The sequence below is a fragment of the Triturus cristatus genome, chromosome 8 (genome assembly GCF_964204655.1).
Source record: "Triturus cristatus chromosome 8, aTriCri1.1, whole genome shotgun sequence".
Taxonomy (NCBI): domain Eukaryota; kingdom Metazoa; phylum Chordata; class Amphibia; order Caudata; family Salamandridae; genus Triturus; species Triturus cristatus.
Window position 1 is genome coordinate 1,442,991,606 of NC_140591.1, and position 144,179 is coordinate 1,443,135,784.

Genomic DNA, 144,179 nt, shown 5'->3' on the forward strand with positions numbered 1-144,179 from the left:
GACCCTCTTCCTCATTCCTAGGCTTCCTTCGTCTTACATTCTGGAAACAATACACAACCCACAACAACAGAGCTCTTCACAGTCATGCAAGACACTGGCAGAAAGGCACAGTTGGTTTGGGCAAGACAATGGCAACTTACTAAAAGTGGAATTTTCAACATTGTAACTTAGAATCTGACTACTTTTCTAAACAGGATTTAAATTTACAATATATTTGAGTGTATACAACATATTCCTATTTGCTCCCAGTCTGAAGTTAGCACATATTAACTGTAATTAGGTAACAAGGGGCCTGATTCACAAAGGTATACTTCAATTTTTGTGTAAGTGTACGATTGTTTTGTAATTTACAAATGAATTTTACGAGTAGTTCCTTTACGAAGAAGGATTGTATGCTCACATGGTGCAGACTCTGCACATAAATAGATAGGCTATCGCAAAGATACTACTTGAAAAATTGCTTTTTGTATTGCACACCATCCTAAACAGACACAAAAGTGTGAGGGTATCTTTGTGAGTTAGGACCTCAGTGTTAGTGTCTGAAAGAGATAGCCTTAAATAGTGAAAAACAACTTCCGGAGTTGTTAACTGTTGGCATATGTAGAACTTAAACACATATGATCTACTTTTTAAATACCTTGCAGCCTACTTTAGGGTTGACATAAGTATTAAAAAAAAGGTTTAGACCTGGGATTGGGTTTATTTTGCCATCTGGAAATGACAGGTACAACTGCCCTATAGAATGCAGAGGCAGGGCTGAGACATGTTTAAAAGGCTACTTCAGTGGGTGGCACAATGAGTGCTGCAACCCAATGTTGGCGATTCATTTAGAGGCCCTGTGTACTGTGGTACCATTTACTTGGGTCTTACAAGACATCAACTGATCCAATTGGGTGTAATCCATTGTTAACATGTTTGAAGGAGCAAGCACAAGCACTTTAGTAGTGGTTTCAGCCCTCGCTTTGCTGGGATGTACACATAAAAGCTGAGCTCCGAGTATTGTTTTTCAAAGGCCTTAAGATGGAGCTTGTGTACAACGGGAGGTATACGATTCTCAATAAATTACGACCTGGAAATATCATACTATCATAGAAACTCATATCCAAGCCAAACGAACTTCAGAGTTTTGAAGATCATAACACAAAACCACACACCCACCTATTTAATGTTAAAAAGCACCCCTGCTAAAACTATGGCACCAAACAGATGTGGATGTCCAGCTGTAAAAGGTAGCTTCCAAATATATGCCAAAACTGGGTATTGGAAAGTGGGTTATTAGTAGGGGCAAAGATATATCTGCCCTAGGCAATAAGGCCACTGCCACAATATAGGACTCAGTACAGGTCTTAGAAAATTATTCCCATGCTCAACCCTTGGTAGCTTGGCTGCAAGCAGGCAGGCTTAACTTCAAAGACAGGTATGTAAAGCATTTAAAAACACCAATTCAGTAAATAATTAAGACACAACACACAAAAAAAATCCATCACCAGTTTATAAAAATAGGAAATATTTTTCTCTGTAAAATGACACCAAAACGAAACAAAATCCAATAGGGAACCAGAGATATGACTTTTTAAAGATTTAGCACTATATAGCACATAGAAACCTATAGTGCCTATTGGGATGGAGCCCTGTGTGGCTACCCCTCACCGTAAGTCTCGGTCAAAGTTCTTACCTTCTGACTTAGAAACTTTTCTGAAGCTTTTCTTCCCGAAGTCCTTCAAAGCTCTCTGCCAGTCCAGATTCAGTGAGGGTTCGCCGGCTTGCCGTGCGATAAGCTCCCGGTCAAACTTATGGAAGGTCAACCTCCAGAGCTTTATTGCGGGATGTACCAGGGATCCAGGCCGGCTCACATTTGAAGGTAGGCGGCTTGGCTCTCGCGATTGGTCCTGGTCACCTTTTCTACATTCTGACTTAGAAATTTTTATGGAGCTTTTTCTTGTGGGGTCCCTTGATGCTTTTCACCAGGCAGGATTCAGTGAGGGTTTGCTGACTTGGGTTTCCGTCTACTCCTGGTCAAACTCTGGAAGTCGGACCTTCTGAGCTTTTCAGTGGGACGAACCTGGCCAGAAGGCCGGCGTGTGGTTGAGGGTCACTGGCTTGGCTGGCCAGGTCAAGTCGGTCCACATATGGAGCTTTTTTCCAAAGTTGCTCCAAACTTCTGGAACTTCTTCCTGAAGTTCCCTAAATGTTCCCAAAGTGTCCAAAATGTACACCAAGGGTCTGGAAGCTCCAGATGCTCCTTAAAAGTTTTGGACTTCAGTTCCCACATTGCACTTGGAAAAACCCTTAAAAATCCACTGGTAGTACTCCAGGTTGAGGATTCTTGGTAGTGATGTTCCAGGTGAGCTCTGTTAACATGTAGCTTGCAGGGAGTCCACTCTTTAGTACCTTTGAAGCAAGTTAGGTCCACAGGGCTATAGTTCAAGTTGTGCAGCAGGCACAATCTTCAGACTTTTGGGCCTGGTTGATGCCAATCAAAGTCCTCAGCATGGACCTTCTTCTCTCTTAAGTTTCAAACAGCAGATTTGAGAGGTTCTGCCCATCTCAGATACTTATTCCAAGTTCTCTTGGTCAAGCAGGAGGGCACTCCTGTCCAATGAGGTGCAGGGCAACACCCCAAGGTATGACCACATCCTCCAAAGTGTGGCACTATTTCCTCCTAGAGAGCACCATGTTTCCAACATTCATCATGGCTGATTTTCCAGCAGGGAGAGAAGAGCTGGCTAAACATACCTCTAGGATGGCTAATCTCCATACTATTTTCCCCTTGCATCTGCTCATTCATTCCTTAAGCCTAGCATCTGACTGGATTCAAAGAGGAGAGGTGTAAATGAAACGGGTTTCTTCTACCCGTCTCATCCTTCCATTGAAGTATATTGTTTATGACCCCTCCCCCTGCTCTGGCATTCCTGTGTAGCAGACCCCTGCCCTCCCAGAAGAGCTGGCTAACCCCAGGGGCTCTTTATCGCCTCATCAAAGGGGCCTTGCTGATCCACTTAACTCTGACCAATCAAGACAGACCACTGGAAGGCTGAATTTTGGCTTACAGACTAGAAAGTCTTCTAACTTCTTGTCTGTACATTTCAGGAGATTCAACTATACCATATTGTTGGATTTATCAATACTATTCTGGAAAGTCTTTGCATGGCATTTTTATGATTTTCCGAGCTGGAATTGTTGGTTAATAACTTCTTGCCATGTTAACCTTTGTGGCAGGGGGTTTGTAATGAGAAAAATGACTTGGGCCATTTTTCAGTTCCAAGGACCCTGCCTATATCTACAGAACCCCGCTCCCCTGGAACACCTAGGGGAGACCTTAGGGGTTCTAAAAATGTAAAAATATTGCAGACCCTCGCTCCACAGTGCTCCTAGCAGAGAAGTTGATTTTGTGAAGCACGTATTCACAATGTGGGGAATGAAATGTACAATTTCATTTAACCCTGGGTATATAAGGCTCATTTTATAAGAGTCTTCCTTATAAATCCCTGCCCCCACCCCTGGGACACCTAGAGGAGATCCTGGGGGTACCTAATATGCACAAACATTGTAGTTGATCAGTTTTTAAGTGCCTCAAACACCAAAGTGGAGTTTGAGCACAATTTGCATTTTTTAAAACAGTCCTGCAACAAAGAGGTGCTTTTAAACTGACCTCAGGCATCAGCAGTGCACGCAGGCAAGTGCAGAAAGGGCTGCTGGTCTCTAAACTGCCATGCCCTATCATATACTTGTCACGTAAAGGTAATTCCAATACCCTGCCTTATTATGTACTAGGGCCTTATAATCCATAGTGTACCCTAGTGTATGTAGGTGTTTTCACTGTATTCTAAGGGTCTCTTTCAGCATAGCACTGGCCCTGAGCCTGGTTAGGAAGAGTCCAGGGTCAGTCAGAGTCAGTTACCACCAGTACCAGTCAGGGAAAAAAAAGTTGGAGGGTGCCCAGGGCACAGGATGACTTTGCAACACTGGGTCAGTCTTAACTTCAGTAAAAGAGGAGCATAACTGGAGAATTTTACAGGGAGAAGGAGGAGGTGGCACGAGATGCGGCATAGCGACCAGAACTGTCTGTTTTAGAACCATAGAAGAGGACTTGAATCCCGACCTCGGCTCAACGTTCTGTGATTCTGAGCAAACCATCTAACATACGTGTGCTAAATAAAGAGTTATCTGATTCTCATGTAAAGCATTAAGGACCGTCACATATGAGAAAAGGACATAATTTCTAAATATGATCTCTTGACATGAAGGCAACTGTCTTATCTCACTCACAATAAAGTGTCACTCAGAAGACTTGAAAAGTTACACATGAATGCACTACACGTACGGGAATGTCACACATAAACAAACTGAAAACTTGGCAGCTATGTTGTTAGCAGGAGTAACATGCTCAGAATTCTAATAACAACAAAATGAATTCAGCAAAGTAACATAGTGCAGTCAAATGTTTTGGGGGAATACCACACCAAGGAAGTCAGGTCTAACACTTCCTTTTTTCATGTGTGCTGCAGAACACACAGAAAGAGGTCTATGCCTCTATAGATTGGTTTTGTGCAGAAAGTTATACTTTCCTGTGCAAAAATAATCCTGCCCATAATGCACACCACCTTGCACCGTGATACAGGGTGCCTACTTCCTCGACAGCGCCATTGCAGGGAGAGAGCTAAAGAGCACCATATCTTTGTGGATATTGCCCTGATCAGCTTTCTTAACAAATCTTGCAATGCAGTGCAGCAGGTTTGCTTGTTGCCCTGCATTGCGTGAACTTATAATAAATACCTCCCGCAATGTGCACAATTTTCTCCAATTCAGATAACACAAACTATTGGATTCCTTCGGTCCACAAGTGACTGGTTTTAAGAAGAAAATATCTCCCAAGTGACATTTTCACCGCCAAAGTAGCATTTTCTTCTTGAACTATTCTTCTGCAGGTATCGCAAGGACTATTCTGTGTGAGATAAGTCCTTGTGGAGAAATGTATCTGAGGTACAACTGTAATGTAGTTTGTGAAATATGCATAAGTTTGCGAAAATGCATATTGCGTATACCCATAATAGATTTAATTGCCTACGTCATTAAATTGTGTTACATTTTGTTTAAGTACCACCTGCAATTTACAATGCTCACTAAACTAATGGCAGAAGGCCTCACTAAACTGACATGCTAACGTACATTATTATCATTGTTTTTAAATCAACATGGTTTATTAGCCATGATAAAATATTAGTTACACTTTTGTGATTTATAACAAACGGTTGTTGTTTCTCTTGGCATTACTACCTCTGTGCCAATCTAAAACTGAACAAGTTCAAAGAACCATGTCTCCTTTTCCTATCCGATTTGTTGTTTTGGGGCAGTGAAATGTATTATTAATCTCTCAAATGTTTGTGAGGATACCCTAAATCTCACTTCCTTTTTGAAAGTACACACAGTTTGAAGTGTGCCCTGAGACACTCAATGAACTATTACTCTAGGACATGGGGAGGCGCTTTCTTGTATAAATTAAAAGCATGTAAAGTGCAGTGTCTCCTGTGTGGCACCTGAAGCATGTCACCTCGGGGGCCATGATGTCCGTCCAGCGGTGGCTAGTTAAGCGCTGCACGCTTCTGAGCTCCTTAGCCTAGTGGACTCAGTGAACTCTCCTCGTCTGCTTCGGGAGGAGCTGGTTATGAGGATAATAGATAAGTGCTGCCAATTCCTCCTCCTCAAACCCTATCCTATGACGTTAGAGAGACTCCTCAAACAACCACCTCAAATAAAATGGGGCAGCAAAAATTGCAGGAAAGCGTGACAGAAAAGTTAGTGATGGGTACAAAACTTCTCTGCAACTTCGGACACATTTTCTACGAGTACAAGGGGGAGAAATATCAGGTCGGTGATTAAAAAAGCAACAGAAAAAAATGACTTGCGATCAACCCGCATTTATTGAGTCTTCAATAAGATATGAAAACGCGGCTTATAATCAAGTGTGGTGCAACTGCACAAGGAGGCCTTTAGGGGGCAGAATGCAGTAATATGCCACCAAGCTGTCAAATTGACATATCATATCGCAATAATCAGGACAGGTGCAATTGTGAATATGCGAGATTGCAGCTACTCAATTCCTGGTAATTAACGTCAACACCTCTTAGATAACGTTAAACGGAAATTGACAAGTAAGTGCAGTGAATAATTTCACCCTGAAGTAATTTTCCAGGAAAGCTGTTCGAAACCATTTGCCTAGATAGGACTCTAGATAAAATAAGCAAATAGCATGCTCCATCATTGTGTCATATGCCAAAGATACGGAACAGCATATTAATTGGAAAATCAAAATCAGTTAATAGAGAAAGAAGATCTAAAATGGATGAGCAAAGCCGGGCGACGGTGAGGCCGCATCATTTCAGAAATAGAAGATGGCGGCTTAGAAACAAGTGTCAAGCAGAGCGTCTGCATCCCTCTGTAGCCATAGAGAACACGCAGGCTTGTCACGGAGAACTCAAATGCATGGCTGATAGAGCAGAGTCAATAAAACTATAATTTAAAACCAAAGTAAAACATTTTCTCATCTTACAAATAAATGCGAATTGGCTAAAAAAAAAAAAAACTACTGTTTATGTCAGGCGCCTTACGTTAAATATAAGTCCATTCTTTTATGTGAACTGCATTTAAGTGGGTAGAAAAAAATCTCCTCTTTTAAACGGTTTGTGAAGAATAAAAACAACGTGCAATGAATAGTGGAAAGAGTTCCACGTTCAATGTCAGTTAAAAAAAAGGTACTGAACAGCAGTGTATGCAGGCATTCCGCTGAGGAACAGTAAAATGTGGCTTGGGAGAAGTTCAAGGAATTCTTTGAAGGCTGCATACGCTTTAAAATAGCATAAAAGTGGCTGAAAGGAAAGGAAAATTGAGCTGAAATTAATGAAGGGCTATATCGTTTTTTAAAAAAAACACTGGACATTCCTGACATTATTGGCATGTTTAAATTCATACAAAAAAAATGGCTAAGTGTCCTAGGAAAAAATGCGCATTCAATTTTATCACTTTTGAACCAAAGATGAATGTGGAGAAGCACCGACCTAAAAAAGGAGTTCGGTCTAATCTCCGACTACAAAAGATCGTAGTAGGAAAGGAAAATAAAATAGATTATTTAAAGATTGTCAACTAACCACAGAGTGGAAAAAACTTCGCATATGGGTGTTGCTATAGTTCATGTAGGGCTCCATTGGCAAAAGTATACATCAGTAAATTAGAAATGTACTCAATTAGGGTTACTTCTCCTGTTGCTGTTTCCTGCTTGCTGAAAGCAGATATTAAACAGGAGGGGCCCGATTCACAGAATTAACTTAAGACAAAATCCTAAACTTACTACTTTTGGTATTCACAGAATGCACTTACTACTTTTGGTATTCACAGAATGCACTTACTACTTTTGGTATTCACAGAATGGATTTACGACTACTAACTTTACGGCCCGGAGGCGGAGCTTCCGGCCCGGAGGCGGGGCTTCTGGGCCGGAGGCGGAGCTTCCAGCCCAGAGGTGGAGATTTTGGCCATGGCTAAATCTCTTTATTAATGTGACTGTATGAAAGGCACTCAATTAGTAATTTATGTGCTTTTAGAAGGTCGAGAAACATCAAAGAAATTCTTTCGACTACACCCAACATTGATGAAACAGAATATAAAGGAACGCAGCGATGTTTGAATTGTGTGCATTGTAATAATGTCATCATAGGAGATGAGGTACATCATCCCTCCACAGGGGAAACCATTAAATTACGACACAATTCTACTTGTGACTCGATGAACTTAATCTATGCTATAAAATGTCCTTGCGGACTGTTGTATATTGGCAAAACTGAGAGAAAAATTAAAACAAGAATCTCAGAACATAAAAGCACAATCAGAAATGCTAACCCTAAAAGCAGTCTCGCAATCCATTGGAATTCATGTAAACATTCCATATCACAACTCAAATTTCAAGTAATAGAGAGAATGGTCCCAACCCCGGGTAGAAATCTCACTAAAACACTTCTACAAAGGGAAATCTTTTGGATAAAAAAGCTGAATACCCAAGATCCCCACGGGATCAATGAGAAAGTAGATCTAGGATGTTTCCTGTAAAATGCATGTGTTGCACATCACTGGAGTCATGCAGTCTGATTTTTACGTTTATATAAAATTGTTGTTTAAATCAGAACGTCTCTCTCTACTTTTCTTTTCTGTTCTATAATTCACTCTTTCCTTTTTTTCCGTGTGTTATTTAGGCACTTTTGTAATGTATAAAGTTTCTGGTTTTTGAATGATTTTTTTCTATGATAGAAACCAATAGGTCGGCCATTTATTGTTATCGGTAGAATCACGTATGGTACAATCGTTATTTATAGTACAAGAGGCGACATGCCATTCTAAGATGGCGCGCGTTTAAACTCACGTAGTCGATACGTATAGTCCTCTTTCTTTGTTAGTGAGTACTATTCCATATATGGTAGACGCGGTTGTTCTGAATCGATTCGGTAGATGAGCCGGGTTCCTGTGCGGTTATCGGTTGTATCTACATTTAAGAAGTTTAGGAACAGGTGAGCGGGTGCTCGTATGGTTATTTGGTGATTATGCAGTGGTATAGGAGTGAGATTCACGGATGCTAATGGGTTTATTTTGATTTTTATAGAAATCACGTCTGAGCTTGATTGACCCAGCGGGAATATTTGTTCTTAAAGGTGGTCTATAACCAAGGTTAGTGCACAAGGAGCTTCGTTCGTTTTTAGTCTGGCTAGATTAAAATTCTTAGAGTCGTCTTTTTAAGCATTGGTCTCTTTTTTCTTTTTGCTCACAGAAAGTGGTTCATACATGGTCAACAGGTACGCTGAGCCTCAGTTTTTCTTTTATACACACAAACGTTCGAGTATACTATTTCATCACCAAGGGTGACTGGTCTTCATAATGGTATTCTTTCTTTATTAGTTCGTTCTGATTGAAATAATTTATTAGCAATATCATTTTCAAATACATAACGTGATGAAGAGATAACATAGTACAGTTGAATTTAGTATGTTTTCTCTCGATATATCAGAGCTGTTGTCTGCACTTATGAAGAAAAGATTATTGGATTTATTGTTATAATTTCATCTTATTTGTAGATCTTCCCCTGAAGAAGGGCCACCATACGGCCCGAAATGCATTGGGCGAGCATGAAAATGATCAAATTCTTGGCCTATGTATAAATTGTGATGAATCAAGTATTATTGTGAATTGAACAATAATTAAATGTTGCTTTGTAAAACTCATCCAATTGCGAACAATAATGTTTGTGTAACATAAATGTTTATGAAAATTATTGGATACAACAAATAAGGTTGATTATGTGAACTAGATATATATAAAAAGCATTTGCATTTTGGGAAGGTTGCTCCGTAGCAAGAGTCTCTCACTTGCACTATCATACATGGCTAAATCTCTGCCACTGGCCGGAATCCCCACCTCTGGGCCGGAAGCCCCGCCTCTGGGCCAGAAGCTCCGCCTCCGGGCCGGAATTTCCGGCCCGAGTGCGGAGGTAAAGTTAGTAGTCGTAAATCCATTCTGTGAATACCAAAAGTAGTAAGTGCATTCTGTGAATACCAAAAGTAGTAAGTTTAGGATTAATTCTGTGATTCGGGCCTGAGCTCTTCATGGTCCGTTACTGGGATGTGAATCAGGAATAGTGTGCATTAAAGAACCCGGTATTCCTGGGTCCACAACAAATTTACTTGTAATGCCTGTTATTTGGTGCAGAAATGCTGCCTGAATCAGACACTGTGGCCTCCTTGTTTAAAATGATAATGACAATAAATCCTATAGTTTTGTCTTTGCCAATTGTTGATGAAAGTCTCAGTCATGATGAATGAATTATTCTATGTAAGTCCAGTTTGCCTGTTCTTGTTGCTCTAACATGCTCCTATCTGCTGCTTCCTTTTATGTTATGCTATGTGTATTAGACGTGTTAGCCTTAGGGTGGTCTCCCCAAACATTTTGCCTACTTGCCTCCAAGTTTGGCTGAAATTAATTTTTGTTGGACTTAATACTCTGTGCACTTTACAACAGTTGATTAGTGCTAAAGTGGTTGTGCTCACTCCACTAAACATGGTTTGGTTGTCATAAATCTAATTGGCATATTGAATTTACTTATAAGTCCCTTGTAGAGTGGTATAACATATACCTAGGGTCAGTAAATTAAATACTACCAGAGGGCCTGCTGCACTTAATGTGCCACCCAATTAAGTAGCACCTTAAAGCATGTCCCAATCCTGCCATTGCAGCCTGAATGCAGTGTTAAACTGCCATGTTGGTTGCCATGTTGGCTTCACATTTAAACCCCCTTGCCAAGCCTTAATCTCCCCTTTTATTACATATGGCACCCCTAAGGTAGGCCCTAGGTAAACCATAGGAAAGGCTGCTGTGTAAGTAAAAGGTTGGACATGTCCAGGTAGTGAAATACTTCTACATTTGTTTTTCACAGCTGTGAGGGCCTAGCCCTCACATATGTTAATGCTGGGGATTGCTTATTACATTTAACAAGCTGCAATGCCTTTTGGGGAACAGATAGTTAGCTCATGTTTGGGACCTATGAAATTAGAATGATAAACCCTCTTTAACGGTAAAGTTGGATTTCTCATTGCAATTTTGGAAATATCACTTTTAGAAAGTTAAAGACACACAGATGATGGACAGAATGCAGAACAAATCAAACATTCTCCCCCAGTCAAAAGATCTGGTTTAAAACCATCGTTCTTTTGCTCACCATGCTACCCCAGTTTAGACCCAGCCGTGTGCAAATTAGTCTTGACCCTGTGCTTCATGCGTTCTGCATTCTGTCCATCAATTGTTCTTTTTGCATTTGTCACCGTATTGGGGCGGGTATGCCCGGACGTGGGCCCTGTGCTCTCCATGCCACTGGAGTCAAGCTATCGAGGCTGATGAGGGGTGAAACCCGGAAACCGGTCCTAGGATGCTTGTTTCCAGTCCAGGGAGGACCTGGCCTGGCAGTTTGGGCTGGACTGTTCCCATTGGGAGCAGGTTCAAGACTGATTTGCATATGGCTGGGTTCAAACTGGAGTGGCATGGCAAGCAAATAAACAATGGATTTAGGCCCAGATCTCTGAACTGGGGTGTATGTATGACATTGTTCTGCATTCTGTCCATCAATTTTCTTTTGTTGCACTTTTAGAAAGTTGGCATTATCCAGCCCCTACACTTTGTGCCTGCAGCCTGTCTTGGGTCACGCGACTTGTTGTAGCTGACAGTTAGACCTTGTGAATTACTCCTAAACAGCCAAGCAATAGAGGATTAGGAGTGCCTCAATGGACTAATCAGCTGGAAGGATGGGGGGCTGGGTATAGCCCCACTTACACCTGAATAGCGTATGCTCTTCCTTTACACAAAGGGCCTAACAACCCTGTATTGTCACTGCAGCTGGCTTGGAGCCAGAGCAGGGGAGTCAGTAAAGTTCATTAATTTCATAGATCCTTTCCAGAAGCTTTTCCCACATTCCAGAAGAATGGCACCTGTGTGTAAAAATAAGACCTTCAGATCAAATCATCAGTTCACTACTGGACCTGCAGAAGGACTCTCAGAGGACTACCTGCTGCTGTGACCTGTTGTACACTCTGCCAGACTGTTACTGTACCCGGAAGGACTGCTTTGTTACCTGGACTCTGCCTTGAACCTTCAGAGGCCAGCACTGCTGCTGATCCCAGTAGGAGAGTAGCACCTGCTTCACATGTTTACTCCCACTTTTTGCTGGTGTTTCACTGTTTTTCGACTTTAGTTTGGCTGGGACCCTGCTAATCAGGGCCCCAGCCTAGCTGCTTCCTCTCTAAAATGATTCTATGTACTTTAGGTACAGTTCAGATTGGAACTGAGGTACCCTTGTAAGCCCCTAGTATATGGTATACTATGTACCCAGGGCATGGGTACCCCAGAGGCTTACCAGGTGCTGAAGAATGTATTTTGCCACCCCTGGAAAGCCACCCAAAAAGACACCACGGTTCTGCTACTGCAGCCTGGGTAAGGTGGTGCATGCACCCCTTACTGAGATATAGGTTCACTATATCTCACCATATACCCACATATAAACCTGTAAGTCACTCCTATAGCAGGCCTTATCAATCCTGAAGGCAGAGTGCTTGGTTCCTATGTGAGAGGGTTGGCCTGCATGAGCAGAGCCCCTCTGCAGCATTCGGAGACCCTTCTCTGATGCTGTTGGTAGTGCAGCTTGACCATATTCTCTTAAGTGCATTATAACCAAACGGTAAATGCTAACTTTGGACTGGCTGCACGGAAACATGTTGTGTTTGGTGTCAAACACCTTGGAATCATGCCCCCTCACCAGTAACTGGTGTGGGAGTATGATCCCACCCTTCTAGAGGGAGAGACATGACAGCACTGGTATACCCGATAGAAACTTAACAGAGCCCTGGCATCACAAAATGGATGCTGCAGCCACAGACACGGGTTTGGCCTCCTGCTGCTGACCGAAACTCCAGCAGGGGAGGCCTGGACAATAGGTTTGCTGTCACAGGGAGGTGTAGCCACCTCCCAGACAGGCTTATGTGTATTGGGGCTGGATGGGAGCACTCTCTGAGTGCTTTGAAGTCCTGCACTGGGGGCACATTTGGTGTCCCTCTGCATAGTCCAGCTCAAACCAGTTCAGGGGCTTCCAGCCCCTGCTCTGGCGTGAAACTGAACAAAGGAAATGGGTGTAGCCACCCCTCTTTCCAAACCCTCCCATAGGTGGGTCCCCAGAGGATGTCCAACCCCCTACCTTAGTATATGTAGGGGACATCTGTCCTTAGGACTCTAGATTACCCTGGACGAAACTCTTAAGCTGTATCCTAGACCTTCGACGCTCTGCTCAAGACCAGAGGACTGAAGAAATCTCCCTTGGGGTCAACAGAGTGACTCCCCTGCTTGGCAGGCACCAACAAAGCAATTTGCCGGTCTGCATCATCGAAGCTCCCGCCGGACTCCGAAGTATTTGCAGCCCAGAAAGAGGATTTCCAGACATCTCAGAGGCCGACCCGAGTTCCCAGCAAAGCTGAGACCCGCAGCCCTCGTGAGTAGCGTGGAACCGGAACTCCTGGTCACCGTGCATTTCTGCAAGTGCATTGACTTCTCGACGTCTCTTGAAGTCGTGCTTGGGCTTACTTGTAGCCTCCGCCTCGAGCACTGAATCCACCAAAGATTGTCAGCCTGGTCATTCCAAGTGACCCGTGGGCTGCCATTTTGTGTTTCGTCTTGAGGTCCCTTTGCGATCCCTGGTCCGTTGACTGGTGGGTCCCTGAGGTGGTAACTTTGCATTTCCTTGGGCTTTTCTGGTTGCTCCTGACGTGCCCTGACTCCCATCCAAGTGGTAAGTCCCACAGACCTTGCTGGTCTGCACCAAAGCATCTTTCTCGTTTCTGCGTGGGTTGCTGTTGCCAAGGCTTGTTGTGTCCAATCTGGGCACCGACGCTCCAGCACTCGACATCCTTCATGGGTAGCTTGAATCCAGCTCCTGGTTGTCCTCGACGCCTCCTGGTCCTCGTGGCTGAAGAGTCAAGCTTCACCTCCTACACCTGAAATCATCCGACATCGGTGGGCATCTGCTCATCGCCTTCCTGGTCACTGGCAAGTGACCCAGACTCTGTCCCCTCTGCTTTCAGGTTCTTCTCATCTTCGATCCATGCTTGGATCCCTTCGGACACTTCGCATCTTCACGGCAGCAGCACTTCTTCGCCAGCTCCCATTGAAATCGATGACGCGACCCAACACCAAAAGACACCTATGCACCCGGCTTCCCTCGGTGAGGTAACATGAGCACTCTGGTGCACCCGTGGGTGTTAGCCCTAGAACTTCCTAAGTCCAAAAGGGTTTGGTCCTGACTCATTTCTAAGTGTCTCTAAACTTTAAAAATCTAACCGCGACTTTCCCCATAGAAGCTAACGGGAGCTCGCAGCTGTGTTCACACACTGCACACGGCCCCGTGGGTCCCCTGTGTCACTACCTTGGGTGGTTCCTTGGGGTTCCAGCGATTCTACAGGCTCTAGGCCTTGTGTCTAGTTAAGTCATGGTTCTTATACTACTATTTTAGTATATGGTTTGGCTCGCCCCTAGGGCCTGATGTGTATTTGTGCTACTTTACTGTGATTATTGAGTGTAACTTATGTGTTTTGACCACTAGTCTCATAAAGAGACTAGGAGGGTGTGTTTAGTAATAAATACATATATTTTATATATATTCCTGGTGTGGATATCTTTCATTTAGTGACTCAAGAGATTATAGACTGGTAAAACAAGCTGCTTTACATTCCTTCAAGCCTTAGCCTGAAGGCTGCTCTCCATAGCTACCACTAGGAAAGCTTTCAATAAAGGTTGTCTTTAACCTATAACCAATAAGGGGTTGTTTGGCCTGATACAAGGTGCCCACTAGAACTAGTGCACGGCATATATCAGGCCAACTTCTCACAATCCCTGCATTTTCACCTGTACCCAGGATTGCCAGACATGACTCTAAAGCCTAGGTTGGAGGGACATAAAAAGCTCCCACCTTCTTGAACCCGCACCTGGACCAAGCCTGAGTCAGTCCTGAGCCCCCAAGAAGTGTTCCATCATTACTAGGCCCTTGGAAGCGGTGCTAGAGGTGTTCAAATGGCCTATTTCCAAAACTGAGAACTCAGATAAAATTTGACCAAAAAGTGCTCTGAGAACCAGAGAAAAACCAGGGCGAACCTGCTCGTCTATCCGCCCAAGGTGCATCACCAGTTATATTGAGTTTGCGGCTTCTTCCACTTTATTCTCTGCAGTAGCAAATCTGTTTCAGTGTTCCTTTGCCAAAGGGGTAACTGTTTTCAGCTGCAGCCTTCTAATTCGTCCCGCTAGAGTTGCAATATGTTATATGAAAATGATTATTAATGACTTCTGAATATCTCTATAAACAATATTGTGAATAAATTGTTACCCGTAAGGGCTTTCCCAGAATAGGAATCCAAGACAAACCACTTGATTCTGTTTCAGCATTCCTTGGCCAAAGGGGTAACAGTTTTCGGCTGCAGCCTCTGCTTCGTCCTGCTACAGTTTTTCGACTTCCATTTCCGTGACTAATTCTGAACGTAGAAATGTTCACCGCGGCTTTGGACCAAGGCCATCCAACGACAACGCTCTATTCTTAGACACCTCCTGCCTCCTTGATCAAATGAACTTTACCTTCTCAGACAGTTTTCTCAAATCATTTTTCCATGTCCAAAGATAAGCACTGTCCAAGCCCACTCCACTTTATTGTATCCGAACCGCACTCCAACACGGTCAGCCCTTACTTTCGACTCTGACCCGCTCTTGCATGACTAGATGTCCGTGGTTTGCGCTTTGGGCTTTCAGACACTAGTTGTTACAAAAAACTTTGCAAATTCATAACCCTGGTTCTACTGATTAGATTTTTGTTGTTACGGTGTCAAATAATTTAGAAACGCACCATGAATTAGGGGACCATTGAGTTTTGAGGTCAGGCGTGATAGGTGATATACAGAAATGTGCGCTTCTGATGTCATATATCAATAATAATGCCCAGATAATTAGACACATGAAACATAAAGTGCAGACTAATATTCTGAAATGGAAATGTCAGAATAGTATGTATAAACAGTACCATAATGGGGATGGAGCTGTAAGACCACCTTAACATCTACACATTCGCAGGTATGAAAATAAAACTGAAAATGTTAATTTCTTTATTTTTATGTGTGCAGGTCTCTAATGATTTGCAGAAACATTGGTAGTATATGGGATTGCCATCTCAAAACTACTCAATTGTGACTAATTATGAAAAAAATTAAACCATTGTTTTGACCTCATCATAATATGATGATGGGGTTTTAAAACACGACTACACTTTTCATAACAATTGAGTCACTACTTCAGACGTTAATCTTTTGTAGTCACTACACAGCATTTGCATTAAATAAAGAGAATTTATCCTCACATGGAAAGTCACTATTACAGTTTCATTTTAAATCCAATTTTATATTTAGAAGTTAAAACATAAGTTTTTAAACGGACCTTTTTTATGCTTGCCTACTTTCTTTAGAGTTACATTTCTAATATAATTCCGGAATGATTTCATATAATGAAATGTGAGTGTCTAAATAATGGTGAACATCCAGAAGTTTAAAGAATGTGGTACATTTATCAGAACCTAAAACTTAATAGATGTCACTTAATGTATTAATTTTGTTTAAAATCTATGTAAACACATGTTTTTATTTCGAAAATGACATAAGTGCAACAGATCAAATTACACTCGCTGTCAGTCTGAGCAGATTCCTTAGGAGATCGAACACGTGACAGGATACAGCTGCAGTTGGACGCCAACCCAGGAATACATTATTATAGTATAGAAGCCGGCTCATGGCAACAAACAGTATTTCTTACAAAAATCACAACATCTAGAATCATTTTCAATTCAGTTTTCCTAGTTTTCATTATTTTCATATTTTAAATGCAGGCAACGAATACGAATGAATGTCACGATTTAATGAACCAAAGAGAAACAATTATTTTCTGAAAAAGGCACCTGCTTTTGATTTTGAAGAAAGAGGAAAACGAGAAGCAAGCACTGGGTTTCTAGGAAATATAATTTTCTGGGAAAAATTCATTTACTTCAGATGGCTGTAGTGAAGCACTTTATGTTATAAACAATATTTACCTACTGAGTGAATGACGTTGTCAGCTAAAAAGAAATCTAGCAGCATTTATTGTAAAAATGAACGTTGTTGTGTACTTCCTCAAAGAGAATTTTTTGGGAAGGACATTGATGGAGCAGGGTTTTTACTTTAAAACCGAATACCTGTTTCATTTTCGCATGTTATAATTAAAAGTACTGCTGATTAATTATTAACTATTAAAAGTTTGTCAAATGTTCTCTAATCAACCTTATTAACAAGAGAATTACACGTGGGAATGCTATTGCATGGCTACAATAATAAGTGAACTAAGTTGGTGAGTAAACTGACAGAAATCGATGTTGCTTATGTAATGTTATTGTGTTTGCGCTTATAATTAATATGCATTAATGGCTTCTGATGTCGCAAATGGCTAGATAAATACACACACATAAGGGTATTAGCAGGGGAATAACACTGTTTAATCATTTCCGTGCAGTAATTTTGTTTTATGTCTTATTTCATTTAAGTTGGCCAATGTGCCTACCACAAAATGGCTACCACCCGCAGCCTGCATTTGAGTTGATGGAAACTTTTGCAAGGAAGCTTCGCGCTGCCTGTGACCTTGCCCACTCGACAAAACTGAAAAGCCATGATCATGACGACAAATTCAGGATGGTTGCCAAGAGCCCCTGAACATGAAGATTGTTGCAAAAAGTGAAAACTGAACTTATGAACTGTTGATCCCACCATTGGGATACAAATTATCTTATAAAACATCCGTAGATGTATCGAATTAGTCATGGACATTCAATTTTTCTATTCATTATTTGGGACAATCTATGTGTGAGAAAATCTCGCACAATATCGCAAATGTACCAAGATGACATTATTTCCGCCATTCATCCGTTCAGAACAATGAATTGTAACTTTATAGAATGTAAATTTTGGTATAAATATTAGTAGGCTAGAGAGGTCTAGCGCCACTTCTTCCCAAACTGATGATCCGAGGTCCCTATGCTGACGGAGAGGACGGTGACTCTACATGACGGCAGGAAACTCTAATTCTTCTACAGAGGACCGGTTCTGACATAGGATCTGACATTTAGACAGAATAGGTAAATATGAGAGAAATGAATTTGCATTTAATTGGCTTTTCTTACAATTTTAGATAAACAAATAATTCTGTTTGAATCTCTGTGTCGGGTGATTATTTCTGGTCATGTTTATTGAATTTATTTGTGTATTCTTTGAAAATGTTTCGCTAGATTTAAAAGCAACTAAGTAGATGCCATTGACCTCAAAGTACAGGCAGATTGGATAGGTATTAAAAGGTGTGTTTCCCCTTATACATGGCACGGATATGAGTGGTAGGATGAATGTTGGTGTAATGGGCCCCACCAGCGTGTGATGTGTGTATGCGTGTGTGACTGTGAGATCACTCCGTCCGTGGAAGTAGAGGGGATTCGGAAGCTCCGATCTGCACCAGTTTCTTGGTAGCAGACTGATGGTTTACTATTGTCTTGGTCTGGCGAGATTGCGTGTATATAGGCTTGTTGATTATTGATTGAAATTTGTACTAACACTATATGTTGGAGTCGTGTTGAGTTATATGTATTGTGAACGGCTTCTGGGACATAGGGAGTCGGTGACAGTTCCGTAGTAAAGCAGAGGGAGTGTTGCTCTCGGAAAAAGGCGGGATTGTTGGCCCTGTATGCAGACAGGGGAAAAACGCGTGACAATTGAAGTTGCGCGTCGCATTGTCTGGGTTCGATGAGGTAGCATCGCGTGTGTTGCCATTAGAAACATATTTTCGGTGTGGGAGAGGTGTATATGATAGCGAAGGTTATCTGTGAAGCTCTGGACTTAGGTCTCAGGGATCCGTATGGCATTCCGTTAAAGCTTACCACTAGAGAGGTAATAGGTATTCTCGGAGCTTGTTAGAAGTACAGGGCAGAGGTAAGCGCTGCTTTGTTAACGTGTGATATAATTCTGTAGTAGGACAGACTATTCGCTGTTCTCGGGAAAGACAGAATTCTGTGTGAATGAACTACATTTTCTGGTATGAAAGTGCGTGAATGAGAAGGCATTCTGGTTAATTGTGAAACTCTTAGGAGCATTCCGGAGAAAACAGTTAATTGATGCTTGTTAGAAGGGTAAGGTAGAGGGATGTGCTACTTTATCAACGGAAGTAACGATTCTGTAGTAGGGCAGAGGTAAGCGCTGCTCTCGGGAAAGGCAGAATTCTTGTGGGAAAGGTCTTTACTGTTCTGTGGCTAACGAAGCAGACAATGGAGATGTTTGTATGTTGTAACTAACAGACTCGTAGAAGTTGAAACAAAGTCTACCGAGTAGTCTTGTAAAGGAGGGGTAGACGAGAAGGACAGGAGACAGGAGCAGAAGCGACTGCAGCGACTGCTGACGTCAGGGAGACCGCGCTGTGAGTGGACAGTGGGTTAGAACAGTGGAAGCACGGTGATTGGTGTGCTAGTGTACGCCGCGCTAGGATTGGGAGACATACAGGGTGACGTAGACGCTCCAGGATTGGTGCGTTAGTGTGAGTCGCGCTGCAATTGGACAGGAGATCGTACAGTTGTAGAAAGAGCAAACATCTTGTGGAAAATAAGAAAATGTATTACCACGCTGAGGAAAAGAAAAAGAAATCCTTGTTCAGTAAGGTTAAGACCTGGTTTGACAAGGATAAGGATATTGTGACTAGGGAAGGACAGTTACTGCCCCCGAAAAGAACCCCGGCATCCTTCATGGTTGCGAAGTATGGGTATCATACCTGTATTTGGTTAGATAACTGGGTGAAGTATACGAAGGATGATGGAGTTTTAGCTTTTCCGGAACATGGCTCATTTAACCTGGCCATACTGAGGAACTTACGGGAACGGATGATGAATCTAGAGCCTCGGCCTAGGCCGACGCAGTTTGAGGCATTGACTGAATAGGAAGATGAAATGCATGAACGAGAAAAGCAGAGGGGTGAGGGTAGCTACAGGTACATGTTTGGGCGAAAGTATGATTGCGAAACCCATCATGACCGGATGAGAAGGTGGCGTGATGCCAGTATGACCGAGGGATTATATCCTGTAAGAACGGCAGAGGAATCAGGAGGAAGAAAGTGTACAGAAAAAGAACATAATATAGAACCCAGGAGATATGGGGCAAACGAGTCTGATGATGATGTCTTGGAGGACATGCTCTATAAAAGACCACCTCCGTATAGACGAGAACCAGAGGTAGGAACAGCAGTGACCCCGATGAGAGACACCCTGCGGATTATTAAGACAGAGGGTACCACCCCTGGGTTGAAAAGCAGTTGTTCTCTGGCGGAAAGAGAAAGAGAGAGAGATAGAGAAAGAGATAGAGAAAGAGAAAGAGAGAGAGAGAGAGAGAGAGAAAGAAAGAGAGAGAGAGAGAGAAAGAGAGAGAGAGAGAGAGAGAGAGAGAGAGAGAGAAAGAGAGATAGAGAGATAGAAAAGGAGAATGAACTTGAGGATGAAAAGACCAGAGAACTAGCAAGAACTACCTTTGAATTGACAGATAAAATCAGAGAACTTACTAAAAATCTTGAGGCAGTCACAGTGCCTGTGACAATAGGCCCGGTTATGCCAATTTTTGACAAGCAGAGGACGGTTGAGAATGGTTTGACAGTACCATATGTGGGCAATAGATTGATTGTTCCTCCGGAGCAGGCAGAAATGAGAGCAGGAGAAACACAGTGGAGAACAGGAGAAAATCAGTGGAGACATACCATATGTGGAGGAGAATTGAGTGTGCAAACTAACTCAAGTTTGAATTCTGGATGTGTGGAAGGGAACAGAGGATCAATTTTAGAACCACAAAGAGTGACAGAACCAGGGGGTGCAGAAAAATCTGTGATAACTGCTGAAGATTTGAATGATTGGCTGAAAACTTTACAGAGAAAAGAAAAGGAATCACAGGGAATTGATGTAGCTAGGCTACGTATGGGAATGGAAGAGATGATAGTAGGAACAATCCCTACAGAAACAATGAAAAATTATCAGGAAGGGGAGATCCTCTTCCTGTGCAAGAGTATTACATGGAGAGCAAAGAACATACATGATAGATTAAAAGGAATAGCCAGTGAATTGGGAATTGACATGGATAAGGTAAAAGCTTTACAAAGGCCTTACCGGGTGGATTTTACAGATAAGGACATTGAGAATCTGAACAATGCAGGCCGAACAGGACAGATTAAGGAAATGATTGCTTTGCTGAAGAAATGAGGAGATGTAGAAAGATGGAAAGACAGATGGTACCGAAAGTGAGAGGATGGGGCAGATTGAACTTACTCGGCATTCCCCCTGAAAGAAAAAGAGAAGGCAGTGACAGCTTACCCCATGAGAGAGATTCCCGGAGGTGGGTACGTACATGTCCCATGGACCAGACAGGATATTTTATCATTTACAAATGATTTCCCTCGACTAAGGGAAAAGCCCGTTGAGTGGTACAGACAGGTCGACAGATTTGTAAAGCTGTCAAAAGTACTGTGGATTGACCTGAATAGTCTGTTTGATATAATTGTACCAGCAGACCTGTGGGCAGAATGTAAAATAGTCATAGACTGGCCCACTAAGGAATACCCGAGAGATCCAAAAACAGGAGCTCCAGACCCGGAGGTAATGAAGAAGTATGAGCAGGTTATGGCCTTCTTGAAAAATAAGGTACCTCCCAAGGAAACCTATTGGGTTAAAATAGATCGGACACATCAAGAATTGAAGGAATCTGTCCATGCATATTATGAAAGATTAATATTAGCTTTCAAACAGTTCAGTGGAGATGAACATCTGGGTGACAAGGATCTGAGCCATTTCGTATATAGGTTTGTGTACGGTTTGCGGCCGGAAATCAGTGAAATGATAAGGCAGCACACCGTAGACTGGCAGAGTAAGAAGATTGATGAGATTCTGAGACATGCAAAATACTTCAGTGATGAGATTGAGGCAAAGCAGAGGAAGCTAAAAGAAAAGGCAATGTGGGCACAGGTGAAAGTTGCAGAAAGACAGGAAGCTCAGTTGGTTGAACAGGCAAATAACCCAGGAAATAAACCCAGGTTTGGTCCAGGAAAAGGAAAGGGGAACATCGAGGAAGCCAAGAAAAAGTTTCCATGCCACAAGTGTGGAAAATTGGGGCACTGGAAATCCGAGTGTAAGAATCCACCGTCTACTAATGATTATCATCCATCATTGAATTCACAGGTGCAGAGTGAGGGGTGTGGTCAGCATGAGCAACAGCAGAAGGCTGATAAGCAGCAGAATCAGGTGCCAAAACCACCCTTGCCACAGAGAAGAGGATCTCAGAAGTACAGCCAAGAGTCGGGATTCTACGATGAAGAGCAGGTAATCAAACCAAAACGCGCAAGCGCAGTTTCTCAGTACTGGCTGAAAAATGAGGGAAGCGACTCCGAGGGTGACTTCTGACGTTGCCGAAGAGAGAAAGAGGAGTGCGTACTTGGCGCAACTCTAGAAATAGACCAGGCAGGGCCTTTTGTAGATGGGAAAATTAATGGTGAAAGTGTCACTTTTATAGTTGACACAGGGGCCACGAGATCAACTGTCAGGTCAGCTGATATAAAGAATCTTCCTCTCTCGGACGAAGCAATCCAAGTGGTTGGTGTGTCCAACACACAGATTAAAACTCTACTTACTGAACCAGTAATGGTTAGAAAAGGGAAATTTTCAGAGATGCACCGATTTGTGGTGTGTGACACAAGTCCTGTGAACTTGCTAGGCAGGGATCTGCTATGCAAGATGAATTGCACTATTTTCTGTACTCCAGATGGAATAACCTTTGAGACACCTGATGAGGATGTTCTATACAGAATGACCATGGATAACAGGGAATGTGAGGCTTTGGGAACATATGCAATATTTAATCCAGATGCATTACCCCCAGAATTGAAACAGACAGTGAAAGCAGCAGTTTGGGACTTTACTGGAGAAGATGTGGGTCTGATGAGAAATGTAGATCCAGTAAAGATTACTGTAAAAGAGGGAGTGGTTTACCCAAACATACCGCAATACAGACTGACACCTGAAATAATTGAAGGAATAACACCCATAATTGAAAAGATGATTCAGCAGGGGGTGTTAAGAGAAATATTGAGCAGCCCATGTAATTCACCAATAATGGGACTGAAGAAACCTAATGGAAAGTTCAGAATAGTACAGGATTTGAGAAAAATTAACAAGATTGTTGTGTCATGTTGTCCTATTGTGCCAAATCCATCAGTAATTTTGTATCAGATTCCCCATGATGCAGAATGGTATACAGTAATTGATTTATGTCATGCTTTCTTTTCAATCCCATTGCATCATGACAGCCAGCCAATATTTTCTTTTAGATTTGGAGAACGGATTTTGGCATGGTGCCGAATTCCACAGGGGTATACAGAGAGCCCTTCAATATTTAATCAATTGCTAAAGAAATCTCTGGAAAGTCTGACAATGCCTGAAAATTCAGTATTGGTCCAGTATATTGATGACCTACTTGTGGCATCAAAAACACGTGAAGCTTGTGAAGTAGACACCATTGCATTACTGAATCACTTGGCAGATGGAGGATTAAAAGTATCTCCAGCCAAATTGCAGTTCTGTAAGAAAGAAGTCCAGTATCTGGGACATAATATTGAGAAAGGCCTGAGAAAAGTGACCATTGACAGGATCAAAATCATTAGAGGAATGAGAGCCCCAATGACACAAAGAGAGGTGAGAATGTTCCTGGGAATGGTGGGTTACTGTCGTCAGTGGATAAGTAACTTTTCCCTGATTGCCAAACCAATGATTAAATTGACCAAAAGTGAGGTGAAAGATCCATTGGAACTAAACCCAGACGAAATGGCTGCATTCAGAGAGTTAAAAGACAGACTATGTGAAGCCCCTGCCCTAGGAATGCCTGATTATGAAAAGCAATTTGAGCTGTATTGTAGTGAGAGAAATGGATGTGCACTTTCAGTGTTAATCCAGAAACATGGACGTCTGAGGAGGCCAATTGCCTATTTCTCAGCAACTCTTGACCCAGTAGCTGTGGGTTTACCAGGTTGCCTGAAAGCAGTAGCTGCTACCTGCAAAAGTCTGGAACAAAGTGAGGGAATCATAATGGGATACCCTGTAAGGGTATTTGTACCTCATGATGTGGCAATCCTTTTAACAAGGAGCCGGACACAGTTCATGTCTCATAGTTGATTGACTAAATATGAGAAAGTCATTCTTGGTGCAACCAATGTAAGCCTGGAGAGATGTGTGAATGTGAATCCAGCGACACTGTTGCCTGATGCTGAATGTGTGGGAGTGAGAAATGACGTTGATCATGACTGCCTGGATGTACTTGATTACTGTACAAAGCCAAGGCCAGACATAAGAGATCTGCCACTGCCTGAAAGTGATCATGTGTTGTTTGTGGATGGATCTTGTCTGAGAACAGATGAAGGAGTGTTGAGTGCTGCATATGCTGTGTGTAAAGTCTCGGAAGTTGTGGAAGCATCACCTTTGAAAGGAGTTAAATCCGCTCAGGTGGCAGAATTGGTGGCACTGACAAAAGCATGCAAGATTGGGAGGAGTGTGAGAGTGACTGTGATGACTGATAGCCAGTATGGCTTTGGAGTTGTCCATGATTTTGGCCAGCTATGGATACAAAGAGGTTTCCTGACCTCAAGTGGAACTCTCATAAAGAATGCTGAAGCGGTTGGAAAACTGCTAGAGGCGATACAGCTGCCTAAAGAACTAGCAGTTGTAAAATGTGCGGCTCATGGTCATGGTGATGATTTTGTTACTGTGGGAAATGAATTTGCTAATGACATAGCACAATACTGTGCAAGAAACAATCATTCCATTAACCGGAGTAAAGAGAGAGAAATATCTTCTTGTTCCTTAATGTTTACTAATGAGGTGGGGACATGGGAGGAAGTAAAACAGCTACAGGATGAGGCAGGAGATGAAGAAATGAGAGATTGGGAGAAATCAGGTTGTGCACCTAGAGAGAAAGATCATGTGTGGGTCTATAGGGATGGAAGACCAGTCATGCCAAATAGCATGCTATCAACAATGGCAAGGATGTATCATGGCCAAGGACACCTGGGGAGGGATGCTATGATAAGAGCCTTTAAGCAAACCTGGTACAGTCCAAAGTTCAGACTGATAGGAGAAAGTCTCTGCCAGAGATGTCTGATTTGTCAGCAATTCAATCCTGGAAAGAAAACAGTGGTGAGCCTAGGAACAATAGGCAGGGAGGGAGGACCCTTCACAAGAATGCAGATAGACTTCATTGAAATGCCCCCAGTCAACAGATTGAGGTATGTCCTGGTGGTGGTCTGCTTGTTCTCCAGGTGGGTGGAGGCATATCCAACAAGAAGAAATGATGGGATAACAGTGGCCAAATTACTGTTAAGAGAGTTCATCCCAAGGTACGGGTTTCCAGTAACCATTGAATCAGACAGAGGAGGACATTTTTATAATGAAATCATGGGTCTAATTTGTGAAGCATTGAGTGTACAGCAGAAGCTACATTGTGCTTACCGACCAGAGGCTTCTGGTGTGGTTTAACAAATGAATGGTACCATCAAAAACAGAATTGGCAAAATGTGCTTAGCCACAGGAATGAAATGGCCCGATGTCTTGCCTCTAGTCCTGATGACCATTAGGTCTACTCCAGACAGAACGACAGGTTTGAGTCCACATGAAATTATCATGGGACGTGCAATGAGACATGCATTTGTACCAGTCAACAAGTTGATGACAATAACTGATGACATGATTTTGGATTACTGTAAAGGCCTGGCTGACGCAGTTCATTCTGTGTTTCACCAGGTTGGAGAAGACGCCACCACACTTGAAAAGAAACCAGCCCATGATCTGAGCCCAGGGGACTGGGTAAGGATAAAGGTCCACAGAAGAAGGAATTGCCTGGTTCCAAGGTGGGGAAGGCCAAGACAAGTCATCTTGACCACAACGACTGCTGTGAAGTGTGCTGGAGTGAAAAATTGGATACATGCAAGTCACACACTGAGAGTTCCAAATCCAAGAGATGGTACTGGAAAAGAATACTTTGAAGAATCAGATTCCAGTGATGATGCAGACAGTGAGACAGTAAGAAGGAAAAAGAATCCTGAAAGAGGGGAAAGTGAGTCAAGGGAAATTTTCATCCCACCAGAAGAGGTTCTGAAGAGAACAGTGCAAACTGCAGAAGCAAGTTCAGACTCAGAAGAATTACCTGAGGTTCCAATTGACAGTGACCAACACAAAAAGAAAGAAAGAAAAGAAAAGAACATTCCAACAGAAGAGACACCTGAATCACATGGGGAAATTGGACAAGTTCCACCTGAGATAAATATTGAAGAAAAAGGGACAGACAAAGACAGTGAGGGACAGATTGCGGAAAAACCCCGAGGAGGTGTAGGGAACATCAACAACAAGCTAGGTGAAGGGACAAGTAGACAGCAAGAAGATTGCGTGTCAGAGACCCGAGGAGGGACAGAAGTAGGGAAATCTCAATTGGTGGAAAAAGAGACTGTTGGAGAAAAGGAAGTGGTTGGGGAAAAGAAAACTGTTAATGAACAAGAGGCAACTGAGACAGAGTCTAATGAAAGTGACAATGAGATACATGGAGGACGAGTTCTGAGAAAGAGAACTTGGGTTGGAGGAAGAAACAATAAAGAGGGAAAACAAAAGAGAAATGCTAAAGGTGATCTCTGGCCAAATAAGATAAAGAGACTGAGGTACAGACTGACACGAGTTAACTCTTCAAAAGCTGAACAAGTGAACGAAGTGTCAAGTCAAAATCCAACTAAAGAAGAAGAAACAAAGATACCTGAGAGAACTAAAAGAATAAGAAAACCAAACCAGAGGTACAAGTCACCGGAATGGACGTATGTGGCACTGCCTGAACAAGGAGAAGAGGCAGACAGCCAAGGAAGTCCAGAGGAGACTTTACTGAAGGAGGTTGCTGAAGAAGAAGCTGTGGGAATCCTGAGAGTTATCTTATCCGACATTGGAGAAGAGACGGATGTTCAGGACTTGATATAGTTTGATGATGATGAAGATACAGTGAAAAGTGATGAAAATCCAAACTGAGTAAATCCAAGGAAAAACACTTGGAGAAGAGAAGAAAAAGAAATACTAAAATTAGTAGATTGTAATAATCTGGTGGGTACTTGCTGCCCTTTACGTTCAATAGAGGAGTAGAAGAGGCTAAGTCAAAAGACACGGTCAAATTAACAAAATGGCTAACACTTAAAAGTAGATGTACCTTTCTGAAAAGATGGTGCAAGATGTGCTGCTGCTGTACAGGTTTATTAATGCTGCTTTGGAGCGTGCTTGCTCTACTGATTTCATTTAGAGTCACTATAGACACTTTAGAAGCTCATACTGAGAACAAAACTAATATAGGGAAAAGTTCACAGAAAATAGTACCGACTAGAACTAGCAATATACATATACATAAGGATAGGTCAATTAATGATTTTTCTAGCAATGTGTTTTCTAAATTGTTGTATGAGTACGTAAAGACAATGGAAGTAAGGGATTGCTACGTTTGCATGCAATTACCTGCCTCTGTTTCGGAAGGAGTGACTTATCATCATCTTCCGGCTACGTATGGAATTTCCTGTAGTGTGTTGATTAGTATATTTTACCAGTTAGGGAAATTAGATTATAATATGTCTAATGTAGATAATATTCTTGGGCAACTGCCTATGAATAAAGCACTGAATCCTGCAAAAGAAGCTAACACTTTAGGAGAGATTTTTTTAGAAACCAAAGAATTAACTTTAGAATATGTTTTTAGAAATAATTTAACTTGTAGTTTGAAGGGAGAAGAGAAGAATTTTCTAGACATGGTTGAGAAAAGAAGATTGAACATGCACAAGAAAGCAGAAGGGCATAAAATGAGTGACACAATGTGGGATATTGAGAAAGAAAAGGAGTTGAAAAATGGAGCCAGTCCAACTATGGCTATAGATGCCCCACAGAAAGGTAAACTGTGCATTACCAGGAAGAGATCCCAGTATGATTATTATTTCATAGGGACTAGTGAATGTCATGATACATACTTTATTGCAACCGGATGGGGATTTAGAGGAGGAGAAGATCCAGTTTTCCCGGGAGTGTATTATATTTGTGGGAACAAGGCTTATTACCGTTTGCCTGACCATTGGTTTGGTACATGTTATGTTGGCCTGGTCTTTCCAAAGATTTTTCACATGGATAGAGTAGATGATGCTGAACAAACTAATCTATTAACACGCTATAGAAGAGAAACATGGACAGAAATTGTAGGAGATATTTTTGGAGCTTTAATTCCAGCAGTGGGAATTTCTTTGAATGCATTTGGCATTCGGAAGCTGTCAACAGTGGTGGATCGCTTGTCAACAAGCACCGCTGGAGGCTTTCTTTTGGTTAATACAGAAATGGTTGCTTTGCGTGCTATGGCGATGCAAAATCGACTTGCCCTTGACATTCTTTTGGCAAAAGAGGGTGGAGTCTGTGGAATGCTGAAAGTTCAACATTGTTGCACTTGCATTCCTGATGAAAGTAAAGATCTAAAGGTTTATATAAAAAATATTACTGATTTGCATGAAGAATTAGTACCACTGGAAGCTGAAAGTATCTGGACTAGAATGGCTAATAAAATGATTGCTATTAAGAATTTTGTAGCTAAAATAGGTAGTACCATTTTTGGTAAGATATTATTTCCATTAACATGTGTAATTGTTGCATTATTGATCCTTAGATTAGGATGTATGTGTTGTAGATATAGAAGAAATAAAAAGAAAATCACAAAAGAAAATGTTGAAAGGAGACAAAAGAAACCAGAATGAGATCTACAAGAAATAGAATTAGAAGAGCTAAGAGAAAGCATGTATATAGAAACTAAAAAGGAAGATGAGATGGAAACAAGGGTTTAAAAACATGAACAAGAAGGTATTTTGAATTCTTCCAAAAGGGGAAACTAAATTGATTTTTGGGGTTTTGATTTTTGTGGTGATTAGATATCACCAAAGGGGGGATTGATGGAGCAGGGTTTTTACTTTAAAACCGAATACCTGTTTCATTTTCGCATGTTATAATTAAAAGTACTGCTGATTAATTATTAACTATTAAAAGTTTGTCAAATGTTGTCCAATCAACCTTATTAACAAGAGAATTACACGTGGGAATGCTATTGCATGGCTACAATAATAAGTGAACTAAGTTGGTGAGCAAACTGACAGAAATCGATGTTGCTTATGTAATGTTATTGTGTTTGCGCTTATAATTAATATGCATTAATGGCTTCTGATGTCGCAAATGGCTAGATAAATACACACACATAAGGGTATTAGCAGGGGAATAACACTGTTTAATCATTTCCGTGCAGTAATTTTGTTTTATGTCTTATTTCATTTAAGTTGGCAAATGTGGCCTACCACAAAATGGCTACCACCCACAGCCTGCATTTGAGTTGATGGAAACTTTTGCAAGGAAGCTTCGCGCTGCCTGTGACCTTGCCCACTCGACAAAACTGAAAAGCCATGATCATGACGACAAATCCAAGATGGTTGCCAAGAGCCCCTGAACATGAAGATTGTTGCAAAAAGTGAAAACTGAACTTATGAACTGTTGATCCCATCATTGGGATACAAATTATCTTATAAAACATCCGTAGATGTAACAAATTAGTCATGGACATTAAATTTTTCTATTCATTATTTGGGACAATCTATGTGTGAGAAAATCTTGCACAATATCGCAAATGTACCAAGATGACATTATTTCCGCCATTCATCCGTACAGAACAATGAATTGTAACTTTATAGAATGTAAATTTTGGTATAAATATTAGTAGGCTAGAGAGGTCTAGCGCCACTTCTTCCCGAACTGATGATCCGAGGTCCCTATGCTGACGGAGAGGACGGTGACTCTACATGACGGCAGGAAACTCTAATTCTTCTACAGAGGACCGGTTCTGACTTAGGATCTGACATTTAGACAGAATAGGTAAATATGAGAGAAATGAATTTGCATTTAATTGGCTTTTCTTACAATTTTAGATAAACAAATAATTCTGTTTGAATCTCTGTGTCGGGTGATTATTTCTGGTCATGTTTATTGAAAATGTTTCGCTAGATTTAAAAGCAACTAAGTAGATGCCATTGACCTCAAAGTACAGGCAGATTGGATAGGTATTAAAAGGTGTGTTTCCCCTTATACATGGCACGGATATGAGTGGTAGGATGAATGTTGGTGTAATGGGCCCCACCAGCTTGTGCTGTATGTATGCGTGTGTGACTGTGAGATCACTCCGTCCGTGGAAGTGGAGGGGATTCGGAAGCTCCGATCTGCACCAACTGCACTAGTGTTTCAGAATTAAAAAAAGGTAATTAACAGAAATGAGGTATAGGAACATTTGTGAAACACCGGTTGTAATTCAACGTCACTGTAAATAGCACTAAACACATAAAAGAAGTTACATTGCTTGTACCTTTTTTCCTAAATTGTGAGCAATCGCTATAAAATCAAAGGGGAGAATTGGCTACTTTCACCTCGTGTTACACATCTTGCAAAGAAAGATCTACTGAAGATTCACTGGAAGTGTATGATCTATCACTGTAGAGAATATTCTGCCAAGCCCCTCTATCCAGCTATTAATATTCCTAGCAATTTAAGGTTAAGTTGAACAACTGAACTTTTACTTCTCGAGGATAAAAAAACCAATTAGCGCACACCACTGTTCTCCACTTCTAAAAATCGTCGGATCATTGAACAAAGTGATATTTTGATAATGAATGGAACAATGTTTACTTTAGAAGTTGGCCTCCGGTCATCGCCCAAATATACACAAAACACACAATTACTGACAGATAATAGTACTCAGACTTATTGTGAATTTTAAATTGGGTAGTTTAGAGCAAGCAAGAAAACTGGACCTCCGTAGTTCTATGAAATCATTTTCAACTAGCTGTGATTTAAAATATTTGACAAATGTATTGACATTTTCAGTTTAAAGAGAGCTTTTTAAATGTTTTGTAGGTAACTAAGCGCACATTAAAAAAAAGCGTCCTGGGAGTTATGTACATACCTTACTTTAAATATCCCAGGTTGAATTAAAAAAATAACTGCATTGTCTTCTGTTGCACTCGAGCATTAGATGGACAGTATAATGCTGTAACACAAACTGTTTATTTTGCAAAAAAGAAGAAAAAAATTGCAAATAGTTTATTGCGTAAACTATGACTCTGGTGCAGTTATACAAGGTTTGCTTCCCCACCCATGGGTGACATAGGTGAACTTGGTTTAGAGCACTAGCGCTGCATGCGAAAGGCAGGTTATCATAGCCCTTCAGACCCCCACTCAATACATAGTTGAAGTGGAGCCATTGCTTCTGGGTTACTAACAATCCCAAAACCGGGAGCCCAGTGGTAATCAATCAATCAATCAATCAATCAATCAATCAAACATTTGTAGAGCGCGCTACTCACCTGTGAGGGTCTCAAGGCGCTGGGGGGGAGCAGCGACTGATCAAACAGCCAGGTCTTGAGGAGTCTCCCGAAGGTCAGCAGGTCCTGGGTCTGTCGCAGATGGATGGGGAGGGTGTTCCAAGTCTTGGCAGCGAGGTGGGAGAAGGATCTGCCGCCGGTGGTTGTTCGGTGGATGCGTGGGACGGTGGCAAGGGTGAGGTCAGTGGAGCGGAGCTGGCAGTTTGGGGTGTAGAAGGTGAGTCACTTGTTGAGGTATGCTGGTCAGGTGTCGTGGAGTGCTTTGTGAGCATGGGTGTGGAGCTTGAAGGTGATCCTCTTGTTGACGGGAAGCCAGTGTAGGTCTTTCAAGTGGGCAGTGATGCGGCTGTGGCAGGGGATGTCGAGGATGAGGCGTGCAGTGGCATTTTGTATGCGTTGGAGTCTCTTTTGGAGTTTGGTTGTGTTTCCTGCGTAGAGGGCATTGCCGTAGTCCAGCCTGCTGGTGACGAGGGCCTGGGTGACCGTCCTTCTGGTTTCGGTGGGGATCCATTTTTAGATCTTGTGAAGCATGCGGAGGGTGTTTAAGCAGGAGGAGGAGACGGTGTTGACCTGTTGGGTCATTGACAGAGAGGAGTCTAGGAGGAACCCCAGGTTGCGTGTGTGGTTAGTGGGTGTTGGTGCAGCTCCCGCCGAGGCTGGCCACCAGGAGTCGTCCCAGGCGGAAGGGGTGGAGCCCAGGATGAGGACCTCCATCTTGTCTGAGTTCAGTTTCAGGCGACTGCTCTTCATCCATTCGGCGACGGCCTTCATCCCTGCGTGGAAGTTGGTTTTGGCGGTGGCGGGGTCTTTGGTGAGAGAGAGGATCAGCTGGGTGTCGTCGGCGTAGGAGACTATGTTAAGGTCGTGCGATCAGACGATGTTGGCGAGCGGTGTCATGTCATGTAGATGTTGAAGAGGGTCGGGCTGAGGGATGATCCTTGGAGTATGCCGCAGGTGATCTTGGTGGCTTCAGATCGGAATGGGGGAGGCGGACTCTCTGGGTTCTGTCGGTGAGGAAGGAGGTGATCCAGTCCAGGGATTTGTCGCGGATCCCTGCGTTGTAGAGGTGTGTGCAAAGGGTGTGGTGGCAGACGGTGTCGAACGCGGAAGAGAGATCCGGTTTCGCCGTTGTCCAGCAGGGCCCTGATGTCATCGGTGCAGCGATGAGTGCAGTTTCGGTGCTATGGTTGCTGCGGAATCAGGATTGGGATGAGTCCAGGGTGTTGTTTTCTTTTAGGAATTAGGTCAGTTGTCTGTTGACGATCTTTTCGATGACTTTCGCCGGGAACGGGAGCAGGGAGATGGACCGGAAGTTCTTGAGGTCCTTTGGGTCGGCCTTGGGTTTCTTGAGCAGGGCGTTGATCTCTGTGTGTTTCCAGCTTTCCGGGAAGGTGGCAGTCTCAAATGAGTTGCTGATGATCTTGTGGAGTTGGGGTGCGATGATGGAGCTTGCTTTGTAGAAGATGTGGTGGGGGCAGGGGTCAGATGGTGAGCCAAAGTGGATGGTTTTCATGGTCTTGAGGGTGTCTTCGTCATTGACGTGGTTCCAGGAGATCAGGCGGCTGGTGTGGCTGGGGGGCAGTGAGTCTGGGTGTTGAAGCTGTCGTGGATATCAGAGATCTTGCAGTGGAAGAAGGTAGCTAGGGTGTCGCTGAGGTCTTGTGATGGTGGGATGTCATTGGAGCTGGAGCTGGAGCTGGGGTTGGCGAGTACCTTCACGATGTTGAAGATGAAGAGCTCTTTGCTATCGTATGTGTTGTTGTCGATGCATTCCTTGAAGGAGGTCTTTTTGGCCGTACAAATGAGTTGGTGGTGTCTGGGGCTGGCATTCTTTAGGGCTGCAGGTTGTCCGGGGTTTGCTTGTGGCGCCATTTCTTCTCTAGTCTCCGGCGGGTCTGCTTGGATGTCTGAAGGTCGACGGAGAACCAGATGGCTCTTCTGTCGGCGTGTCTGTTTGTGGGTTTCTTGATCGTGGCGAGAGTGTTGGCGCAGTCATCAATCCATAGCTTGAGGTTGCGGGCGGCTGTGTCGGTGTAGGTGAGGTCCCCCGGTGGGTCTCGGGCGAGGGTGGTGATTAGCTTGGAGTGTGTCCGGCGGAGTGAGTGGGTGTCGCGATGAGCTGTTTGAGGCTGAGGTTGTCTAGTAGTGTGGTGGAGTTGCTATCGTTGGTGTTCTCGAGGTGGAAGCTCAGGTCTCCGAGGAGGATGTAGTCTGTGGAGGCCAGGGCGTGTGCACTGATGGCATCTGGGATGGAGTCGATGAACTGTGGCTGGGGTCCGGGGGGGCCTGTACACGAGAGTTCCTCCGAGGGTGGTGTTGGGATCGACGTGGATCTGGAAGTGCAGATGTTCGGTGGTGCTGAGGGTATCTTCGGTGTTGGTCGAGATTCTGAGAGTATTTCTGTGGATGATGGTGATTCCTAATCCCGGTCTGTTGGTGCCTCCCTGTGGGTGACCTTGTAGCCAACGGTGATGGCTATGGCGATGTCGGGTACTGATGAGGAGTTCACCCAGGTCTCCGTCAGGAAGGCAACTTCCGGGTTGGATGAGTCGAATAGGTCCCACAGTTCAACGGCATGCCTGTGGACAGAGCAGGTGTTGAGTAAAATGCATCTGAGGTGGTTGTGGTCACCTTTGGTGGGGTGTGCAGGACGTGCCATTGTGTGCTTGCAGGTGCAGCTGCAGTTTCGGCAGGTGAAGGGTCCATGGGTGAGCTTCGGGGTGGCCTGGAAGCAGGTGGATGATTGGGCGGCATTGAGTGCGTGGAGGGTGTTGGTGTCGTAGCAGCGTCTGGCGCCGTGGTGCTCACGGGGGCCAGGGGGTCTGGCGCTGGGCGCAGTCCAGCCGCGGACGGGCGCAGACGGGCTTGCCTTCAGCGTGCCAGCAGCACAACCGCACAGCAGTCGCCATATGAAGGGGAGGGGGGCGGGAGCAGAGGCTGGGAGGCGGGAGCAGCTGGGTCAGGGGGTGGGGCCGCAGGGGCAGCAGCGGCGGGAAAACAGGCGGACAAGGCAACAGAATGAGGGGAAAAAACCTAACGCAGCAGGCAACAATACAACGAAAAACACAATCAGAAAAGAAAACAATCACCAACAGATGGGGGAGCAATGGGGGTTACCAGGAGGAAGAGGGAGCTGGGCGGACCCTAGCATTCAGTGCCGGGTAGCTGGATCGAACCCTGCACGGGGATGGGCTCAGTCCTGGCGGTGGTGAGACGGAGCTGCTGGGATGAGTGCTGGCCTTGGCCCTGAGGTCAAGGTCTCACGCGCGCTCCCCTGCAGCGGTCGCCATATGAAGGGGAGGGGTCGGGAGTGGAGGCAGGGAGGCGGGAGTGGCTGGGTCGGGGCAGGCCACAGGGGCAGCAGCGGCAGGAAAACGGGTGGACAATGCAAACAATGAGGGAACAAGGCAACAGAATGAGGGGAAAAAACGTAATGCAGCAGGCAACAATATAACGAAAAATACAATCAGAAAAGAATACAATCACCAACAGATGGGGGAGCAATGGGGGTTACCAGGAGGCAGAGGCAAATGGGCGGACCCTGGCGTGCAGTGCCGGGTAGCTGGATCGAACAATGCACGGGGATGGGCTCAGTCCTGGCAGCGGTGAGGCGGAGCTGCTGGGGAGAGTGCTGGCCTTGGCCCTGAGGTCAGTGGTACCAGAAACAAACCAATTTCACTCTCCATAATATCACACATACAAATGTTACTAAGAAAAATAGACACTTTTAACTTAAAGCTTTTATTGCGGCAGGGTGAAACTATTTCTCAGCACATCTAAAATGAAAACACAGAATATCATGAAAACATTAATTAGATATGTTATGAACTGCAAAAATAAAACGAACATTTCTAACATGGTGAAATTGTCATTTAAAACCTAACACCCTAAAGCCTACTTCTATGTACTACCTTAGGAGAGCATGGAAAGTAGAAATTGCCATTGCGAATTTCTTAGGGAGAAGCAATGCACTGTATTTGTTGCTGACAGCAAAAGCTTTGGTTATCAGTGAGGTGTGAAGGCACTGTTCCCGGCGAAAGTAAAAAACTCCCCGCGGCAGTGACCTCTATCCTGGTCTCAGCTCATTTTCAGGATCAAGTGCGATGTAGAATCTTCTTGGTGAGCTGGCAGTAGTTACGACTGTTCAGCTGGAATATCTTGTGCAATAATTTGGACAAAGAGTCTCTCCTGACAAGTGATCGAGGTACAGTCCTCATATATTAAATCTTATTGGAGATTGAAAGTTCAGACAGAAGTTTAGGAAAGTCTGACATAGACTATAGACATCATGGTTTGCGTCCCAGCCATATCCTTATGAACATATAAGGTAAATGGATGTCAACTCAGGTGACACTATTTTGGCTATATATCTGTGTTTGTTATTTGACCTTGACATTGTGCTAACTAGATACTTGTCCCAGAATGACATTGCATCAAGTGTTATAGCTATGTCATTGTCTGAATAACTTGATACTTTCGCAGTTCTTAGAATGATAAGGTCAGAGACAACATCTTCGTCAATGGCAGACATGACAATGATTCTGAATAAAGTGGGCTAAAAATGGCGGCTCTCATTACCTAAGATTGAGAAACTGGCAACTCCAGTGACCTAAGTTGGAGTTGGGACCTACTTAATATGGAGGCAGTCCTTAGGGGCTTTATGTCATCCCTGGCTTGTACATTTGAATGTGACATCATAGGGGTATATTTAACAATTAGGGATTTAGCTAACATTTACACATGAATCGAAAAACATCTAAAACATAATAAATGTCTAAACAACAATATATAAGACATATCATAGCATGAAGTAAAATCAATTAATATATATACATATACATATATATCCACACACCACAAAGTCACTTCAGCTCGAGCCACTTTTCGACGGCGGGCCGTGACGGGTTAGCGAAACCCTTCAAATCCAAACATTACGTTGATATAATCCACAAGAAATACAACGATTCACGGCTCCCAATTGCTTCAAGGCGAAATTTAATAAGGCAAACCACTCACAGTTTAAATACCATAGTCAGATGACATATAGCTTTTAACAAACAGTGAAAACAGAGTTTTCTTTTTCGTGACAAGTGCTTACTAATGTATTTAAAATATTTATGTGAAGTTTGTCAAACGTTCTCATTATCTTATCTAATATATTTAATCGCTAGTATATTTGCTTTTCAACCAAAAGATCATCAACGTCGACTTTTTATATTTTGCATTGTTTTCTTTCGTTTTTTTGGTTTTTTTATAAAACTGAACGGAGGAAAACTTTAATGTTCTCTATCTCTCTGGAGAGCAATCTGATAAGCGCAGCTCTGGATTGTCTGAGAAGCGAAACCCAGGGTACAGTTTTTATCTCCTTTTTCATTTAAGGATACATTTAGATATTAGTATGTTTTCAAATGGCTAGATAATCAACGTTATTCAGATTGACCAGAATTCTGTGTAGCCCCAGTGGGCCTGATTGCTGAACGAACATTATTTATTCTACCAATTTAAGACAATTTTTTAACCAGCGTATCCATATTGCTAGTGTACCATGGATGTGAGTCCAATTTCTTCTTCACTTTCAGTTCCTCCGATATAACTGATCATTGTTCATATAATGGAAAGAGATCTGTAAAAATACATATAAATACAGTTGTTTATAAAATCACTTCAAATGGAAACGTAGTCGAGAGGCTAATCCATTAATTATAATTTTTTAAGAGCAATCAATGGCATAGTTCGTATTTCAGACTATCCCAAATTTACTGCCAGTTCCTCGTCAATATTATGTCCCTGAGGTTGTGTTGTCTGATATTCAATTATCATCTTAGATTCTAATCGTCTCAGTTCGAGAACTCTGTTGCCGCCCCTCTCTCTTAGAGGAAGTGTGTCAAGGACACAGAATGAGAGTAGGCTAGTGTTTTGTTGGTGTACTGCTTTAAAATGTCTAGCTATGGGGTATTGTTTATCATTCTTAGTGATAGCCCTTAAATGTTCAAGTACTCTTTTTTTCGCGGGATGGATAGTAGTGCCTATATAGTACTTATTGCATGGGCATTTTAAAGCATAGACTGCATGGTCAGTATTACAGGAAACATGCTTTTTTATCAAGAAAGGTTTAGTTTTTTCAGACAGAGTAACGCTTTTGCAGTTTTTGCTGTATTTACATGCCTTACATTTCTGGCAAGTGTAAAAGCCCTGGATCTGATTCTGCTTTTTAGATGATGAAGTCATAAGGCTTTGACATAGTGAATCTTTAAGGGATTTGGCCTTACGGTATGTCACCTGGGGATAGTGTTCGATAGATGGTGCTATATCTTTGTCGGTTTTAAGGACTTTCCAGAATTTCAGAAGACATTGTCTTACCTCATGTGCTTGATTAGAAAATGTGGTAATGAATCTAATTATGCTTTCTTGGGTATTTATGGTTGATTCTATCAATTCTGTGTGAAGTAACTCACTTCTGGGTCTTTTATTGACTTCCTCAATTGCTTGCCGAATATCTTTTATTGAATAGCCCCTTTCAATAAATCGTTGGATCATTACTTCTTTCTCATTTTCAAATCCTTGTGCACTACTGCAGTTTCTTTTGGCCCGTAGTAACTCTCCCAAGGGGATACTGCGTATAAGGTTACTTGGGTGACAGCTTTCAGCATGTAGTAGACTATTACCAGCAGTTTCTTTACGAAATAGCTGACTCTCGAGATTTTGTCCTGATACTACTACTTTTAAATCCAAAAATTCAGTCGTTTCCTTTTCAATTCTGCTGCTAAAGTGGAGATTGAAGTTGTTGTCATTGATGATGTTTACAAATAGATTAGCTTGTTCAGTGCTACCATTCCACACTACAAAGATGTCGTCTATGTATCTAGACCATGCAATCACACATTCTTTGTACAGAGGTAACTTGATGGCGACCTGCTCCTCCCACCAGCCGAGGTAAAGTCCTGTAAAGCTGGGAGTGAAGCAGGTCCCCATCGCCGTCCCGAGTATCTGACGGTATATTGTATTGTCAAAGATGGAAAAGTTTTGTGTAAGGCATTTGTGCATCATATCTATTACCATTTGTGTGTGGAGAAAATGTGAAATAGATCTACTTTTCAAAAAACGTCGGCATGCCTCAATTCCTGCTTCGTGAGGAATACATGTGTAGAGGCTTGTCACATCGAGGGTTAACAGGAGAAAACTGTCTTCCCATTTTATCTTGTTTAACAATCTAAGAAAATCACTTGAGTCTTTTAAAAATGATGGGAGATTTTGAACTAATGGTTGTAGAAAGAAATCTACGTAACGTGAAATATTTTCTAGACAACTCCCTTTGGAGGATACAATAGGTCTTCCAGGGGGGTTGACCTCGTTTTTATGTAGTTTAGGGAGTAAATAAAATGCTGGCAGTTTTGGATGCTTGCAGTTGAGGAAATCATATTCCTCTTGTTCAAGCAGACCTCTTTCTTTCTATTCTCCCAATTGTTCTCTGAACTCATTCATAGCTTGTAAATATTTTGCTTTTGTAGTTGTCTCGTAGTTCTGTTTATCATTAAGTTGACGATGCCCTTCTTTAAGGTACATCTCTTTCGAGAGAACTACCACGTTACCACCTTTAGCAGATCTTTTAATTATAATGTTCTCATCATTTTTTAGTGTTTCAATTGCATTAAATTGATCCTTACTTAGATTGTATTTTGTCACATGATTTTTGTACCGCTCTTTTTTGCGAATTTTTTCAAATTCGTGTATCACTCCCTTTTCAAATACATCGATTGCCTCATTCACAATCTGTGGGAGAAATATAGATTTAGGTTTAAATCCACTGCTGCCACCATAATTACATTCGATATTATCAAGAAAGGGATCATCAGTGATAGACTTATCTTCCTGTAACTCATATAAGTCATGTAGTAGTTCCTGATCACCAATATTCAAAATACTAGGTGTACACACTGGTTTTCCAGATTGATTTGTTACTTTTGTTGCAAACCATTTTTTTAACTTCAACTTACGGGTGAAGTGAAATAAATCGATACGGCTTGCGTATAATTAAACATAGAGGTGGGACAGAAAGATAAACCAAGAGATAATACATCTATTTCATCTTTACTTAAAGTCCGACCTGAAAGATTCACCACTGTTCTTTTATTCTTCATTTTGATTTTTGCTGGCCCCTTGTTCTTTTTCCCACTGGGCTGTCCACATCTCTTGCTGATGTTCTTGTTTTGTTTCCTTCTCCTCTCCCTCCGCGCCCACGTGGATGAACAATGATCAGTTATATCGGAGGAACTGAAAGTGAAGAAGAAATTGGACTCACATCCATGGTACACTAGCAATATGGATATGCTGGTTAAAAAATTGTCTTAAATTGGTAGAATAAATAATGTTAGTTCAGCAATCAGGCCCACTGGGGCTACACAGAATTCTGGTCAATCTGAATAACGTTGATTATCTAGCCATTTGAAAACATACTAATATCTAAATGTATCCTTAAATGAAAAAGGAGATAAAAACTGTACCCTGGGTTTCGCTTCTCAGACAATCCCGAGCTGCGCTTATCAGATTGCTCTCCAGAGAGATAGAGAACATTAAAGTTTTCCTCCGTTCAGTTTTATAAAAAAACCAAAAAAACGAAAGAAAACAATGCAAAATATAAAAAGTCGACGTTGATGATCTTTTGGTTGTAAAGCAAATATACTAGCGATTAAATATATTAGATAAGATAATGAGAACGTTTGACAAACTTCACATTAATATTTTACATACATTAATAAGCACTTGTCACGAAAAAGAAAAGTCTGTTTTCACTGTTTGTTAAAAGCTATATGTCATGTGACTATGGTATTTAAACTGTGAGTGGTTTGCCTTATTAAATTTCGCCTTGAAGCAATTGGGAGCCGTGAATCGTTGTATTTCTTGTGGATTCTATCAACGAAATGTTGGATATACATATATATGTATATAAATATATATATGAATATATATATATATTCCACTGGGTACCACTGCGTCTCACTTTCCCCTCATGGGACGAAAGAACACTGGAGCCGAGGCCACAATCAAAATGCGTGTTTATTAACACCAGGTCCGACGCGTTTCGGAGTTGAAAGGCACTCCTTTCTCACGGGCAACAGACTGTGTTATTTTTTCTGATTTAAAGCGCAAGTGCCGGTCACGTGCCATAGACACAAACAACATACTTAAATTAATCATATTTTAAATCCAAAATCATATGGCAATTAATGCATTGACATGCGATGTTCGTGACAAGAAATAATAATGTTTAAAAATGCATGGAACCGAAGCAATATTTTACATTTGCATGAAGTGATTCAAATATTCGAAAACTTTATCAAAAGCGCTAGTGCGCACAGAGACATGCTGGGATACCCTTGCCTTCATTGGGGGTTGTCGTGGTGGAGATACACACAAACAAAGTGAAGCCCAAGTGGGCAAAAATAAAGGTCTGACCAGAGGACGGTCAAATCGACTGGTAACGGAAGTACGTCCTCGTGCATGGGGATACAAAGAAATCAATTTAAGTGAACAGGGCACCAGCACGCTCCTGCAAACACTCACAGTTTGATAAGGCTTCCTATTCGCATTAATAATGTTTTGGTCGCACCGCCAAACAGAACATGGAACTATCACAATTCCTCAAATGCTACCCGTTCATGATATCATGCCCATGTGGGCTAATTCTAAATGTCACTCGCAGTAATTATCACATCACGACCACTCATATAATTCATTAGCGAGAACCCCTATCAGTGAGCAATTTTCTTCGGTATAGTCGACAGTTTATGTAGTTATCCCAGTTACAATCACAGTTCCATAGGCCACCTGAAAGATGAATAAAAAATCTCGTTGACACAACTAAAAAAATGCACTGACAAAATAAACTTAAAACAAAATGTTAAAAACACATCAGAGAACAATACCAGAACCCGCTGTTAATGACATTTACAAGTGTACTGATAGCTCCTCATCAAGATTTAGACCTTCTGGGGCCATGGTATTGTATTTTATAATTGTTTTTGATTCAAGTCTTCTAAGCTCTCTTGTCCTGTTACCCCCTCTGCACCTGGCCGGGATATGGTCCAGAACAACAAACTTGAGCAGATTCGGATTTTGTCCATGGAGTTCATGGAAGTGTCTTGCAATGGGATACGTTTTATCATTTTTTGTAATGGCTCTCCGATGTTCAAGTATTCTGACCTTGCACTTATGAATGGTACTGCCCACATAAAATTTGTTACAGGGGCATCTCAGTGCATATACTGCATACTCTGTATTGCAGCTCAAATGTTTTTGTATTGTCGTGGGTGCTAGATCTTTGGAGAGTTTGATAGACTTGCAGTTATTACTGAATTTGCAAGCCTTGCATTTATTGCAGGTAAAGAATCCCTTTATGTCACTCTTTTTGGTGTCAATCAACATGCTTTTGCATAGTGTATCGCCTAGTGATCTGGGTTTCTTGAATGTAAGTGCTGGATATTCACCTATATGTTCTCTCAGATCTTCATCATTACGCAGAATTTCCCAAAACTTTTTTAGGCTTTTCCTCACTTCCCAAGCGTGATTATTGAATGTTGTAATGAACCTTATGGGTTCATTCAAATCAAGGTCGTTATCTTTGTTTGCCAGGAATAATAGTTCTTGCCTGTCCAACTTCTCAACTTTCTCAGCTGCTTCATTAACTAGAGTAGCATCGTAACCTCTAGCTAAAAATCTTTCAGTCATAATGCTTTTCTCAATAAGGTAATTGTCTTTCTCGCTACAATTCCTACGAGCTCTTAAAAGTTCTCCATAGGGAATGCTGCGTATGAAGTTTTTAGGGTGACAGCTACCTGCGTGCAGTAAGCTATTGCCTGAAGTTGCCTTCCTAAACAGCTTAGTGCAGAGTTTGTTGTTTTTAATGGTGAGCTGTAGATCTAGGAATTCGAGTTCTTTGGCATCGATGGTACTAGTGAAAGAAAGTTTAAGATCATTCACATTCAAAGCCTTCACAAACTCATTGGCCGCATCCTCAGTACCCTTCCAGATACAGAAGATGTCGTCAATGTATCTTAGCCAAAGGACGACGTGGTTATTAAATGATCCGATTTTGTTGACTACCTGCTCCTCCCACCAGCCAAGGTACAAGCCTGCAAAGCTGGGGGCGAAGCAGGTACCCATCGCCGACCCTTGTATTTGTTTGTGCATGAGATTGTCAAAAAGAAAGAAATTCTTACTCAGACAAAGCTGTATCATATCCAGTAACATTTCAGTGTGGAAGAGGAAGGACAATGATCTTTGTTTGAGAAAGAATCTGCACGCCTGAATCCCTAAGGTTTGAGGAATACAGGTGTACAGACTACTTACATCCAAACTCATCAATAGATAATCAGACTCCCAGACGATATCATTGATCAATCTTAGAAAATCGCTGGTATCCTTCACATAAGAAGGAAGTGATTGAACCAGGGGTTGTAGAAAGTAATCTACATACTTTGACGTATTTTCTAGGAGACTGTCACGTGAGGACACAATAGGTCTCCCTGGTGGTCGTGTGGCATTTTTGTGTATTTTTGGGAGGAGATAAAGCACTGGGATTTTAGGATTTTTACAGTGTAAAAATTTGTATTCTTCCTCACTAATCAATATTTTCTCTCTCCAAAATAACAGTTTCTTGCCAACTTCCCTGACTGCTTCATCATATTCCATTTTGCTAGATTGGCTATATCTAGTCACATCCGATAATTGTGATCTGCCTTCCTCAAGGTACATGGTACGTGGTCAAATTACCACGTTACCTCCCTTGTCAGATTTTTTTATGACAATGTCCGCGTTTGCTTCAAGTTCATGTATGGCCAATGTTTGTCTGGTAGTCAAATTGATCTTATTGTCTGATTTGCGTTTTGCTAGTTTTTTCAATTCACAAATCATACCTTTCTCAAAACAAAATATAGCTTCACTCATGACTTGAGGTATAAAAACAGATTTTGCTTTAAAATTAGTTTGGCCACCTGCTTCCACATTAATATCAGTGTTGGCAAGGTTAATGTACGGATCATCTGAATAACCCGCGACCTCAGCTAGCTCATGCACTGTCTGTAGAGTTTCAACATCACCAATGTTGAGATTAAGAGCCGACTTAGGTGGTGTAACTTTATTAGTGCTTTTGTTAGTAGCAAACCATTTTTTAAGTTTCAATTTCCTAACAAAGAAAAACAGATCAATGCGTGCCTCAGTGTAATTAAAAAAGGCCGTGGGACAAAAAGATAACCCCAGGGATAACACATCTAATTGGTCTTGGGTCAAAATAAAATCAGAGAGATTTACCACTGTCATGTTATTCATTGTTTCTTGGCAAGTCGTCCCCTTGTCCTTGTTCCCACTGGGCTGTCTGTTGGATTCGTGAGCTTTGGTCTGTTTCCTCCTCTGCCGCCTCGCCCACGATTTCCTCTTGGGCTTCCGCTGTGTGCCTGAACATTTGTTCTTTCTTTGGCCATCAACGTATACTCCTTTAAAAAGCGTGCTTTTGCTGAATCCGATTCTTGTCCTACTGCAGTTTCTCCTACTTCTGTCTCGATTTCGTCTGTGGTTGCTGTAGTCGGTATTTCGTTATTCTCAGACGTCAGTGTAACAACTGGCTTGGGGTGTCTTGTTACTGGAACAGTGTTCTCATTAGTATCATTCCATAGTTGTTCAAATTTTTTGCCAAATGTCAGTATCTGTCCTTCATTGTAGTCAACTTCATCTCTTTGAAATTTGCTTAATTTTTTCAATTTGATTTCTTCCTCTATTTTTCCCAATTTAGTCTCCATTTTTGCCATCTCAGAATCGAACTCTTCATTTGTATACAACTCTTTAAGTTTTAGAATAATTAATTCACTTTCAGTGGTGAGATCACGACTCTCCTTTTCAGCATATTTAATCAATATTCTTAACATGTTCATTGAGCAATTATGATTGTTTGCAGTCCATTCATCTATCATGTCAGGATCAGGTTGTTGTAGTGTGGGAGTTATAAATATTCTTAACCCTCTCGGGATTCTATCGCAGTCGACATACTGCTGTAACACTGTTGCTTCCCACCACTTCGATTGTTCTTTTTTTAGAACCTTCCATAATTTATCCCACAGTTTTCTCTTTTCGATTACAGTACTCGGGGTGGGCTGTTGTGCACTTGTATTGTCATGGGTTACTGGTACTTTGGTGAACAGCTTGGTAGCTGCATCACGTCTCCTAGTGTCTCTGGTGTTCGACATATCTGCGTCGACGACTCAATTAAAGAAGCGACAAACAGCTGCCCCTCAGCTGTGCTGAAGCGTGTCACGGATCATAAGGCTCCGTCCTCCGACCGCCCCTTCTTCCGCCACTCTCACTAGCCGAAGGCAGTTCCAGGTTACAGGGGTAAGAGTAAACAATCAGCAACTTCTTCGTGGTGCGGAGCGGGCAAGGGATTTTGAAATTAATTCCAATAGTCGGTTGGCTGTTCCCAAGCCACTTGTACGGCGGGCACACGGCAGAGGTAGCCACCCCCGAAAATTCCACTGGGTACCACTGCGTCTCACTTTCCCCTCACGGGACGAAAGGGGCGGTCGGAGGACGGAGCCTTCTGATCCGTGACACGCTTCTGACCAAGGTAAGCCGGTGTTTACGTAGAGGGCGCGTACATTTTGTTTGGTGAAGAGGAGTAAAACGGAGATCTGGACTCATATGTATTTAGTTAGTCCAGTGTTATTGTGAAGATCGTGTTTAGCACAGCTGAGGGGCAGCTGTTTGTCGCTTCTTTAATTGAGTCGTCGACGCAGATATGTCGAACACCAGAGACACTAGGAGACGTGATGCAGCTACCAAGCTGTTCACCAAAGTACCAGTAACCCATGACAATACAAGTGCACAACAGCCCACCCCGAGTACTGTAATCAAAAAGAGAAAACTGTGGGATAAATTATGGAAGGTTCTAAAAAAAGAACAATCGAAGTGGTGGGAAGCAACAGCGTTACAGCAGTATGTCGACTGCGATAGAATCCCGAGAGGGTTAAGAATATTTATAACTCCCACACTACAACAACCTGATCCTGACATGATGGATGAATGGACTGCAAACAATCATAATTGCTCAATGAACATGTTAAGAATATTGATTAAATATGCTGAAAAGGAGAGTCGTGATCTCACCACTGAAAGTGAATTAATTATTCTAAAACTTAAAGAGTTGTATACAAATGAAGAGTTCGATTCTGAGATGGCAAAAATGGAGACTAAATTGGGAAAAATAGAGGAAGAAATCAAATTGAAAAAATTAAGCAAATTTCAAAGAGATGAAGTTGACTACAATAAAGGACAGATACTGACATTTGGCAAAAAATTTGTGAACAACTATGGAATGATACTAATGAGAACACTGTTCCAGTAACAAGACACCCCAAGCCAGTTGTTACACTGACTTCTGAGAATAACGAAATACCGACTACAGCAACCACAGACGAAATCGAGACAGAAGTAAGAGAAACTGCAGTAGGACAAGAATCGGATTCAGCAAAAGCACTCTTTTTAAAGGAGTATACGTTGATGGCCAAAGAAAGAACAAATGTTCAGGCACACAGCGGAAGCCCAAGAGGAAATCGTGGGCGAGGCGGCAGAGGAGGAAACAGACCAAAGCTCACAAATCCAACAGACAGCCCAGTGGGAACAAGGACAAGGGGACGATTTGCCAAGAAACAATGAATAACATGAAAGTGGTAAATCTCTCTGATTTTATTTTGACCCAAGAACAATTAGATGTGTTATCCCTGGGGTTATCTTTTTGTCCCATGGCCTTTTTTAATTACACTGAGGCACGCATTGATCTGTTTTTCTTTGTTAGGAAATTGAAACTTAAAAAATGGTTTGCTACTAACAAAAGCACTAATAAAGTTACACCACCTAAGTCGACTCTTAATCTCAACATTGGTGATGTTGAAACTCTACAGACAGTGCATGAGCTAGCTGAGGTCGCGGGTTATTCAGATGATCCGTACATTAACCTTGCCAACACTGATATTAATGTGGAAGCAGGTGGCCAAACTAATTTTAAAGCAAAATCTGTTTTTATACCTCAAGTCATGAGTAAAGCTATATTTTGTTTTGAGAAAGGTATGATTTGTGAATTGAAAAAACTAGCGAAAGGCAAATCAGACAATAAGATCAATTTGACTACCAGACAAACATTGGCCATACATGAACGTGAAGCAAACGCGGACATTGTCATAAAAAAATCTGACAAGGGAGGTAACGTGGTAATTTGGCCACGTACCATGTACCTTGAGGAAGGCAGATCACAATTATCGGATGTGACTAGATATAGCCAATCTAGCAAAATGGAATATGATGAAGCAGTCAGGGAAGTTGGCAAGAAACTGTTATTTTGGAGAGAGAAAAGATTGATTAGTGAGGAAGAATACAAATTTTTACACTGTAAAAATCCTAAAATCCCAGTGCTTTATCTCCTCCCAAAAATACACAAAAATGCCACACGACCACCAGGGAGACCTATTGTGTCCTCACGTGACAGTCTCCTAGAAAATACGTCAAAGTATGTAGATTACTTTCTACAACCCCTGGTTCAATCACTTCCTTCTTATGTGAAGGATACCAGCGATTTTCTAAGATTGATCAATGATATCGTCTGGGAGTCTGATTATCTATTGATGAGTTTGGATGTAAGTAGTCTGTACACCTGTATTCCTCAAACCTTAGGGATTCAGGCGTGCAGATTCGTTCTCAAACAAAGATCATTGTCCTTCCTCTTCCACACTGAAATGTTACTGGATATGGTACAGCTTTGTCTGAGTAAGAATTTCTTTCTTTTTGACAATCTCATGCACAAACAAATACAAGGAACGGCGATGGGTACCTGCTTCGCCCCCAGCTTTGCAGGCTTGTACCTCAGCTGGTGGGAGGAGCAGGTAGTCAACAAAATCGGATCATTCAATAACCACGTCGTCCTTTGGCTAAGATACATTGACGACATCTTCTGTATCTGGAAGGGTACTGAGGATGCGGCCAATGAGTTTGTGAAGGCTTTGAATGTGAATGATCTTAACCTTTCTTTCACTAGTACCATCGATGCCAAAGAATTTGAATTCCTAGATCTACAGCTCACCATTAAAAACAACAAACTCTGCACTAAGCTGTTTAGGAAGGCAACTTCAGGCAATAGCTTACTGCACGCAGGTAGCTGTCACCCTAAAAAACTCATACGCTGCATTCCCTATGGAGAACTTTTAAGAGCTCGTAGGAATTGTAGCGAGAAAGACAATTACCTTATTGAGAAAAGCATTATGACTGAAAGATTTTTAGCTAGAGGTTACGATGCCACTCTAGTTAATGAAGCAGCTGAGAAAGTTGAGAAGTTGGACAGGCAAGAACTATTATTCCTGGCAAACAAAGATAACGACCTTGATTTGAATGAACCCATAAGGTTCATTACAACATTCAATAATCACGCGTGGGAAGTGAGGAAAAGCCTAAAAAAGTTTTGGGAAATTCTGCGTAATGATGAAGATCTGAGAGAACATATAGGTGAATATCCAGCACTTACATTCAAGAAACCCAGATCACTAGGCGATACACTATGCAAAAGCATGTTGATTGACACCAAAAAGAGTGACATAAAGGGATTCTTTACCTGCAATAAATGCAAGGCTTGCAAATTCAGTAATAACTGCAAGTCTATCAAACTCTCCAAAGATCTAGCACCCATGACAATACAAAAACATTTGAGCTGCAATACAGAGTATGCAGTATATGCACTGAGATGCCCCTGTAACAAATTTTATGTGGGCAGTACCATTCATAAGTGCAAGGTCAGAATACTTGAACATCGGAGAGCCATTACAAAAAATGATAAAACGTATCCCATTGCAAGACACTTCCATGAACTCCATGGACAAAATCCGAATCTGCTCAAGTTTGTTGTTCTGGACCATATCCCGGCCAGGTGCAGAGGGGGTAACAGGACAAGAGAGCTTAGAAGACTTGAATCAAAAACAATTATAAAATACAATACCATGGCCCCAGAAGGTCTAAATCTTGATGAGGAGCTATCAGTACACTTGTAAATGTCATTAACAGCGGGTTCTGGTATTGTTCTCTGATGTGTTTTTAACATTTTGTGTTAAGTTTATTTGGTCAGTGCATTTTTTTAGTTGTGTCAACGAGTTTTTTTATTCATCTTTCAGGTGGCCTATGGAACTGTGATTGTAACTGGGATAACTACATAAACTGTCGACTATACCGAAGAAAATTGCTCACTGATAAGGGTTCTCGCTAATGAATTATATGAGTGGTCGTGATGTGATAATTACTGCGAGTGACATTTAGAATTAGCCCACATGGGCATGATATCATGAACGAGCAGCATTTGAGGAATTGTGATAGTTCCATGTTCTGTTTGGCGGTGCGACCAAAACATTATTAATGCGAATAGGAAGCCTTATCAAACTGTGAGTGTTTGCAGGAGCGTGCTGGTGCCCTGTTCACTTAAATTGATTTCTTTGTATCCCCATGCACGAGGACGTACTTCCGTTACCAGTCGATTTGACCGTCCTCTGGTCAGACCTTTATTTTTGCCCACTTGGGCTTCACTTTGTTTGTGTGTATCTCCGCCACGACAACCCCCAATGAAGGCACGGGTATCCCAGCATGTCTCTGTGCGCACTTGCGCTTTTGATAAAGTTTTCGAATATTTGAATCACTTCATGCAAATGTAAAATGTTGCTTCGGTTCCATGCATTTTTAAACATTATTATTTCTTGTCACGAACATCGCATGTGAATGCATTAATTGCCATATGATTTTGGATTTAAAATATGATTAATTTAAGTATGTTGTTTGTGTCTATGGCACGTGACCGGCACTTGCGCTTTAAATCAGAAAAAATAACACAGTCTGTTGCCCGTGAGAAAGGAGTGCCTTTCAACTCCGAAACGCGTCGGACCTGGTGTTAATAAACACGCATTTTGATTGTGGCCTCGGCTCCAGTGTTCTTTCGTCCCGTGAGGGAAAAGTGAGACGCAGTGGTACCCAGTGGAATTTTCGGGGGTGGCTACCCCTGCCGTGTGCCCGCCGTACAAGTGGCTTGGGAACAGCCAACCGACTATTGGAATATATATATATATATATTCACTGAAAAAACCATAGGTTTCACACATGTTATAGTTAGTGGAAATTTTACGGATAAAAAACCAATGAAATTCCCCCGTTATAGTTAGTGCAGGCAACTATAACTCACGCGACCGCAATCCTCTGCTGATGCTAATACTGTATTTAGACACTTATTTGCCCATGTCTTCTTCCATAAATTTTTAGCTATACATATATTACAAATATTTTTTTTTCATAAAGACACATATGTCATCAGCAGAGGATTGCGGTCGCGTGAGTTATAGTTGCCTGCACTAACTATAACGGGGGAATTTCATTGGTTTTTTATCCGTAAAATTTCCGCTAACTATAACATGTGTGAAACCTATGGTTTTTTCAGTGAATTTGCAAGGTTTTTTAAATGCTAATTCCTAACTATAACGTGTGTGAAACCTATGGTTTTTTCAGTGAATTTGTACGGTTTTTTAAAAGCTAAGTTACTTTACGCCATTCGTGGCGTGCGCGCCCACTTAATGCAGTTCGTTCCATGCGCGCACGGTGCGCTTCGCGCACCGTCCGCGCACAGTGAGCACGCGGTGCGCTTCGCGCACCGCGCGCCCACTTTACGCAGTTAGTGCCGTGCACGCACGGTGGGCACGCGCTGCGCTACGCGCACCGCGTGCCCACGTTACGCTAGATGGGCCATGTACGCACAATGCGCTTCGCGCACCGTGCGCACATGGAGGACATATGATGCGCTTCGTTGTGAAAGGTAATATTTTAATTTTTCTAAAATTTATATAAGCCATGCACAAATGGTGCCCTATGGGCACCGTTGGCACATGGGGTGGGGAGATGGTGGATATTTTTTTTTTTGTTATAAATTTTTACCGTACGCGTACGGTAAGCGTAATTGGCGAAATTATCGAAAAAATGAAAATTCCGTTTTTGGCTTCAGGGGAACTTTGGGGACTCCCTCAACATGGCTAGGTGCTTAGGAGCTGTCTAAACAGCCCCTTTACATGTTTTTGCTCTTTGTTTTTTAACCCCCTCTCAGAGTGCGAGAGAGAAAATGGCGGCCGCCACTTCCTGGTTTCGACCGATTCGAATGTTTACTAGGGGTGGGCGGAATTTGCGTAATCGCGTTACGCAAATCTCCGCGAAACGGTAAAAAATCTCCGCGAACACGCAAAAATTCCGCGAACACGCGGAATTGCTTGTTCGCGATACTTTTTTCCTGTTCGCGATCGCTGTTTGCGTGCTCGGGGTGAAATATCTCGCGAACACGCATATTGAGAACGCGAACAAGCAATAAATTTCGCGAAGTCGCGGATCGCAGATTTTTGGGCAATTTCGCGTTCTCCGCGGAACGCGAAATTACCCAAATTCCGCAAATTCCGCGAACGGAACGGAATTTACCGCCCAGGCCTAATGTTTACTAAGATCTAACAGCCAATAAGAGTCGCGCTCGCGCACGTCACCGTACGCGTACGGTAAGCTTACCGTAAGCGCACTGTAAGCTGGCTCAGATATATATATTGATTTAAAGGCTATTTTCTCAGGAACTACTGAACAGATTTACACCAGACCTACAAAAGGCACTTCCTTGACCTGAGGACTACCTCTCTGCCAAATTTCAAGTAACTCTGTTCAGCCGTTCGGGCTGTAGCTGTGTCTAAAGGTCCTATGGAAAAATGCATGGGAAAAATGCGTTTTGGGACCCCCCTTTTATCTCAGCCCCCGCTTGACGAATCCCCCCGAGACTTTCAGGGTAGGAGCGGAGCGTAGCGCCCCATTAGTTTTGAAAATTTCGCGAGGATTCGTCGACCGGCGCCAAAGTTATTCCAAATAGAATGTTGCGGATTTCCTATGGAAACAGGGTCCTAACTATAACTACCTACTGGCGACCGCCAGTAGGTAATATATATATATATGATCACCCTATCAGAACAATCTCACCAGGGGCAACCAATAAGTTGGCGATCTCCGATGTTAACATGCTAGGAACATTGCAAGAATTAGAACAAAATATATCCCCAAGTGCTGCTTCCCTCCCTTCCCAGTCTATCTTGGAGCTACAGCAATTCAAGACAAACCAGAAACCAGAAACCAGAAACCAACTTTAAACCCAAGACCGTGTCATGAGTGACGTAATATGTGACGTCATCAGCAGTGCATTGCAGCGGCGCGAGTTATAGTTAGCTGAACTAACTATAACAAGGGAATTTCTAGGGTTTTGTACGAGGGAAATGTCCAGCTAACTATAACGCCCCTGAAACCTATGGTTTTTTCAGTGAATTTCCAAAGTTTTTTAAATGCTAATTCCTAACTATAACGTGCCTGAAACCTATGGTTTTTTCAGTGAATTTCAAACGTTTTTTAAATGCCAATTCCTAACTATAACGTGCATGAAACCTATGGTTTTTTCAGTGATTTTCAAGGGTTTTTTAAATGCTAATTCCTATCTATAACTTATCTCTAAAGATATCATGAAAAGCATTCTTTTTTAAAAGTAGGGTGCACATTAGTTTTGTGGAAATGCATCTTTGTGATTGGTTAAGAAAAAGCAGTTTCAACGTGGAGTACATATCATAGGATAACATTTGCTCAGCTCAACCACACCTGCTACTTGCATTTGGAAGGCACTGTTTGAACTTAAAAAATCACCAACTTATAACCTGCACGTGTCGTTAAATGTTCAAGTAAATGTTACAAAAACATATCGTTAAGTTTTAAAAAATTGATGAACTATTAACCTGCACGTGTTGTAGAATGTTCTAGAAAGTGTGTTGATAGAATACGTTGCCCTTCTGACTTCTATGTGTTAAAAAAACGGTTCATATGGAAAATTATAAAGAAACCAATAGAGAAGTTTTAAAACCTAAAAGAATCAAGGAACTATTCTAATTTATTGTTTACATGTATTTATGTGTGCAGCAACAAAATTATAGGCACAACAGCACTAGGAAGAGGAAGAAGCAGGGAGTAGGGGGAGGGGGGAGGGGGGGAGATGGGCAGAATGGCACACATGCACAATTAAGTACAACACACATATAGATTAACAATTGCCAAAATGAAACACACCAACAAGGAGCACAAGTCACACAACCCGCCAACATCACACCACTGAATGAGCATAGAAGTGAAAACCACGCTGCATTAATACAGGATGTGTACAAAGGCCAGTCGTTGGTGTTGTGGGATGTGTGCGACCGTGGTCATCATGGATAAGATGGCTAGCATGTGGCATGTGGCACATGGTCGAGTTCACTGTGTGTTATGTTGCCAAACGGCTGCTCCTCCCTCCCACGAGCCCCCACACTTTTGTACGGTGCTCTGTTGTATCTCGTGCACTCGTACGGCTCACCATTGTAATGCCTATTTGCGCATGTCCTGCTACATTCCAACTACAACATCACAGTGCCGTTTGGAGGTGGTGCATGCCACTTTACAACATCGATTGCTGCGGCTCTTGTAGCAGGCCACACCAGAACACAGAGACACACTTACTGCGCTTCCTGTACACGGACATGTCTGAGACACATTTTTCCCCTTGCCGGATAGGCACACCCCTGCACTGACCTGTGAACCCCAGACCAGCACACGCCAGTTGTGCATGAAGGAGGATGTGTGCGTAGCTACACATCCAGGCTCACTGCCTACGCTGATGTGACAGCACACTGCGATGTTGCAGGGCTTGTGCCTATCATGCTAAGACAATGACCACAGGGACACACTTAGTAAGATGTGGGTTTGGGGGGCATTGGCGGTCCTGGAGTTTTTGAGATGAGTCTTTTGGCCCTCATGGATAGCCCTGTATCATGCTCATTGACTCTATGGCACCTGTGGGTGTTCTGCTGTGGCTCTTGGCTGTGTTCCCTTTCATGGTGCAGGTAGTTGTCCTGCTTAACACCAGCAGAAAGCAGGTGTAAAATCCCTGGTGCTAACGTGTCTTATCGACGGAATTTGTTTCGCATTGCAATTGGTGTGAAAGTTGTGATGTGATTTTTTTCATGTGCAGGACAATATACGAACTGAGCAGTGTATCCTGACGCACTATTCCCAATCAATATAAATACAATGAGATTTCTTAATAGATTTTGGGTGTACACTGTAAGTGCAGCCAATACCTCAGTGCAATTCAATACAGGATTTTAGTATTTAGAATAAATCGGAAAGGTGCACCTCGTGTCTCTTTGCACCGGAACGGCTACTCTCCATTTCATTATCAGCACTTTAACGGAAGTAAAGTTGAGATAAATCTAACACACTATTCAGAAGTTGATGCAAACTGCAGATATCACCAGTATTCCAGTGATAAGTGCCCTAAAATTTAACACCATAGTGGACTCCATCAAATAACAGTAATAAGAACAAGAAAGAGTCACACAGCAGTTAAGAGAACAACCAAAAATGTTATTATTTTTATTTTCAAACTTTATTTTTTATAATAATAAATATATAAACGATAAACTATTTTCAAACTTTATTTTTTTATTAACATATATATGAACAATAAACTAATAAGCAAAATGTAACAACAATAATACAAAACAACAAGGAGGAACATTCCTGTGGGGACCATGGATGTCGACAACAGACCTGGAAAATCAGAAAGATTGTTAAAAAAACAACAACATGGTATTCTCAACAAAATACCACAAGAAACAAATCAAAGATATATAAAATGCATACAGCTAACAAAATTGTATAAGTTTAACTTACAAAAACTGTAAATGTTGCCGCTGTAAAATATTTACCAAATCTGAGGAATTTCTTTTGCAGAAAGCACCACGCCCATACTTGGCACAGCAAGTATGATGAAACACCTAAGGATCCTTTATCCAAACAATCTTGCACGAGAAGAGTGCAAACAGATGAGAAACACTCCTGTTCTGTATCTGTAAAAAAGAATCACAAATAAATGTATATTAAAAACTTTCAAATTTATACTATTCCATTACTGTACAAACACATTTTATATAAAAACTGACTAAGAAACTATAGCCCTGAACCACAAGTGTGACGATCGTTAAAACACTACATGCATAGTGCACCCTACTTTGAAGCAGTTCATGCCCTAAAGCCTACCTCACTAAAAGACTACATGTTAACTGACTAAATGATTACAGTACTATAAGGAGACACACTGGGTGAGTGACAGGGTGTTTGCTAGAAGAGTATGAATACTAACTAGGGAATAGAAGGTGTGAAACACAACTGTGTAGGTGATTAGAGAACTACATCTATACTGCATAGGCATTTAAAGCAGTCCATGTGCTAAGGCCTGGCTCACTGCTTGACTACTTGGGTACTGACTGAATGATTAGAGTACAGCAAGGAGAGTGCCTAGGTGAATTTATAAGTGCTAGGCTTTTCGCACAGGGAATGGATTAGTACTTGGTACTGAATGGGTCACTAGAGGAGTGCAAAGGCAGTGACAAGTGCTGGACTGTATGGATACTTACTAGGAAATTGAAAGTGTGAAAGACAACTGTCTGGGTGGTTAGAAGACTGCATGCATAGTGCATAGGGGTTTGAAGCAGTCCATGTGCTAAGGCCTGGCTCAGTGTATGAATACTTAGGCACTGACTGAATGATTAGAGTACTGCAAAGATAGTATCTTGGTGAATTTATAAGTGTTTGGGTTTTAGCACAGTGAATGGATTAGTACATGGTGCTGAATGGGTCACTAGAGGACTGCAAAGGGAGTGACAGGGTATTTCCTGGAAGTGTATGGATACTGACTAGGGAATTGAAGGTGTGAAAGACAATTGTGTAGGTGGTTAGAGGACTGCATGCATAGTGGATAAGGGTTTGAAGCAGTCCATGCTCTTGTAGTGGTTGCAGCATAGCATTCATATCAAGATAAGACACTGGTAGCTGTTCCAGATGTAGGTCCAAAATGATTTTGGTTGAACAGCTTATGTATCAGAACAATTTATCAATTCAGTCAAACAAAAACTTTTAGAATGATTTATCTGACATGTAAACAGACCCGGGGATTTTACAGGAGATTATCACCTGAATTTAGATAATCACTGCAAGAGGAAAGGACCTTTTCTCAATATGATGCTACTAGTGGAATTCCAATTCAAACCTCCAGATACAGCAAACTGGAGAAGTTAGATCATCCTCTCTTTGTAAACCTCGAGGCTCTTGGTCTAAGAATATTTTGTGGCTGCATTCCCCTCGATGTACCCATGGCTTTCTTATGCACAGAACAAACTAGTCTCATCCAGGACTGGATTAAACCTTTATCTTCACAGGACTGTTTAAAAAAGTATGAGAGTTTCCAATTGTTCCAAGATGTAAATATGTTCACAATCCACAGCTTATAACTATCATCAACTCCAATAAGATGGCAGAGCCCATGATGACGGTCGGCTCTGCATCAAGTCTGCATCATTGGTATAGAGTTCATGGCATGATGGATCACTTGCAAAATACGCCGATTGGAAGTGAGTTCTGAACTAAGTTAGTGGGTCATCAACAGCATTATAAATGCGCAAAAGACCACGTCACAAAAATGGTATTCAAAGGAGCTAAGGACCCAAAGGAAAACCCTGAAGCAAGAAGCCAAGAAGTTGAAGAAATTAGAAGACAGTGTGGATCATGTAAAGAAATTGAAGGAATTGAGAAAGGCATATAGAAATTATTGATTGGATTTTAGGAGAAGTGCAGAAGATTTGGGATGGCTGGACCTTTTTCAAACATGCAAAATTAAAAATCTTCAGGCCTTTTGTCATTTTAATAACAGTCTGGAAAAATAACATTTTTACAGAGGGCAATACGGTTGATCAAACATCATAGGTGGATTACATAAAAGATCTTTACTATCTAAAGGATGTAGCGTCTCTCTGGCAAAGTGAGGATCATTGACGTACTCCCACCAAGAAATATTTGAACATATTATCAGATGCCATGGGGATGGTGGACCATGTTTAAATGCTTTTCCTGTGGCGATCTACAAAAGAGATCCAGACTATTGGGCAGTTGCCCTTGGAATGTATTTACTTATTGCTTGGCTGTTGATTCAATGCCAGAATATGGAAAGTGTGGGTTTAACACCCAAAATGTAAATAAATATCATATTCCAGTGCTCACAGCTATTGACTAATAAGCTTAGTAGATACTGAAGAAAAGGTTTTTGTGAGTTTACTTTTAACCAACCTGGAAGCTTGGGCACTTGCAGAAAAATGAATTCCCTATAATCAACAGGGTTCCAGCAAAATCCAGTACTTTGGACTACTTGATCTGCTTGTCTTTGTTAATAAACAAATCAATTCAGAAAAAAGCAGCTACTTTGCTCCTGTTTTTAAAGCAAATTACAAACGTTCTTACAAATTAATGCCCATTGCTGCTGTGTTTCTAAGTGCAGATCATTTCTGACTTGTGGCTGATGTTGAAAAGACTAACTGGTGTACACATGATGTGGACACTGGTGACAGCCTACCTGGCAAAAATTTAATCTAGGGTCAAGACTGATTTGGATGTGGCTGGGTTCAAACTGGAATGGCATGGTGAGCAAAAAAACAAAGGACTTAGGCCCAGATCTCTGTAATGGGGTGAATGTATGGCATTGTACTGTATTCTGTCCATCAACTGTTGTTTTTGCATTTTTCACCCCAAGTGGCACGGGTATACCTAGACGTAGGTCCCGTGCTCTCCATGCCACTGGAAGCAAACTATCCTGGCTGAAGAGGGGTGAAACCCCGAAACCGGTCTTAGGATGCTTGTTTCCAGCCCAGGGAGGAGCTGGCTTGGCAGTTCGGGCTGGACTGTTCCCATGAGGCACTGGGTCAAGACTGATATGCATATGGCTGGGTTCAAACTGGAATGGCATGGTGAGCAGAAAAGCAGTGGATTTAGGCCCAGATCTCTGTAATGGGGTGAATGTATGACATTGTACTGCATTCTGTCCATCAACTGTTGTTTTTGCATTTGTCACCCCAAGTGGGACGGGTATGCCTAGACGTAGGTCCCGTGCTCTCCATGCCACTGGCAGCAAACAAGGTTTGTCCATACCTTGGCTGGCTTATGTGAAGAACACATTTGAGGAAATCGGCCTTAGTAAAGCCTTTTGTAATATGGCACCCTGCACCTTACCTAGCAAGAAGCAAGTTCAAGCCCTCCTATTAGCACTTGCACAAGGTCATAGGCTGGATGTAGAATCTTTCAAATGTAAGGTTTCAAATTATTTCCGATTATGTCCAGAAAAGTCCCTTACTAGGTATTTGTGGAGAAAGATGAGATTGAGCACTATAATTTCTGTTTAGGGCTGATAACGCTTAATACTTGTTCTCTTTCCCTTTAGTTTATAAGCACAATCTTGATTCTCAACCGTGCCCTTGTGATGATCATTCTGGTGAATCTATGCTGCACTTTATTTTCTTTTGTGGGTTTTATATAAGATTTACCATTCAACACCTGGTCACCCTATTGAAGATTAGAAATCAGAGACAGTGCAGGTCAACGTATGAATATGTAAGGGAGTTATCAGATGTTGAAACATGCCTTTGTATTTGTTCATTTTTGAGGGCTGCAGTTCGCTCAAGGGCACTATACACTTTGACTAATCATGCACTTGTAGAAATGTTTTATAGTGTTTCATAATTATGGTGGAACATGGCATATTTGATAAATAACAGTTTTAACATGATATCATTGAGAAAGAAGGGCTGGTTTGGGCTGCGTATTGTATTTTTAATGACACATTGAGCCTTCGTTTAGGTCCTAGGTGCTGTTGGTCTCGAATGCCCTCTGCCAATGCACACACTGATTATGAGTGCCCATAAAAAAACTGAAAATAAAAAAAGACTGAAAATAGCCATTCTCCCTCTATGACCCTATGGTCTGCAAACAACATCCCTGTCAGTGTCAGACTGGCTGACACCCCTCCAATGTAGAAAATAACTAGATTCACATTGTCTAAGAATACCACATCACCATACTTTAAGCACTCTCCTCTTTCGTTATTGTAACTGACACTCCCCTGCTTTGTGCAGCTCTCTGCTGCTCACACTTAGCTTTATTTCTATACATAATAGAAGATTAAATTCCAGCCAATATTTTTCACAATTCAATACCCCAATATATCCCTAATGTAAGAAGGCAGTTGTTTATCAGAAGCCCAGTTTTCACTTGATTCCCCTCAATATCCTCTTTTATTGGATCATACAGCTGAAGAAGTCACTCTCTCCAGGTTAGATAAATCCCAACCAATTAAATACAACAAAAGATAACTGAACAGGAAAAAAAACACAAGTCTGATAAGAACATTTGGAAAATATGTATTATAATGATCTTCATGTGCTGGGGATACTGGAGTGGGTCAAAGGGGAAGATTAACATTGATTCATTGCTTAATTGTTTTAGAAGTCCTTTCCAGAGCTAAATGATTGGGATATGGATTGCCAAATCCAGCGCATGCATTTCTTCCCCATTCTAGAATTCATATTCCTCTTAGGGCAAAATTTACAAAGGGTCTAGTATCATTTATATTGGTAATTTTAGTTATCATGTAAAAGACTATTAGGAAGTATGACCCTTAAGGGTATAAAAACAGGGGAATAGTTACATTTGGCTAGATTAGGTGTTTGCCATTCCACCATAAAATCCCATGGAAGCTTGGGACTACATATAGCTATATCTAATAGGGGTGGGCGGAATTTGCGAAGTTGCCTTACGCAAAATTCTGCGAAATGGCAAAAAATCTCTGCGAACACGCGGAATTTCGCGTGCTCGCGGAGATTTCGGGGGCGGGGCTTCTTTGCTTTATTTATACCTGTAAGTGCTTCCTACTGAGGTTTAATTTTTGTGACAGGAGCACCGTGCCAGAATGAATCCTGCCCTGCATATTTATCCAAGCAGATGCCACCATTTTGTGCAATACCTCTACTCAACTGGAGTACTTTCTACTGGCTAATCAGTAAGTGCTACCTCGTTGGGTAAATGTAAAGTGCCTTTCCTACACTACAGCTGCGTAAAGGGCCAGAAGAATTGTCTCCATTGACCTTCTGTGTCTGTAACTTTGCCACGGCGCCGGATCCCTTGAGTGAGCTGTCCAACACATTGGGGAAAGGACAGGAAGCCGTTGCATACCTCTAGTGTATGTGGGGTGGGGCCAAATGGGCGGGACTTCTGGTCCAGTTCGCATGCCTCTTGTTTATAAAGGGTCAGTGCAGGATCTCAGCGGCAGACGAGGAGAAGGAACCTCCTGGTCACAGTTACTGCATGAGGATTGCGCTAGAGAAAATCAAAAATGCGAAGGCCTCTATCAAGGATTACAGCTAACTTTTCAGTTTGTAATGGAGAGAAGGCACATCTGCTTAGCCATGCTCCCAAATTCTACACGAGGATTGCGCTCGAGAAACTCAAGGATGCGAAGACCTCCAGCAAGGATTACAGCTATCTTTTCAGGGTGGAAATGGAGAGAAGGCACATCTGCTTAGCCAAAACCTCGCTCACGAATTTTTGGGCTAATTAATGCGTTACAGAATTTGAGCTTCAACTTGGGCACCTGCTTTATTTATATCTGTAAGTGCTTCCTGCTGAGGTTTAATTTTTGCGACAGGAGCATCGTGCCAGAATGAATCCTGCCCTGCATATTTCTCCAGGAAGATGCCACCGTTTTGTGCAATACCTCTACCCTCATCGTGCCCCTGAATTCCGTTCCGCCGCGGATCGCGGAAGTGTCGACATTTTCACGTTCAGTGCGGAACGTGAAAATACCGAAATTTCTCAAGTTCCGCAAGCGGAACGGAATTTGCCGCCCACCCTTAATATCTATATATCTCTCTTTCCTGGATTGAGGCTTTGCCATAACCAGCTGATTGCCTAGGAGGTCGCCGAGCGGATACCGCCACGGGCTCGTGGTGAGTGACGGCGGGGACCCCTGGGGCACTACGTGTAATCCGGAAGAGGAGATAGGCTCAGCCCCTCGGAAACAAACCATCGAAGGAATCAAGGCGAGACGACACGATCCGGCTGCAATGTGAGGCGAGAGAAGGTGCCCCTTCGTACAACTGTGTGGCAGCCCGGTGGAACGGGAACCAAGCGGAGGTGCATCGTAGGAAGCTCGCCTCCAAACGCCGGTAAGAGGAACTGTGTGTCACGGACATTGAAGTTTCTGAGTCGGAGGTATACCCGCATTAGGGGGAAGCAGACGCGGGAGAATAGGCTTTTTTCTCTCGCCTGCATGATAAAGCCCCCACTGCGTAATCAACAGTGTGCATTAGACCCGTAATTTAAAGATGTCGACAGACGCGCGCAGAGCCCGAGAGCTTGCTGCCGACGAAATATTTTCAGATGCTCTAGAAGGGGAGGCTATACAACGAGCAGAGGTACAAAAGGGGAATAGCAATGGCCCGACTGAGCTGAGAGAACAATTTAAATTGTTGGAGCAATTGAAGAGGCGAGAAACAGCGAAATGGTGGGAGGCCCGCTCCCTTAAGAGATACCTGGACGTTGGCAGGATTCCAAGGGGGCTGCGCATCATGTTAGCCCCAAGTTATGAGACGCCCAATCCCCAGATGATGATTGAATGGGGTGAATGTAACCTGGAATCCTCGAGGCGCTGAGTACAGATCCTCGTAAAATATGCGGAAATAGATGGGGCGGAATTGATAACAAAAATAGACGCCCAAGAAGCATATATTAAACAACAAGGCAATGACCCCCAACAAGAAAGTAAATGGAGGGAGGAAATGAACAACAGGCTTGATAAAGAAGAGGAAAAAATAAAAGCGCGAAAAATCTGGAAATTCAAACGAGATCGCGATGATTATGCCAACGGCCAGATCTTCACCTTTTCACGACGTTATGACTCACTGAGAGTTGCGATTGCCAACAAAAGACAGGATGGGGGAAAAGGGAAGCAAAAAGAACAAATGGAGCCTTCCCCACCGTATAGCTCGGCGTTGGAGAGTGAATCCGACAATGAAGGTGTGAGGAACACCATGGGCATTAAGCTGACGGTGGGGGAAGAGCTGGACATTTTAAAACAGGGAAGAAGGGAGACATTGAGGCCAAGACCTCAAAATACAATGGCACCACAAAATGCCAAAGGAGACGGGCCAGGCGCAGGGCGAACAAACAGCGGCGAGCCAAAGAAACGAGGCCGCGGGCGTGCCCGGAGATATTAGAGAATGAGACCAAGGATTGCGAAGCCCAGGAGGTCAGAACTATTATCAATTTAGGGCAAACTGAACTGACCAAAGCGGAAAATCAACTATTAAGTCTGGGCTTAAGTTTCTGCCCGGAATCCAACTTCAAATACACTCAAACAAGAGCAGATGTGTATTTATTTATCAGAAAACTGAAACTTAAAAAGTTCCATATGATTAAACCATCAAAGGATATGGACAATGGAATGCAGAGTGCAACCAATTCCATCGGTCTCCAAGTCTCTGACTTGGCCCTGTTCTCGGACATACACCATCTTGCAACAGCGGGGGATAGTATGGAAGCAGGTGAACTGTCCCCGCTTGTGAATCAAATTAAACCATATACACCCTTCAAGCCAAAGTCCAAATTCATCCCTATTTCCACCCATGATGGCTTAGATACCTTTAGTGAACATGTGGCAGTACAACTAAAGAAATTGACATATGTCAGCAACAAAGTAAGAAAAAGAAAGTATTATCATCAACAAGGAAAATTTATGCAGTTGATCTCCAAACTTCAGAAGGCGGACCTAGTCATCCGTAATTCAGATAAAGGAGGGAACATAGTCCTTTGGCCGACAGTTGAATATCTTAAAGAGGCCTACAGGCAGTTGGACGATGTGGCATGCTATAGTAAGAGCTCGCCACTTAAATACAAAAATGCACAAGAGATATTGTTTAAGGACCTATTGGCATGGAAAAGCCGGGGTCTTTTAAGTTGGGAAGAATTCAAGTTCATTAAAAAAGAACATCCATTAATACCATACATTTACTTCATCCCAAAAGTGCATAAAGGTTTGACGGAGCCTCCGGGACGACCGATTATTGCTGCCTGTGATGGCCCTCTTGAGATCTTATCACGATATATTGATTACTTTTTACAAGATCATATGAAAAAGTTAAAATCATATATTCAGGACACAGGAGACTTTCTCAAAAAAATAAATAACTTGAAATGGAAAGAAAGTTACCTGCTAGTCACATTAGACGTAAGTTCCCTCTACACTTGTATCAAACACAAGGATGGACTAAGAGCAGTGGAATTTTACTTGAGCACAAGACAAATGGAATATGCGGACCACTCCAGAATGTTATTGAATATGCTATCTTTTTGCCTAGAAAATAATTTCTTTTTGTTTAATGGGCAATTTTATCAACAAATACGAGGAGTAGCAATGGGGGCCAGCTTCTCCCCCAGCTATGCCTGTTTGTTTATGGGCTGGTGGGAGGAGCTGGTGGTCAAACAGCAATACAGTAATGTCTTTGCTCAAAATGTGATTTTATGGTTCCGCTTCATAGATGATCTTTTTATTATTTGGCAAGGTACTAAGGATAGTGTAATTAACTTTGTCAAAGATATCAACTGCAATGATCTTAATCTTTCCTTTACCTCTAACATCAGTGATGACTCAGTGACATTTTTAGATGTACAGGTTTTAATATCCAACAATATTTTAACTACTACCCTTTTTAGAAAACCTACGGCTGGCAATACACTTCTTCATGCCTCCAGCTCACACCCACCCCATTTAATAAATAGTATACCGTATGGGGAGATGCTCCGCATCCGTCGTATTTGCAGTAACCCTGAGGACGCGGAACACAAATTAAGGGAAAGTATGACTAGGTTTTTAGCAAGAGGGTACAGTTATGAGGTATTGGAAGCAGCCAAGAAAAAGGCCCAATCAAAACCCAGGGAAGAGCTTTTAGAATACAGAAAAAAAGAGGTTTCTGATCCTGATAAAGAACCTGTGCATCTTATTTTAACATATTCTAGACAAGAAAAAGAATTGAGGAATATCATGAGAAAGAGCTGGCATCTAGTTCGTGAAGATCCGGTGATTGGCTGCCTTATGCCCCCAAATCCTCCAATCAGCTTCCGTAAGTCCAGAAGCATGGGGAATATGTTAACGGACAATAGCCAAGAAAGTTTTAAAAAACAGACATGGCTACCTGTAAGAAAAGGTTTTTTTAAATGCTCATCCTGCAAGGCCTGCCAGTTTGGTACAAATACAAAAACATATTGCACTGCTTTCTCAGAAATTCCAAGGGAAATCAAGCAACACCTGACGTGCAAACTAGACTTCTGTGTCTATGTGTTACAATGTGACTGTCCCTTAAAATACATAGGCAGTACCAAACTGGCGGTCCATAAACGAATCTTGCAGCATATCAGAGCTATTGTCAATAAGGACCAAAATTACCCAGTAGCCAGACACTTTGAAAAAATGCATGAAAGTAACCCCAAAAGTCTCAGGTACTTTGCAATTGAATCTGTTCCCCAGAAACGAAGGGGAGGGAATAGAGAAGCCACCCTACGTCGCCTGGAAACACAATATATATTAGAATTCGATTCCAAATGGCCGGGGGGGCTTAATGCAACAGAAGACCTCTATACCTTTTTATAAGGTTGAACAGTGCATCTGGCAATAAAAACACTGGGTGGTTGTCTCTCCCTGGGATTGCTATGTATTTTACTTTGAAGGTTCTTGGGCTTGTTCTGTATGAGAAAAAACATTATATATATTTTTAATGATTGATTTTAATGGCAGGGTAGGTTTTATTAACCTTGTGTCTTTTTTATTGGTCATTTTAAATATGTCACATAGCCATCTTTCAGTGTATTATCTTAAATTAATGACAAATTATTTACTGCACTTTATTTGTCTATGTCCCCTACCTCAACTCGCATAATTTGCACCAATAAGCATTAGTCACTTTAGGTCTATCTAATATGGTTGCACTTTATTTGTTTATGTCTCCTACCTCAACTTGCAAAATTTGCACTAACAAGCATCAGTCACTTTATGTCCATTTGATATAGTTGCATTTTACGCACTTTATTTGATTAACTTTATGTTAATTGCAGTGATGGACTATTGTGGAAATGTATATAGATCAAATATTTTGTGATTTGTTTTTTTAACTGCTAACACGGTTAAGTAAGCACTAATTTGTAGTAATCATGTGTCAGGGGAAAAAATTCTTTATTGTCATTTAATTACCAAATACAGGGGAAATGTTTTGAAAAAAACTGAACTCTAGAAATAGTGGCATTTAGGCCTCCGAATTCTCAAGTATATCCGCTTTGTATTTGTTTACGCATTAGCAACATATGAATATTTTAAAAATGACGAGATTTACAGTAACTTTTCCATGTTTACTACTAAATTAGCACTAGCACTTTAAATTGTGGGCTTGGCAATGCGTATGGTCAGGTGACCAAGGCTGCTTGGACGGCCGAAACGCGTCCTGAACATCGACATCAAAATTGGGAAATAAATAAAGCATACTGTTTGGTATAACAGTGGTCTGTGCCCGTAATTTTCCTCCAGGAAAAGACAAATTGCGAGTTGCTTCATATATATATATATATATATCAAAAAGCAAGCTTTGTTGAAAACAAAGACGCCGCACTCTTCCTGAGTATTTGAAGTTTTTAAAGTTTTATTTACTCTTCACCTACGCGTTTCGAACTATGGCAGTTCTTGGTCACGGTAGTATACATGAGTCCCTTCTCACTTTCCTTATTTATACCAATTTACCACTATTACCCGCAATGAGGCATTATGGGTATGGTAGTTCTTTTACACAAAATGTATTAAATACATTGAGGATTATACGTCGAGTCTGAGTGACTGCGTGGGCACTTATGTCAAAGGTTGATTGTGGTGCCTGAGTGGCAAGGATGTCTATTAGGCAAATTGACAAATAAAGAAACTACCATACCCATAATGCCTCATTGCGGGTAATAGTGGTAAATTGGTATAAATAAGGAAAGTGAGAAGGGACTCATGTATACTACCGTGACCAAGAACTGCCATAGTTCGAAACGCGTAGGTGAGGAGTAAATAAAACTTTAAAAACTTCAAATACTCAGGAAGAGTGCGGCGTCTTTGTTTTCAACAAAGCTTGCTTTTTGATACTTATGCGAGGCTGTCCTTACCTCGCCGCCGGCACCAGCTATACAGTGCTCCTCCCGCAGGGACAATTTGTTGGCTTCATATATATATATATATATATATATAATATATATATTTATATATATATCAGTTATCCGATTATCCTTTGTAAATAATCATGCAGCACACCGAGGGATTCTTCAAAAATGGGTGTCCTTTATTTTGACGAGACACCTATCTACGCGTTTCGATAGCTTCACGCTACCTTGCTCACGACATAGTGTTTTCATTTCCGATAGTTTAAAAACATTACAGACAGTAAGAAGGGACTACTCAGATTGCAACACACCTTCCTTTCTTTCGTAAAAGAAGTGTTGCCATCTTGGAGTGGTTTCTCTAATGCGTATCATTTCAAGCAAGTGCTCAAAAACGAACATTTTGTCACATCATTAACTTTGTTAGACAAACCCTTATAAGTAATTAATTCTATTAAACCTTAATTACTTTCCATAAAGTGCAAGTGCGTATTACAACTTCCAAGGGAGAACCAAAGCATAAAAAATAAAGCGACATTCATGTTCCTTAGTACTATAGCCTACGTTTTTTTCACGTGACTGTCTTTTCTATAAACATTCTATTGCAAAGTGCAAGTACTTATGTAAACTAATACTCATTCTAAAACTGTTACAAAGTGCAAGTGCTTATGTAAACAATCTTTGAATTAATAAAGTGCTAGTGCTTTATGTAAACCCATTTTAACTTTCTCACAAAATTTGGGAAACTATTTTTCAGTACTAGATAAAAAAAGTTCTTCATCACCAATGCTTGTACTAAGGTACATGTCCGCCTTACCTTTAAAAAACCTAGAAAAACTAGTTATATTACTCCTTTGTTAGTGTCCCTCTGTTAACTTACTTTTGACTAGATTTTTTTCTTTTTAAAACAAACAATGAAAAAGAAACATGTGTTTACAGCACTTTAATATTTCGACAATGACTTAATTTTTCTTACAGGGACACCCAATTCTTACTTTTATTTGTCCTTACTTTTTCTTAAAGGCAAGTGAACAGATCCTCATCTACATTCAAACCATGTGGTTCTATACAGTCAAATTCTAGTATATAATAGGTCTCCAATTTACGGTGTTCTTTCTCCCTATCCCCTCCTCTTTTTTTCCTAGGGATTTCCGCTATACAACTATACTGTAGAACTTCAGGATTACTTTGATGTTTTTCAAAGTGTCTAGCAATAGGATAGTCCTATCCTTATTGACTATAGCTCTTCTATGCTGCAGAATACGTTTAAAAACCGGCAAAGTGGTACTACCTATATAAACCTTCTTACAGGGGCATTGTAGCCAATATACCACAAAGTTGGATCTACAGGTTAGGTGTCCTTTAACCTTAATGGTTTTATCAAAAATAGTAGTAAACTGCGTGCAATTCACTCCATGTTGACACGCCTTACACTTAAAACATTTAAAAAAAACTATTTTACTTAACCAACTTGATTGTCCCGACTTTCTCTGTTCAGTAAATTCACTGCTGACCATTCTGTCTTTTAATGACTTAGACTTCCGAAATGTAATGTCTGGGTATTTTTTCATCTTTGGGCCTAATACATTATCACATTTAATCAGGTGCCAGTGTTTGTTCAAGATCTTTCTAACCTCTATATGACTTGTATTAAAGGTGGTTATAAACCTACAATTACTTAAGCCATCATTCGAAATTTCTTTCCTTTTACTTGTTTTAGAGGCTTCAAATAATGCTTTTTTCCTATCTATCTTCCTGGCTTTTAAGGCGGCCCTCTTGATTACATTAGATGAATACCCTCTTTGTAGAAACCTTTCTGTCATCTCACCTTCGGTATTCAAATATTCTTCCTCGCTACTGCAGGCTCGACGAGCTCTGTAAAATTCTCCGAAAGGAATACTTCTAATAAGTGGGGCTGGGTGGGCACTATCTGCATGAAGGATTGTATTCCCTGCAGTTGGTTTACGGAAAATTGTTGTCTCTAACTTTCCCTCTCTCACCTTCACCCTGACATCTAAAAAGTCTATACAAGTTTTACTGTAATTACCAGTGAATGCTAGATTAAGAGTATTATCATTTATATCTTTCATGAATTGCTTGATCTCAGTCTCCGTGCCCTGCCACAGCACGAAGACGTCGTCTATGAATCGTACCCATAGCAAGACATGTTCTAGCCAATGTTCCAATGTTGACCCTTTGAGTACCTGCTCCTCCCACCAGCCCAGATATATATATATATATATATATATTATCTACTGGCAGTCGCCAGTAGATAGTTATAGTTAGGACCGAGTTCCCATAGGAAATCTGAAAATTCTATTTTGAATAACTTTGGCGCCGGTTGACTTATCTTCGTGAAATTTTCAAAACTAATGGGGCGCTCTGCTCAGCTCCTACCCTGAAAGTCTCGGGGTGATTCGTCAAGCGGGGGCTGAGAAAAAAGGGGGTCCCAAAAAGCATTTTCCCCATGCATTTTCCCATCGGACCTTTAGTCAAAGGTACAGCCCGAACGGCTGAACGGAATTACACCAAATTTGGCAAAAAGGTAGCCCTTGGTTCACACTCGTGCCTTTTGCTTAAATGGTGTAAATCTGTTCAGTAGTTCCTGAGAAAATCAAAAGTAAAATCACATATATATCTGGGCGGAGCCTAACCACACATCTCATCGTGAGATCTGATTGCCTGTCAGCACTTCATCCAAGAAGTGTTGGCAGCCATCTTGGGACCAATATACATGATAGCACCTCATTAAAAAGCATTGCGGTTAATAGAAGGTTTTAAGACTTTAGTTACATTATAAATCATTTGTTGATGGTACCATACCCATTTTAGGAATTGTGGTGTGTTCTAAGTGATTTTACCATGTGAAAAAGCCTTCTGCTGTGATATCATGAATCATGTTTGCGAGAAAACTATTTTCTCATGCTTTTCCCACAGAGGTTTGGAAGGTGATCTATAAGCTAAACTGAGAGCATATTTTCTGTAAATTCACATTATCTTTCTCAGTCATGTGAGAATGAAGTCTGACATTCTCAGTAAAACATGTACATCCAACAAGGGCAGAGACTGTCAGTTGATTCCTTTGTGTTCTACTGCAGCTTCCCAGAGTGTTCTAAAGAACAACTAGAGCGCTAACAGTCCTACTTATGACAAACGTATGGCACTCCTGAAGCCATCTTGGTTGGAATAAAGTGGTAACTCTTAAAACATTTAATTTAAAAAGGAACAACATGAGGGGGTTCATTTTGCCATAGAAAGTAGGATTAGTGCTGCAGAAAGAAAATTTAGGGCACATTTTGAGTGACTTCTCAAATCCTCTTCTATTTCATTAAAAAATTCTGACATGCAAACTGAAACATGCACTTTCAATACCAGCAGCAGACTTCCCCGGTGAGCATTAGCTTTACTACAGTGATCTAATAAGCAACTAGAGTGCTAACATTCTGAATTTATGGCAAATGTGTGACACATCTGAATGCCTTCTTGATGGAATCAAAGTAAAAAACTGAAAGTATTTCCTACTGAGGAGACTGTAGTAAATGAGGAAATTAGGAAACATCTTAACAAATAAGTCTCCCAAAATGGCCACAAGAGACAAAAGAGCCCAAATGTAGCCCAAATATCATCCAGATGTAGCCCAAGTATAGCCCAATGACAGAATGTCCCAGAGTGTTCTAACGAACAACTAGAGCGCTAACAGTCTTACTTATGACAAAAGTATGGCACACCTGAAGCCATCTTAATTGGAATAAAGTGGTAACACTTAAAACATTTAATTTACAAAGGAACAAAATGAGGGGGTTCATTTTGCCATAGAAATTATGATTAGTGCTGCAGAAAGAAAAATTAGGGCACATTTGACTTCTCAAATCCTCTTCTATTTCATAAAAAAAAATCTGACATGCAGACTGAAACATGCACTTTGAATACCAGCAGCAGACTTCCCTGGTGAGCAGTAGCTTTACTACAGTGATCTAATGAGCAACTAGAGTGCTAACATTCAGAATTTATGGCAAATGTGTGACACATCTGAATGCCTTCTTGATGGAACCAAAGTAAAAAACTGAAAGTATTTCCTACTGAGGAAACTGCAGTAAATGAGGAAATTAGGAAACTTCATAACAAATAAATCTCCCAAGATGGCCACCAGAGACAAAAGAGCCCAAATATCACCCAGATGTAGCCCAAGTATAGCCCAATGACAGAATGTCCCAGAGTGTTCTAACGAACAACTAGAGCACTAACAGTCTTACTTATGACAAAAGTATGGCACACCTGAAGCTATCTTGATTGGAATAAAGTGGTAACACTTAAAACATTTAGGGGCAGATCTATATTGGAGATGCGCCACTTTTACGCCGCCGTTGCGTCACTTTTGTGACGCAGCGGCGGTGTAAACCCTGCACCACGTTGCGTCATATTTACATCGTGACGCATCTATGGAGATGCATCACGATGTAAAGCCCTGCGCCACGTAAAACCTGCGTCAGGTTTCACCTGGGCATGTCGACAGAGGGGGGCGTGTTCCGTCGCAGGAACGCCCCTGAAAAGTGACTCAGTCAAATCTATAAGATTTGACTGAGTCACTTTCCCAAAGCTGATGCGCCAAAACCCTGCGCCTGCTTGAAGCAGGCGTAAGGCTTGATGCACCATGTTAGGGATAGGGTAGGTTGGAACAGTGCTGGAGTTGCGTCGCGCTTGCGACACAACTGAAGCACTGCGCCAACCTTACGCCATCGGATGCATCACGCATCTGTTTATTCCTGCGCCATGATGCTCCGCATTGTAAATGCGGCGCATCATGTGTGGTGTAAGGGTAAACTCGCGTGACGCATCATTCCTGGCGCATCCTTGCTGATTTGCAGGGATGCGCCAGGAAACATAAATCTGCCCCTACTTTTACAAAGGAACAAAATGAGGGGGTTCATTTTGCCATAGAAATTATGATTAGTTCTGCAGAAAGAAAAATTAGGGCACATTTTGACTTCTCAAATCTTCTTCTATTTCATAAAAAAATTCTGACATGCAGACTGAAACATGCACTTTGAATTCCAGCAGCAGACTTCCCTGGTGAGCAGTAGTTTTACTACAGTGATCTAATGAGCAACTAGAGTGCTAACATTCAGAATTTATGGCAAATGTGTGACACATCTGAATGTACGACAAAGGGAAGGAGAGTGAAAGGTGGGCTATTTTTATAGAGGTCCTACACATAGGCCCTAAGTAACTGTATCAACAAGAGATGTGTAGTTCCTACAGGAAGGGAAGTCAAAGGGGAATAAAGTATTCCATACCCAGACTTTAACCTAGTGAATGTAGGTGCACAAGGGAAGGGAATCCCTTAAGGGTGGAACTAAAACCCTCACACACCCAGCAAGCTAGGTGTCATGCTTCATCATCTGGGTTCTGCTCCTCGTCGGGTCGGCGGTGCAATACCCGACGGGCACCCATACAGGGGCTCTTTGTCGGAGATCTTTTGTTCCCTGCCGTATGGTGCATGCGTGTGAGGGCCCGGGAGTGTAGATGTAAGTGACTTAAAAAGGTTGGTTAATCTGAAATAAAAGTTTATTGGCTCAGTCAACCACCTAATTAAAAGGGGGTGAGTGGCGTAAAAGCTATATATGCTCACAAAGGAGGAGTGGCTAGCTACGCTCAACTTTTCTGGTCAACATGTTTCGCGCCCAGTTAGTCAGAAGGATCTCGTGGCGCTTCGTCAGGACCTATAATACTAAAGTGAAATGTGCTCAAAAAAACTATCTACAGTGTGGTGAGAAAAACAAGGGTGAAAACTAATATGTTGGTCAACCCTTAATAGGCGCCCCTACCTTATGTATTGATTTAAAAGGGGGTCACCATTTCATAATATAAAAAGCTCATCATCAGGTGCATGGCGCGTCAACAGGGGGAGAAACACATTCGTTCCTTAGTAAACATCCCCTGGGGATGTTTACTAAGGAACGAATGTGTTTCTCCCCCTGTTGACGCGCCATGCACCTGATGATGAGCTTTTTATAATATGAAATGGTGACCCCCTTTTAAATCAATACATAAGGTAGGGGCGCCTATTAAGGGTTGACCAACATATTAGTTTTCACCCTTGTTTTTCTCACCACACTGTAGATAGTTTTTTTGAGCACATTTCACTTTAGTATTATAGGTCCTGACGAAGCGCCACGAGATCCTTCTGACTAACTGGGCGCGAAACATGTTGACCAGAAAAGTTGAGCGTAGCTAGCCACTCCTCCTTTGTGAGCATATATAGCTTTTACGCCACTCACCCCCTTTTAATTAGGTGGTTGACTGAGCCAATAAACTTTTATTTCAGATTAACCAACCTTTTTAAGTCACTTACATCTACACTCCCGGGCCCTCACACGCATGCACCATACGGCAGGGAACAAAAGATCTCCGACAAAGAGCCCCTGTATGGGTGCCCGTCGGGTATTGCACCGCCGACCCGACGAGGAGCAGAACCCAGATGATGAAGCATGACACCTAGCTTGCTGGGTGTGTGAGGGTTTTAGTTCCACCCTTAAGGGATTCCCTTCCCTTGTGCACCTACATTCACTAGGTTAAAGTCTGGGTATGGAATACTTTATTCCCCTTTGACTTCCCTTCCTGTAGGAACTACACATCTCTTGTTGATACAGTGACACATCTGAATGCCTTCTTGATGGAACCAAAATAAAAAACTGAAAGTGTTCCCACTGAGGAGACTGCAGTAAATGAGGAAATTAGGAAACTTCATAACAATAAATCTCCCAAGATGGCCACCAGAGACAAAAGAGCCCAAATGTAGCCCAAATATCACCCAGATGTATCCCAAGTATAGCCCAATGACAGAAGTGTGCAAAACACTTATTTGTTGTGTATTTGCAGTTTTATATAGTGCAGACTTGTCAGGTATTGGAGTGCTTTACATGAGGATTGGTTACATCACACAAGATCAAATTCATTTTGGTTGTAGACATGGGGAGATTAAGTGAATTGACCAGAATCACAGAATGTTGAGCTGAAGCAGAAACTCCAACCTGGTTCCCCAGTTGCAAAGTCTGCCGCTCTGGAAGTAACACCACATCCTCTCCCTAGGTGCAACATTTAATCAAGTGGTCAACTGGATAAAAAAACATAAAGATTACAAATAATTTAAAAGTTCTTTGTCGCTATTTGAAAACTCAGAAAATATGTCCTCATTTTAGGTTTTTAGAGCACTAACCATAATTTTGATGCAAATAAGACCCTCTCATATATGTAATTTCTAAAGGAAATACTCTAGGAATTACAGTTTTGATTACATCAAGTTGACGTCAGGCGTTCCACACTTTTGTAATAAATATAGAATGTTAGCAATCTAGTTGTTCATTGGGATACTGTTGAGAGGCAGAGGCCAGGGGTACAGACTCTGAAAATTGAAGGCAGGTAGGAGAGTGCAGATGCAACAATTTGACCACACTGGGCAGGCAGGAAGGGCAGTGGCAGTACAACAGACCATGGCGGGCAGTGGAAAGGGGGGCAGGGGCAACAAACCAACAATACAGGACTGGCAAGAGAGGCTGTGGCAATATAATAGACCATTGTGGGCAGAAGGAAGAGGCAGTGGTAGTACAACCATACATGCCAACAGGCCCGTTTCAGCCAGGAAACGTCCAATGTTTTTAAGCTCAAATGGGCTTTATTTGATCTGTCTCCTATCTACAATCTCCTCTTTTTCAATGTAACTCAAAGGGGAAAATCAATACCCCAGTTTTTTTTCAAAATCTCCCTCTAACCAAGTTCAAAATGTTCGCAAGCATGGTACATTGGATAATGGTAGGCAGGAGGAATTGGGGTAGGCACATGGACTCGGATAACAGAGGACAGGAGGGACATGGAAAGGTGCACCAAACTGACCCTACAGGGCAGGTATCAGGGTTTGCAGCAGCACAATACACCACACAGCGCATGCAGGACGGGAGTGCAGCACAACAATCCATAGAAAGCAATTGGGAGGGGACAGGACCATGCACATGGATGACAGAGAACAGAGGGGAAAGAGGAAATGGTAGCTAGCTGACCATAATGGACAGACAGGAGTGAAAGCTGCAGCATAACGGACCATAAAGGGCAGGAGGGACGGATCAGGGGCATTACAATGGAACAGACAAGCCAGGAGGGAGGGAATAGGGGTCTGCACATGGAAAAAGAGGGGTGGGGGCAAGGGGGCAGGGCAGGAGCAGCAAGATGACCATGGAGGTCAGGCAGGATGGGCACTAGAAACAAGACACACCATGGAGAGCAACAATGGGACTATGATGGCATACACACAGATCATGGAGGGAAGGTGGGAGGGGGTCAGGGGCAGCTAGCTGACCATACAGGGAAGGTGGGAGGGGCCATGGCAGCACAGAAGACCATGCATGGCAAGCGGGAGGGTTAGTGGCAGCACAATGGCTATGATGGGCAAGAAGGAGGGTGCAGGGGCATGCACAAAGGACCATGGAGGATAGAAGGGAGGGTCAGGACCTGGGCACAGACAAGAGAGTTCAGGGGAAGGGGCCTCACAACAGACCGCGCGGGGCAGGCAGGAGGAGCAGTTGCAGCACATAGACCAGGGAGGGCAGAAGGGTGTGGCAGTAAAATGGACCATGGAGGACAGGAGGAAGGGGATAGGAGCATGGCATGTGGACAGGCAATGTGGAGGTGGCAGGGACAGGTTACAGTCATCTGACAATGCTAGACAGGTGGGAGGGGAGTGGCAGCTCAACAGAACACTCAGAGTAGATAGGAGTGGCAGGTCCATGGAACATGGTGGGCAAAAAGGATGGGGCAGGGGCATGCACAAAGACATCGGAGGGCAGGGGGAAGGAGAATAGGGGCAGCAAGCTAAGCACAGAGGCTAAGCAGGAGGTCAATGATGGGCCATAGAATTGGGCAATGGTGGGCAGGAGGAGTGGACCGGTACATCATGCTAAATGGAGGGCAGTGGCAGCACATCAGACCATGCATGGCAGGAGGGAGGAGGCTAGTCCATGGATTCAGACAACAGAGGATAGGGAGGAGGTGGATGGGGCAGCAGGCTAACTGTTCAGAAAGGGTGGGTATTAGGAACTTTATTGTTTTTAAAATGTGTGTCGGTTGCTCTCTTGTTCTCCTGAGGCGGAAAGCCGGGAGTGTGTTTTTTTAACCTGTTTTAATCTGATCTTAAACATTGGACTGTCACATTATTTACTTGCTGCACTTCCTACCTCCTTGCTCCCCCTCTTGGCACTTGAACTCTTCGTTGGAAGGCGCTGCAGCAGAGGTCAGCGCTGCCGCCATTCCGTCGTCGAGTGAGGCCACGCCCCTTTTCGAAGCCACGCCCCCCTCGAGGGCGCGCGAAACTGACAGAGCATTCATAAGGACACTGATTACAAGCGCCGGTGGTTGCTCTCTTGTTCTCCTGAGGCGGAAAGCCGGGAGTGTGTTTTTTTAACCTGTTTTAATCTGATCTTAAACATTGGACTGTCACATTATTTACTTGCTGCACTTCCTACCTCCGTGCTCCCCCTCTTGGCACTTGAACTCTTCGTTGGAAGGCGCTGCAGCAGAGGTCAGCGCTGCCGCCATTCCGTCGTCGAGTGAGGCCACGCCCCTTTTTCGAAGCCACACCCCCCTACTGACGTTATCTGCAGCTATAAAACATGTGCTTCCATCGGAGGCGCAGCGGACGAGCGCAGTGGGAGCGCCGTTTGCGCGCCGAAGTCGCGCCTAAGTCCAGCCCGTCTGCGCCCGTCCGCGCCGGACCCGCGCCCAACGCCGTAACCCCTACTCTACTTGCCCCAAAAATTCGTTGGTCCTCTGATCAACTTCTTCACCTCCGTCCTGATACCTGTGCCCCCTTTACTTGCTGTAACATTGCTAGCCTAGATTCTACTGTTTATTCCTGCCCTCACTGTAACTTTTCTCTTCCCATAGTACCTAGACCTCGGCGTCTACCCTCTAAAATCAATGATCAGCCACCCACCATCTTAAAGGCCGCATTAGTCAATTGCAGATCTCTCCCAGCCCATGCTCATGACATATGGCTATCTCTTGCAACCCACAATTGGGACCTATTGTTTCTTACTGAAACTTGGTTAAAAGACTCCTTCAAACCGGACATCACTCTTGCTACTCCCCCTGGTTATCATTTCATTGGCATTAATCGAGACAACTCTAAGACCGGAGGAGGTCTTGCGATCATTGCTAAATCCCATCTCAAATTAAACCTCACGAAAATTCCCAACCTTGGCATCATCGAAGCCGCTCACTTTGCAATTATGGACCCTGCTTGTTCCATCTGTGCAGGCATACTGGTCTATAATCCCCCGGCCGTCACCTCTTCCTCCCTTATCACTCTGATTCACTCCATCGCCGATTTTTCTCTCAAACACCCCCATTTTACTGTTTTAGGAGATTTTAATATTCATATTGATAATCCCTCCTGCACACTAGCCTCCTCTCTGTTAGAAACCTTACAAGGACTCACCTTGCCTCAACTAGTGACAGGTCCTACTCATATAGCAGGCCATACCCTTGACCTCATTTTTTCCAATCTTCCTTCCCTCTCCACTCTCCCCCCCACTCCTTTGACATGGACCGATCATTATCTTATCCCTTTTTCTTTCACGGCCCCCTCCCCTCCTCCCCCTATCCCCCTTAATCGAGTTAAAGGTCGTAAATGGACCAAAGTTACATGTAACTCTCTGGAAGCTCATCTACATTTTCATTTTAACCAGCTAAATGACCTCAATTTAGAAACATTGAGATTCAATTCGGCCCTCTCGGATGCACTTGACTCGGTTTCCCCTCTGGTCCCCGTCACTTCCTCCAGATCCCGTCCTTCTGCCCCTTGGTTCTCCCCTCTGTTGCGTGAGGAAAAGAGCAAGTGTAAGCAGTTGGAACGTAAATGGAGATTGAACTATGATCCTGTAGCCAAATTGGCCTACAAATCTGCCCTGAGTAAGTTCCACAAACTAACACGCTCGTCCATGAGAGCTTACTTTTCTAATTTGATTCAACAGGCGCAGAATTCCTCCAAAACTCTTTTTTCCATAGTGAATGACTTCGTAAATCCTCCTGCTTTGAAATCCCTCTTTACTCCCACTCAAGATCTCTGCAATGGTTTGTCTGATTTTTTTCAAGAGAAGATAGTTAAACTCTCCTCCTCCTTTGCAGCAATGGCTCCGGATTTCCCTGATGATTGCCCTGGCCTCCCCTCTTGTTCTTTCAACTCTTTTAGCGAGCTAACTCCTGATCTCGCGTTAGCTTTATTACGCAACGTTAAGTCTGGTTCCCCCCTGGACCCAGTTCCTGCCAAAATCATGGGTAATCTCGCCCCTATCCTTGTGAACCCGTTTCTTTCCATCTGGAATGCCTCTTTGTCGCAAGGTCTATTCCCCTCAGTTTGGAAACAGGCCAGGCTGGTCCCCATACTGAAAAAACCTGGTGCAGACCCTCTGCTTTTTAGCAACTATCGACCTATTTCTCTCCTGCCTAAACCTGCCAAGATACTGGAGAAGGTGGTACAGAAACAAGTGGCACTGTACTTAGAGTCAAATCAGCTGCTACACGACTCTCAGTCCGGTTTTAGATCCGGCTATAGCACCGAGACTGCGCTGCTTGAAGTCTCTGAAATTATCAGGGAATCAGTGGATAGGGGCGAGGAGGCCATGTTGGTCCTCCTCGACCTATCCGCTGCTTTTGATACTGTCTCCCACAAAATACTTACCTCCCGCCTACAGCAGCTAGGGGTCGGTGGGACAGTGCTGGCCTGGATTATTTCTTTCCTGTCTAGCCGTTCCCAAAGGGTTACGATGCACCCTTTTGAATCCGAAGACAAACCCCTCCTGTGTGGAGTGCCCCAGGGCTCTGCCTTGAGCCCTCTACTGTTTAATGCTTATGTGGCTCCTCTGGCCAAGGTAGTTGAATCCTGGGGCGTCAGGGTGGTCTCCTACGCTGACGATACTCAGCTTATCTTTTCCTTTCGAGACCATTCTGACTCCCTCTTCTCCAACTTTAGAAACTGCCTTGGTAACATATGCTCCTGGATGTCAGCCAATCACCTTGCCCTTAACACCGACAAAACCGAGGTTCTCTTTTTCAGTAAAAAATCCCCCCCCCCCTGCAACCCTCTGGTGGCCTACCATTCTGAATCCCCCACCCTCTCCCGTGAAGGCAGCTCGTAACCTGGGCTTCATTTTTGACAACTTTTTGTCCGGAAATGCCCAAGTTAACAAAGTGGTAGGGGCCTGTTTCTCTAAACTTCGCATGATCAGAAAAATCTTCCCCTTCCTCCCTCTATCCTCACGCAAAACCGTAGTCCAGGCCCTTATCATCACCCATCTAGACTATGCTAATAGTTTATATGCAGGTGCCCCGCACTATCTTATTGACCGCCTGCAAATAGTCCAAAATGCGGCAGCCCGGCTCATCGGTAACATCCCTGCCCGTACTTCAGTCAGAGCCTACCGAGAAGAACTTCATTGGCTTCCCATTTCACGACGCATAGACTTTAAAATTCTGATCCTGACATTTCGGGCTATCCATGGTACTGGCCCACTTTATCTGAAAAAGCGTCTCAAGATCTCTGTTTCAGCCAGACATCTCAGATCCAATAACCTTCGTCTTCTGTTGGTTCCTAGATTCAGGCTTTCTCGGACTGGCGGCAGATCTTTCACCGTCACTGCCGCCAAGCTCTGGAATAGCCTCCCCCTTGACCTCAGGTTCTGCGAATCTGAGCCAGCCTTTCGCCGCAAACTCAAGACCTGGCTGTTCACTAGGCGGTAGGACTTGGAACTGTCAACTCCTCACCGTTTCACATTTTCTCTGTGAGATATGTTCTTGGTTACTCCTCATGGGGACAGTTATGTAATCTTAGCGCCGGGACACCTCCTTTGGAGGTAGCTGCGCGCTCTATAAGCTCCATAAATAAATAAATAAATAAATAAATAAATACTTAAAATATAAACAAGTATGCAGCATAATCTCACTTTTATTCAGGAAGAATTGGACGTTTGTGACTGTGACTCCAGATTCACTTGGCAGAAACACCCCCTGACCCTCCACCCCCCATCGCAAAATGCAATGCCCGTGAAAAGGGTAGGTGGACGCAGTGTTATACAGAACATAGTTCTGAGAGCACGATTGAAAATGAAAACTAGATATAGTATATGGTATAAACTATGCACCAAAAAGTGTGATATAAGATGAACCGGGGCGTGAAATATAATATGCAATACATTGTGCGCAATGACAGATTCATTGGAGAGCGCGAGATAGCACAGGCAATAGCGCGTGCTATGCGATATGCGCCTTGGAGTGTAATATGCACAGGGTAGTGTTGTGTAACCTAAGTAGTCTCTAAAGTTGTAATATAAAATATGTGCTGGGGAGTGTAACGTTGCATATGCACTGTGACAAAGATATGGATCCCAGATTGTAATATGTATGGCATAGCGCTGTGCGTTATAACATAGGCATCGAGGAAGGCACGTTAGATGGGGCAATATAACCCGTGCGAAGGCAAGTGTGGCATGACATATTCACGGGGTGGTGTTACAGTGCACATGGGCTAGAGAGTGTCATAGCATACGCACTAGCTGGTGGAATACAACACAGAGGTGTGAGGCACTCGGCGGGCACGGGTGGGTGTAACACAGCATTGGGCTCAGCCATGAGCACGCTGTGACTCTCAAGTGAGGTTCGTCTCCTTTCCAGAGAGTAAAATAAAAAGTATTACACATCCGGCGGTGGATGTGTGTTTTATTAACCGTGAGGGGGGTTTCTTGCATAGTTTGGTCGGATTTTTGTCGAATCCGCTTTGAATGGCTTGGTGTGCGTGTATATTAAATGTACCCGTCAATAGCTACCCATGTTTGTATAAATAAACGACAAGGGTGTCTACTTGGAGAGTACCCACCGGCGGGGGCGCCGGGATTAGGCACGGTAGGGCGCCAGACACGTCAGAGCTTCACTAGCGGTGTAAATACATTCCATGTGGATTCATTCTATGCATAGTCGCCTTTTAATGAATATCACGCAAATCGTCATGGGGAAAGGTACATACGGTTTGTCCAGCATGTCCTAGGTTTTTCTATAAATATATTTATTAAAAAAAATAATAAAAAACAAAGGCCAACCCCGGGGGATGGGATCCCCGGGGCCATAAGTGGCCTGAGGAGGGGGGCAACGCAGCCCCTCCTGAAGAATAAAAAAAAAAAAAGGCCATGACCCGGGGGTTGGGGTCCCCAGGGCAGATTAAGGCCTTGAGAGGGCCAAATGTATTTTTTTCAACAAAAAAAATTAGGGTGCAGGCCCTGGGGGATGGGGTCCCCAGGGCCAGTAAATTAGAAAAAGAAGAGGGGCCACACAGCCCTCCTTCTTAAAAAAATAAAATAAATAAAAGTCCGGCATCATGCCGGAGGCCACGCCCCCTTCGTGCAGCACTCTGCAAACGCGCCCCCTGGCCAGTTGTAAGTTGGGGAATTAATTCCCCTTCAATACTGAGGTTCCTTGAGGGCCAACTAGCCCAACAGGTATCTCCAGTATGCGCCAGGGAGCTGCGTTGCAGACAGGTATTCTGAGGCCACGCCCCTTTTTACACCTCTATGCAACGCAGCTCTGTGGCGCTTACTGGAGGTACCTAGTGGGCTAGTTTGACCCTAGGGACCCTTAGGATTCAAGGGGACTTAATCTCTCAATTTAGAACGGCCACAGGGTGCGTTTACACAGTGGTGAAGGGAGGGGACGGGGCCTGAGGTGACATGTGCAAACACGCCCTGTGGCACGTTTTAAGTTGGGGAAATAATTCCCTTTCAATCCTGAGGGACCCTGGGGGCCAACTAGCCCACCAGGTGCTTCCAGTAAGCGCCACTGCTCTGCGTTGCAGAGAGGTGGTGCAAGCCGTGCCCCTTTTTACACCTCTCTGCAATGGCGCTTACTGGACTTACCTAGTGGGCTATTTTGCCCCTAGGGATCCTCAGGATTCAAGGGGACTTAATCTCCCAACTTAAAAAACGGCCACAGTGTGTGTTTACACAGTGGGGAAGGGAGGGGACGGGACCTGAGGTGACGTGTGCAAACACGCCCTGTGGCGCGTTTTAAGAGGTAGTTTTAATCCCCTGCCCTATTATATACTAGGGGATTACAGAGGAGGTCATGCTGATCACAGGGGGACCCCAACGCATAGTGTTCCCTAGTGTATGTAGGTGTTTTCACTGTATTCTGAGGGTCTTTTAACATAGAACTGGCTCTAGGACTGGTTAGTCAGACTCAGTTACCACCAGTATCCGTCTGAAAAAGTTGAGGGTACAGGATGATTTTGCAACAAGGCTTCTTTCTGCTCTTCTGTTTGTTCTTTCTGCACGTTATCCTTCTTCCTGCACTTTTCTTCGTCTTTGAGGACTTCTGTTGCTTCTTTCTGCATTTCTTTTTTTTATTTCTGTGCGTTTTTTCTTCTTTCTTCACATGTCCTATCTCTGTAGGCATAGTTAGAAATTAGCATTTAAAAAACCTTTGAAAATCACTGAAAAAACCATAGGTTTCAGGCACGTTATAGTTAGGAATTAGCATTTAAAAAACCTTAGAAATTCACTGAAAAAACCATAGGTTTCAGGGGCGTTATAGTTAGCTGGACTTTTCACTCGTACAAAACCATTGAAATTCCACCGTTATAGTTAGTCCAGCTAACTATAACTCGCGCGCACGCAATGCACTGCTGATGACGTCACATATTACATCACTCATGACATGGTCAGTGACATCACTCATGACATCACTGATGACATCTCAAATGACATCACTGATGACATCACTGATGACATCACTGATGACATCATCCAGTGAATGTGTGTTTTTCTGAAAATTACATATGTTTTATATATGTATATCTCAAGGTCGATGGAAGAATAAATGGGTATATAAGTGTCTAAATGGATGATTTTTTTTTTTAAAATTGATTGTATAACTGACTGATTAAGTGTATCTTAGTGAATACATGACTTAGTGAGTAATGTTTAAATATGTAAATATCTGTATCAGTCTCTCACTTTGTGTATAAGTGGCTGCATGGGTTGGTGAGTAGCTACACGAGTGTCTATATAGGTTATTAGTTGTTTTTTTGAGTATCAGTATGAGTGTCTGAGTGTCTGTATGGTTCGGTGGGGGGTATTACGTAGTGCATAGGTGCATGAATGAGTGACTCACTGTTTGTATGTGTTGAAGACAGTATGTGTGCAGGACTGTATGGGTGGATGAGTGTGTGCATGGGTGTGTTAGTGAGTGAATGACTGTCTCATTAGTGTCTTTATGAGTAACTACATATGTTTTAAACTAGTATATTTGACTATTGGTGTATATAAATGAGTATATGTGAGAGTGAGAGATTGGAAGAGTTCCTGTATGAATAATTATGTGTTTCTATAAGTGATTGTATAAAAGACTAAGTATGTGTAAGTTTCTGTAGAAGTAAGTGTGGTGGTGTGTGTATAACTGAATATGCAAGTAAATGGATGTTTGATTCTTTATTAGCATGAGTGACTATGTGTGTGAGTAACTCTATGGGTGAGTGGCGTTGTGTAACAGGATGTACAGGTGTATGAGTACATATGATGAGTGAATACATGTATGAGTGACTGTATAGGACTGTTGGTGAATGAGTGGATGTGTATGTGGATCTTAGAATTACTGAATAGGTTGTTGTAACTGATATTGGTATGTCCATTGTTTTGAAAATTTTAGTTTCTATTTTTGAATGTGTGTATCAAGGGTTATATTAGGGGGAGAGGAGGTCTGCCACTCTATCACAAGGATGATGTCATCAGTGATGTCATTTGAGATGTCATCAGTGATGTCATGAGTGATGTCACTGACCATATCATGAGTGATGTAATATGTGACGTCATCAGCAGTGCATTGCTTGCGCGCGAGTTATAGTTAGCTGAACTAACTATAACGGGGGAATTTCAATGATTTTGTACGAGTGAAAAGTCCAGCTAACTATAACGCCCCTGAAACCTATGGTTTTTTCAGTGAATTTCTAAGGTTTTTTAAATGCTAATTCCTAACTATAACGTTCCTGAAACCTATGGTTTTTTCAGTGAATATATATATATATATGTAACTATAACGGCTGAATTTCTCTGGTTTTGTACGAGTGAAATGTCAGCCTAACTATAACTTACCTGTAACCTTTGTTTTTTTTGTGAGTTTCAAAAGTTTTTTAATTTCTATTTGCTAACAATAATGTCCCTGTATTCTTTGGTTTTTTAGTGAATATATAATAAACATAGGTTTCAGGTACTTTATAGTTAGAAATTTGCATTTAAAAAACCTTTGCAATTCACTGAAAAAAACATAGGTTTCAGGCACGTTATAGTTAGAAATGAGCATTTAAAAAACCTTAGAAATTCTCTGAAAAAAACCATAGGTTTTAGGGAAAGTTATAGTTAGTTGGACATTTCACTTGTACAAAACCATAGAAATTCCCCCGTTATAGTTAGTTCAGCTAACTATAACTCGCGCCCCCGCAATGCACTGCTGATGACATCACATATTAAGAAGGGAGCTGTGTGGGGAGCTGTGTGGCCCTCCTTCCTTTTCTATTTTATAGGCCCTGGGGACCCCATCCCCCAGGGCCTGACCACCATTTTTTAATTTTATTTTTTAAATTGGAAGGGGGCCACGTGGCCTCCCTCCCGAGGCCATATTCGGCCCCGGGGACCCCTTCCCCGGGGCATGGCCATTATATTTTTTAATAATATATTCGGAGGGGTTGCGTGGCCCCCCTCCTCAGGCCATTTATGGCCCCGGGGACCCCATCCCCCGGGGCCAGACATTGCGTGTTTTTTTATTTTTTTATTATGAGAGAGAGGTGTCACGTGGCCCCCCTCCCGGGCCAATTCTTGCCCCGGGGACCCCATCCCCTGGGGCCTGACCATCCTTTTTGTTTTTTGGGGGAGGGGGGCCATGTGGCCCCCCTCCTCAGGGCAAATATGGCCCCCGGGACCCCATCCCCCGGGCCTGGCCTCTCCATTCTTTTTTTTTCTGAACAGGGGAGGGGGGGCCACGTGGCCCCCCTCCCAGGCCACTTCTGGCCCCGGGAACCCCATTCCCCGGGGACCCCATTCCCCAGGGCTGGCCCTATCAGTTGGGGACCGTGGGGGTGTCCCAAATCCCCCCACGGTCCCACCGGCTCCCCGTGTCCTGCGGGAGCCGGCATTGCTTTTCCACAAGGGAAGCTGCTTATATGCAGCTCCCCTTATGGAAAGGCAATTCTGCTTTGCTTCATTGAAGCGAGAGGAGGTTTCCCTGCTCTCGCTTCAATGAAGCAAAGAAGAGTTTGCAATGACAGTGCGGGAGCCGCGAGGCTCCCACTCTGTCATTGCAAATAGCAGTGTCCCGGGGGTGGGCACCCCGGGACACTGCAGGAGCCGGCCCCGGGGGATGGCGGTCCCCAGGGCCATTACAGGTTCCAGGAGGGGGGCTGCGCGGCCCCCCTCCCATGCAATGCACAGCCTCGGGAAGGTGGTGGTCCCCGGGTCTCGATTGTCCGTTACGGACCCCCAAATTTAAATATCAGTACCCCAGGGAGGTGGCGGTCCCTGGGGCGTGTGGGGGGGCTCAATCCCCCAATCCCCCCGCAATTGTGTTTTAACATGCTCCCGGGACTTGGCCCACCCGGGGGCTAAATAATAACCTGCTCTTTGTTTTTTTTATTTTCGCGGCCGGATCCATGGATCCTCCATGCATCTCGCAGTTTTTTTTGGGCCCTGGACGTCCTTGTGGGACCCCCTAAGCAGCGATCAGGGTGTTTCTACCCTTCCCCCTTGTTTTACGCGTTTGTTTTTCTGTTTTCTTGTGCCTCGGTTCTACAGAGTCACAAGATGGCTGCCAACACTTCCTAGTTTGGAGTGTTGATAGCCAATTAGAATAAAGCTCGTGGTCGGGAGGGTCCGCGGATCCTCTGTGCCTCTAAATATCGAAACTTTAATTTTTATTTTCTCAGCAACTACTGAACTGATTTACACTATTGAAAAAAAGGTAGCTTTCTGAGCCAAGCAGTACCTTTTTGCCAAATTTGGGGTAAATCAAGATGTCCAACGGGCTAAATACAGGGGAGGATCTGTATAACTTTTTATGATACTGCGAGCTGCTTATAGTACCATTTCTTAGTGACCTGTTTGAGGAAACAAATTTTTATTGTTTTACTCTCATTTTATTGGAAGATTTTAGTGTAAGCATTCATTTAATCGTTCTTTTAGCTGCTTTGGTTTTAACCTAGTTTTAACCTTTCGGTTGTGATTGGGTTTTTATTGAGGCTCATTCCTGGATTTTTAGATGATTTTTTGGGTGTTGCATTATTTATCTTATTATTATACCATTTGTGTATTTTTTCCTGATTTCAGTACATTGTCAGATGTATATTGTATAATCTATTTTGCACAGGTTTTGCTGGTTATGCACTAGTGCACTTGTACTTTACTCTGCGAGCTGGTGGTTTTTAATCTTATGTTGCACTATTATTTTTCGAGCATGTTTTTAAGTATTTACTTCGATCTTAGTCTTATTTATTCTAATATTTATTGCATTTGCATGTTATTAGGCATTAGCATATTTCCATTACCAATTTATCATTATTGGTTTTGATTTAGTATGTTTAATAAGCTATGAACTGAATGTATTTATATGCTCTACAATTTTAGAATCATGCTGTACATCACATGGGATTAACCACTACAGCATTACAGTGTTGGCAATGATCAGCATTTTGAGTGTAGTTTTAGATAAGAGTTTTTTTCCCCACTATTTCTTTAATCTGGAAATACTGACATTTATATGGTTGATCCGCTATGGGCTCTCTCTTTTTCCCCTACATATGTTTATTTATATACACATTTCTTTTCTTTTTTTACCCTTGACCTATCTATGTATTGAATAGAGGCCATTCATAACTGAGGTTTGACCTCGGTTTTATATTTTATTTCATTCATGTTTTGTCAAAATTAGCACTTGCTCACATTTTTTTCTAATTTATTTTATATCAGTAGTTTTTTTGACTCTCTATTTTTTCTGCTTTTGGAAATGCGATGGCTCTATGATTTGGGCATTGTATTGTTGATTTTAAACCACTACGGTGCTATTTTTCATGATGCTTATGAAACTAATCAACTCATGTATTTTTTCCTTTGCATATTGTGAAAGAGCATTCTTAATACTTGTTATTTTATGCCCCGATTGTATTTGTAGTATGTTGTTTATTTCCATTGCATTTTCATTGGCCAAACAGAAAGGAGGGTAATTTGAATTTATTATATTTTGAAAAAATGGTTCCCAGCGTGTCATGTGAATGATCAAGGTCATGGTAACACGATATGCCTATCCATATGAAATAAATCTGCACTGAAATATATCTACAGCGTGCTGTGGTCTGTACCTGTGTTCCTGCATTACTTGGATTTATGGGAATGTGATTTTTCATATATATAGGTTCCAGGGGTGTTATAGTTAGCTGGACATTTCACTCGTACAAAATCATAGAAATTCCTCCGTTATAGTTAGTTCTACAAACTATAATTCGCGCGCCAGCAATACACTGCTGATGATGTCACATATTACATCATTCATGACATGGTCAGTGACATCACTGATGACATCACTGACGACATCTCAAATGACATCACTGATGACATCACTGATGACATCATCCAGTGAATGTGGTTTAGTTCATTATTTAAATATGTATTATATATATATATATAGCAATCTGCATTGATGAATGAGTGGATATATAAATATCTGGATGGAGACTTTAGTAGCAGTGTGATTGGCTGTTTACTTGAGTATTTTAAAGTGCCTCACTAAATATTTTGGATAGTGACTAGATTGTGTGAATATCTGTATCACTTTGTCAGTTGTTGTGTAAACTGCTGCACCAGTTCGTTACAAGCTACGTGAAAGTCTATATTAGTTATTGATTAGTTAACTGAGTATTTGTATGGGAGAGTGAATGTGTCTGTGGTTTGGTGGGAGGTGTGTGACTGCCCAAAGATGTGTGAATAGTTGATTCAGTCAGCATATGAGTTTAAGACTGCATGTTATAACTGTTGTTTGGGTGAGAAAATATCTTTATGGGTGTGTTGTTGAGCAAATATATCTATTACTACGAAGACCTAGGTTTACGAAGGTCTATTGGCCATAAAAGTTGGTTCAAAACCCTATAGGTATTTTGTACTCCCCTTGATTTGAAATTTTTTGGGTAGTCACCAACAAGTTAGCCACGTTCACTTTTTAAATTAATAAAAGATTTTACTTCAAGCAGTCTCCCCAATGATCCTAACGGTGTCAAAACTCATGTATAGTACACCAGGAGTTTCTCAAATCAATTGCTTCATGAGAGAAACGTAAAAAGTAAATGTGAAAAAATGTGAGAGAGACGTGATGGCACCTCGCAACCCCAATCGAGCTTGCTGGCTGGTACTCGTCAGCTCTGCCCACTCTTATCATCATCGGTAGCCATCACGCTCGAAAGTAATAAACGAGGTGTCCACAAATTAAACCCAACGGAAAATTCGTAGGTAAGTAGTGCGACTGAATAGTGAAGAGTAAAAAGTGAAAAAAGTACACCCTCTACAGGTTCAAACTTTATTCCTCCTTAGGAGTGTACCCAATTCAATGCTTAAAAAGGTTGCTAAATATGCATACCATTCCTATATGCCAACATGTTTCATCGCCAGGAATCTTTGTGGCGATTTCATCAGGGCAACAACAGTCGCTATACGTATTTGGCACGTTGGGTGCGTGAGTCCCGCGAAATTTTGTAGTGTCAAAAAAGATATATATATGTATTTAATCTAAATATTAAGGGAAGAGATAATCTGAGCTAAACCTATATTACTTTTTAATGCGATTTCGCGAAGTCGTGCTTGGTGCATGCTGCCTATGCGCAGGGTGCGCGGACCCCATGTGACCTGAAAAAAAGAGATTTGATTGGTTCATTAGACTTCCTATTCTAACTATTGAAGGACCCCACCCATTTCAATCATTCTTCTTAGACCTTCTTTGAAGAACCTTTTTTTTTGCTAAGTGCACACTTAGAATTGTTTTGTTTTCTAAAACAATGGCTTCAGGACAGCAGCCATCACCTCAATCTGATCATTCATCAGATGATGAATTTTTGGTTGAACCTCCACGCCCTGAAAGGTACACCTCTATTGTTTGGAAAAAAAAATCATTTCCAGAGGGACAAAATAACACCAATGCCACCAAAGGGACATGCAAAATCTGCCAAAGAGTCCTGTCACGCGGTGATCCCACGAAAAAGTACTCTTGCGGGACTGCAAGCATGATGAAACATCTAAAGGCTCTGCATCCTGTCAACCTGGCGCGTGAGAAGTGTCAAAGAATGCGAGTAATGCCACCACCTGCAGTACCGAGTACTTCCAGGACATCTGCCTCTGATGAAGATCTGGACATACGTCCACAATTTGCAACCCTAAGGTGCACTGCATGAAGTGCAACAAATTACTGTGTTATGGAGAGCAGTCCATCGATTTAATTTGCCGGTTGCAGGAAAACCATTGGTGTTAGAGTTTTTTTTTTCCCCCTGAAGTTCATTGTTTTGTTCCTCCAGTTCTCTTTTTTCCCTATTGAATAAAACCCCCAAAAATCCAAAAATTGTTCAGAAAATCAAAGAAAACTATATAAAACAAAAAAGAAGGAAAAAAAGTTATTTTCAGAACTAACTTCTCTGGTTAAAAAATAGCTATATTTGTATGATAGTGTGTGAAAGTTTAGATGAATGTATGTGTAGTGCATAATTGACTGAAAGAATGCATTAGTAGTGTATGGTAAGTGCAGAACTATGAGGAAGTGCTGCAGCATCACACAGTAAGCTCTTTAGCTGCAGTGTGCTGTGGTACTTCTGAAGCACAGGGATGCAACATATGTACATAAACATGTTGCAAGTCTATGCTTCCCTCTGCACTGCTGCTTAAACTGCAGCCATGTGACACAGGCACCCTTGCACCATGGTGCAAGGATATCTGTGTCGTGTGGAGTTTGTTTTTGGGCAGGAAGACATATCTTCCTGCACAAAAACAATCAGTAAAGGCATTTTTCTCCTTCAATGTATGCTGAGCATTTTAGCATATATTGAAAGAGAAGAAATGAGGAGAAATTAAAACAATTCTCCTTGTTGTGCCTTGCTACACCACTTGGAGGATGGTGCAGCATTCACACACATGTCCAGATTTATGATTTATGATAAATCTGGAGATGTGTCTTGTACTATGAGTGTTCTGTGCGTGCAATCACGCACAGCAACACCTATAGAACGCCTTTTCAACACAAAGTGGTGTGTATGATGAGGTCGTATTTACATGAAGAAGAAAAGGTACACAGAGCGCCTTTTCCTCTCTGTGTAAATATGAAAGAGTGTCTTGCACTATAAGTATGTTACAAAAAGTGACATATTTTTGGCACAGGGTGCTTCTAAAATTGCCCTATAAGTGCTTAGGGATTGGCAGACTATTACAATAAGAACATTTTGGTAGTACATTGTTTGAAAAATTGCACAAGAATGATAGGAGGTAAGCACAGAATATTGCCTCCAAAAATGCTCAAAGAAGAATGATTGGAAAGATTGTGGTCCTCCAATAGGTAAAATGGGAAATATTATGAACCAGTCAAATATTATTTTTTTCAGGTCACATGATATCCTATGACAGGGAGATTCCAAACCTACAAAGATATAAACTTGCTGTTTTGAAGACTGTATGAATACTTTGATGCTTTTTGCAGATCTTTTTGGAAAATATATAAATAAATTATCTTGTACTAGGGTTAATGGCCAGGCCAATCCTTAACTATATGACTAATAAACAGAGTAATTTCAGTACTGCAAAGAGAGAAGAAGATACATTTATAGGTACTTAGGTTTTGGCAAAGTGATAGGACATGATTTTAGGGCGGTGAAGGGAAGGGATAGAGCCTGATGTCACATCTGCAAACACACTCTGTGACGTGTTTTAAGTTGAGAAATTTAGTGTCTTTTAATTCTGAATGTACCTGGGCCCAACTAACCCTCCATGTCTCTCTATTGAACACCATACAGCTGCATTGCACTGAGGTGCTCTGAAACCATGTCCCATTTTATACCTCTCTCCAATGCAAGTCTTTGTCACTTTCTGCATATGTATCTGGTGGGTTTCTTGGCCCCAGGGACACTCATCCTGTAACTTAAATCACACACTGAGCATCTTTCCACACATATCTACTCCGTCCATCTCCCCTTTCTTCACTAGTGTGGAAACATGGCCCATTGTGCATATTAATACTTAGTTAAACTTACCTTCACATTTAATCGAAAAAAAAATGCAACACATTTTTTTCAGTTGTTTTTTATCATTTAAATTTCAGAAAATGCCAAATGTTAGAATTAGTATCTGTGAAACAGAAGAAAAAATACAGCTATAATATATAATAATATCTTTTTTACAACACAACATCATTTTAACATTTTGTTAAATTATTTTCAATTAGATTGTTTAAAAAAAAAACTCTAACATATTTATCATATGGCCAACTGTTTTTGAATATTCCACCATATAATAGAAATCACCCATATGTAAAATGCTTTCTTCTAAGAATATGAAAGAAATCAAATAATACGATGAACAATTATTCATACATCGTCAATAACAAACTATTTCATACAAATCACACATATATTTAAAATGGTTCATTCTAAGCAAATTTTTTTACTTGAATCTGAAAGTACTCAAATAGTGATTCAATAAAGAATTATTTTTATAATTTCTGTACACTGTAAATGATGTTTCTAAAAAATATATGCTGTGAGAATGAGCAACAAAAAGTCCATCATTCAACTGTATACCTTTCCTCAGAGCCAAATGGTATTGCTGAAATCCTTTAACCTGAAATTGTCCAATAGTAATCATATTAACACATTTTAACATATTCCTAATAAGCTGAATTATGTTCCTAAAACTCTGGCTATAAAAATATTAGGTAGGAATTTGGTAATTCGCGAGGCAAACGTTGTTTAAAATCCAATTGAGCATCATGACAATATGTCCATCCATTATCACATTTTAAATACGCAGTGCAGTGTAATGTCCAGATGTTGTAGAAGGACCATCATAGAAAATTATTGCTCCTGCTACAAAAGTTCTTCCTGATATTTATAGTTGACTTGCTACAAAAAAATTCATTAAAGTTTCCAATTTTCTTCCATCAGCTTTACAACGTTGCATCATTAAAATTATATATTGTCCATATCTTTGTATAAATAATGTTGATAACATTTCTGAGTTGCATTGACTACACTCCATGTTCTGATATGCTGCTTTAACTAGTGTGTTGAAAGACACTGATTTACAGTCTGGTAATGTCAAATATATAAATCTTTCAGTGTCTATGTCAGTGCTACATGTAAACATACAATTTTAACATTGATGTTCCCATTTATAACGAAGGTCAAACAGATTTTCAATTTTTATGCCTTCATTTTCCAATACGGTAAGCATATACATTAGAAATTCCTGAGCATCTTGTTGGATATTCTGCGTAACATGTGTACAACCTGAACATATATCCCAAAGATTACAAATATCAGAAACGCTTTGCATTTTAGTTTTATCTGTTCTCAATTTTTCCTAAACAGAATGCAACAAGAAACAAACTCTTTTTTCCTGATTCTCCACAATTTGCTGTTGCAATCTTTCAAGAAAAAAACAACATTGACCACTACATTAGCATAGCAGTTGATACCAGAAGTATTTTCAAACTGATAACCAACAATCTCTTCTACAGTATCCTTTTTCTTTCTGCTTGCAATCTCAACATTATTATGATTTTTTTCCTTCTCTATAACTTCACTACAGATATTCTCATATCTTCTTTTCCGACCTACCACACGCTTTTCAAATACAGGATATTGCCCTAAATGGGGAGCATACGCTCTTCTTAACCTATTATACTCTTTTACACCGTTTGCATCTGCAGTAATCTTTGACTCATCAAAATCAATCAAAAACAAACCAGATAAAGTTCTGACTCGCGACAAAGCAACATATGCCATACCCTCTTTCAAAACAGTACTTCCAATGTTCACCAAAGCACTGTCTACAATTAATCTTTGAGATTTATCAATAGTAACTGCATATGCCAAAGAAAGAGGAAACTGTTTTCTACGTACATACAAATCTTTAACAAGCAAAAAACGAGCAGAACAACGAGCAATTTGTTTCACTTCTTCAACCTGATCAAATTTGATTTTTAAACATTCAATTCCATCTTTTTTTTGATAATTCACAAAATCAACAACTTTTCCCATTGCTCCATTCACTAACCCTTTTTCCACATTACGCCGCAAAATTACCCGACAGTTTACACATACATAAAAATTATTTTCTAAACCTGCAGTTTTTGAAATAGATTTTTCTAAAGAATCCAATTTTTCCATCAAAATAATAGTGATTCTTCCATGCTTTATTTTTTCAAAGGCTTCTATTTTGATTATTTGTTCATTTTCTAGCTTCAAAAGCTCTTCATTGAAAATAGAGCACTCACACACTGTTGGCTTTAAGCAGATTATAGAATTATTTTCAGCAACTTTTTTATATATTTTTTCAGGAAGTATATTTCATTTGGAAACAAGTTTGTAAGTAGTCGACTTTGCAAAGCTTGTTTGCCATGTTCTGTCAGTACTCCAATTCTTATATCCTGAAGAATACTTCCATATTCAGCATAATTTGCCTGTCGCATATTTTTTGGTGAGTTCTTTGTACTCAAAATATGACCAAGGACTTTTTGGTGTCTTCATGTGCAAGTGTTTTAAATACTGGTTGTCCTTTTACGGGAGTAAGTTGCAGTAGATCTCCAAAAACGATGACATGATTTCCTCCAAATAACACATCGTACTCTCTTTTAAGAATTTGCTGCATTCTTAAATGCACAAAAGCAAACATTAAGTTTGAGACCATGCTTACCTCATCAATAATGAGAAGTTTCATTTTCTTTAGCACTCTTGAAACTTCATAACAAGCTTCTCCAGATAGCTTGTGATATTCCAATTTGTTTTCATGATCCACAGGTAGCATAAGTAAACGATGCAATGTAATTCCTTTAAGGTTGTGTGCTGCCAACCCAGTTGGAGCAGTTACAACACAAGACAAATGTGAGTCCGTTGTTTTCTGCAGATAACTGGTGATTACTTTAATTAAGAAACCTTTTCCTGTTCCAGCTTGTCCACTCACATACATTCGTATAGGTTGAAATGAGGTGCATGTGCATTCTTTCTTTTCATGAAGAAATCCATGGTCAATCTGTTGTCTCACTTGCTGATATATTTCATTCTGTTCAACATTTTGTTGTTCTTCCAAGTTGGCTAAGTCCATAATATCATCTTGAACTTGATGCATTGCTGTGTCCACCTCATTCATGGCGATTGCTGCTTCATTTTCAACAATTGGTTGTCCTAGTGGATCTTGACTCAGAGGAGCAGAGCTTTGACTGTCTTGAGAACTGTCCCTAGCAATCTCAGCTGCAATAGTAGCTTCTTTATCAATTTCATTGTTCAACATTTTCACATTATTTGCAAAAACAGTACATTCTATGGTATCTTTGCAAGCATTGAAGGAATCTTCATAACTGTGAAAATCTCCAAGTAATTCCAATTCTGAACACCACGGTTTGAACAGTTGCAAAAGTGCTAAATAGTAAAATTCCCTTTTATCAGGAGTGTCGCAACTCAGTTTCCTGTGATTAATTAAATTTCCTTTCCTTTGTTTCACGAAACATCCTTCAGAGCCAATCACTGCATATTTTCCATCAGTGATGTTTTCTGTTGTATTCTGTTTAAAAGTGTAGTTTTGGAGCACTTCATATAGACATATGTTCTCAAGATGATGACTTCTATTTGGATAATATGTGTCCAACATATTGGTTTTAAGAATATCTGTACTTTCTGGTTCATTTAATGCTAAATATTCAATTTCTTGTACAGATTTAAGTACTCGATTTCGTGTTGCAGCAAGACCTAGACTCACCCAAATGATTCTTCTAGATTTGGAGTATAAACTTGCAGTTGATAACCGATCTGAGCATTCATATGCTCCAATTTCTTGATGGGATAACATCTTCAAACTAATACTGTATAATTTCTTACTTAGACTTTTTTCGTGAGAAATCTCTTCCCACATTTCTTTTAATTCTGTCCTTTCTGATTTTGTAATGTACGATGTTATATATCGTGCGACTGCAATGGAATTATCCGCTACGTACTGAATATCCATGTTAGCATTCCACATAGAGAGAATAACCGGATTGTAATCATTTATGTATTTTGATTCTTCACATCTTCTCAAATTGTAGGAATTTTTTGGAGACTTTCAAGTGTTAGTAAAACTGTTTACTCTTCCTTTTGATATTACAGGACTTGGAAATCCAAAACGACACTTGGTATAAAACTTTTCCTTAGACTTGTACTTTCGTCGACAGTATTTTCCACATCGATGGCTTTGGAATTGTAAGACTAGTTGTCTTCAGTTGTTTTCTTCTGTGCTTTTGAATATGGCACATGTGGCATATTCTTCAATAAACGACAAAACAGTATTACCAGAATCAGTTCCGAATTCGAGGGCATCTTTGATCCATAGGAGCATATGTATGTGAGGAGCACCTCTAGCTTGATACTCCTTTCTCCAAAAGAAATCCACAACTTTTCCAAGAGGAGGATACTTTTTATTGCAGATAAAAGACATCATAGCTTCAAATCTATGACTGAAATACCTGCATACATTAACAGGATCCAAAGAGCACAATTCTCCAGGTGTCTTGTATTCAATATTTTTTATATTCAAATTTGCCTCTCAAAGAAATTAAAGTAAATCATCCCAACCGTATTCAGCACAGCTTACGGTAAGGAACCACGTAGGAGTTCCTAAGTTCCTTAGCATACATTTAAGTTCTCTATGACGACGGTACCAATACTCATTAGTGCCACGCTGACATGCCATCAGATTAATCAGCTGAGATTCTAAATGATCATCTCTTTGATGTACTTTATCTATACATTCCTTTGCAGAAACATTTTGAAGATGTACTCCTGTTTTCAATATGGGATTCACTGCATATGAAAGTCCAGACAAGTCACTCTCAAACATAAGATGAAATATATATGGGATACATTGTCGAAATCTTGGATCTTCTGCATACAATCTTGTTGTGCGATATTCAGATACAGGAATCTACACAGGTCGTTCATCATATCGTCCACCTTTTCCTGTTGGGAACAACTGTGGAAAACAACGAGCTTCCAAGCTTTTTTCCCATACACTCATGGGAGTTCCCTTTCCTTTTTTCATTTGGAATAACTCAATAGTATTCCCCATCACTTCTTTGGAATGAAGTGGATGTACACTGTAATGTTCATAGATTTCTTCACTTCTGGACATGTCCACGTTTTCAATTTTTCCACTTGATGTTTCAGTATCTTCTGCTGAAAGTATTTCTTCTTCTCCCACATACACATTTTCATAGTACTCATTGTTTTTAATCAGATACAATGTTGCCTTCTGCACTTTCCTAACATTCACTAATTCTTGCCAGATTTTCTTGCTCTTAGTAGGAACGCCATTAACTAGAATAACTAGTGGTTCATTTTCTACATTCTGTACACCAATTGTTTCAATATTTTTCTTTAAATCTAGAGGTAAATATACAACTCTTCCTTTTAATCCTCTCTGTAAATCTGAAGGAGGTAATTTACCTGTTTTAGGCTCCACACGACCAATAGCCTGAAATGGGTGCGCACATTGAATGAGAATAGACTCATAGGTATTTAAATCTATCAGTTCTGGAGGAATAGTGACCAACTCTAGATTATTATGCACAGCTCTAGCAGGCATTTTATTGTCTTACAATTTATTATAACAATATTTACAAATACGCTGTTCAGAACCCAAATCAAAGTAATTGTCTACCAACATATAAGTTGCAAATTCCTTCCACTTGTCTTTATTTTCTGTTTCACTTTTTAAATATAGACCAACAATCCTAGTCTGATTTTTATAGTGAGTTCGCCGACAACAAATACAAGAATAATTTGGCCTTTCACCTGATATCAACTTAAACTTTGTAATTTGTTCTTCAAAATTGTTTGTAGTACTATGTTGCACAATCTCTTCAACAGTTTCTTCAATTAATGTGTCAGTTTCTGCACTCTCTTGTTCAGGTCCAAAGTAACAAAACACAATTTCATCACAAACCTTCTTCACATCTGATACTGATCCACGCAAAAGAGCAATGTTCAACTCATTTAACATTAGTGCTGGACTTTTTGCATAATACAATCTTCTGACTAACTAAAGAAGATTGATGTAGTGCTAACATCCTGAAATGGTGAAAAACACTTTGACATACTTTCCTAGAAAGACAAGCCAGAGAATGACCATGCAAACCAGTATTTTTTCTCACTCTACAAGGGTCTAGTCCTTGCAACATCTTAATCTTTTGTTTAACACTTTTTTTTACTATATTCTCGTAGGAAATTGTGTAAAATATCAATAGATTCTTGTCGTACACTACAAATACTACTGCAATCCCAAGTGTACACTGGGGCTTTAGGACGTCTCCCTAGAACTTCAGCAGCTGACACTTCTTCTACATCTCTGGGAACCATCTTCTCTTTCTCAATTGGACAACCATTTCTAACCTCATAAGCTCGACTATTGGTATCAACTGCATGCAATAAATTATTGGTCTGAAAATAACTCTCTTCATTAAAGAAAGGCTCTGAACTTGAACTGTGTTTCCATTCACCCCAAAAAAAATCACAAAAATTACTTCTGTTAATTAATCTTTTCCTCTTGCTTTTGGCCTTCATTAAATGGATTGGTTTATCCAATGATCTAATTCTGTTTAAAACTAAAATGAATAGTTTCCCTTTTAGTTCAAAAGCCTTTTGAACAATGGATTCAATATGCTTCTTCTTTTTATAAAACAGTGCTCTTTTTCTATATTTTTTCACATCTTTACGCAAGTTAAAAACCACTCTATTATAAACATTTTTTTTACGGATTACTTTATACTGATTTTGCCTTCTTTTACCATACATCGAATCTTTTGAATTAAAATTTTCTTTTTTCCATTCCTGTAATTCGTACTCTTTAAATTTTCTATTTGTCCATTCCTGTAATTCGAACCACTCTCAGTAGTTTGCTCATTCTGCACACTGCTTCTAGGCTTTTTAAGTTTTTTAATGAATGTTTATGTTGTCTTACCGGAACACTTTTTCTTTTTAGCCACATGACGTTGCTCATCCAATACTTGTTGTTGAATTTTCTTCACATAAGTGTCCTTTAACTGTTCTTTTCTCTTTCTTGATTTTTCAGGCATGATAACTTTATTGTAATGATGATAAACAATATCTGTAAAAAATAAACATAAATAAATGTATTGTAATACATTTATAAATTATACTTTTCAATTATTATACAAACACATTCTATATAAAAACCATTTAACCACTTTCTTTTCTCATCACTAATTGAAATTGTAACTCAAGGTGTATACATAACTTTATAGGTAATTACAGATCTGCATGTGTAATAGACAAAGGTTCCTACCAGTGTTTGTGTTAAGCCCTGAGACATTATATGAGTACTTACGCACTGACTGTATGATTAGAGTACTGCAAGGTGAGTGCCTTGGTGAATTTGTAAGTGTTTGGGTTTTTGGTCAGTGAATGGATTAGTACATGGTGCTGAATGGGTCACTGGAGGAGTGCAAGGGTAGTGACAGGGTGTTTGCTGCAACTGTATGAATCCTGACTGGGGAATTGAAGGTGTGAAATACAAGTGTGTAGGTCATTAGACGTCTGCATGCATGGTGGATAGGGGTTTGTAGCAGTCCATGTGCTAAGGCCTGGCTCACTGCATGAGTACTTGGGTACTGACTGAATGATTAGAGTACTGCAAGGAGAGTGCCTGGGTGAATTTATAAGGGGTTGGATTTTGGTGCAGTGAATGGATTAGTACATGGTGCTGAACGGATCAGTAGAGGAGTGCGCAAGGGGAGTGACAGGGTTTTTTTTGTCTGGAAGTGTATGGACACTGACTGGGGAATTGAAGGTGTGAAATACAAGTGTGTAGGTGCTTAGAGGACTGCATGCATAGTGGATAGGGGTTTGTAGCAGTCCATGTGCTAAGGCATGGCTCAGTGCATGAGTACTTGGGTACTGACTGAATGATTAGAGTACTGCAAAGAGAGTGTCTGAGTGAATTTATAAGTGGTTGGGTTTTGGCGCAGTGAATGGATTATTACATGGTGCTGAATGGGACACTAGAAGAGTGCAAGAGGAGTGACAGGGTGTTTCCTGGAAGTGTATGGGTATTGATTGAGGAATTGAAGGTGTGAAAGAGAAGTATGTAGGTGGTTAGAGGACAGCATGCATAGTGGATAGGCGTTTGAAGCAGTCTATGTGCTAAGGCCTGGGTTAGTGCATGAGTACTTGGATACTGACTGAATGATTAGAGTACTGCAAGGAGAGTGCCTGGGTGAATTTATAAGTGGTTGGGTTTTGGTGCAGTGAATGGATTAGTTCATGGTGCTGAATGGGTCACTGGAGGAGTACAAGGGGAGTGACAGGGTGTTTGCTGCAACTGTATGAATACTGACTGGGGAATTGAAGGTGTGAAATACAAGTGTGTAGGTGGTTAGACATCTGCATGCATAGTGGGTAGGGGTTTGTAGCAGTCCATGTGCTAAGACCTGGCTTACTGCATGAGTACTTGGGAACTGACTGAATGATTAGAGTACTGTAAGGAGGGTGCCTGGGTGAATTTATAATTGGTTGGGCTTTGGTGCAGTGAATGGATTAGTTCATGGTGCTGAATGGGTCACTGGAGGAGTGCAAGGGGAGTGACAGGTGTTTGCTGCAACTGTATGAATACTGACTGGGGAATTGAAGGTGTGAAATACAAGTCTGTAGGTGCTTAGAGGACTGCATGCATAGTGGATAGGCATTTGAAGCAGTCTATGTGCTAAGGCCTGAGTTAGTGCATGAGTACTTGGATACTGACTGAATGATTAGAGTACTGCAAGGAGGGTGCCTGGGTGAATTTATAATTGGTTGGGCTTTGGTACAGTGAATGGATTAGTTCATGGTGCTGAATGGGTCACTGGAGGAGTGCAAGGGGAGTGACAGGTGTTTGCTGCAACTGTATGAATACTGACTGGGGAATTGAAGGTGTGAAATACAAGTCTGTAGGTGCTTAGAGGACTGCATGCATAGTGGATAGGCATTTGAAGCAGTCTATGTGCTAAGGCCTGGGTTAGTGCATGAGTACTTGGATACTGACTGAATGATTAGAGTACTGCAAGGAGAGTGCCTGGGTGAATTTATAAGTGGTTGGGTAAGATGACTGCATACATTCTACACATTTCACTACTGCACTCTAGTGTGAATGCCTGACTCATTCTGTGAATGCATAAGCAGTGACTGGGTTCTAATACTACTGACACTTGACAACAGGATACGTTTTAAGCAGTTATGTCTCAACAAAGACATGAACTAACCACATGCTTCTGTCACAATGGTTGCACAAGTGCACACAGACTCACAGTTGGATTCTAAACAAGCAACACTATTCCCGGGACTTTAGCAGGAGAAACTCAGTAGAGTGGAAGGGGTAAGGTAACTGCACACATTCTACATATTTCACTACTGCAATCTAGTGTGAATGCCTCACTCATTCTGCGAATGCAAAAGCAATGACCAGCTTCTAATACTACTAAAACTTGAGAACCGAAAATGTTTTTAAGCAGTTATGTTTTTGCAAAGACATGAAGTACCCAAATGCTTCTCTCTCAATGTTTGCCCAAATGCAGACAGACTCACAGTGTGATTCTAGACAAGCAACACTATCCCTTGTACTTTACCAAGATACATTCACTACTCTGGAAGGGGTATGGTGACTGCACACCTTCTAAATATTTCAGTACTGCACACTACTGTGAAAGCCTGACTTATTTTGCAATTGCATAAGCAATGACCGGCCTCTAATGCTACTAAAACTTGACAACATGACAGGTTTTAAAACAGTTATCTGTCAGCAAATACACGATGTAACCAAATGATTCTCTCACAATGGTTGCCCAAATGCACACAGACTCACAGTGTGATTCTAGACAAGCAACACTATCCCTTGGACTTTACCAAAACACATTCACTACTCTGGAAGGAGTAAGGGGACTGCACACAATCTACATATTTCAGTACTGCACTTTAGTGTCAAAGCCTGACTCATTTTGTGAATACATAAGCAATGACTGGCTTCTAATGCTACTACATCTGGGCAACATGACAGGTTTTAAAACAGTTATCTGCCAGCAAATACACGATGTAACTAAATGCTTCTCTCACAATGGTTGCCCAAATGCACACAGACTGACAGTGTGATTCTAGACAAGCAACACTATCCCCTGTACTTTACCAAAACACATTCACTACTCTGGAAGAGGTAAAGTAACTGCACACATTCTACATATTTCAGTACTGCACATTAGTGTCAAAGCTTGACTCATTTTCTGAATACACAAGCAATGACTGGCTTCTAATTGTACCAAAACTTGAGAACAGGAAAGGTCTTTAAGCAGTTATGTGTATGCAAAGATATGAAGTACCCAAAAGCCTCTCTCACAATGTTTGCCCAAATGCAAACAGAGTCACAATGTGATTCTAGACAAGCAACACTATCCCTTGGACTTTATCAAAACACATTCAATACTCTGGAAGGTGTAAGGGGACTTCACACAATCTACATATTTCAGTATGGCACTTTAGTGTCAAAGCCTGACTCATTTTGTGAATGCATAAGCAATGACTGGCTTCTAATGCTACAAAAACTTGACAAAATGACAGGTTTTAAAACAGTTATCTGTCAGCAAATACACCATGTAACCAAATGCTTCTCTCACAATGGTTGCCCACATGCACACAGACTCACAGTGTGATTCTAGACAAGCAACACTATCCCCTGTACTTTACCAAAACACATTCACTAGTCTGAAAGGGTAAGGTAACTGCACGCATTCTACATATTTCAGTACTGCACTTTAGTGTCAAAGCCTGACTCATTTTCTGAATGCATAAGCAATGACTGTCTTCTAATTGTACCAAAACTTGGGAACAGGAAAGGTTTTTAAGCAGTTATGTCTATGCAAAGACATGAAGTACCCAAATGCTTCTCTCACAGTGGTTCCCAAATGCACACAGACTCACAGTGTGGTTCTAGACAAGCAACACTATCCCTTGTTCTTTACCAAGACACATTTAGTAGTCTGGAAGAGGTAAGGTGACTGCACACATTCTACATATTTCAATACTGCACAATACTGTGAAAGGCTGACTCATTTTGTGAATGCATAAGCAATGACTAGCTTCCAATGCTACTAAAACTTGATAACATGACAGGTTATATTAGCAATTATCTGTCACCAAATACGTGATTTTACCAAATGTTTCTCTCACAATGGTTACCCAAATGCAGACAGACTCACAGTGTGATTCTGGACAAGCAACACTATCCCTTGGACTTTACCAAAACACATTCACTACTCTGGAAGGGGTAAGGTAACTGCACACATACTACATATTTCAGTACTGCACTCTAGTGTCAAAGCCTGACTCACTTTCCGAATGCATAAGCAATGACTGGCTTCTAATTCTACCAAAACATGAGAACAGGAAAGGTTTTTAAGCAGTCATGTATATGCAAAGACATGAAGTATCCAAATGCTTCTCTCACAGTGGTTCCCAAATGCACACAGACTCACAGTGTGATTCTAGACAAGCAACACTATCCCTTGTACTTTACCAAGACACATTCACTACTCTGAAAGGGGTAAAGTAACTGCACACATTCTGCATATTTCAGTACTGCACTCTAGTGCCAAAGCCTGACTCATTTTCCGAATGCATAAGCAATGACTGGCTTCTAATTCTACCAATACTTGAGAACAGGATAGGTTTTTAAGCAGTTATGTGTATACAAAGACATGAAGTACCCTTATGCTTCTGTCACAATGGTTCCCAAATGCACACAGACTCACAATGTGATACTAGACAAGCAACACTACTCCCTGGACTTTTAGCAGGAGAAACACATGGCACATGGCACAAAGGCACCACATACAACCCCTCACATATTAATAACTCGCCTTTCAAATTGATTTGTAGATTAAGAAGTATGTCAGTCACACACCAGATTTTCCTATACAGAATATCTGTACTGCAATGCTCTTAGCAAAACCAAAAAATGGCAAACTTTCCCTCTCACTCTGCACACATATACATGTAAATATCAAATCACATTGCTTCCCACATTAATTCAAAAATTAACACACATTTCTGTTGGTTACACATTTCAACCCTTTCCAATTGACATAAGTTAGAACCCTACCCCCAACCTGCTTCCTGCCTGTTACAACAGTCACAGTTCATGGAACAGTCAACTGAGCACAAAGGTCACAAGTTCAGCACACAATGTTGCTACTCCAAACAGCAAGTGTGCTTGACTTTTCAAAATATCAGCTTATCCTATGCAATGTTTCTTTCAAATAGTTTTTGTTAACCAATAAGAAACATGCTTTTAACAAATACAAACATGCACACTACTTTTCAGTCTAGAATGTTCTCAAACAGCCAATCATTTCTTTTCTTTTTCCAAAACTGCATCTAATCCACCATTTTAGAAAAATCTTACTTTTCAAACTGCCATTTCACATACATACACCTTCTGAGTGCATCCAGACCTCCTTCCAAGATGCTTAGAGTGTGGATTGTGGGACACAGCTATATTTTCTGGAGCCAAAGGTTTGCAGTAAACAGAGGTATTGACAAAGACCTAGCTTTGCCAAATGTTGACATTAAATGGATTTTACAGAGAGGATTAAAGTGGCACCAATTGATACCATTGGTTAAATCCTTTTTGCATCTCCAACACCCTGACCTCATAATTGTGCACTGTGGTGGCAATGACCTAGGCACTTTGACTGGGGTAGGTCTGGAAATGCTTATGAAGGACACCTTTGGCGAATTGATGTCACTTTCCACCCAAACTGCCTTTGTGTATTCTAACATATGCCAAAGACAGAAATGGAACTGGTCCAGTCATTATTGTCCACAGATTGAGAAAGCTAGGAAACATGTCAATAAAGCTGTTTCTGCTTATCTCAGAGATTATAGGATGGTGTCCATTTACAACTACAATCTGCATTTTAATATGCAAGGCATCTATAGGAGAGATGGTGTACATTTTACAGATGAGGGTAACAGAGTCTTCCTCAACAACTTTAGACTCTGTACAGGTACTTACTTGTAGGTACAAAAATCTCTCAATAAACACAATGGCTCTTTTTAGAGCCACTCAAGATCTAAACACATAAGCTTGATGTTTATCTGAAAACTATTTCTTTTTTTTTGCTTCGAGTCGCGCACCCGACGCGTTAGGAATCACGCACCCAACGTGAGAGGAGTCGTGCACCCAATACGTGCACACCAGGTGGCCGCGCCGAGCGCCGCGCTGGGTGCGTGACTCCTAATTTGCCCGTAAAAAAAAAATAGCACCTATAACTAATTTCTATTCTCCCCGGGGACCCCATCCTCCGTGGCCTATATACAACGTTGGGGACCGTGGGGGGAGCCCCAATGCCCCCATGGTCCCAGCCGGCTCCCCACATCCTTCAGGAGCCGGCATTGCGTTTCCACACGGGGAGCTGCTAACATGCAGCTCCCCGTGTGGAAAAGCAATATGGTTTGCATTTTGAAAGAGAGAGCAGGTTTCCTGCTCTCTCTCTCAAAATCCAAACCAAGTTTGCTTTGACAGGGCGGGAGCCTCGACTCACGCCCTGCCATAGCAAACAGCAGTGTCCCGGGGGTGGGCACTCCGAGACACTGCAGGAGCCTGCCCTGCGGGGTGGCGGTCCCCAAGGCCATTGACGGCTCCAGGAGGGGGGCCATGCGGCCCCCCTCCCACAATATAAAAAGCCCCGGGGGGTGGTGGTCTCCCCACCCATTTATTTTGAAGCCCCGGGGGGGTGGCGGTCCCCGGAGCTAGGCCCCCATCAAATTTTATGTTTTTTGCCCCCGGGATTTGGCCTCCCAGGGGGCTAATTATTAAAGATGAGATCTGTGAGCCTCCTTACTCGTGAGTGTGAGCGGAATTTACTTTGGGAGAAAGTAGTGATATATATATATATATATATTCACTGAAAAAAACATAGGTTTTACAGACGTTATAGTTAGGAATTAGCATTTAAAAAACCTTAGAAAGTCACTGAAAAAGCCATAGGTTTCAGGGACGTTATATTTAGTTGGACATTTGACTCATATAAAATCAGAGAAATTTGCCAGTTATAGTTAGTCGAGCTAACTATAACTAGCGTGCCCGCAATGCACTGGTGATGACGTCACATATTGCATCACTCATGACATGGTCAGTGACGTCACTGATGACATCACTGATGACATCTCAAATGACATCACTGACGACATCACTGATACATCATCTACGTGATAATCTGATGCACATACTGATGCCCTAATATAAACTTTGATACACGCACTCTAAAATACAGACTACTATTTTTGAAACCATACACACAACATTTCCAGATACTACATACCACCCACTATTTGCTAGGTCTACACACATATCCAGTCACTTATACATACAGTTACTCATCAATACAGTACTATAATATGCACTCATACACCTATACATACAGTCACACTCCGCCACTCATCCATAGAGTTACTTACACACTTAGGCAGTCATGCAAGGAATCAATCAAATACCCATTTACTCATGTATATAGTTATACACACCAACTCCGTTATTTAGACACACATCACATCACTTATTTATGCAGATACTAACACATACTTACTGTCTTATACAATCACTGATACAAGCAGACAATCATTTATACACCCACACTTCAAATAACTTACTCTAACGTATAGTCATTCATATACTCCAACACTCACATATACTGCCTTAAAACATATGTAGTTACTCACACATATACCACTGAGATATTCATTCACTCACATACACACCCATACACACATTAACTCACCCATACAGCCCTTCCCAGATGCACTTTTGAATCCATACAACCAGTGAATCACCCACTCAGACATCTATGCATAGAGTCACACATATCCCCCGCCCACCCACACAGACACTCAGGCACCCATAGAGATACTCAGACAACAAATCAATAACCCATATAGACACTCATGTAGCTACTCACCAACCCATGCAGCCGATTACACACCAACTGACAGACTAATACAGACTTTCACATAGTTTATTCACTAACCCATGCATTCAGTAAGACACGTTCAATCACTCACTTATACAGTAAGTCAGGAGCTTCCGCCGGCACGTGGTGGGCCCTCTTTCACATACGGCGGTGTCAAAAGGTGAACTGTGGGCATATGTGCGTCACAGCGGCCATGACGGTTTCTGGCTACCAGCAGGCTGATAGCATCATTCACGCAGCCACCTTCGTTCATGGTGTCAGCCTTGTGGCGGTGTAAGCTGCGCAGACCTGGCAGACACGTTCGCCATTCCGGAAGAGAACTACACCCATAGAAATGTGCCTTTTATTCATACCCCTACGCTAGCCTTGCGTACGCCGGGCCAGCCCACTACGCTAAAAGTTTTTTGGGGGTGGAGGGTGCATGTACGCGCTATGTTTTCGTAATCTTCCCTACTGACTGTACTCTTATGGTTGCGTCCACTGTCCACTTCACTCAATAGACCATCAGTGTATGTTGACATGTAAATGTCTGTGCTCTGCATACTCAGGTCTGTCCGGCACACCCCCTCAACAATTTGCATTGTATACTTTTATAATCGAGAATCACTTGCCACCTTCACACATACTTTCCTCCCATCTCACCCCGCATTCTGCATTGTGTGGCAGAGGTGCCATGCCATATTTGGTTTGTGTACATGGCTATCCACAGTTCGCACAGTACGTAGTGTTGTTGCGTCTGCTAGGTGTATATGTTGTTTGTCATGTTGTATGTGATTATATTAGGTAGCGCGTTTATTCACGAGCAGTGGTTTCTCCCATTTACATATCGCTGTCTTAAAGAGGATGCAGAAGTTTTCCTCACAGGTGAAAACTGCGACCACAATGGCAGTCATTCATTACTATGCAAGAATGTCCAACTGCACAACGCTTCTAAGCTTACAGCCCCCAATCTTGCGTGCTTTCTTAAAAGCACGCCAACTCCCACAATCAGACCAACATTCACACAGCTTTCCAACGGCAGTTATCTGGTTCTTAATAACATGGACTGCTACTGAATGTGAGCTGGCATACCGTATGTCCTTACTGTTTCAAAACGAGTAACTTCCTGTGGCAATGTCTATTCCCACCCACACAAAGTAACTCCCACAGTTCAACTTGGCCTTCAATACCTACTTTGAAAACAGATTTCATTAAACTGAACAAACTGAAAGCACTTTTGTTTCAAACAGAAGTGTCCCTCACTTCAGCAAAATACATTTATCGACTGCAGATAGCACAAACTTCAAGTAAAATACCGTCCCTTTTAAATACGAACCTCCCATTACACTTTGTGAATTGTTACACAATTTTCAACACATCTGACACTCAAGGTCTAGCACATTTTTTTAACACTGTCTCCTCCGGTCTTGTCACAGGCTTTCAAACTGTTTTTGGTATAATACCAGACTTCATTTATTCAATTATCTCTGGAATAACAGGAACAGTGCCCATAATTCTAGATCTGTTTGCGGCCATCCTACTACTATTTTTGCTTGTAAAAAATGGCTGCGCTCCCTGTGGTAACAATCATGTCCGACAGAATACGCCTCTACGCGAAGCTACATCAATACCGTGAAAAAATGGAACAACTTTTCGGCTGCCTGCCTCTATCTATTATCGGAGCCAGCTACAACATGCCATTTATTTACACAGATGCAATCTGCGTGCAACCATCTTTTTATTGCAAAATGTGCCCATTCGACTGGCGAATGGATCTTTGCCTTGCCAACATCCCAACAATCAGTCCCGATATCCAGCAGGTAATGGAGTATCTTGAAAACCATGAACTTGATTGTTCGGGCAGTGGAGCAATGGGGGATGCAATGCAAAAAGGTATCCTGGCGGAATGGGATTTCTGCGCAGCCGCGTAAGATCTCCTGCAACGTGCAACCTTTGACAACATCGCAGATTGCCTGTCAATTCAAATTGCCGCTCCAACATTCGAGGAACTTTACTGTCCCTTCGAGGATATGAATTGGATCGCTTCGCTTTTCTCACACGATGGCAACAATCGCCTCTTGGAACATTACGCATCTCAAGCCGCTGAAGAACTTTTGGACTGCAATCTCCAAGACTTGTAAGAAATTCACGTTATCCTTGGATTGATTTTTTCTAACTTTTTAAACTTTTTCCTATAAATTTTTTCAACACACTTCAATTGAACTATTTTCATATAATAACTTTCTAAGTATGCTCAGGCATTTGAACTCTGTTTTCATTATTGTCCCTTATGTCTCCAGCCTAACCAGGGATGGGTGATGTATGGCCTATGCAAATACGCTATTTACTTGCTAAATTAGCCTAAACCCGACATCCACTTTGAAACCATGTCTATTCTTTGTGCACACATCTCTCTGCCTGTCTGTTATCCACGAAGCCCTTTCACACAAATTAGCTCATCCTCAGCCTCTGCTCACAAGCTGGCGATCAAGATCAAAAAACAAGACATTGTTTAGGAACTGCTTGGCACAGTCTGGTAATCGTATCCTACCTTTATTTTCAATATCGAATTTACTCATTCATGTCTAATAGCTATTGTTTATGTCACATGGAACTGTAACACGTAATGTGCAATTCACTGATGCAGGAGCTTAGGTTTGAATACAGCAGAAACAGTTGGAGTTTGCCTCAGCTCGATGCCTTAGCTCTTGCACAAGAATGTTTTTTTGAAAGGGCTGAAGACAATAATGTATGGTTTGACGAGAAGGGTACAGAATGGGTTTCTGAGAAGCGCAATGTTTGTGCTCCTCCTCAAAGTTCTGATGTGAGTAGAACTATTACCAATTCTGACACACACCAGATTGAATGTACTGTTGAAAAGATTGCTGACTGTTCTGCTGTTGATAATTTTGTGTTACAAAAAAGGAGTACCAGGGTACCTAAGAAGTTTGGAATATATATATATATATATATATATATATATATATATATATATATATATATATATATATATATATATATATATATATATATATATATATTTAATGTTTTCTTAAAGGATACATGTTGTAATCGTATCCTACCTTTATTTTCATTATAGAATTTAGAGTCATTCATGTCTAATAGGTATTGTTTATGTCACATGGAACTGTAACATGTAATGTGGAATTCACTGATGCAGGAGCTTAGGTTTGAATACAGCAGAAGCGGTTGGAGTTTGCCTCAGCTGGATGCCTTAGCTCTTCCACAAGTGGGTCCATTTATGGCACTTAAATAAAGACACTTTTTATATAACTTGCAGACTCCATCGCTTTATTACACACAGCCACTTTCTTAGACACACCTGATTTCACCATTTGTCTTCTGTGGCATTGCAACATTCTGCATTATATTCTTCACAATTATTTCTTTATTCCTGCTTGCTAAAACACTGCATTCGAGTCTTCAGACCGGTAGGGGTGAGTAGATCGCTTCCCACTCCCTGTATAGTAGAAACGCATACTAAAACTACTTACACAAGTATGCTACACCGGCCAGTATCCTACAGCGCTCACACCACATCACTTTACAGCAATCAGCTCACGGCTTAGGCTCACGGTTTGATCCCCGAGTCTTCAGACCGGTAGGAGTGAGTAGTTTCCTTCCCACTCCCGCTATAGTCTAAACGCAAACTAACACCACTTGCACAGCTATGCTACAGCGGCCAGTATGCTACAGTGCCCAGAGCACCTCAGTTTACAGCAATCAGCTCACGGTTTAGGCATACGGTTTCATCCCCGAGTGTACCGGCACCTCACCTCAGCACCATCTCACTCTGGGCAAAAAAGAGCACTTTCACACCGGTAGGGGTGAATACTTCGCTTCACACTCCCTGTGTGGCACACCCTAACCACCCCACAGAGCTCACGGTGCTCCTACCCTCCTCTTTCCTAATTTTTTCACCCTTTTTTCACCTTACTCGCTTCAACGGAATCACAAAATGGCTGCCAACACTTCCTAGTTGCAACCGTTCGAAGCCAATAACCAGCAAGCTCGTGCTCGTAGTGCCTCACCCAATCAGATGGCAGAATTCCAAAATATTGATATCTGTCAATTTCAATATTTCTCCAAAACTACTGAACGGAATTACACCAAATAAACAAAAGCGTGCTTTCTAGACCAAGACCCTTCTCCCTGCCAAATTTGGGGTAATTCCGTTCACCCGTTCGACCTGTAGCCTTGTCTAAAGTTTCCTATGGAAATTGCATGGAGAAAACATGTTTTGGGACCCCCTTTTTTCTCAGGGCCCCTTGACAAATCACCCCCAAACTTTCAACATAGGAGCTGATATGAACAAAGAATTAATTTCATGAAGATTCATCAAACGACGCCATAGTTATAAGCAAAACAAAAAATGCTCTTCCTATGGAAACTTGGTCCTAACTATAACTACCCACTGGCAACCGCCAGTAGGTTATATATATATATATATATATATATAAACACACACATATATATTAACGAAAAAAAACATAGGTTTCAGGAATGTTAAAGTTAGTTGAACATTTCACCCGTAGAAAACCATAGAAATTCCGGCGTTATAGTTAGTTCAGCTAACTATAACTCGCGCCCCCACAATGCACTGCCGATGACGTCACATATTACATCATTCATGACATGGTCAGTGACATCACTGATGACATCTCACATGACATCACTGATGACATCCCTGATGACATCATCCAGTGACTGTGTGTTTCTGTAAAGTTTCATTTTGTTGTATATATATGCCAAGATGTATTAAGGAATTAGTGGGTGTATAAGTGTCTGTATGGAGGATTTAGTAGGTACGTGACTGACTGTATAAGTGAGTGATTACATGTGTCTTAATGAATGCATGTGTTAGTGACTAAACTGTGTGAAAGTCTGTATCAGTCTGTCTGTTGTTGTGTAAGCTGCTGCATGGGTTGGTGAGTAGCTGCATGAGTGTCTATATGGGTTATTGATTGCTTGCCTGAGTATTTGTATGGTAGCCTGAGTGTGTGTGTGGGAGGTGTGTGACTCTGTGCATAGATGTTTGAGTGGTTGATTAACTGGGTGTATGGGTTCAAGAGAGCATGTGGAAACAGCTGTATGGGTGGATGAGTGTGTATATGGGTGTGTTGGTGAGTGAATGGATGTCTCAGTGGTACATGTGCAAGTAACTACATATGTAAAGGCAGTATATGTGAGTGATGGTGTGTATAAATAACTATATGTGAGAGTCAGCAATTGTGAGAGTGGCTGCATGGATGAGTGTGTATTTGTATCAGTGATTCTATAAGAGAGTAATTATGTGTTAGCATCTGTATGAATAAGTGAGGTTGTGTATGTATAAATGTATAGGTGAGTAAATGGAAGTATGATTGATTATTTGCATGACTGACTAAGTGTGTGAGTAACTCTGGATATGTGGCAGTGTGTGAGTGTCTGTATAGGTGTATGAGTGCATATGATAGTGTTGTATTGATGAGTGACTGCATGTATGAGTGACTGTATCGGTGATGAGTGAATGTGTGTATAGACCTAGGAATCAGTCAGTGCGTATTTAGTAACTGGTATTGATGTGTCTATTTTTTCGAAAATGGTAGTCTGTAATTTAGAGTGGGTGTATCAAAGGTTATATTCAGGTGTGAGGAGGTGCATCAGATTTTCACGTGGATGATATCATCAGACATGTCATTTGAGATGTCATCAGTGATATCACTGACCATGTCAAGAATGATGTAATATGTGACGTCATCAGCAGTGCATTGCGGGGGCGCCATCTATAGTATACTGAACTAACTATAACACCGGAATTTCTATGGTTTTGTACGAGTGAAATGTCCAACTAACTATAACGTTCCTGAAACCTATGGCTTTTTTGGTTAATTTCTATGTTTTTTGAAATGCTAATTTCTAACTATCACATGTCTGAAACCTATGGTTTTTTCAGTGAATTTCTATGGTTTTTTAAATGCTAATTTCCAACTATAACATGCCTGAAACCTATGGTATATATATATATATATATATATATATATATATATATATATATATATATATATATATATATATATATATATATATATTTATATATATAAATATGTATATATCTATATTTAGTATACTATGTATATGAAAATGTGTCGGTCCACCTGTCTACCTCAGTGGCACGGAAAAAATGGGTAGAACAGACGTCAGCATGCCGACAAGGTCCTCTTATGGCTCCTATGATGTCACACGGTGTCGCGAGCGGAGCCGTGCTATTATGACATCATCGTCGATGTGGGAGAGCTAGGAAAGAATTTCCGCGGAATGCTGGTGCAGGGGATATTCATCTAAGTGTTCAGGCTAGTCCTTTGGGAGCAACTGTTTATGTTGACACTCCAGAAACCGAAACCAGTGATCTGAGGGCAGAGACCCTGCAGATGGCAAACAAGATGGGTAGCCCAGTCGTGTGCACTGGCAGGGCAGCAAAGTGACAAGCACCACTACCCACAGAAAAGGTAACAAGGGCACTGAATAACACAGGATTTTCTCTTTGTATCTGGCAGGAACAACAAGGTTAAAATGCCCTAGTTCCAAAATGTAGAATTAGTGCTACAATGGTCCTCAAGAGGACTTGCGATGGATGTCACTACTACCTTCAGTACACTGGAGGCGGCACATGTGTCAGGCGGTACGGCCATACTGCAGTGGGACGCACACTCTTGACCTCTCATGGCACTGCTCCACACTTCGTGGACAACGCTTTCCATTAGCTGTGTTTTTTGATGACGTGTCGCGCCAGCCCCGTCCAACAGCAGAACCCCCTTAGATCCAAACAGACTCATCCACTCTCTCACCGGAAGTGAAACCAGACCACGTGGACACTTTCACAACAGCTGGGAATGCACTTTTCAGTTAAAAAAACACATTCCTTCCTCCTAATTTATTAAAAACACTTCTCACTGAAGAACAGGGGCCAGCTTCGATCGGTAAACAGCCGTTACAGTGACTTTTTACTTCGCGATACCATCACAATGCATGCATTACCACACATGCGTTGTACATCGCAAAGTCATTATTGTCATTTTTTTAGAACACATGGTCATTTACCACGCATGCCTTTGCAACAAATTTTGTTGTAAAGGTATATATAGTAAATGACCATGAGTTCTAAAAAAATGTAGACGATCCACGTCGTTGTAAGGAAACAGAGGCTGTTCCGTTTCCTCACAACGACGTGTACCGCCCCTCAGAGACGACATGAAGCAGGAACAACGAGGAGAGAGGAACCATGAGGAGTGAGAGGTAAGGGGGTTTGGGCATGGGATGGTGGTTACTTTTCTAGGGTTTAGGGTAGTGCAGTGGTGTTTGAGTAGTGTAGGGGGTCATGCTGAGGGTAGTGTTTTAGGGTTTAGGGTAGTGCAGTGGTTTTTGAGTAGTGTAGGAGGTCGTGCTGGTGGTAGTGTTTTAGGGTTTAGGGTAGTGCAGTGATGTTTGTGTAGTGTAGGGGGTCGTGCTTGGGGTAGATTTAGGGTTTTGGGTAGTGCAGTGGTGCAGTGGTGTTAGTGTAGTGTAGGGGGTCATGCTGGGGGTAGTGTTTTAGGGTTTAGGGCAGTGCAGTGGTGTTTGTTTAGTGTAGGGGATTGTGCTGGGGTAGTGTTTTAGGGTTTAGGGTAGTGCAGTGGTGTTTGGGTAGTGCAGGGGGTCGTGCTGGGGTAGTGTTTTAGGATTTAGGGTAGAGCAGTGGTGTTTAGGTAGTGTAGGGGGTCATGCTGGGGATAGATTTAGGGTTTAGGGTAGTGCAGTGGAGTTTGGGCAGTATAGGGGGTCGTGCTGGGGGTAAATTTAGGGTTTAAGGTAGTGCAGTGGTGTTTGGGTATTGTGGGGAGTTGTGCTGGGGGAGTGTTCTAGGGTTTAGGGTAGTATAGTGGTGTTTGGGTAGTGTAGGGGGTCGCGCTGGGGGTAGTATTTTAGGGTTTAGGGTAGTGCAGCGGTGTTTGGGTAGTGTAGGGGGTTGTGCTTGGGGTAGTGGTTTAGGGTTTATGGTAGTGCAGTGGTGTTTGGGTAGTCTAGGGGTACTGCTGGGGGTAGTGTTTTAGGGTTTAGGGTTGTGCAACAGTGTTTGGGTAGTGTAGGGGGTACTGTTGGGGATAGTGTTTAAGGGTTTAGGGTAGTGCAGTGGTGTTTGGGTAGTGTAGGGGGTACTGCCGGGGGTTGTGTTTTAGGGTTTAGGGTAGTGCAGTGGTGTTTGGGTAGTGTAGGGGTCGTGCCAGGGGTAGTGTTTTATGGTTTAGGGTAGTGCAGTCGTGTTTGTGTAGTGTAGGGGGTAGTGTTTTAGGGTTTAGGGTAGTGCAGCTGTATTTGTGTAGTGTAGGGGGCCGTGTTTTAGGGTTTAGGGTAGTGTTTGGGTAGTGTAGGGGGCCATGCTGTGGGAGGGTTTTAGGGTTTAGGATAGTGCAGTGGTCTTTGGGTAGTGTAGGGGGTCATGCTGGCGGTAGTGTTCTAGGGTTTAGGGTAGTGCAGTGGTCTTTGGGAAGTGTAGGGGGTCATGCTGGGGGTAGTGTTTTAGGGTTTAGGGTAGTGCAGTGGTGTTTGGGTAGTGTAGGGGGTTGTGCTGGGGTAGTGTGTTAGGGTTTAGGATAGTGCAGTGGTGTTTGGGTAGTGTAGGGGGTCACGCTGGGGGTAGTGTTTTAGGGTTTAGGGTAGTGCAGTGGTGTTTCAGTAGTGTAGGGGGTCGTGCTGGGGGTAGTGTATTAGGGTTTAGGACAGTGCAGTGGTGTTTGGGTAGTGTAGGGAGTCATGCTGGGGCAGTGTTTTAGGGTTTAGGGCAGTGCAGTGGTGTTTTGGTAGTGTAGGGGGTGATGCTGGGAGAGTGTTTTAGGGTTTAGGGTAGTGCAGTGGTTTTTGAGTAGTGTAGGAGGTCGTGCTGGTGGTAGTGTTTTAGGGTTTAGGGTAGTGCAGTGATGTTTGTGTAGTGTAGGGGGTCGTGCTTGGGGTAGATTTAGGGTTTTGGGTAGTGCAGTGGTGCAGTGGTGTTAGTGTAGTGTAGGGGGTCATGCTGGGGGTAGTGTTTTAGGGTTTAGGGCAGTGCAGTGGTGTTTGTTTAGTGTAGGGGATTGTGCTGGGGTAGTGTTTTAGGGTTTAGGGTAGTGCAGTGGTGTTTGGGTAGTGCAGGGGGTCGTGCTGGGGGTAGTGTTTTAGGATTTAGGGTAGAGCAGTGGTGTTTAGGTAGTGTAGGGGGTCATGCTGGGGATAGATTTAGGGTTTAGGGTAGTGCAGTGGAGTTTGGGCAGTATAGGGGGTCGTGCTGGGGGTAAATTTAGGGTTTAAGGTAGTGCAGTGGTGTTTGGGTAGTGTGGGGAGTTGTGCTGGGGGAGTGTTCTAGGGTTTAGGGTAGTATAGTGGTGTTTGGGTAGTGTAGGGGGTCGCGCTGGGGGTAGTATTTTAGGGTTTAGGGTAGTGCAGCGGTGTTTGGGTAGTGTAGGGGGTTGTGCTTGTGGTAGTGGTTTAGGGTTTATGGTAGTGCAGTGGTGTTTGGGTAGTCTAGGGGTACTGCTGGGGGTAGTGTTTTAGGGTTTAGGGTTGTGCAACAGTGTTTGGGTAGTGTAGGGGGTACTGTTGGGGATAGTGTTTAAGGGTTTAGGGTAGTGCAGTGGTGTTTGGGTAGTGTAGGGGTCGTGCCAGGGGTAGTGTTTTATGGTTTAGGGTAGTGCAGTCGTGTTTGTGTAGTGTAGGGGGTAGTGTTTTAGGGTTTAGGGTAGTGCAGCTGTATTTGTGTAGTGTAGGGGGCCGTGTTTTAGGGTTTAGGGTAGTGTTTGGGTAGTGTAGGGGGCCATGCTGTGGGAGGGTTTTAGGGTTTAGGATAGTGCAGTGGTCTTTGGGTAGTGTAGGGGGTCATGCTGGTGGTAGTGTTCTAGGGTTTAGGGTAGTGCAGTGGTCTTTGGGAAGTGTAGGGGGTCATGCTGGGGGTAGTGTTTTAGGGTTTAGGGTAGTGCAGTGGTGTTTGGGTAGTGTAGGGGGTTGTGCTGGGGTAGTGTTTTAGGGTTTAGGATAGTGCAGTGGTGTTTGGGTAGTGTAGGGGGTCACGCTGGGGGTAGTGTTTTAGGGTTTAGGGTAGTGCAGTGGTGTTTCAGTAGTGTAGGGGGTCGTGCTGGGGGTAGTGTATTAGGGTTTAGGACAGTGCAGTGGTGTTTGGGTAGTGTAGGGAGTCATGCTGGGGCAGTGTTTTAGGGTTTAGGGCAGTGCAGTGGTGTTTTGGTAGTGTAGGGGGTGATGCTGGGAGAGTGTTTTAGGGTTTAGGGTAGTGCAGTGGTATTTGAGTAGTGTAGGGGGTCATGCTGGGGTAGTGTTTTAGGGTTTAGGGTATTGCAGTGGTGTTTGGGTAGTGTAGGGGCTCATGCTGGGGTAGTGTTTTAGGGTTTAGGGTAGTACAGTGGTGTTGGTGTAGTGTAGGGGGTCGTGCTGGGGGTAGTGTTATAGGGTTTATGGTAGTGCAGTTGTGTTTAGGTAGTAAAGCGGGTCGTGCTGGGGTAGATTTAGGGTTTGGGGTAGTGCAATGGAGTTTGGGTAGTGTAGGGGGTCGTGCTGGGGGCATATTTAGGGTTTAGGGAAGTGCAGTGGTGTTTGGGTAGTGTAGGGAGTTGTGCTGGGGGTAGTGTTTAAGGGTTTAGGGTAGTGCAGTGGTGTTTGGGTATTGTAGGGGGTCATGCTGGGAGTAGTGTTTTAGGGTAGTGCAGTGGTGTTAGGGTAGTGTAGGGAGTCACGCTGGGGTAGGGTTTTAGGGTTTAGGGCAGTGCAGTGGTGCTTTGGTAGTGTAGGGGGTTATGCTGGGAGAGTGTTTTAGGGTTTAGGGTAGTGCAGTGGTGTTTGAGTAGTGTAGGGGGTCATGCTGGTGTAGTGTTTTAGGGTTTAGGGTAGTGCAGTGGTGTTTGGGTAGTATAGGGGGTCATGCTGGGGTAGTGTTTTAGGGTTTAGGGTAGTACAGTGGTGTTGGTGTAGGGTAGGGGTCGTGCTGAGGGTAGATTTAGGATTTAGGGTAGTGCAGTGGTGTTTAGGTAGTGTAGAGAGTCGTGCTGGGGTAGATTTAGGATTTAGGGTAGTGCAGTGGAGTTTGGGTAGAGTAGGGGGTCGTGCTGGGGCAGATTTAGTGTTTAGGAAAGTGCAGTTGTGTTTGGGTAGTGTAGGGAGTTGTGCTGGGGGGAGTGTTTAAGGGTTTAGGGTAGTGCAGTCGTGTTTGGTTATTGTAGGGGGTCATGCTGGGGGTAGTGTTTTAGGGTTTAGGGTAGTACAGTGGTGTTAGGGTAGTGTAGGGGGTCGTGCTGGGGGTAGTGGTTTAGGGTTTACTGTAGTGCAGTTGTGTTTGGGTAGTGTAGGGGTACTGCTGGGGGTAATGTTTTAGGGTTATGCAATGGTGTTTGGGTAGTGTAGGCGGTACTGCTGTGGGTAGTGTTTTAGGGTTTAGGGTAGCGCAGTGGTGTTTGGGAAGTGTAGAGGGTACTGCTGGGGGTAGTGCTTTAGAGTTTAGGGTAGTGTAGTGGTGTTTGGGTAGTGTAGGGGGTTGTGCCAGGGGTAGTGATTTATGGTTTAGGGTAGTGCAGTGGTGTTTGTGTAGTGTAGGGGGTAGTGTTTTAGGGTTTATGGTAGTGCAGTGGTGTTTGTGTAGTGTAGGGGGTCATGCTGGGGGTAGTGTTTTAGGGTTTAGAGTAGAGCAGTGATGTTTGTGTAGTGTAGGGGGCCGTGTTTTAGGGATTAGGGTAGTGCAGTGGTATTTGGGTAGTGTAGGGGTTGTGCTGGCGGTAATTTTTTAGGGTTTAGGATAGTGCAGTGGTCTTTGCGTAGTGTAGGGTGTCGTGCTGGGGGTAGTGTTTTAGGTTTTAGGGTAGTGCAGTAGTGTTCGGGTAGTGTAGGCGGTCGTTTTGGGGGTAGGTTTTAGGGTTTAGGGTAGTGCAGTGGTGTTTCGGTAGTGTAGGGGGTCGTGCAGGGGGTAGTGTTTTAGGGTTTAGGGCAGTGCAGTGGTGTTTGGGTAGTGTAGGGGGTCATGCTGGGGATAGTATTTTAGGGTTTAGGGTGGTGCAGTAGTGTTTGGGTAGTGCAGGTGGTCGTGCTGGGGGTAGTGTTTTAGGATTTAGGGTAGTGCAGTGGTGTTTGGGTAGTGTAGGGGTCATGCTGGGGGTAGGTTTTAGGGTTTAGGGTTGTGCAGTGTTGTTTGGGTAGTAAAGGGGGTCGGGCTGTGGGTAGTGTTTTAGGGTTTAGGGTAGTGCAGTGGTGTTTCGGTAGTGTAGGGGGTCGTGCTGGGGGTAGTGTATTAGGGTTTAGGGCAGTGCAGTGGTGTTTGGGAAGTATAGGGAGTCATGCTGGGAATAGTGTTTTAGGGTTTAGGGCAGTGCAGTGGTGTTTTGGTAGTGTAGGGGGTCATGCTGGGGGAGTGTTTTAGGGTTTAGGGTAGTGCTGTGGTGTTTGAGTAGTGTAGGGGGTCATGCTGGGGTAGTGTTTTATGGTTTAGGGTAATGCAGTGGTGTTTGGGTAGTGCAGGGTTTCATGCTGGGGGAAGTGTTTTAGGGTTTAGGGTACTGCAGTGGTGTTTGGGTAGTATAGGGGGTCATGCTGGGGTAGTGTTTTAGGGTTTAGGGTAGTACAGTGGTGTTGGTGTAGTGTTGGGGGTCGTGCTGGGGGTAGTGTTTTAGGGTTTAGGGTAGTGCAGTTGTGTTTAGGTAGTGTAAGGGGTCGTGCTGAGGGTAGATTTAGGGTTTAGGGTAGTGCAGTGTTGTTTAGGTAGTGTAGAGAGTCGTGCTGGGGTAGATTTAGGGTTGAGGGTAGTGCAGTGGAGTTTGGGTAGTGTAGGGGGTCGTGCTGGGGGTAGATTTAGGGTTTAGTGTAGTGCAGTGGTGTTTGGGTAGTGGAGGGAGTTGTGCTGGGAGAAGTGTTTAAGGGTTTAGGGTAGTGCAGTGGTGTTTGGGTAGTGTAGGGGGTCATGCTGGGGGTAGTGTTTTAGGGTTTAGGGTAGTGCAGTGGTGTTTGGGTAGTATAGGGGGTCATGCTGGGGGAAGTGTTTTAGCATTTAGGGTAGTGCTGTGGTGTTTGGGTAGTGTAGGGGGTCATGCTGGGGGTAGTGGTTTAGGGTTTATTGTAGTGCAGTGGTGTTTGGGTAGTGTAGGGGGTACTGCTGGGGGTAATGTTTAGGGTTTAGGGTTGTGCAATGGTGTTTAGGTAGTGTAGGTGGTACTGCTGTGGGTAGTGTTTTAGGATTTAGGGTAGTGCAGTGGTGTTTGGGTAGTGTAGAGGGTACTGCTGGGGGTAGTGCTTTAGAGTTTAGGGTAGTGCAGTGGTGTTTGTGTAGTGTAGGGGGTTGTGCCGGGGGTAGTGTTTTATGGTTTAGGGTAGTGCATTGGTGTTTGTGTAGTGTAGGGGGCCGTGTTTTAGGGTTTAGGGTGGTGCAGTAGTGTATGGGTAGTGTAGGGGTCGTGTGGGGGCTAGTGTTTTAGGGTTTAGGGTAGTGCAGTGGTCTTTGTGTACTGTAGGGGGTCGTGCTGGCAGTAGTGTTTCAGGGTTTAGGGTAGTGCAGTGGTCTTTGCGTAGTGTAGGGTGTTGTGCTGGGGGTAGTGTTTTAGGATTTAGGGTAGTGCAGTGGTCTTTGGGAAGTGTAGGGGGTCGTGCTGAGGGTAGATTTAGGGTTTAGGGTAGTGCAGTGTTGTTTAGGTAGTGTAGAGAGTCGTGCTGGGGTAGATTTAGAGTTTACGGTAGTGCAGTGGAGTTTGGGTGGTGTAGGGAGTTGTGCTGGGGGAGTGTTTAAGGGTTTAGGGTAGTGCAGTTGTGTTTGAGTATTGTAAGGGGGTCATGCTGGGGGTAGTGTTTTAGGGTTTAGGGTTGTGCAGTGGTGTTTGGGTAGTATAGGGGGTCATGCTGGGGGTAGTGGTTTAGGGTTTATTGTAGTGCAGTGGTGTTTGGGTAGTGTAGGGGGTACTGCTGGGGGTAATGTTTAGGGCTTAGGGTTGTGTAATGGTGTTTGGGTAGTGTAGGTGGTACTGCTGTGGGTAGTGTTTTAGGGTTTAGGGAAGTGAAGTGGTGTTTGGGTAGTGTAGAGGGTACTGCTGGGGGTAGTGCTTTAGACTTTAGGGTAGTGCAGTGGTGTTTGTGTAGTGTAGGGGGTTGTGCCGGGGGTAGTGTTTTATGGTTTAGGGTAGTGCAGTGGTGTTTATGTAGTGTAGGGGGTCGTGTTTTAGGGTTTAGGGTAGTGCAGTGGTGTTTGGGTAGTGTAGGGGTCGTGCTGGGGATTAGTGTTTTAGGGTTTAGGGTAGTGCCGTGGTCTTTGTGTACTGTAGGGGGTCGTGTTGGCAGTAGTGTTTTAGGGTTTAGGGTAGTGCAGTGGTCTTTGCGTAGTGTAGGGTGTTGTGCTGGAGGTAGTGTCTTAGGATTTAGGGTAGTGCAGTGGTCTTTGGGTAGTGTAGGGGGTCGTGCTGTGGTAGTGTTTTAGCTGTTAGGGTAGTGCAGTAGTGTTCGGGTAGTGTAGGCGGTTGTTTTGGGGGTAGGTTTTAGGGTTTAGGGTTGTGCAGTGGTGTTTCGGTAGTGAAGAGGGTCGTGCTGGGGGTAGTGTTTTACGGTTTAGGGTAGTGCAGTGTTGTTTGGGTAGTGTAGGGGTCATGCTGGGGCTAGTGTTTTAGGGTTTAGGGTAGTGCAGTGGTCTTTGTGTGCTGTAGGGGGTCGTGCTGGCAGTAGTGTTTTAGGGTTTAGGGTAGTGCAGAGGTCTTTGCGTAGTGTAGGGTGTCGTGCTGGGGGTAGTGTTTTAGGATTTAGGGTAGTGCAGTGGTCTTTGGGTAGTGTAGGGGGTAATGCTGGGGTAGTGTTTTAGGTTTTAGGGTAGCGCAGTAGTGTTCGGGTAGTGTAGGCGGTTGTTTTGGGGGTAGGTTTTAGGGTTTAGGGTTGTGCAGTGGTGTTTCGGTAATGAAGGGGGTTGTGCTGGGGGTAGTGTTTTACGGTTTAGGGTAGTGCAGTGGTGTTTCAGTACTGTAGGGGGTCGTGCAGGGAGTAGTGTTTTAGGGTTTAGGGCAGTGCAGTGGTGTTTGGGTAGTGTAGGTGGTCGTGCTGGGGATAGTGTTTTAGGGTTTAGGGTAGTGCAGTGGTGTTTGGGTAGTGCAGGGGTTCGTGCTGGGGTAGTGTTTTAGGGTTTAGGGTAGTGCAGTGGTATTGGTGTAGTGTAGGGAGTTGTGCTGGGGTAGATTTAGGGTTTAGGGTAGTGCAGTGGTGTTTAGGTAGTGTAGGGAGTCATGCTTGGGATAGATTTAGGGTTTAGGGTAGTGCAGTGGAGTTTGGGTAGTGTAGGGGGTCATGCTGGGGGTAGATTTAGGGTTTAGGGTAGGGCAGTGGTGTTAGGGTAGTGCAGTGGTGTTTGGGTAGTATAGGGGGTCATGCTGAGGGTAGATTTAGGGTTTAGGGTAGTGCAGTGGTGTTTAGGTAGTGTAGGGGGTCATGCTGGGGATAGATTTAGGGTTTAGGGTAGTGCAGTGGAGTTTGGGTAGTGTAGGGGGTCGTGCTGGTGGTGGTGTTTTGGGGTTTAGGGCAGTGCAGTGGTGTTCGGACAGTGTAGGTGTTCGTGCAGGGGGGGTGTTTCAGGGTTTAGGGCAGTACAGTGGTTTTCGGGCAGTGTAGGGGGTCTTGCTGGGGGTGGTGTTTCTGGGTTTAGGACAGTGGTGTTCGGGCAGTGTAGGGGGTCTTGCTGGGGTTGGTGTTTCAGGGTTTATGGCAGTGTAGTGGTGTTCGGGCAGTTTAGGGGGTCTTGCTGGGGGTGATGTTTCAGGTTTAGGGTGGTGTTTCAGGATTTTGGGAAGTGCAGTGGTATTCGGGCCGTGTAGGGAGTTGTGCAGGGGGTGGTGTTTCAGGGTTTAGTGCAGTGCAGTGGTGTTCAGGCAGTGTAGGGGGTCGTGCTGGGGGTGGATTTTCAGGGTTTAGGGCAGTGCAGTGGTGTTCGGGCAGTGTAGGGTGTCGTGTGGGGGCTGGTGTTTCAGGGTTTAAGGCAGTGCAGTGGTGTTCGGGCAGTGTAGCAGGTCGTGCGGGGGCTGGTGTTTCAGGGTTTAGGACAGTGTAGTGGTGTTTGGGCAGTGTAGGAGTTCGTGCTGGGGCTGGTGTTTTAGGGTTTTGGCCAGTTCAGTGGTGTTCAGGCAGTGTAGGGGGGCGTGCTGGGGCTGGTGTTTTAGGGTTTAGGGCAGTGCAGTGGTGTTTGGGCAGTGGAGGGGGTCTTGCTACAGGGTGGTGTTTCAGGGTTTAGGTCAGTGGTGTTCAGGCAGTGTAGGGGGTCTTGCTGGGGGTGATGATTCAGGGTTTAGGGTAGTGCAGTGGTGTTTGGACAGTGTAGGGCGTCTTGCTGGGGTGGTGTTTCAGGATTTCGGGCAGTGCAGTGGTGTTCGGGCAGTGTAGGGGGTCGTGCTGGGGGTGGTGTTTCAGGGTTTAGGGTAGAGCAGTGGTGTTCGTGCCGTGCAGGGGGTCGTGCTGGGGGTGGTTTATCAGGGTTTAGGGCAGTGCAGTGGTGTTTGGGCATTGTAGGAGGTCATGCTGGGGGTGGTGTTTCAGGGATTAGGACAGTGCAGTGGTGTTCGGGCAGTGTAGGGGGTCGTGCTGGGGGTAGTGTTTCAGGGTTTAGGGCAGTGTTCGGGCAGTGTAGGGGTCGTGCTGGGAGTAGTGTTTCACGGTTTAGGGCAGTGCAGTGGTGTTCGGGCAGTGTAGGGAGTCATGCTGGGGTAGTGTTTTAGGGTTTAGGACAGTGCAGTGGTGTTCGTGCCTTGTAGGGGGTCATGCTGGGGTTGTGTTTTAGGGTTTAGAGCAGTGCAGTGGTGTTTTTTTAGTGGTCACTGCATGCGCTGCATCGTTAGGTGAGACCTAAAAGGCATTGCACCAAGATGGTTACCAACACTTCCTGGATTGAAGTGTTGGCAGCCAATTAGAGCCAAGCTCGTGCTTGTGTAGTTAGGTCCAGCCCAGATATATAAAGATTTTTTCTTTAATATCTCGAAAATTACTTAACGGATGCACACCATTTAAAAAAAAGGTCTCTTTGTGAACGAAGGGCTACCGTTTTGCCAAATTTGGTGTAATTCTGTTCAGCAGTTCGGGCTGTAGTCGTGTCTAAAGTTTCCTATGGGAAATAACATGGAGAAAACACGTTTTGTGACCCCCCTTTTTTCTCAGCCCCCACTTGGCGAATCACCCCAAAACTTCCAGGATAGGAGCTGACCGGAGTGGGCCACAAGTTTTGAAATTTCGCAAAGATTTGTCAAACAGCGCCAAAGTTATTGGGAAAAGAAAAAACGTTTTTCCTATGAAAACTAGGTCCTAACTATAACTATCTACTGGCGAGTGCCAGTAGATATTGTATATATATATATATATATATATTCACTGAAAAAAACATAGGTTTTAGGGGTGTTATAGTTAGCTGGACATTTCACTCGTACAAAACCATTGAAATTCCTCCAATATAGTTAGTTGTACTAACTACATCTCGCGCGCCCGCAATGCACTGCTGATGATGTCACATATTACATCACTCATGACATGGTCAGTGACATCACTCATGACATCACTGATGACATCTCAAATGACATCACTGATGACATCACTGATTACATCATCCAGTGAATGTCTGTTTTTCTGAAAATTAAATATGTTTTATATATGTATATCTCAAGGTCGATGGAAGAATAAATGGGTATATAAGTGTCTAAATAGATGATTTGTTTTTGAAAAATTGATTGTGTAACTGACTGATTAAGTGTATCATAGTGAATACATGGCTTAGTGAGTAATGTTTAAATATGTAAATATCTGTATCAGTCTTTTACTTTGTGTATAAGTGGCTGCTTGGGTTGGTAAGTAGCTACATGGGTGTCTATATAGGTTATTAGTTGGTTTTTTGAGTATCAGTCTGAGTGTCTGCATGGTTCGGTGGGGGTATTACGTAGTGCATAGGTGCATGAATGGGTGACTCACTAGTTGTATGTGTTGAACACAGCATGTGTGCAGGACTGTATGGGTGGATGAGTCTGTGTATGGGTGTGTTAGTGAGTGAATGACTGTCTCAATAGTGTCTTTATGAGTAACTACATATGTTTAAACTAGTATATGTGACTATTGGTGTATATAAGTGAGTATATGTGAGAGTGAGAGATTGAAAGTGTTCCTGTATGAATAAGTATGTGTTTCTATAAGTGATTGTTTAAAAGACTAAGTATGTGTAAGTTTCCGTAGAAGTAAGTGTGGTGGTGTGTGTATAACTGTACATGCAAGTAAATGTATGTTTGATTCTTTATTAGCATGAGTGACTATGTGTGTGAGTAACTCTATGGATGAGTGGCATTGTGTAACAGGATGTATAGGTATATGAGTACATATGATGAGTGAGTACATGTATGAGTGACTCTATAGGACTGTTGGTGAATGAGTGGATGTGTATGTGGATCTTAGAATTACTGAAGAGGTTGTTGTAACTTGCATTGGTATGTCCATTGTTTTGAAAATTTTAGTCTCTATTTTTGAATGTGTGTATCAAAGGTTATATTAGGGTGAGAGGAGGTCTGCCACTCTATCACAAGGATGATGTCATCAGTGATGTCATCAGTGATGTCATTTGAGATGTCATCAGTGATGTCATGAGTGATGTCACTGACCATGTCATGAGTGATGTAATATGTGACGTCATCAGCAGTGCATTGCGGGTGCGCGAGTTATAGTTAGCTGAACTAACTATAACGGGGGAATTTCAATGGTTTTGTACAAGTGAAAAGTCCAGCTAACTATAACACCCCTGAAACCTATGGTTTTTTCAGTGAATTTCTGAGGTTTTTTAAATGCTAATTCCTAACTATAACGTGCCTGAAACATATGTTTTTTCTGTGAATTTCAAAGGTTTTTTAAATGCTAATTTCTAACTATGCCTACAGAGATAGGACATGTTAAGAAAGAAGAAAAAATGCACAGAAAGAAAAAAAAGAAGTGCAGAAAGAAGCAACAGAAGTCCTCAAAGACGAAGAAAAGTGCAGGAAGAAGGATAACGTGCAGAAAGAACAAAAAGAAGAGCAGAAAGAATCCTTGTTGCAAAATCATCCTGTACCCTCAACTTTTTCAGACGGATACTGGTGGTAACTGAGTCTGACTAACCAGTCCTAGAGCCAGTGCTATGTTAAAAGACACTTAGAATACAGTAGTGAAAACACCTACATACACTAGGGAACATTATGCGTTGGGGTCTCCATGTGATTAGCATGACCTCCTCTGTAAGCCCGTAGTATATAATAGGGCAGGGGGATTAAAACTACCTCTTAAAACAGGCCACAGGGCGTTTTTGCACACGTTAACTCAAGCCCCGTCCCCTCCCTTCACCACTGTGTAAACACGCCCTGTGTCCGTTTTTAGTTGGGAGATTAAGTTCATTTGAATCCTGAGGGTCCCTAGGGTCCAAGTAGCCCACTAGGTACCTCCAGTAAGTGCCACAGAGCTGCGTTGCAGAGAGGTGTAAAAAGTGCCACAGCCTGGACCACCTCTCTGCAATGCAGCTCAGTGGCGCTTACTGGAAGCACTTGGTGGGCTAGTTAGCCCCCAGGGGGCCTCAGTATTGAAGGGAAATTATATCCCCAATTTAAAACGTGCCATAGTGCGTGTTTGCACACGTCACCTCAGGCCCCGTCCCCTCCCTTCACCACTGTGTAAACGCGCCCTGTGGCTGTTCTAAGTTGAGAGATTAAGTCCCCTTGAATACTAAGGGTCCCTAGGGTCAAACTAGACCACTAGGTACCTCCAGTAAGCGCCACAGAGCTGCGTTGCAGAGAGGTGTAAAAAGGGGCTTGGCCTCAGAACACCTGTCTGCAGCGCAGCTCCCTGGCGCATACTGGAGATGCCTGTTTGGCTAGTTGGCCCTCAGGGACCCTCAGTATTGAAGAGGAATTAATTCCCCAACTTATAACTCACCAGGGGGCGCGTTTGCAGAGTGCTGCAAGGAGGGGGCATGGCCTCCGGCACGATGCCAGTCTTTTATTTATTTTAATTTCGTAAGAAGGGGGGCTGTGTGGTTCCCCTTCTTATTCTAATTTATTGGCCCTGATGACCCCATCCCCCAGGGCCTGTCGCCTAATTATATTTTTTTACCCCAATCCCAGGGCCGGCCACTGTTTTTTATTATTTTTAAAAAATATATATTTATAGACACACCTAGGACATGCTGGACAAACCGTACGTACCTATCACCATGACGATTTAAGTGATATTCATTAAAAGGCGACTATGCATACAATGAATCCACGTGGAATGTATTTACACCACTAGTGAAGCTCTGACATGTCTGATGCCCTACCGTGCCTAATCCCGGTAGACACCCTTGTCGTTTATTTATACAAACATGGGTAGCTATTGACGGGCACATTTAATACACATGCACACCAAGCCATTCAAAGGGGATTCGACCAAAACTATGTAAGAAACCCCCCTCACGGTTAATAAAACACACATCCACTGCCGGATGTGTAATACTTTTTATTTTACTCTCTGGAAAGGGGACGAACATCACTTGAGAGTCACAGCGCGCTCCTGGCAGAGCCCAATGCTGTGTTACACCCACCATTGCCTGTCGAGTGCCACACACCTCTGTGTTGTATTCCACCAGCTAGTGCATATGCTATGACACTCTCTAGCCCATGTGCACTGTAACACCACCCCGTGAATATGTCATGCCACACTTGTCTTTGCACTGGTTATATTGCCCCATCTAACATGCCTTCCTCGATGCCTATGTTATAACGCACAGTGCTATGCCATACATATTACAATCTGGGATCCATATCTTTGTCACAGTGCATATGCAACGTTACACTCCCCAGCACATATTTTATATTACAACTTTAGAGACTAGTTAGGTTACACAACACTGCCCTGTGCATATTAGACTCCAAGGCGCACATCGCATAGCACGCGCTAGTGCCTGTGCTATCTCGCGCTCTCCAATGAATCTGTCATTGCGCACAATGTATTGCATGTTATATTTCACGCCCGGTTCATCTTATATCACACTTTTTGGTGCATATTTTATACCATACACTTTATCTAGTTTTCATTTTCAATCGTGCTCTCAGGACTATGTTCTTTATAACACTGTGTTCACCTACCCTTTTCACGGGCATTACATTTTGCGATAGGGTGGAGGGTCAGGGGGTGTTTCTGCCAAGTGAGCCCGGAGTCACAGTCACAAACGTCCTCTTCTTCCTGAATAAAAGTGAGATTATGCTGCATACTTGTTCATATTTTAAGTAGTTCGCACAGACACACGTTTTAAAAACAATAAAGTTCCTAATACCCGCCTTCTCTGAACAGTTAGCTTGCTGCCCCATCCCCCTCCTCCCTATCCTCTGTTGTGTGAATCCATGGACTAGCCTCCTCCCTCCTGCCATGCATGGTCTGATGTGCTGCCACTGCCCTCAATTTAGTATGATGTACCAGGCCCCTCCTCCTGCCCTCCATTGCCCAATTATATGCCCCATCATTGACCTCCTGCTTAAACTCTTTGCTTAGCTTGCTGCCCCTATTCTCCTTCCCCCTGCCCTCCGATGTCTTTGTGCATGCCCCTGCTCCATCCTTTTTACCCACCATGTTCCATGGACCTGCCACACCTATCTACTCTGAGTGTTCTGTTGAGCTGCCACTCCCCTCCCACCTGCCTAGCATTGTCAGATGACTGTAACCTGTCCCTGCCACCTCCACCCTGCCTGTCCACATGCCATGCCCCTATCCTCTTCCTCCTGTCCTACATGGTCCATTGTACTGCCACACCCTTCTGCCCTCCCTGGTCTGTTGTGCTGCAACTGCTCCTCCTGCCTGCCCCGTGCGGTCTGTTGTGAGGCCCCTTCCCCTGAACTTTCTTGTCTGTGCACAGGTCCTGACCCTCCCTTCTATCCTCCATCGTCCTTTGTGCATGCCCCTGCACCCTCCTTCTTGCCCATCATAGCCATTGTGCTGCCACTAACCCTCCCACTTGCCATGCATGGTCTTCTGTGCTGACATGGCCCTTCCCACCTTCCCTGTGTGGTCAGTTATCTGCCCCTGACCCCCTCCCACCTTCCCTCCATGGTCTGTGTGTATGCCATCACAGTCTCACTGTTGCTCTTCATGGTGTGTCTTGCTTCTAGTGCCCATCCTGCCTGACCTCCATGGCTATCTTGCTGCTCCTGCCCTGCCCCCTTGCCCCCAGCCCTCTGTTTCCATATGCAGACCCCTACTCTCTCCCTCCTGGCTTGTCTGTCCCATTGTAATGCCCCTGATCCGTCCCTCCTGCCCTTGATGGTCTGTTATGCTGCAGCTTTCTCTCCTGTCTGTCCATTATGGTCAGCTAGCTACCATTGCCTCTTGCCCCTCTGTTCTCTGCTGTCCATGTGCATGGTCCTGTCCCCTCCCTCTTGCTTTCTATGGATTGTTGTGCTGCACTCCCATCCCGCATGCCCTGTGTGGTGTATTGTGCTGCTGCAAACCCTGATGCCTGCCCTGCAGGGTCAGTTTGGTGCACCTCTCCATGTCCCTCCTGTCCTCTGTTATCCAAGTCCATGTCCCTACCCCATTTCCTTCCATGATCCAATGTACCATACTTGCGAACATTTTGAACTTGGTAAGAGGGAGATTTTGAAAAAAAACTGGGGTATTGATTTTCCCCTTTGAGTTACATTGAAAAAGAGGAGATTGTAGACAGGAGACAGATCAAATAAAGCCCATTTGAGCTTAAAAACATTGGACGTTTCCTGGCTGAATCGGGTCTGTTGGCATGTATGGTTGTACTACCATTGCCTCTTCCTTCTGCCCACAATGGTCTATTACATTGCCACAGACTCTCTTGCAAGTCCAGTATTGTTGGTTTGTTGCCCCTGCCCCCCTTTCCACTGCCCTCCATAGCACTGTTGTGCTGCCACGGCCCTTCCTGCCTGCTCAGTGTGGTTAAATTGTTGCCTTTGCACCCTCCTACCTGCCTTCAATTTTCAGAGTCCGTGCCCCTGGCCTCTGCCTCTCAAAAGTATCCTAATGAACAACTAGATTGCTAACATTCTATATTTATTACAAAAGTGTGGAACGCCTGACGTCATCTTGATGTAATCAAAACTGTAATACCTAGAGCATTTCCTTTAGAAATGACATATATGAGAGGGTCTTATTGGCATCAAAATTGTGGTTAGTGCTCTAAAAGACTAAAATAAGGACATCTTTTCTGAGTTTTCAAATAGCGACAAAGCACTTTTAAATTATTTGTTATCTTTATGTTTTTTTATCCAGTTGACCACTTGATTAAATGTTGCACTTAGGGGAGAGGATGTGGTGTTACTTCCAGAACTGCAGACTTTGCAACTGGGGAACCAGGTTGGAGTTTCTGCTTCAGCTCGACATTCTGTGATTCTGGTCAAATCACTTAGTCTCCCCATGTCTACAACCAAAATGAATTTGTTCTTGTGTGATGTAACCAATGCTCATGTAAAGCACTCCAATACCTGACAAGTCTGCACTATATAACACTGCAAAAACACAAAATAATAAGTGTTTTGCACACTTCTGTCATTGGGCTATATTTGGGCTACATCTGGGTGATTTTGGGCTACATTTGGGCTCTTTTGTCTCCGGTGGCCATCTTGGGAGATTTATTTGTTATGAAGTTTCCTAATTTCCTCATGAACTGCAGTCTCCTCAGTAGGAAATGCTTTCAGTTTTTTACTTTGATTCCATCATGAAGGTATTCAGATATGTCACACATTTGCCATAAATTCTGAAAGTTAGCACTCTAGTTGCTCATTAGATCACTGTAGTAAAACTACTGTTCACCATGGAAGTCTGCTCCTGGTATTAAAAGTGCATGTTTCAGTCTGCATGTCAGAATTTTTTAATGAAATAGAAGAGGATTTGAGAAGTCACTCAAAATGTGCCCTCATTTTCTTTCTTCATCATTAATCATAATTTCTATGGCAAAATGAACCCCCTCATTGTGTTCCTTTTTAAATTAAATGTTTTAAGTGTTACCAGTTTATTCCAATCAAGATGGCTTCAGGTGTGCCATACTTTTGTCATAATGAAGACTGTAAGCGCTCTAGTTGTTTTTAAGAACACTCTGGGACATTATGTCATTGGGCTATACTTGGGCTAAATCTGGGTGATATTTGGGCCACATTTGGGCTCTTTTGTCTCTGGTGGCCATCTTGGGAGACTTATTTGTTATGAAGTTTCCTAATTTCCTCATTTACTGCAGTCTCCTCAGTAGGAAATACTTTCAGCTTTTTACTTTGATTCCATCAAGAAGGCATTCAGATGTGTCACACATTTGCCATAAATTCAGAATGTTAGCACTCTTTTTGCTCATTAGATCACTGTAGTAAAGCTACTGCTCACCAGGATAAACTGCTGCTGGTATTGAAAGTGCATGTTTCAGTCTGCATGTCAGAATTTTTTAATGAAATAAAAGAGGATTTCAGAAGTCAAAATGGGCCCTAGTTTTTCTTTCTGCAGCACTAATCATACTTGTTATGGAAAAATGAACCCCCTCATTTTGTTCCTTTTTAAATTAAATGTTTTAAGAGATACCACTTTAATCCAAGCAAGATGGCTTCAGGTGTGCCATACGTTTATCATAAGTAGGACTGTTAGCGCTCTAGTTGTTCTTCGGAACACTCTGGGAAGCTGCAGTAGAACACAAAGGAATCAACTGACAGTCTCTGCCCTTGTTGGATGTACATGTTTTACTGAGAATGTCAGACTTCATTCTCACATGACTGAGAAAGTTAATGTGAATTTACAGAAAATATGCTCTCAGTTTAGCTTATAGATCACCTTCCAAACCTCTGTGGGAAAAGCATGAGAAAATATTTTTCTCTCAATCATGATATCCCAGCAGAAGGCTTTTTCACATGGTGAAATCTACTTAGAACATACCACAATTCCTAAAATGAGTATGGTACCATCAACAAATGATTTATAATGTAACTAAAGTCTTAAAACCTTCTATTAACTGCAATGCTTTTTAATGAGGTGCTATCATGTATATTGGTCTCAAGATGGCTGCCAACACTTCTTGGATGAAGTGCTGACAGCCAATCAGATCTCAGGATGAGACTTGTGGTTAGGCTTCGCCCACATATATATATGATTTTACTTTTGATTTTCTCAGGAACTACTGAACAGATTGACACCTGCAAAAGGCACTTCCCTGAGCTGAGGACTACCTCTCTGCCAAATTTCAAGCAATTCTGTTCAGCCGTTCGGGCTGTACCTTGGACTAAAGGTCCCTATGGAAAATTGCATGGGGAAAACGCGTTTTGGGACCCCCCTTTTTTCTCAGCCCCCGCTTGATGAATCCCCCCGAGACTTTCAGGGTAGGAGCGGAGCGGAGCAACCCACCTATTTTGAAAATTTTGCGAGGATTCGTCAACCGGCGCCAAAGTTATTCCAAATAGAATGTTGCGGATTTCCTATGGAAACACGGTCCTAACTATAACTATCTACTGGCGACCGCCAGTAGATAATATATATATATATATGTATATATATATTCACTGAAAAAACCATAGGTTTCAGGCACATTATAGTTAGGAATTAGCATTTAAAAAACCTTAAAAATTCACTGAAAAAACCATAGGTTTCAGGGGCATTATAGTTAGCTGGACTTTTCACTCGTACAAAACCATTGAAATTCCCCCGTTATAGTTAGTTCAGCTAACTATAACTCGCGCGCCCTCAATGCACTGCTGATGACATCACATATTACATCACTCATGACATGGTCAGTGACATCACTCATGACATCACTGATGACATCTCAAATGACATCACTGATGACATCACTGATGACATCACTGATGACATCATCCAGTGAATGTGTGTTTTTCTGAAAATTACATATGTTTTATATATGTATATCTCAAGGTCGATGGAAGAATAAATGGGTATATAAGTGTCTAAATGGATGATTTGTTTTTGAAAAATTGATTGTATAACTGACTGATTAAGTGTATCTTAGTGAATACATGGCTTAGTGAGTAATGTTTAAATATGTAAATATCCGTATCAGTCTCTCACTTTGTGTATAAGTGGCTGCATGGGTTGCTGAGTAGCTATATGAGTGTCTATATAGGTTATTAGTTGGTTTTTTGAGTATACGTATGACGGTCTGAGTGTCTGTATGGTTCGGTGGGGGGTATTATGTAGTGCATAGGTGCATGAATGAGTGACTCACTGTTTGTATGTGTTGAAGACAGCATGTGTGCAGGACTGTATGGGTGGATGAGTGTGTGCATGGGTGTGTTATAGGCCTGGGCGAAAATTTCGTTCCGTTCGTGGAAATTGCGATAGTTTGACATTTTCGCGTTCTGCAGAAAGCGCGAAAATGTTAAAATTTCCGCATTCTGCAGTTTAGCGATAATTTGGTTCTTGCTCACGCTGTAAAATAATACACTCTCGCGCACGCGCGATCGCCTTACCTGAATCCCTGCGTTCGCCGACAAGTTTTCTTGATCCGGCCGCATTCTCCATGAGATGTTGTATTGTTTTTAGCCATTTGCGCTGTCTCGCGACAGTTCGCGCCCGCAGTGACGTCATGCGTCGCGCGATCACGTCTTTCTTCTCGCGATCATGCACCATGAGACAACTGAAAACAAGATGGCCGCGCCCGCGAGCAACCACATGGGTAAGTTGGTGAGCCGCAACCATGCAGAAAATCTCGCGAACATGCGGGAAAAAATCTTCCGCATCTTCGCGATATTTCCGCGTGTTTGCGATAATTTTTAACATTTTTGCGATAATTTGCGAAAGTGGATTTCGCAACTTCCGCCCACCCCTAGTGTGTTAGTGAGTGAATGACTGTCTCAATAGTGTATTTATGAGTAACTGCATATGTTTTAAACTAGTATATGTGACTATTGGTGTACATAAGTGAGTATATGCGAGAGTGAGAGATTGGAAGAGTTTCTGTATGAATAAGTATGTGTTTCTATAAGTGATTGTTTAAAAGACTAAGTATGTGTAAGTTTCTGTAGAATCAAGTGTGGTGGTGTGTGTATAACTGTATATGCAAGTAAATGGATGTTTGATTCTTTAGTAGCATGAGTGACTATGTGTTTGTGTAACTCTATGGATGAGTGGCGTTGTGTAACAGGATGTATAGGTGTTTGAGTACATATGATGAGTGAGTACATGTATGAGTGACTGTATAGGACGGGGCGTGGCTAGGCGCGCTGACAGGATGGCCGCGAACAAGTGAAGCTCCAGCCGACCGGTGCCGTTATCCTGGCACTTTCTCCTGGCTGGGCTCCTTTCAGGCTCAGGATGCTGGCGGGGGTGAAGTCTGGGTTCCCCCCGACGGCGCGGTACAAGAACTGGCGGGCGCGGCTGCTGGGAGCTCCGGCGCCGCTGCATGAAACTCGCGGCCGGCGGACGCAGTGCGGTGGGTGTGTGCGGCGGCCGGCCGCGCCAGCAAATTTAACCCGCGGCTCACCATGAGGGCCCCAGGCCGCAGTGACTGCAATGCCGGGGTAAGAGGATGCGGGGCGCCGCTGGCGCACCTATGTGTGGTGCCCTGGACCGGAGACAGCAGCGGATGTTAGGCTGGGCATGGGACGCGCGGCCAGGGCTGCTCAGACGTCGTGAGTTAACCGAAGAACAGCTTGACCTATGGCGGAGGAGCGGAATTGGCTGTGGCCCGCTGGTGGCGCTGCGGGGCGGACGGCCTCGTGGGGTGGACCCTCCTGCGGACTCTTGAGGCATTGTGGAGATCCGACCCAGGTACCAGGACTGTCTCGGTGAGTGACCGGGCAGAGCGCCGAGCGGCGAATCCCTCTGGGGGACCCAGCAGAGCAGTAGGAGGCGGTGAGGCGGCTGAAGAGCTAAAGTGGGGATCCCCCATGTGCAGTTGCGGAGTGGGAGACCTGGCGCTGGAGACGGGGATGGCGCTCGCTGGAGCGGACTGCTCAGTGACATGCTGTACTGATGCTGGGGCGTGGGGCCCTTAGGATTGAGGGGTGATTGGCAGCTGCACTGGCGCTGGACCAGGCAAGGAGCAGTGGCGAAGGAGGGGGTGTCCGGCTGGCACTGGCATGGGGGAGCATCTGGATCCCAAGTGCACACGACTGATATTGGAGCGTGGAGGCGATGCCAAGACCCCTGCACACAGTAAGGCACAAAGGGACTAGGAGACGGTGGCCATTTTGCGTGAGGCCCTGACACAGCTGGCGCCGGGAAGCCGTTTGGGGTGTGTCGACACCGACGCTGCGACGGCGGCGCCGTAGCGGTGCCCAGAAGTGGGGGTACAGCCGCCGAGGAGTGCGGCGACAGGTACAAGCCAGCCCCAATTACCAGGAGACACCAGTACTTGGACGGAGGAGGGGAGGCCGAAGAGTGATCCGGGCATAGTGGAGGAGTGGCAAGCGGCAGCCGACGTGGTCCCGTGGCGCCGGCGAGTAGCAGGGAGCTGGTATCTCTTGGTGTGTGACGGCGACCTTCGGGGAGAGGACTTTGGCTTTCCCTCTCGGTTCCCCATTCTCACAGTGGTGCAGGAAGCCTGCAGTGTCGGCCCCCTACTGTGGTGGTGAGCCGTGGCTTTTGGGCCTGGACCGGCCGCCTTGTGACACGGCGCCCAGCAGATGCCTACAGCTCAGCAGCTGGTCATGGGCCGGCTACAGAACACGTCAAGGGAAGGCCGGACGCTGACTGCGAGCTCGGGCCACATGGCGGAAAACAATGGGGAGGGCGTTGAGACTCAGACGGCGGTACCGGCGGCAAAGTTGGACACGGTGCTCGCCACGGTGGAGCGGTTAGGCTCCACGCTGGAACAGACGAAAGCCTCCCTAGAGTCCCGCATCGACAAGGTCACAGTGGACTTCACCCTCCTTCATCCGGACCACCGCAAGCTGGTGGACGTGGTGGCTCAACAGCGCCAGACCCTTCAAGAAGTCCAGCCAGTAGTGAACAACAACACTGCCACCCTACAGGACTTAATAGATCGCGTCCACATTCTGGAGGATCGGGTCGAGGATGCTGAAGGGCGCTCCCGAGGCAGTAATATCAGGGTGGTGGGTTTGCCGGAGGGAGAAGAGGGACGACAGCTGGAGCAATACGTCGAGGGATGGCTGCGAGATTTACTCAGCCCGAGGGTGCTTTCTCCACAGTTTGTGGTGGAACGGGCCCACAGGGTCCCAACACAGCGGCCCAGGCTGGGAGCCCGGCCTGTCCCTTCTTGTTTAAGCTTCTCAACTACCGGGACAGGGATGTGGTGCTCCGCGAAGCCAGGATTATGGGTGCAATCAAAGTGGGAAGTGGACAGGTGCTGTTCTTCCCGGACTACACGGCGGTGGTACAAAAGCGCCGGAGCAACTACCTGGCGGTGAAGCACCGTCTGCACGACCTGGAGATCTCATACTCACTGCTGTTTCTGTCACGCCTCAGAGTGGGCACAAAAGAGGGGACCCGCTTCTTCGATGCCCCGTCGGAGGTCTGGGATTGGCTGGAGGAGACTGGGCGAAGTGGTGAGCAGAAACCACCAGATTCGGAGCCTGACACTCATCGAGGGAGAAGGCCTCGGCGAAGGAGGGGGAGAGGGTCCCGTAGAGATGGGGGAATGGGTCTGGGGGTGGCTCCCAGCCCGGAGCAGATGCGCCTGGAGCGTCAGGGAGCACTGGCAGCGGTGGCAACACTCAGATCTCCTGATGGCCAGGGAGAAGCGGACGCTCACAGACATAGCGATCCTGAGACCAGCGGCTCGTCCTCCCCATCCACCACGCTCTCCAAAGATCAGTTGATGCCACTGATGACCCCCCAGACTTCGGAGCAGATCATGTGAGCCGGAAGTGCTGTAGAGACAGTATCCACTGCCGTGCACGTCTTCAAGAGACAGATGATGAGATTTGGCGATTGCCGCTTGAAGTTGAGACCCTAAAGTATAGAGTGAGAAGTGCGATGCGATGGTGGGGAGGTGGCTGACTGGCAGATTCGCAGGGGAGAGGAGATGGGAAGGTCCGGGGGAGAGCCCCAGGAAGGGTGGGATGGCATGCCAAGCGGAATCTGCAGCTGGAGGCGCAGGCATTAAAGGTTAAGTCCCCCGCCTATACCGGCCCGAGCCCATGCCATGGGGGACATCTGCACCGCGCACGCGAAGGCACCACGGTAAAGGAGCAGTTTGCAGCAGCAAAAGCCACGTAAAACCCCCCGCTAGCCATCACTAGGCTTAGTTATACTTCATAAGCGTTAGCTTACAGTTTGGACGAATGCCCACAAGGGGGCTTGCCCTGACAGTTATATTGGCCTCGTTGTTCAGTTCACGTGCATGGCCTCACATGAGTGTTTCTTTGTTTTGTTGTTCTTTAATGCAGCGCTCCGGATTGACTTATAGGGATCCTGTGCCCCATGCAGGTTGGGTGTACCCCGGCCCCGCCGCATATACAGAATACGATTGTTCCAAATGGCCACCACAAATATAATCACATGGAATGTCCGGGGTATGCACACGCCAGCGCGTAGATATTCCATTTTTGCTTACATGCAGAGACACAAGGCGGCCATAGCCCTCCTTCAGGAGACACACATGACACAGGTAGAAATAGACCGGCTGCGCGCTCGCTGGAGGGGTCAGGTATTCGGCACCACTTATTCAGCGCGCGCCAGGGGTACATTGGTCTGGGTGCGGGCGGGCACCCCGTTCACATGTATGGAGGTACTGGTTGACTCTGCAGGGAGATACACATTAGTGCACGGGCGACTTAATGGGCAGCGTGTGTTGCTAGGCTCACTGTACGCCCCAAATGTTGAGCAGCCATCATTCCTTGCTTGCTTGTCCACAGTGTTGGCGCCGTATGCGGGTCTCCCTTGGCTGTTGGGTGGGGATTTCAACTCGGTCCTCGACGTGCACCTTGACCAGTCCTTCCTGCCCCTCCATGGTACACAGGTAGGCTCGAACGTGCAGGCTTTGACCAACTGGAAGTCGCGCTGGGCTTTGCTCGATGTGTGGCGCAATCTACACCCCGAAGACCGTGTTTATACATTGTATTCGGCAGTACACGACCTCCATGTACGTCTTGACAGGGTGGTGAGCTCCTACTCATTGCTTCCCCTGTTAGATCAGGCTGAATATCTAGGTCAGACGCACTCTGACCACAACCCCCTCAGGGTGTGTCTTCGGTGGAGACCTGACCGCCCCCCGGTTCCTACGTGGCGCCTCCAGTCAGAAGCTCTGGAGGACATGGAATTTCGGGCCTCTTTAGGCACTGCGATAGAACAGTTTTTCGACATCAACGAGGGCACCACGAGCAGTGAACTGATGGAGTGGGACGCCCACAAGCCCTGCATCAGGGGGCATTGTTTGGGCGCGACGTGGAACATCCGCAAGCAACTTGCAATGTCACTTGCTGCTTTGGAATCTCGCCTGCGCTCGTGTGAACTGAACGGGGAGGGCAGCGGTCGGGATTCAGACCAACTGCTGGGACTTCGGGCGCGCCATGCTGAACTGCTTGGAACGCCTGCGTTGCCACAACTATGCGGCCCATTCGGCGCGAGTTCATGCTACTTCAGATAGGGCGGGGAGGCTACTGGCCTGGCTGCTTCGGCAGGAGACTGCTCATACCCTGATCGACGCTATACGCGGACCTGACGGGTCGTTGGTGTACACGCAGTGGGAGATTCACCAGGCGTTGACGGCGCATTACACATCTCTGTATCGGTCGACGGGAGGCCGGCAGGCACATGACCTAGACCAGTTTTTGGAGGCTGCTGGTCTGCCCACGGTTCCGGATGAGCACCAGGAGTCACTTGAGAGCCCCCTCACTGCAGACGAGATCACGGATGCGGTTACCTCTCTGGCCACCAGGAAGGCGCCGGTTCCTGATGGGCTCCCGGCGGAGTATTATAAAACTTATATAGGGAAGCACTGATACCCAAACTTCACACTCTTTATCTGGCCGCCCTTGAGGAATGTGCCTTACCCGGGTCAATGCGAGAGGCCTATCTGGTTTCCCTGCTCAAGCCCTGACGGGATCCCACCCAATTGGGGTCTTACCGCCCCCTCATCCTACTTAATACGGATTACAAAATCCTGGCAAAGGTGTTAGCGGAGCACTTGGCGCTGGTGGTACCGTCGCTGGTGCATGTAGACCAAAATGGTTTTGTGACTAAGCGCAGCACCTCTCTTAACCTGCGGCGGTTTTTTCGTGTGGCGACAGACAGTGTCCAGCAGTGGTCCAGGGCGGGCAGCCTGGTTTTAGACCTTGAAAAGGCCTTTGATTGTCTGGAGTGGGGATATTTAGTGGCGACATTGTCACACTTCGGGTTGGGCCTCGGCTTTCTTCAACTCGCAGCCCTTCTATACAAGGATCCCACAGTGAGAGTGAGAACTGGGCCGTACATATCTGATGCCATCTCTGTTGGCTGCGGCACCAGGCAGGGGTGTCCGCTATCACCCCTCCTGTTCGCACTCGCGATGGAGCTGCTGGCAGCAAAACTTTGCAGGGAGCTGGCTGACGGCATCCCGCTAGGCGATGCGACACACCAGGTGTCCTTCTACGCGGACGACCTGTTGGTCTTTGTCAGAGACGTGTCTCGCATTCCTGTCGATCTGGAGCGCATCCTGCGTGAATTCGAGGTCCTATCGGGGCTTCGGGTGCTGCAAAGTCCTGCCTTTATGCGTTCGGGGCTGGCACCCGGGATCCTAGCTATCACCTTGGGGGAGTACAGGTGCAGTGGCGACCGGACACCTTTCGCTATCTGGGTATCCAGATATACCGCCAACCGGCAAATCTTCTGGAGGGCAACCTGGGAAGAGCCGTATCTGCAGTCCGGGCTCAGATGAAGTTCTGGAGAATGCTTCATCTTTCGGTCACTGGCCGAATAGCATTGGTTAAGATGGTGATTTTGCACCGTCTTCTGTATTATTTCACCAACCTGCCCATTTATGTCCCGGCGTCCTTCTTTATGGGATTGGCGCGATCCCTCCGGGACTTCTTGTGGGGTGCCACATGACACAGAGTCGCATTGCCCAAATTATACCTCCCCACTGGCCAGGGGGGACTTGCAATGCCATGTTTCGAACACTACTACTTGGCAGCGCAGCTTCAGTGGATAGCTCGCTGGCTGGCAGACAGAGGCCGTGAAGACACTGCGACTGCGGTCTCCCCCCCTCTTTCCCTGGCTGACCTCCTTGGGCTCTTTCATCCGGCTGCGAGGATGGCGAGGCCTGCGCTGCTGCTGCTAGCGGTGGCCTACAAATGCTATCGCCAGTGTCTCCATCTCACCCGATCTAGGATCCCTTATGCCCCGTCTATACCACTAGAAGGCTCCCCTGGTGGGCAGGGGGTGCTTGGGGCTTCGGAGCTGGAGGACTGGAGCGCAGCTGACGTTCACACCTTAGGGGACCTCTACCGAGATAGGACCCTTCTTTCATTCACCACCCTAACGGAGGAGACGGGACTAGCCCCGGTGTTGTAAATTGCAACTTCGATGTGATTAAGCATTTACTAAAGACATGAATTCTTCTGCTTTACACATGCCCCTTTTGTTATGTTGACTGAAGTCTGGACTCCATTTTGTATTGTCATGTCTCCACGTGCTCAGCACGAGAAGAGTCTTATCTTTGTGTTAGTTGCTCTTGTAATCTGCCTAGTAACAGTCTATAAATAGTTCCTTTGTCCGTCTGGCGCATGCCCAGACTTGACCACATCTGTTATCAGTTAGTCCTTGCTTGACCATGTTTTCGCGGGCTTAAGGAGTATGTCAGCTCCGCCCACATATCGATCTAGTATTGCAAATGTCCATAAAAGGTAACATTCTTCGTCTCATGTCGTATCCTCCCACTTATGAGCCCCTCTGTTGTGTATAAAAGGGGACCGTGTATGCAAGTTCTTTGTGCTACTCTATGCAATACTGAAGGGTATTGTATGGATTGTAGGACCACCCTTAAGGGTTAATAAACTGTGTCTTTGTACTTTGCAGTTTCCGTGCCAACTTCCTTATAGATTCCTTTACAGGAGAGCGAACCCTTGTGTCCTGCGGGCCTAGCTGGGGCCTGTACTCATCAATTGGCGCCCGTCACGTGGGGCTCATCGGCGACTCGGATGCTCGAAGGATTGGTCGCGACGAAGGTGAGGAATTTGGCCGGGATGTGATCACTGCCAGAGGCACTTTAGTCCTGGCATCCCGAGGTTTTCTTCCTTCCCTTCCGAGCTGACCATCTGGGTGGCGCCGGTCCTCGACTGAGACCTCTTCTGTCGGTCCTGCCGTGACAGCCGTTTGGGCGAATTTCGGAGCTTGGCAGTTGGAATCTGGACTCTTGATTGGTAAGAACCGTTGTACGGTACTTGCTCCGAGTTTTTGAAGCCTGGGATGGCTATTTGAGTTTGATTTGGGATGACCGGTCATATCTTGTATTGATTATTGTGAGAATATATGCGTTGCAACACATATAGGCAGGTAATGTGGAGATATTTCTCCGGAACTGTGTAACTTTGAATAGCACAACGTTTAAGTGCCATTTTTTTGATAATACTGCATATTCTGCATTATTTTTTGAGCATGCCTGCTTTTAGCGCACTCCGTAAGTGGTGCTGCTGCTTTGGAAACCGGTTAAACCTCGAGGAATCTGCTCCAGCTCCCCCAGAGGGGACTCCTAATAGGGATATGTATGTGAAGCATGGTCTTTCCTCCATAATGTACAGCACAGTATGGAGGAAATATACCAAAAAGGATCCTGAGTTACGGTGGCCGTTGTATGGGTCGTTTGATATACGTAAGATTGAGTATGTGGAACAGTGTATGTGTAAACGGCGTGCGCGTCAAGACATGTTTGAATGTGTGCGACTATGGGTGAAGGAAGTGCGTGAGCGAGAGAAACGCGAGAAAGCGCTGTTTGATAAAGAGCAACGAAAGAATGATCATGTGAGAGCGCAGGAAGCAAAGCGTCGGGAGGAAAGAGAACAGACGGAGAAACAAGAGAAAGAACATAGGTTACAAGTCTCGGGTCAATATGCTGTTCGTCAGCCACTCTATCCTGTCCTTAATAATCACGACGATGATTTTTATTTATTAGATCGTTCTCCACCTCCTTATGTTGGCGCGTCTGCCCCGAGGCCACAAGATTCTGGATCGGGTTCGAGTAAGGTAGACACGCGGTCCATGTTATCGGCTGAGCGAATGGGTGAGCTTCGACAGTTTTCCTATCGTGCATGTAAGGGCAAGTTATCCCTTGATGAACTGTTGGCTTCTTGGGAGTCGTGGCAGGATAGAGAAAGGTTGTATTTCTTGGGACACTTTTCTGATGAAGTGATTGCTGCCTTTCAGAAATATTCCAGTGTCTTTGAACCTGACGATGTGGTATTAGACTCTAAAGCATTGCGTAATGGTGTTTTCTCTCCCTCTAAGGCGCCTGAGGCAGTTCGGCGACTGTTTGCGTTGCGGGATGCGGCAGCAGATCTTAAAGAGAAAGCGCGCCAACACCTTGAGGAGGAAAAGCGGTCGGATTCGCGTACCGGAGGCGGCCATTCATCCATCTCTCAATCAGATAAGAGCGATCCAGTGCATGCTAAACCAATGCGCGAGGCGGCGCCTTTGTATGTTCCTCCTAAAGGAGCGGGGACTAGCTCGGATATTACCTCCGCCGATGCTAAGGGATATTTTGTGTATAATTGGGTTTATACTCCCTGGCACAGGGCTGACGTCATGGCATTAAAAAATGCGTTGCCTGACCCCCGCAAGAATCCAGCGGCCTTTTACAAAGAAGTCGAGGGGGCCTTGAATTCTTGTATTATGACCTTAGCAGATATAGATTTGTTCTTTGGGCTTATTCTACCACCAGATATGTGGCGATCCGTGCGGAAGGTGGATGATGTTGCCACTTTTAAGGCTCGATGGTCTGAACTTGAGGATGAGGATAGGGAGAGAAAGCCCGCGCAGAAACCACCTCAGATTATCTTAGATCTCCCCGCTGCTATTCTGACTAAGTTGAAGACCATTATTCCTCCTAAAAAGATTGACTGGAATATGCTAGCCTCGTGTAAGCAGAAAGCCGATGAATCAGTTGCAGATTTCTTTACGCGCTTTGAGGAGACGTTCCATGATTTTAGTGGTCAGTCTCTTACGGATGATACGGGTCGGCACCTTTTTGCTGACAAATATGTGGCGAATTTATTACCGGCAATTGCAGCTCGCCTCAAAGCGAGTGAAAGTTCTTGGTCCACTACGACCCCGACAGCCCTCCTGACTATAGCTCAGTACTATGAGCGCCAGGAGCTAGAAGCGAAGGGGCAGGAGGAAAAGAAATCGAAGGATTTAAAAACGAAGGTGATGTTAGCACAAGTATATGGTCCGCCCCGACGGGGCGTAAATAGAGGTAGGGGAGGATTTTATGGTCCTCCCTCGGGCCGATCTGACCTGAATAGGAATCAATGTGCGTATTGTAAGCAATTGGGGCACTGGGCCAGAGATTGCCCAGCGTTGCATGCTTCGCGGCAGGGACACAATCAGGGTGGCCCGAGAGGTAGTGGGGGTTTCTCGAATTTTAGAGGGAATTCTAATGATCACGCTCGTTTTGACCTTGCCGGGCAGCAACGAGATAGGTCTAATGTTTTTGATCGACAAAATCAGTATCAAGTGTCGGGGATTGACCGTTCTGGGTACCATGATTCTCAGCATGCATAGGAATGCGTTGGATGGGGGTTAGAATCAGTTGAGGTGCCAGTTGATCAGAAGGGTCCTTACGTATCAGCTGAGGTTTTGGGCTCCACTGATCAGTTTCTAGTGGACACAGGAGCGACTCGTAGTGCGCTGTCTAAACAATTGGTTCCGAGGGCCCCCCCATCTGGCTTAATGGTTACATCGGTAGGGTTTGATGGAACACTCTCCCGAAGCCCTCTTTCGCAGCCCCTCACATTTCAGGTTAATTCCTTCTCTGCACCCTGTCCGTTTTTGTTAGCCCCGAACACGCCGGATAATATTATGGGCCTTGATATGCTGAAGCACTTCAGAGCTACGATCCGGTGTTCCCCTGCTGGAGTGCGGGTGATATTGAATGACAATTACCCCCTGTCTGAACGGATGTGTGTGGTTACAGAAGATGCTGTGTTAGCTGCCCTCCCTCGTGCTCTGTGGGCCACCTTGGATACTGATGTGGGACAGATGGTGATTCCGCCTGTTCACATTAGTGTCCAGGAGGGGGCGGTGTTACCACGCCTTCCCCAGTATCGGATTTCGCAGGAGGGGGAAGAGGCTCTTATACAGATTGTGCAGGATTTGATTAAGGTGGGAGTGGTGGAAGAAGTTCCCTATAATGTTTGTAATAGCCCGATTCTACCCATTCTGAAAAAGGATACGGATGCCAAAGTCTATCGGTTTATCATTGATTTGAGAGAAGTGAACAAGATCGTGATACCTCAGTACCCAGTGGTTTCGGATATCACGACGTTGCTTACTTTGGTCCTGCCTACGGCGACCATGTTTTCAGTTATTGATTTGAAAAATGCCTTCTTTTCGATTCCCATTCATCCCGATAGTCGATACCTTTTTGGTTTCACTCTAAATAATAGGTCTTACCGATTTTGTAGAATCCCTCAGGGCTATACGGAAAGCCCTAGCATCTACAGTCAAGCCTTGAAAAGACAATTGGACTCTTTTGTTCTGCCCGAGGGTGTCGCCCTCATTCAATATGTCGATGACATCTTGCTGGCGGCTGACACTCCGGAGTTGTGTGAAACGAGTACGTTGTCTTTGCTTTCCTTTTTGGCATCCCACAATCACAAAGTCTCTCGGAAAAAGTTGCAATTCTGTAGACCAAAGGTGACTTATCTAGGTCACCTTTTGTCTAAGGAGGGACGTGCACTCACACCAGATCGTGTCCAAGTGATTCTGGATACACCGACGCCGTCCACGCAGAAGGACGTGCGCGCATTTTTGGGTCTTGTTTCTTTTTGTAGGCAGTGGATATTAGGGTTTTCGTACATAGCCAAGCCATTGTTAGCCCTTTTGACAAAAGATACACCTATCCCGCTTCCTTGGACAAATGAGTGTGACACTGCCTTTCAGAAACTGCGACAGGCCCTCTGTTCAGCACCAGTGTTAGGGACTCCCGATTATACCAAGCCTTTTTCGCTGTATGTGCATGAGAAAGATGGATGTGCATTATCGGTTTTAGTGCAGATGCACGGCGACAAGCAGCGCCCTTGTGCATATTTTTCGGCTGTACTTGATCCTGTTGCCCGAGCATTGCCTGGTTTTTTTCGCTCGGTCGCGGCGACAGCTGTGTCAATACGCCAGAGCGAGGGAATTGTGTTATCTCATAAGCTGTTGGTATTAGTCCCCCATGCTGTTGATGCCCTGCTTAATCAGACAAAGACGCAGCATTTGACCAGTGCCCGTTTAACGGGATATGAGCTGACGCTTTTGGCTCCTCATATTACGTTGAAGAGGTGCGTGACGTTAAATCCTGCCACATTGTTGCCATACCCCGAGACTCGGTCTGAGGCACGAGAAGCACATGATTGTATCCTTGTGACCGAGGAACAAACAAAGGGTCGTATTGATCTCCAGGATACGCCCTTTTCAGATGTAGATGGAGAACTGTGGGTGGATGGGTCATGCCTGAAGCTACCAGATGGTACGACTTCAGCAGCGTATGCGATTACCACATTGCAAACAATAGTGGAGACAGCACGCATACCGCAGAAATCAGCTCAAGCAGCGGAACTGATAGCATTAACACGAGCATGTGAGCTCAGTACAGGATTGTGTGTGAATGTTTATACAGATAGCCGGTATGCCTTCGGAGTAGCGCACGATTTCGGCCTGCTCTGGAAGGAGAGAGGGTTTTTAACGTCACATGGAGTACAAATAATGCATGGGGAGTTAGTTCATAATCTTTTAACTGCATTGACATATCCGAAGAAAATTGCCATCGTTAAATGTAGCGCCCATAGGAAAGTAGTCGATAAAGTTGGAGAAGGGAATGCGTTAGCAGACCGGGTGGCGCGGGAGACTGCGATGCAGCCCGGTGCTACTGCCATGTATGTAGTGAAGTCGCAAGTAGAAAGATGGCATGATGCGAAGGAAGAAGTGCGAGAAATACAGAGGACCGCTTCGGATAAAGAACGGGAGCAATGGTCCGGTGAGGGAGAATTGGATGATGAGGGTTGCTGGAGAAATAAGCAGATGGATCGATGGAAATTACCCACAGCTTTTGTACAACCTATGGTTCAGATGGCACATGGGCTAGCACATGTTGGAGCTTCCGCAATTGTAAAATTGCTTACCCAAGTTTGGGAGCATCCAGAGATTGCTAGCGCGGCAAAGAGGGTGGTGCAGACCTGTATGATCTGCCTGAGGTACAACCCAGGAAAGGGGACTCGGACCCCAGCAGGAGGGTTCGTGACACCTACTGCACCCTTTGAGGTTTTGCAGATGGATTACATCCAGCTCGAGCGTTGTAACAATTTGAAGTATGTTCTAGTAGTGGTGTGTGCCTTTAGCAAATGGGTTGAGGCATACCCCACGAAGGA